Raw genomic sequence first — 142,356 nt, forward strand, 5'->3', positions numbered from 1 at the left:
CACTACCTCTTCAGCAAGTTACAGAGGCTGGAGTTACTAACTAGAGATTGGAACTGGCATCCTTATAACAAATAGAGGACAGAAGAAATGCAAATTTTCATTTGTTAAAATAGTCAGAGTATTGTGCTGGCTTTGGCTAGAGTAATTTTCTTTGCAGTAGCTGGTACAGAGTTATGTTTTGGATTTGTGCTGAAAACAGGGTTGATAAAAGAGAGATGTTTTTGCTGTTGTTTAGGAGAATTTGCACACAGTCAAGGCCTTTTCTGCTCCTCACCCCACCCCAGCAGTGCACAAGGAGCTGGGAGGGGACACAGCCAGGACAGCTGACCCCCACTGACCAAGGGGGCATTCCACACCACAGGGCATCACGTTCAGCATATAAAGCTGGGGGAAGAAGGAGGAAGGGGGGGATGTTTGGAGCTGCTGTTTTCCCCAGTAACTGCTATGTGTGATGGAGCCTTTCTTTCCAGGCTGAACACCTGCCTGCCCATGGGAAGCAAGGAGTTAATTCCTTGTTTTGCCTTCCTTGTGTACATGGGTTTTGCTTTACTTCTTAAAATGTCTTTATTTCTATCCATGATCTGACTTCTACTCCTCTGATTCTCACCCCCATCCTGCTGGTGGGGGAGTGAGTGACTGACTGTGTGGTACTTGGCTGCCAGCTGGGGTTAAACCATGACAAGTATCTGGGTGGTAGCTGTAATAAAGGGTTATGACCTTGGCACACAGCACGTTTGCATTTTTAATTTTCATCCTATAGAAGTTATGTTTACCATGAAATTCAACACAGTCTTATTTGTGTGTAAGTGAAATCCCTGTAGTCCTACAGAAGAAAGAGGGACTGCTACTAAAGCTTTTGGTGTCTCAAGAAAAATAGTACGGAACAGTTCGTGAAAACAGATGCCCCAAAAGGGGTAGAAATCAGCACATTTTGTGTGGAAGAATAAAACAACAAAAAAAGGACAAAACTTGCTTACAGAACAGTTTAGGGACATTACTTTAAAGAAGACTAGTTTTTAATTTAGGTACTATTGCTGCTCATAACAAAAGAGCCTGAGAGCTGCACCAAAGGCTCTGGGCAAAGGGCTGCTTGAGCAGACTGTGATGGTTGGGCAAAAGACGTTGAAAGATGTGAAAGGAATCATTATCTGTGATCACAAGTCTGTCTGTTGAGACCCCAACAATGCAAACGGGAGCTGAGATGGAGTGGAGGTGATGAAAAAAGAAGATTGGATCTTAGGAGTGAAGTGATAGGTGAAAGCTGAGATTGAATGGAAAAACCTCAGAGATGATGAAAAATTTAATATTTGCTTGTTATGTTTTTCCTGGTGGGATGAGTTGCTACAGCTTGACCTTCTGGGGCTTGTTTAGATCTCTCTGCCCAAGTTTGGAAGACAGGCCTTGGAGAACACAGGTTCAGGGAAAAAGCAGCCGTGTTAGGCGCGTTTTCAGCGCGTTCCTTCTGTTGGGCACAGTCGTGCTGCCCAGGACAGCAGCTGCGGATGGGCAGCACTCTGTGCTCCCCTTGAGTTCTACTCCCACGCAGCGAGCGCTGCTGAGCCCGGCTGAGAGGCCACTTCGGGAGCTCCCAGGGGGTACCGCACACGGCGGCTGTGCCCAAATCCCGGCAGGGCAGCTGGCAGCCAGCGTCTGCAGCCTGGGGCACTCGGGGAGCGCCGCGCCTCGGGAGCCCAGCGCTCGGCGGGGGCTGAGGGGACAAAGCCTGCGCGACAGCGGGGCCCCTGTGCCCTGCCCCGGAGCTCCGGCCCGGGCAGAACTACATCTCCCGGCGGGCTGCGGAGGGAGGGCACGGCCGGGGGGTGGCCCCGGAGGCTCGGGAAGGCTCGGGAGGCTCGGGGAGCGCGGTGCCCGCTCCGGCCCGGCCCGGCAGGTGAGAGCGGCGGGCGCGGTCCCGGGATGGGGGGGCCGCGGTGCGGCGGGACGGGCTGGGCTTGGGATGTTCCGCGGCGGGATGCGAGCGGTGCCCCGGCGGGGAGAGGAGCCTGAGCTTCCCATGCAGTAAAGGGAATCCGCTTTTTCAAGCGATTCCGTGTGCCCAAGCCCGCGGGCGCTGCGCCGACGGCCCGTAGATGCCCGGGATTTAAAGGGAGCGCGGTACTGCGCGTACTCCTAACAATGGGAATTGATCAAGTCTGAATAACGCAGTGGGTCGTCTGGGGACTTTTTGTTGGTTTCGGGAACAGGAAGGCCCAAATCTGCATTCCTGGTGGGGGAGTGAATGTGGCATTCCCAACAGCTTGCTGGAGCCAGGGGTGCTTTTCCAGCGTAAGGTCCCTGATAAGCGGGATTTACCAGTGCTTAGGGAAACAACAATTATAGTTAGCATTCCTTGGGAATGTCGCCAGGTTTCCCTGTTTAGTTAGAGTAAGTGGCTTTAACTATTGGCATGTAAATGGTTTCTGTTTGGTTTATTTACTAATTTCTAAATGGGGATATGAAATTGAAGTTTTCTTTATTTACGGATAATTTTGCCAGACCTGAGAATGGTTTGATTGAGTACTTTATACATAATTCCCTTTGCTGAACAAGCATTTTAGGCATGAGAAGAAAACCTTTTAATGCACGTATTTTGATGCATAATTGAGCAATCTGCAAAGACTAAGCAAATTGTGTACTCTCTGCTCAAGCTGGGTTCAGTTTGTCAGAATTCAGTTGGGATTTCGACTGCCCAGCAGTTAAAACATACCATTATCGAACGCATTGCTTAATTTTCCAACTCTATTGAGTTAGGCTGCTTTCTCTTCCCTTCTTTTCCTAGCATAACTTTGTCTAAAAGAAGAGAATTTGCCTAGTTATTTTAGGTGAACCTACAAGATAGGATCAGTCTTAGAAGCCAATGTCTCAAAGCTACGTAGAGAGCCACAAATGCAGGGTTCATATTTTGATTGGCACTGCTCTTTGCAGATGCTGTGCTTCTCCCCTGAAGCGGATATTACTCCTGTTTGAAGTAAGCTAAAACTGAGGCTTGAGTGCACAGATTGCTAATGTTTACTGAAAATCGATGGAAGATAGCCCCAAAAGCAATTAAGCAGCTTTGAAAATCAATCCACAGTTGAAGTTGTCCAAGGACGGGATTAGATCTTTGTCAGAGCTGAAGTCTTTGTGGGTAAGGTTCTGGCACAGTGTCAAGTTCATGGCTCTTTGTTCTACATCTTTTCCAGTCTGAATTCATATAAAAACTTGTGTGTGATTTTCTTAAACTCTGCTGGCTTGTTATTTTTTCCAGAGTTTGTTATTTTATTTCGTGTGATCTAGTTTTGAAGTAAATAATTTGAAATAGAGCACGGTTGGTAATAACCAGTGCAGCCAGAATCCACATGCAATTTCTCTGTATGATTTGCCCAAAATAGGTATTGGATTACTGGGTGTTTTCAAATGCTTTTTTGCCCCCCTGTTGATTTACTGTACTTCAAGTATTTGGTCATCCTGTAGGGCAGTATCATTCTTTTCAGCCCATTTGTTTATCCAGGGTTTCAGCAAAGCTTTCAGGCCTACCTAGTATTTTTAGGCATAAAATGGCAATGTTTTAATCTTGTAAGCACTGTGAAACAAGCTCAGGCTCCTTGGTGGAAGGACCAATTTGTTCTGAGTAATTACAACAGGTAAATGAAAAGGTTTGGGGTAATAATTCTGGAATGGTGATACTCCCAGAAAGACTTGTTGCTTCAGTAATAGTTTGTCAAGTAATTTGTCAGTGGAGAAGTAGCAAAGCAGGGCTGGGGGTGGTAGGTGAAGTACATCTTATAGCTCTAGGCAAAGTAAATTGATTATCTTACATATTCCTGTGCACATTTCTTGCATTATAGTTGGAGTATTCAAATTCTGTGGCCAGATGAGAAGAGGTAAAGCCTTACCTTTGTGGTGGAGTGTCCACTACTTCTTTGAGCCTGCAGGAGTATTTTCTTCATGCCATGCACAATCCCAGATCCAGGGCAGTCTTCTTTAAAGTGCAAGTTCCAAATGTGGCAACTAGATCTCTAATTACTGTGTAAGTCCCTGAAGAAAAGTCACTTGGAAAGTAGAGCATCTTGCTTCTCTCTGAAGAGCTTTGGTCTGCTTGTAATTAATGTTGAAAATACTTCTTTCCCTTCTGAATACTACTGCTGAAAAAGTCCTGGATTCTTCCTCTGAACACATTATTTTTAATTAAAAGCATCATTGTGTGTGTAAATGGGTATTTACATAAATAGTAAAGCACAAAACATCTTCTAAAGCGGCATTTGCTTTAATATCTTGGTCATGCTAGACATAGCAGGATGGCTGACAGTGATGTGAATATACCCTGGGGTTTGTGGTTGGTTTTTTGAAGCAGCATTCTCAGTTTTTATATGTATTTAAGTGCATTGTTATTGATTAAATGCTTTCTGATTGGCAGGCCTGGGAATATTTTAGTGGGAATTGTGGTGGCCATGCTTTGTTAGTTGCTTTTTTCAATAGTGTATTTGCCACAATGAAGCAATTACCTGTGATCATGTTTATGAAGGGATCCTGCTGGATTAAGGAACAGGAGCTGTTTGCTAGGTTTCCTGTCTTAAAAGTGAGCTGTTTTCCAACATTCCTCCAACTTTTTTTTGTTTTTTTTAAACATCTCTGTGGGAGATTTTTAAGTGTAATCCATGGGACAAGAAAGGGCTCAACAAAGTTTTGGGGTTTGTTGTTCTTTCTCTGTCTCAAGCAATTCTTCTCACATTTATTGCACCCAGCAGTCAAATTTTGTTCATCTTGTGAATTCTGTAGTGAAGACACATAACTCTTGCTCTCCCTGTTTGTTCTGTATCTGCAGCCTGGGTGTGCTTTGCTGTCTGATAGAAGACAAGTCTTCCTCTCAGATAAAACACCATCTATGATGAATCAGAACCCAAGCTCTGTTGAAGGACCTCTTGGGTGCTTCATCTAGAGTGTTAACTGCTCTAATCTGGTGGGTACAGGTAGTGCACTTTTCTAGATGAAGGCCATGAATCCAAAACAGAACTTAAACATTTGTTATTAAGAGTGAGATGAAGTAGTAAGAATTGTTCTTGTTACATGTTTACTCTGGCACATCCTTTTGGTGTTGCAGTTATTTGACAGAAAATGATGACTACCATCTGTTCCCCTCCTCTGGCATCATTTAAAGTTCCTTTCCTTGTTGGGAATGAAGTCTTCATAGAGAGATAACAAGTTTCGATCTCTTCCTGTTTCCATAGTCACAATTAATATTCCTTTTTCCTTTTACACTTACGGCTCTAGGCAAAATGAATTGGTTGTCTTATGTATGATTTGCACATTTCTTGCATTATACTTGGAGTATTCAGGCTTTGTGGAAAGGGAGTCTTGTCTCCTAGAAAAAGAAGGAAATCTGAAGTAATAGATGAGGTAAGGAGTCTCATCATAGAGGTAAGAGGGAGTCAGACATTGTCAAGGAAGGAGGAATTGTGGCATGAGAGAAAAAGAAGGAAATGTGGAAAAGCTGGGCATTACAGAGGACTGAGGTCATCTCACACTGAGGAAGGAGAGAGTCTCGCACACAGGGAAGAGCAAGTCTGGCACCATGAAGAAAGAAAAGAGTCTGGCATCAATGAGGAAGGAAGGAGTGGCATCACAGAGGTATGATGGATTTGGACATCTCAGAGATAAGAGGGAGTGTGGCATCATATGAAAAGTGAGTCTGGCATCAAAAAAAAGCAGGAAATCTGCAGTAGTAGAGGGAGGAAGGAGTATCATCATGGAGGTAAGAGGAATTGTGAAGGAAGGAGAGTTTCATCAAAGAGAGGAAGGAAGGAAGGAAGGAAGGAAGGGAAGGAAGGAAGGAAGGGAAGGAAGGAAGGAAGGAAGGAAGGAAGGGTCTGCCATCACATCTCAGTGCAGCGGTAAGAGCGAGTCTGGCATTGTGAAGGAGGAAGAGAGTGGCATCATTGAGGAAAGCAGGGAGGAGTGGCATCACAGAGCTATGAAGGAGCTGGACATCATAGAGGTAAGAGGGTATGTGGCTTCCTGTAGGAAGGAGGGAGTCTGGGATTGCTGAGAAAGGGAGGAATCGCCATAGAGATAAGAGAGAGTGTGATATCACAGAGGAAAGAAATAATCTGACATCATAGAAAAAAGCAGGAAATCTTCACAAATGGAGGAAGGAGTCTCATCATAAAGGTAAGAGGGATACTGGTGTCAGAGGTAAGAGGAAGTCTGGCATCGTAGAAGATGAAAGTCATCTTGCGTCACAGCCGAAGGAGGGAGTCACATCGCAGGGGAAGGAGCACATTTTCATTCATGCTGCCCTTACTGCTTGGAGTTGTGATCCTGATTTAAATTCACAATGTGCACCTCATCTGTCTTGCAGTTTGCCAGAAAATTCCTCTGGCAGTCTTTATATTCATCGTTTCCTTCTCTACACCTTCTTTTAACTGCAGGGTTGTCATGTACTTTGTTCTTACATACCTCAAACTACTTGCACTCTTTTTTTCCCCTCTAAAGCACCACATATACGTCAATTCTGCATGTTTTAATAATTAAAGGTTTCAGTAACACAGTTTTCTAACAGTGCTAATACAAAAAGCTTGTAAATCTGCTAGCTGAAAGATCTTTCCCTCCCTGATTCCATGGAAGAATCTTCAGAGACTTAGACTAATGGAAGATCCTGCAGTAAATAGAAGGGGACATGCTGTGCTGTACCACCAAGCAGCTTGGGATGAAAACAAGTCTTATCTGGAGATCAGGGTGGGCAACACATTGGCAATTAGTACCATGGCAGGGAAGGAGGGTAACTTTTTACTCTTCAGTACCAGAGGATTTGGTGAAGCTAAAAATAGAGCCCTAATTTGCCTTAAGACCTGAGGAGCAATTACCTCAGTCTCGTTTCCTTATCTGTAATATCTCACTCTTTTGGTTCTATATCTTCATATATCTCTATCTTTCCACCCCTTCTGTAAAATGCAGATACAGGCATAGGATGAGGAGGTTAACCTCATTATTGCTAGAAATTCTAGTGGAAGGCAAAACAGAACCATGTGCTGTTCATAATTTCTTTTCAGACACTAGGAATGAAATGTTGAAGTAAAGCTCAAGATGTTGTTTGGACTCTGTTGGACTGTGTCATTTAGTTGGCTGGATAGTGGCTAAGAACGTTTAAAAAACTTGTTGCTGGCATGGTATCCTTCTCTCTTTTAGCTGTCAGATGGAATTTGAGAGAGCATTGAGAGCACTTTCAGCTGTGTTCACCCTCCATTGTATGCCAGGCTACTGTCACTTCTCTGCACCTGTGCAAAAAACCTGTTCTTGCTGGGATTTGAGGGTCATTAAATAAAAGTTAGGGCTGGATAAGATAAATAGGATAAAATCTTTGCATGATCTAACCTTAATGCATTATTATGGTAGTTTGAACAGTTCTTTCACCCTTAATCATCGTGACTGAACAGTGCTGATTTAAGAATCCTTTCATGGCTTTTCTGTCTGCAGAGTCTTAAACAGAAATTATTGCAGATGGAAAGTGCATCTCCTTTCTCCTGAATCATGCACACAGCCATTAGATCACAATAATGGGCATCACACAGATCCCAAGCTGGATTCTGTCAGTTTGAGTTTATGTAGCCCAAAGGCTTTTTTTAGACTCTTGAAAGGGAGTGGGTTTGTTCAAGCATAATAGAAGCAAAATAAGGAAAATTGAGATAAATGAATCATGTTTTTAAGGAGCACAAAAAAATCTGTGGGGCATGGCTTTGAAAGAGCAAGTAGTGTTTCTTAAATATGTGTTCTTGTAAATTGACTTTCTTCCTCTTAAGAATGTGGTAATGCAGTATTTTAAATAGTGATTGGGATACCAGCTTTGACTGGCCAGTGGTTACATAAATATGCTGCCCCTGGGTGAGGCGAAGTGGACAACAGTGAACTTGGTCCCATACAGCTTTTCTTTTATACTTAGCTAGACTTGGGTCTCAGTGCCTGTGGGCTTTCAGGGTAGTACTGGAGAGTTAACAGTTGATTGTCATTGTAGGAAAAATGAGGTGGGAACGTGTTGTGTAAGGTGCTCAACCACTCCCCTGGAATAACGTGCCTGGAGGACTAAGTGCTGTAAGTGCAAGTTCTGGGTGATGCATTCGGGCACCCCCAGAGCCTAAACTGGCCCTGTTGCTTGTTCCTGTTATCCAAGGGACAAAGCAGGTGAAGAGCTGCACGGGAGCAGTGCCTCAGTGCCACAGGCATGGGGTGTTCCTCAGCAGTGTACCCCCAGCCCTGTCCCGGGAGCAGCATGCCCCACTCCTGGCAGAAGCCTGAGAGAGTGTGGTTTCCCCTCTTTTGGGGACGTGACCTCACTCCTTGCTTGTAGCCTTCTAATTAGGTTCCTTCTGTACTGGCTAATTTCTGTTTGTGAACAGTCTCGAAAAAAACCTGTAAAATAGGACGATACCATCTCTTCCTGCTGTTTTGGAGATAGCATTGTGTGCCACCTCCCTGTGGCAATAAAAAATGTAAATGCTAAATTTCTTATTGAGACAAGCCAGAAACTCTGTTGGATTTGTATTTCCTGTCTTTGATTTGCTTTCCTGAGTAGGACGTTTTATTTCATCCCATGCCTGCCTCCCCTCCTCCCTTACAATGTTAATGTATCATTTCATGTTCACCTGGGAGATGTTATCACTTGTATGCAAAGCAATTTCAGCATTGCTAAGCTATTTTCAAGCTTGTCATAATGCTCCATAAACTACAGAAGTAGGAAGGTTTTCTTCTACAAGTGACTTGATGGTTTTCTGTCTGTTTCTGGTGCTACATAGTGGCAAAAATGTGATGCCTGGAGACGGTAGGACATAGACTGAGGGTGAAGCTGTGGGGGTTGTGCCATGTCTTAGTCCCTTTTAAGCTGTGGCAGTCCTCAGGGACCCTGTTACAGGTGCCATAAGTTTTTGAAGTCCTTCAGTGGGGTTATTGTTCCTTCAGGTCTCTTGGGAAGAAGAGTAACCTGCAATTGCTGCTCTTTGGGCAAACCCATGTGTGAACAAAGACTCTGCAGCAGAGAGGTGCCTTTTTGGTAAAGCCTGATGTGGGACTTTATGTAAGAGAACAAAAATAAACAGAAAAATCACTTCTAAATTGAGCTGTTATCTCTCCTGCAGAGTAATTATTAATCAATAAACCCTGTATCTCTGAGAGTGTGCCAAGTGCTCTGAGCTCCCTCGCAGTGTGCTGGTAAACCAGTCTTGGAGAGAAAATGTTACTAACCCTAAGCTGTGATTAACTGTGGCATATGTCTGAAAGCAGCCTTTTCCTGGTCTTAAAATCAAGAATCAAACACGGTTAGAAGGGAAAAAGGGGTTTTACCTCAGTATTTATTTTCAGGATCCTTAGGTGCGCCATGTCCAGGTGGAATGCGCTGAGATGCACACCACAATGCACACCCGCGATAGACCTGGTATAACATTATAGGTCTCACTAATTAGCCTATCTATCAAAGATTCCCCAGTGAGAGGCTTGAGTGAGCCCCCTCCCCAAGGAGCCTTCCCCCTGGATGGTCCTATCTTAGTTTACAAAGTGTGTTGTGGAGAGGACCTTGGGGTCTGGGGCCTTCTGATCCCTAACTATGAGGCTTCTAAGGTGTTCAGTCTCCTAGCTTGACAAAGTAAGTCTAAGAATGTAGGCTAAAAAACCACTAAGAATACAAAAAGCTGTAAAAGGTATATAAAAGGGGTATAAAAGAAAAAGCAAAAAATCATCATGGCATCAGTCTCACAGCCTTGCTTCACCCATGCAGCAGCAGTTTTGCCCTGGCAGAGTTTGGCAGCACCCCTCAGAGCTGCGGGTGTTGTGCATCGTTCACAGCAGCTGGGTTGTGTTTGGGCCAGAACGCGTTTCCAGCGTTAGGCTGAAGGTCTGAACAGTTGCTTATTCCTCCAACAACGTGTTTGAGATGGGTTCTAATGCTGCAAGGCAAAGATGAGTGTTTGCTTGTAGAAGGAGGTGGGGGTTTTACTATTAAGCTGTTTCATAGATGACCTCTCTGAAAAGAAAGAGCGCTGTTCTCTCGGGCATCTACTCCTGTGTATTGGTGAAGACAGAGCAAGAGACAGGACATAGTTTTGATGTAAATAATAATTGCTCTGTTCCTGTGAGCCCCTTAGCTCTGATGTTAATGCACAGACAGAGGACAAATCAAAATGCAAAAAGGTGCTGAAAACCAGGACTATTTCCTGAAAAACTATTTCCAGTAGGGAGCAGTAAGACACTGTAAGGAAGTTTTGGGGTCTCCTTGCAAACATATTTCTTGAGATGTGCTTGGCCTTCTTCAAGAGGAGCTTGGTTTTGGGCTATTTACTGGGCCCATTGCATTTCAACATTTTTCTTTCAAAACATGTTTTTAAAGCAGCAAACCAAAAGCATTCTTCCTTGAGCTCTTTAGGATAAAAGTACTGTCTAAAGTGTTTAAGTGCTGTCTGTAAACAATATCCACCCTGGGGTACAGCAAAGTCTTGGAGCCCAAGGACCATGGAATAAATGGAAATATTTCCTTCTAAGGTCTTGCCTTTGGTCACCTAAAAAGAGGGAAAAGCCAAACCAATACATGAACTCCCTTTGAAGTACTGGTTTATAAAGGCAACGTGCCAGTGTGGTTGCATCAAGAGACTTCAGACAACAAAACCACCAGCTTTGTTGTTGACATCTCTGAAAACTGAGGGTAGAAAAGTGTTACTGTACCTGTTTGTCCTTCCACACTCGTGGTGCTGTATTGCTGCAGCTGAAACAAGTGTTAAGGAGCTGATAGCTTCCATTTCACCACTGATCTCAGCAGTGATTAGCGGAGGAAATTCTGGTGCAGATGCATCACGACTGAGGTTGCTTTGTGCTGCTCAAACAACACACAAGAGTTCTAGAGAAGTAGCTTGAATAGTGAACATGGGAAATCACTGCTCTGAGTGGCCTCCTCTGGGCCCAGGCTGGAGCTGTTGGTTGGAACATGCTGCATCCCAGCAGCTCATCCCTCACAAAACAATCCCCTCGAGTGCGCTGTGAACTGGTGCGAGTCAAAATACTGCTGACGCACTTGGCCCTTCCCTTCCTGGGCACTCAGTGAAAAATGTGACATAGTTAGAGCTCTGGGTCCCGTGTTCATTGTAATCAGGAATTTTACAGGCACTTTCGAGGGAGCTGAGAGATTCAATACAGAGGGTCTCTGTGTTAGCAAAAGATAATCCAACCGATACCAGAGGCAGCTGCTTCCAAGTCAGGATGACATCTCATGCAAATCAGTTTGTCACCAGCTCCAACTCTCTGCAATAGAAGACAGAATTCTTGTGAGACCTGAAGCTGATTTTGGCACTTACTACTGGATTGTAAACAAGCTCGTCCTCAGGTGTGTTTGGAATTCACTGCAAAAATGGGTGTCTGTTCACACAGCGCCTTCTTTCCACACGCAGTCCAAGGCGAATGCAAAATACACACATTTGCACACAACCCCTCCCCAGGTCTTGTGCTGAGAAAATTCTGCTTTCTCAAGTGTCCTCCAGAGCAGATGGGGGGAGCAGAAATGGTTCTGTAGCTCTGGGTACTCCAGTGCCTTAGGACGTGAGGGTTTCTTGCTGAGGAAGGGGCTGAGGTTCTGTTCCTGGGCAGAGCAGTTCCGTGTTGGGTGCTGTGCCTCTGTCGCTGTGCTCATGAGGCCGTGGTGCTGATGCAGCAGGAGCCAGGAGAAAGAGTGCTCTGGTTTTGTAGGTAGCCCAGCCATTCTGCCTGCCCAGCAGGGCTGGCACTGACAGCAGCACTACTGTTTGTCGGGGGGCTTTGGAGACAGATTGGAGTTGGCCAAGAGTTTGGATTTTTCTGTGTGGTGTTTACACAGTTCTGGTGGTGAACCTTTCCAGTCTAGACGCGGCCTGAGTTGTGTTGTGATTTCAGGGGAGTTGCTGGTTTTCTCCCTGAAGGCTTAGGAGTAGAAATGTTACAAAATACTGTGGTAGGTAAAAATCATTTCTGTGCAAAGTGCTCTGAGGTTTTTAGAAGCCCCTCCAGTTCTGCTTTGCAGTAAAATTTAATTGTGCTCAGGATGCTCCTAAACTGCATTGGTTTGTGTGCTGAGGCAAGCTGAAATTGGATAAACTTTTTAATTCTAAGGTAAGTTATGGCCTGGATGTTGTAAAGGTGGGGAAAGAGTGTTGTCTTGCGCTCCAGGTAACATTGTGAAGAAAAACAAGTGGCAGAAATTATGGGAGCACCAGTGAAACAAATAAATCAAATTTTCTCAGTGCCTATCATTCCCAATAGCTCCAGCCTCTGAGGATTCAGGCACTTGCAAGGCTGTAGCACTTGCATGCGTGAAAAATAGTTTTGGTTTTTTTTTGGTAGCTTGTTCAATCTGCACAGGGCTTGGCTTCTGTACAAATGTTTTAATGGGTGCTTATCTTGACTTATTATTTATTTATTTATTGTCAGCCATTAGAAAATTAAACTCAAGAAGTTGACTAAAACCTGAGCTGTCACATAAAGGCACTTAAATGATTTAATTCAGTTTCATTCCTGCTCTAATCCTGTGAATTCCCGTTAACTTGTGTTAAAATTCCTGTTTCGATCCAGGAGTAAATTTGGTGCATTCTGATGACTCTTTGAGCCATTCCAGAGCATCAAATTACTCTGCAGCAGCAAAGCCAACAAAACCTTCTGGCTCTAGAGAGAATGAAGATGTTCTGGGTCATAAACAATCCTTGCCCTACAGAAGTTTTTAAATACTCGATGTCTTAGCAATTCCCCAGCAAACGAGTGTTTGAAGCACGAAATTCTTTAAAATTATGCATTAAAATGATGACAGTACTGTTCCCCAAACCACCTTACAAACATTTCTTATACTTAAAGGCATGCTTGAAAACATTAATTATTAAAGAGAGTCTAAGTGTTTTTTCTACTTGCAGCATGAAATAGTCCAAATACATTCAAAATGGATTTTTTTTTTTCTTTTTTTTTAAGGTGTTCTGTTTGACTGAAGCACAGCAGCCCTGCAGCAGGGTTATGCAGATGTGCTGCGAAATCAGGTTGTTCTTCACCTTGACAGAATTTTATCCCTTGGGAACGTGATCACATTTTAGAGAATGGGCTTTTGTTTTCTCTTTAAAATAGTTCACAGGGAGAAGGAAGGGGAAGGTCCAACTACCCTTTGCACTGCTGTTCAAGGGTTATGCAAATATATCCGTGCTCCACTTCCTGGCTGACTGGGAGGTACAAGGTGGCTGCCCTCACACTGTTCGCTTTTTATTCTGTGTATACGTGTTGTTTTTCTTTCCCTCCGAATCTACAGCAGTAGGTGTGTAAGCCTTGCTGAAGGGATGCTCTGCTTTGGGATTTGTTAGGAATCTAGAGCTTCAGAGGAAGAGAAAGCATTAAATGTGAATTACATAATTATAATTATTGTTATGTTATGTTTGTTATATTTACATTATAATGACTATTGAATTGCCACATAATCTCTTTACTTGCTTTGAGGTCTGTTTTTATTATATGTCTTTTTATTTAAAACAATTCTTCCCCATCTGAGTAGGTTAAAACATTCTATTTCAGAAATTTCACAGAAGTATCGATGTCACGTGAGTGCCAGAAGATCCTGTAGCTGGAATCCTGTCTAAAATGGGAAAACCTTTGTAGTCTTCACAAAGAATGTGTGTCTCCCTGAGCTGATTGGGCTTAACAGAGTTCTGCTCTTCTCTTGCAGGCATTATGCTGCTCGAGGTGGTCCTGGTCCTGGGGACACTCCTCATCTACTTCTTGTTTTCCAAAAAGAAAGAAGAGACACTGCCCTTCAAAGATGGATGGTGGGGCAAGGGACAAAAGCCTGTGACTCAAGAAGACACAAGTGTTCGGCCATTTAAGGTGGAGACTACAGAGGAAGAGCTGAGTGTAAGCAAATCTCTGTGCTGGGGGGAGGGAAGGAAGAAATGGCCAAATAAATGCAGGATGTGTTTGGAAGTAATTTTTAAATTGAACCAGTTGAGTGCCTGTGATGTCCAGGTCTTGGGGGAAGGGATTTTTCGGTACTTCAGAAGACAGGTATGAATAGGCAGATCTCACTGTGTCATTTTGTTCTCAGCTGGCTCTTGCAAAATTGCTGGTAAATAAACCTACTCTGCAAAGCCCAATAAACATAAAAATGATATTACAGATTACTCAACTCTGTTTTTCTGTTTGTGCATTTTCCTCAGTTTGTGTAGACCAGAATAAGAACAATGTCGTTTTTTCCCCCTTTCTTTCCAAAGCAATTACAAATACCTCATTTTCTTGACTGCTTTATGTTTGCAGCTGTGTTGGATGCTGATTCTTCTGTAATTAATAGTCTACTTTGGTCAACACTAAATTACTGTGGTAATTACAGTAAACACATACGTTGCAGAATTTGTTGGATAGAAAGATTTTGATTGTGAGTGTTTAAGCCAGGGATTGAACGATTTCATAGGTCTTTGTGGAGTCATGGTTCAAACAATACTCATGGGATTGCTCATATTATTAATTTACAATAGATTCCTAATTTCTCAGCAAGACTTGGGTTTTTTAACACTTTGCTTGCCCTTCTTAGTAGTATCAAGGGACATTGATCTCTGTTCTGTTTTCCCATTACACTGCAGACGCTAAGCTGGATAATTTCTAACTTTAAAATGTTTGAGCAGGGTTAGATTTCCAGACCTGCCTTTCACCCTCAGCTACTCTGGGGTTCTGTTTGTGGTAGGAAGGGGCTCTTGGCAGTCCGTCCCTGCTGGGTGATTTTAGAGTGATCTTGCAGCATCATTAGCAGCCCCTGTACCCCTGAAGTGCAGTGGGAAGGTGACTGTCATTGTTATTCCAGACTGGCAAACTATAATATTGGTCTAGTTTCACCAACTTTCTGTCTATGCAAAATCCTTCCGAGTGTTTCCCAGAGAAGAAACCCCGGAGTCCGGGAAGGAAAGCAAAAGGTTTGGGCCAGATTGATGCGTTGATTGTGAGGAAGGTACCCTGGAAATGCAGCAAGACTTAAAACGTGAAGCCACAGCAGTGCCAGCAGAGCGTCTTGCCCTCTGTGGTTGTCAGCCTGGCAGACAGGTTAGGGAGCCCTGCAGAACAAAGGCTGAGAACAGCTGTGAATGGAAGAGGAAGGAGGCCATCTGGAGGAGGAAAGGAATTGGAACAGCTGATGGAGCATCAGCAAAAGGCACAAGTGTCTAATTAGAGATGTTATTTCCATTGTTTCCATTTCACTTGGGAATAACTAGAAACCATACACAGTAGAGCCCAAGGCAGCAGACACAAGTGCTTTTAATGTCTGTTCTTTCTTTTTCCCTGTAGGACTTATTTAGGAGACTTGACCAGGCTCGATTCACTGAGCCACTGGAGGACAGTTGCTTCCATTATGGGACTAACTCAGTGCATCTCAGGAAGGTTGTGTCCTACTGGAAAAACCAGTTCAATTGGAAGAAACAAGTTGAAGTCCTCAACAAGTACCCACAATTCAAAACAAAGATTCAAGGTGTGTAGCTTTTACCCTTAAAATATAAACAGTAATAGATACATTTGTCTGCTAGGGAACTTGGTGGGAAGAAGGCTCTGGTTGTGTCACGTGGGCCTTCCCTCTCTGGCTGCCATGGTCTGGATCACTGGCATCACTGCCGAAGCAGCAAGGAACTCCTTCACTGTAACTGAGGCCTTTAGGACAAGGCATGACAAATAGAATTCCCTGTGCTTGAGCGGGCTGTCAGCTGGTGTTAGCAGGAGCCAGGCACGGGTGTTTGGAAGCAGAAGTGGATCTTAACATGTACACGTGTTCTCTGACTCGCATGCAGTCGTGCAGACATTCCCACAGATGTCTCCTGATGCTCCGTGGAGCTGCCCAGCTGCTGCTGTCACAGTGAAGCCATCAGCCTGGCAGCCCTCCTCAGCTGGGCAGGATGTCCCTGCCTGGCAGGGCAGATGTGCTCTGCTGCACCTCTTCAAGCATTCCCAGGCCTAGGAATGCACAGTGCCTTTCCCCTGGGGTTGGTGTGCTGCCAGGTGTGAGGGGATGGTTCTTCATTCAGAGCACACTGCACCTTTCCAAAGAGTTCATTCAGCCAAGCTCTGCTTGTGCTGGAGCTTGGTCAGACTGGGCTTTTTCAAAAGCCTGATTTAGGGTGGTGCTTGGGTCTTTTGGGGCTGCAGTTGTAGATCTAGAGCACAGCAGGCAATTGTCTGACATGATGGCAAAATTTAACCTTACCAGAGGATTTTGTTACGTTTTCACTTGCACCCATAGTTGTGTGTTATTTCAAATGGTGCAGTATGCCACAATATGTTAAATGGATTTGGGACAATAAATGGTGTTACATAGTGGTTAGAGCATAAAGCATTTATTTAAGTGATGTTAATGCTGAAAAAGATAAAACCAAAAAGCCTTCCCTTAAAAAAGAAGAAAAAAGCACCATCTGAGACAAGAAAGGGTGAAGCAGCTAAGGACAATGCACTATGTATAGCAATGGGAAGGGAAATGTCAGTGTTGGGAAAGATTACAGAGGGGAGATATGAAAAGACAAGGTCAAACATTCTGTGTATCAGATTCCTACCTTCTGTCATCACTTGAAAGCTTTTCAGAGAATACAGAGATTCACAGAAGTGTCAAGGATGGGGAAATCTCAAGTCAGTGAAAGAGGGTGGGATTGCTGGTGAACTGGAGTTGATGTGAGTAAAATATGCTAAAATACATCAAGAAATGAGGCATTCAGGCTCTGCTGGGAACAAATTCCTGTTTCCTGGAAAACTAAGCCCTGAGTTAGTTTGAGGAAGAGCAGTTCACCTGAAGCTGGTAGTGCAGTGCTGCGTGAAGCTTTCCTGCTGGAAAGGATCACAATGGAAACCACACTGCAGTTTTTACCTTTGTACTGAACAAGCAGGAGAGTTTCCCATTTTGGTTTACTCAGAGAGATACTGAAAGCTTTGGACAAAGGGTAGGAAAGAACTACAAAAATGAACACTTTAACTCTCTTTTAGCCAGGCATAAAATCCTTGATTCGGCATGACTGCTTATCAGCTGTTAAGATGTGTGACCTGATTACAGGAGGCTTCCACAGGCAGAGAATACTTACTGAGGGCTTTTAAAATGCCTTTTGCTGTAGCATTTAGGGTCAGTGGCTGGGGATACAAGCCGGACATGTTCAAATGGAAAGTAAGGCATGAACAAAATGAGGAAAGTGATTAATGCCCCCGAACCAACAGCTGCAAGTTGTGATGGATTCCCTATCTCTTGGTTCCTTCAAGCTGCTGTTGTAGGCCTTTCAGGAAGAAAAATCTGTGGCTGACTGAGGCCTATCCCGTGCCATGTAGGGACATTTGGGTAAGATTTAAGGGCACTTGGACTAAATGACGTAATTGTCTCCTCTGCCTGTAAGCTGAGTCAATGTGTTACCGTTGGTAGATTGCTTCACTTCTATGTCTTAATTTGCCAATATATTTTAAATCAGAAATAGCCAACCTCATTTGGCTGCTGTGATGCTTAATTGCCCATTATAAAGTACTATAAGGTCCTTGGATGAATGTATCCAGAGAGGTGCAGTGTGTTTGCACCCTCACAAAAAAAAAAGGACTGGAGAAAAGCTTTATTCATCATCTCTTCTGTGATTAGTTTCAGTGCCATGGTAAATTTTGGCGTGCTAATTAATGATTTTATTTCTTACAGGCATTGATATCCATTTTGTTCACGTAAAGCCTCCTCGTTTGCCTGAAGGCCAGGCTGCTAAGCCACTACTAATGGTTCATGGTTGGCCTGGCTCATTTTACGAGTTCTACAAAATTATCCCTCTCCTGACGGATCCCGCAAGCCACGGCCTCAGTGATGAGCACATTTTTGAGGTCATTTGCCCATCTATCCCTGGTTATGGTTTCTCTGAAGCACCCCACAAAAAAGGTATGTCACATGAGAAGAAACTGAACCCCCACAAGCCCAGTCTCACAGTGAGACAGCCTCTGTTAGCAGAACAGCAACTCCTGTTACACACTTCTTGTTTTCCCGGTGAGGAAGCAGAGATCCTGTGTGTCATGTGGGAGGAGGGAGATAAGGGGATGATTTTGGGTGACATCACTGGCTAGTTTCTGGAGCAATGTGTAGATGGATAATTTTAAAAGCACCATAAAAAGCTATGAAGTGACAACTCAAGAATTGTAATTGCATCCACAAATTGTCTGTGAGTGAGCAGGCAGGGTAATTTAATTTACTGCTGTTCCTTTTGGGTGTTTTGAATCCATATTTGACAGCATTGTACAAGTAGGTGAGAAGGAAGAGGTGAAACGAAGCAGTTCATATATCCACGTAGCAGATTGCAGCCAAATACCTGCTTGCTCAGCTTGTGCTCTGAGGGATACAAACACAAGCTGCAGCAAATTGAAGCCTGGAAGTGTTTAAAGTGCTACTGAGTTTAGCATTTAATTACATGTGCGGGTGAATGACCAGCAGGAGAAGGTTGGCTTTGCTTTTTTCAGCTTCCCTGGCTAAAATTTACATGGTTAGTGTGCAGAAGCAGTGGAGAAGTGCATCACTGGTGGAAACAAGAGTTTCCAACTATCATTAAGAGAAGACTGTGCTCCCAGCAGACAAAACAGAAACACACTCCCTGGGGAACTCTCTGTGCCTCTGATGGGGCTCAGATGGAGTATGGACAGAGCTGAGTTTAAAGGACTCTGGCAGCCCTGTGGCGGGGCAAGTGCATGGACAACTGGGAGAACACCAGTCAGCAACAAAGGCTGGCGTTTGTCCTCCTCATGGTTTCTGCTTGCTCTCTAGACTCTGCCTGGATGCTGAGCAAGGGCTTCCATGCAGTCAGTCAGACAGACAGGCAAGGAGAATTGGACTTGAAGCTTTTGAGGAACTTGAACGTTGCCTTGATGTGGAGAATCAGGGTCAGAAGTGTGGGTGGAATTAGTACAAAATAGTGTTCTTTTCTTCTAATGCAGACTTCAATTCCGTGAGTGCCGCTTCTGTTTTTTATGAGTTGATGCTCAGACTGGGATTCAATGAGTTCTACACCCAAGGTGGTGACTGGGGCTGGCTCATCTGCACCAACCTAGCCCAGATAGCTCCCAAGTGAGTACCCCGTTGGTACAGCTGTTTTACTCTCTGAATAGTTATTTCTTGTGCACTTGGGAGTTCCTGCCAAGTCCTCACTGTGTAGCTTCTTTCTTTGATGCTCAGTGTTAAGCAATGATGCAAAATTACATACTTTAGTTTATATTAAATGCTTTTTCTTTCAAACAGTTGTGCAGTAGTTTTGTAGTGGCCTTGCTGAGGTCTGGACTGGGACACATACTTGTAAAGAAAAACAAGGGAGGATTTGTGGCTTGGTGCCCTGGAGTGTGTGCTGATTACTGACAGTTGTCCCTCTGACTTGTCATCTTTGTGTGAAAAGCCACACTAAAAGGGCAGCTGAGGTCATGATGTAATTAACAGGCTGAAATTCAAGTATGTCCATTTAAAATGTTACAGGTCACAGCACCAAGCCTGGCAGAGTTCAAGACGCGTTTGGGCAATGCTCTCAGGCACGTGGTGTGATTCTTGGGGCTGTCCTGTGAAGGGCCAGGAGTTGGACTTTGATGATCCTTGTGGGTCACTTCCAACTCAGGATATTCTATGACTCTAAATACAACAACTTTGAGCTTTTGTTAACTTTTTGTTAACTTGTGGGGCTTTTTCTGTTTTTGTCTTTAGCCATGTGAAAGGTCTCCATTTAAATATGGCCTCAGTTTCAAAGCTGGGACTCACTCACCTGCTCTCTGTCCTGCTGGGCCGGTACTTCCCAGGGCTCTTTGGATTCCAGGATGAAGATGTCAGGAGGATGTTCCCCTTCTTGAAAAAAGGGCTCTACAGGATCTTGTCGGAGTCTGGCTACGCTCACATACAGGCTACAAAGCCAGATACTGTTGGTAAAACAAACAAAAAAACCCCACAACCTTTTGAGCTCGGAATACTTAAGTCTCTTCACTTTAGTTGCACTTCCATAGACACAAAATGTACTGCTAAAAATATGCAGAAAATAATCTGGTTTTGCAGTGTATCTGGACATTACAAACTGAGCATGCTGCAAGTGCCACTGACCTCATTTTCCAGTTTTCATAAATAAAATAGATTGTTTAATATTTTTCCACTTCTGCTATCACCGGGGGCTGCAATTCCATTTCAAATGCAGCTCTGCTGAGAGCAAAAGATAGTTTCTTCTCAGAGAATGGATCACATTCAAATAATGTAAACTACAAGAAGCTTTTAGCTGTCTCAGCACACAATGTAGCTTATTTATTATAGGGATAAGTAATACCTGAGAAGCAAAATCAAATTTCACTTTCACTCATTGTTCTGAATCACTTGGAGACTTTCAAGGAAAAAAAATTGTAGCTATGAGTGTTCTTTCTAGACGAGCTAGTCACTCAGATGGTTTAACTACTCTAAGTATCTGAGTATTAAGTGTTTCTATTTTAAAAACATCTTTTGTGACTGAATTGGACAACTGAGTCAGGAGTACTGACTACATTTTAGTTTAGTGCAGCAGCAATTCACGGATGGATTTTATTAAAAACATAGCTAAGGAAAATATTTCGTAATGGTTTTCCATAAACTTACCTCCAGAGGCAGGTATGTTCTTAAAATGTGTAGGCAAAAGGATAATTTTTTGGATTTAAAATAATTTTGTTTCCGTTGAGTTTTGGTTTCTAAAAATTGCCAGTCTTTTGTGCTTTAGGGCAGAGAGGGAAGCTAATAGCTGAGAGATGCCAAAGCCATGCTCCTTTGCAATCAGAATTTTGGCTGATTCTTGTCCTTACCAATCATGTGTGGTCTGTCAGAGCAGACTGTGCAGACTGGGAACCAGCAGCCAGATCATGCTTTGGGAGCTGGAGCATTCCTGCAATTCTCAGGACAAAGAAGAGAGGAGCAGGGCAGTGGCAGGTTCCTGAAAGGAGAGAAGAATGCTTTGAAGACATTTCTGACAGAAATGCCTGTATTCCAAGTGCTCTTAGGAGCAGTATCAGGGCTTTTTCTATGTAAGCAGATGTACTCTACTCACAGTAAGCAGGTGAGAACAGACTACTGCTTGCCATGTCCAGCAGATCTGCAAATTGTGCTCAACAGAACTTTTTCAAATGCTTGCTATTTCGGTTATCAGTAGTAGTTGCTTAATAACTGAAATTGCACTGTTGTGTTTAAATAGCAATTACTGATGAAATTGTGCCAGCTGCAGCATTAGGCATCTTCCTGGAAGGCTGGGTTGCATGGGTGGAACTTCAAATGCATTTTCCTCATGTTTTACTGAGAAGCTGGGACAGTGTAGGATCCCTGTATTTCACAGCACTGGGATCTGTGTGATCCAAGTTCCAAGTGCAGGTGTGTTTTTTTCTGTCCAAGGAAAGCAAACTATAAAATCTATATTAAGGCTTGTTCTACATGGAGGCAGTTTGCTGTTGCTAATTTAGAAGATGGACTGTTTAGTAGAGCCTTGCTGTTCCTTAATGACTTTCTAATAATCCTTAAAATGTTTTTGCTGTTAGATAATGCTGCAAATCCTCTTGGTCATGTGTAGGCATGTGGGGTTTGGCTCTGTAATGCTGTTTAATACATGACAACTTCCAGATTAATGGAAGCAAACCTTCCTTGGCACATAGAGCTTAATCTTATTAGCTTACCAGGCAAAAAGAAAAGGCAGCAGAAATCCAATACTGTTACATCAGTTCAAAAAACGTTCAGTGTGAGCTAATGTGGAGCCTGCTCCTTTGCAGATACTCTCAGTCTGTGATTTGGCATTAAATGGCTCCAATTCATTGTACTACTTTATTTATTTAAGAAAGCAGCTGATGGAACAGCTCTGTAAAGTTACATCCCCTGTATTATAATAGGCAGCTGTTCTAACACCCTCAGTAGTTGCATATCACCATTTTAGTTAAATTTTCCTCCTCCTTTACAGGCTGTGGTTTGAATGACTCTCCTGTAGGACTGGCTGCATACATCTTGGAGAAGTTTTCTTCATGGACTGATATGGAATTCCAGAGTCTAGAGGATGGAGGTCTAGAGAGGTAAGCCCTTTCTCTCCTGCCATTTTGGATGAGGTGATTAAGCCTGGAGTCACAGCTGAAGAGGTTTGTCTGAAGTGGTCACCTCACACCTCAGGGAGCCTGTAGTGACCACAGCTGGTGCAGAGCTGCCCTACAGCACACAGAGAGGCAAACAGGCAAACAGGAGGGTGATGAATTCCCTTCCCACTTGGATCTCATGTTAGATGTCATAGGTTAGCAAGCATAGTCCCGGAAGGGATGTCCTTGCTAAGCGGTGCTTACAGTTTCCTCTGGGAACTGATAGAACCTATCAGCTGGCCAGTTTGAATATGGACAATTCTCTAAGCCACTTAAAGTTGTGACCACCTCTGTGATCCACATTTAAGAATAGGCAAACTCCCCCTCCAAGCTCTCTCGTTTCTGGCGCTGGCACAGGTGGCTGCGGGCCCCGTGTGGGGGCCAGCGGGCCCGGCCAGGCCCTGCTTGGGCCAGGCTGGGCCGGGCCACGGCCATCCTGGAGCCATGGACCTGTTCCAGCCATGGAACCCCCCCACTGCCTTGCCGTGGGCAGCCGGAGCAGCTCGGCTCTCCCCCCTCTCCACTGCGATAAGAAAAATTCAACATTCCAGCTGCAAAGCTGCAAGGCCGAGGTGAGATTAACCCTTTTACTGCTGTGAAGAGCTGAAACCTGAGGGAAGAGAGAGAGGAGATGCTTAAAGCTGAAATTCTGTTGTGAAGCTATGATATATCAGAGTATCCTGTTGTAATTTCATGAAGATCTGGGGGGTGGAGTGTTCAACTCGTAAGCAAAAGCACCTGCGCTGAGATAGGCAGATGCTGACGCAGCTGTAATTTCATGAGAAGTTTGGACAGGGAGAGATGAACCAGATGAGGACTTTTGCTCCAAACGGGAAAGGAGAAAACCTCAGTACCTAGAGATGCTCCCAGAGATAGTCTTAACGATGAAGATGATGAAGACCCTTTGCTCCCAGGGAAGGAGAAGGGCCTCTGTTTTTGTTTCTGAACAGCTCAACCTTAAAATTGTACCCCAAAAAACTTCAAGAGTGGACCCTCGAAAGCAGTTGTGGGAAAAGCTGCAAGTCGAAGGAAGGGACTCACATGCGAGCAGAGAGACTCCTCTTCCTAAATGGACTGAACGATATTTGGAAGTGGGCGGCTGTCTCATTGTGATAATGTTTTCATAGCATGAGCAAGAAGAGACTTCTCTTTCTAAATGGACTAAACAAGGTTATTATGGAAGTGGTAAACAGACTGAACATCTTAAGGGTTGTCTTTTTACATTGTCAGTGGGAGAAGGGAGGAAGGTGGGGGGAGGAGGAGAGTTCTGAAGGTGGTATAATTTTTTTTTCCTTCCCTCTTTTAGGTCTGTTAATAAACTTTATATTCTTTCAAGTTTGGTGCCTGCTTTGCATTTTTCCTAATTCTTATGTCACAGAAGATAAACAGTAAATGAGTATTTTGGACCAAACCACTACACTAAGAAAAGAAATACACCCTGCAACTCCTGGATATTAAAAACTGACTTGGGGGAAGAATCTCATTAGGACCAAAAGTTTAGCCCACATTAAAATGCTGGGAACTCATGAGTCATTGTAATACTAACAATTAACTCACTGTGAATTGGCTTTGGATTGATTGTTACTGCTTCATCTACCTACCATTTGCTAATAAAGGATTATGTTTAGTGTGCAGCAGAAATCAGAGATGAAACCCCCTTTGAGAACTACCTGGCAGGAATGGAGAGAGGGGGCATGCTATGGAAAGGCCCAGTGGCAGCAGATATGAATGGACTGTTTGCACTGCATGCAGCTGATGATTTTATATGAAACATGCACTGTTTACAGCACTTGTTGGGGTATGATGGCTGTGTTGAAGGCTCACAGTAGCATTTCAGATTATCATTAATAAATGGCACCAGCTGTTGCATGTGCTGTTCTGCTCCCACCCTCCCAGTCTGTGGACAGCCATGCTGGGGCATGAGGTGCTTGTTGGAACCTGCCCTCTGTGTAGAAGTTAAAATGTCACTTCCCAGTCTGTCTGAAAGCCTTTAGGATCCTTAACTGGTCACTGGCAGACAGAGGGGGAGTAGTAACTTCACCTCTCCACTCCTAACCAAGTTAACTCTTTTTTTTTCCTGTAACTTTTTTTTTGTTTCCTTACAACCGAACCAAAGTCAAGTCCCTGCTAAAGTCATGCACATCAGTGTTCAGGTCTAACTAAGCAATCTCTTGGGCTTGCCTCTTCAGGAAGTTCAGCCTGGATGATCTGCTCACCAATGTCATGATCTACTGGGTGTCAGGCTGCATTGTCTCCTCGATGCGTTTCTACAAAGAAAACCTCCAGAAGGGGATAGGCACACAGAAACATGAAAAGTAAGCGTGGCTTCTTCCCTTTAAATATTTTGCCCTGATCTTAATTTTATGGTTGCAGATGGATTGCTCATGCTTTTTAGGTTTCTGAATGCTGAGGGAAAAGACTGCTCTATCACAATACTCCTCTGCAAGACAGACCTGCTAGCTGATGTACTGTGTTGTGCTTGCAAAACACGGTGCTTAGGTAGGAATCCTGAACCATCAGTGAAGAGATCTGACTGGAGGCACTGCTTGAGGGCCTCCCATTCATGGAGCATCCATGTACTTCCCGATTTTATTTCAGTTACTAAATTAGTCTGTGAGTGAGTCATGCAGTCAGTTTTGTTTAGTTTAGTTTGTTGTAGTTTTTGCCCATTTCTGGACACAGTTTGCCTATTTCTGCAAAAGGCTTAAGTCCCTTCTTTGGAAGCAACTTCAGCCTACTGACAAACTGCATCATTCAGGAGTCAGTGAGAGTGATGTGCCTGCTGCTACTCACACTCTTAAGACAGCAGCTTAGTTGCATATAATTGTGTGAGCTTGAGTATGAGTGAAGGCTTAAACCTGCCCTGAGGTGTTTGCAACCACAGCTTAGTGCCATGGTATTTATTTAGCTGTGAAATGATGCTCCCAGGAAGCTGACTCAGTTCCTGAAGCTGTTGTGGCTATGCTGTGGGCAGTATCTTGCTCTGGTTCTGCCTGCTTGAGATGAGCTGCGTGAGTTTCTACGTGCCTAGAGGACAGAGTCTCAAAGTCTTGTGTAAAATTCTGATCTCAGGCTTCCAGTGGCTACGTGCCCAACACTTTTTGTATCTACATTTTAAAGTCTGTAATTTCTGACAATGCAGCTTATGTGTATGGGATATTTAAACGTAGAAAATGTGGCTCTTATAACAAGCACGGATCATTCCACTTTATAAGAGACTCTTCCCCTCAAATCCAGTCACTTCCTTATACATCCTAATGTTCAGAATGTTTTGTATTGTGCATTTGTGCCAGTTAAAAGCAAGAGCTACTTTACAAGGTATAGCCTCACATTTAGAAACGTTGCTTCTGAACCAGTCTAGATTATTATTATTCCTCTCCTCTCTCCCCCTTTGAAGTAGTTCTTCCCCTGCCTCCCCTCCAGTTGTCCTGCCAGGCTTAGCATATTTGGGTGGTTATCTTCTCTGTAAATCTCTCTCCAGCCCTTACAAATTGTGTGCTTGCCCCTCAATTGGAGCCCTGTGTGCAGCAAGAGGAAATTTGCTGCCCACCACGTCCTAGGGCTCCCCGCTCTGTTTCCATGCTTCTGACCTTCATGCTGTTCCCAAGATGTCTTGCAAAATTGCTTTAATATCACTGTATGCAAAAACAAATACAAGTTTTTTTCCTCAGGAGTTAGAGCGTTGTCTTCACTTTTAGGATATGGAAGTTGAATTTTAATTGCCTAACAACAGTGTGCCCAGCTGTTTAAGAGCATTCCCTTGGAACTTTTGATTTGTTGCAGGTTTAAGTGTTTGGAAGATTACAGTGATTCTCTCTCCTCTCTCAGGCTCACAGTACAGGTACCCACCGGCATTGCCTCCTTCCCTAATGAAATCCTGCACACACCCCAGGCTTGGGCCAAGAAGAAATACACCAACATCGTCTCCTTCCACTTCATGCCTCGAGGTGGCCATTTCGCAGCTTTTGAGGAACCTGAACTTCTTGCTAAAGATATTCTGCAATTTGTGGGGAAAGTAGAGAAAGAGCAACTCTGGAAAAAGAAAGGGGAATAACTTCCCTAAGAAACGGCAGGGTAGTTACTTTTAGCTTAGCACATGTACAGGGCTTACTAAGTGTACTGTAATCCAGGTAGTTAGATCTTATTATTGACCAGATGTGAGCAAGGACAGCAAGAAAAATGCAGTGTATCTCGATGAGATACTGCCATGGGGACCAACTGATTTTAGGTTGGGCTTTTTTTTTTGTTCAGCTAGGCTAAGAAAGCAGCATGAAGAATACTTGGCTGTCTTCTAAAACGTGTTCTGTAGTATTCTTGACTCTTGCTTTGAGATTGAAAAGTAGACCTTACAACTGCTAAGGTACTTAGTAACAGTTTAATTGTTATGAAAGGCCTTTATTTTCATGGCAGCAGTAAAATTTGAGTTGCTGTAAGTGTGAAGTTCCTCACTTAAAGGGTGGGGAGCAGCCTGGCAGGACTTAACTTGCATGAGTGCATCAATCAATCAATCAATCATCATTGATGATCTACATTACCTTTAAACTGCCTTCTGCTGGCTGCCTTTCTTTTCCAGCCTGGGCTGTGGAGCAGTTTCCTGGCTGTGAAGGAGCTGGAGTGCCCTGTGCCAGGCTCCTGGGATATGTGAGGAGCAGCTGAAGCACACAGGTGCCTGTAGCTCAGACCAGGGGGAGGGGTTGGGTAGGAGCAGCTACCTCTGCTCTGAATTTGTACTCTTAAGCTAAATCATAGCCTTAGGTAGGCTCAACATGCTGTGGCTTTGTGCTGCTTTGGCAGGGTATTGTAAATACCTCTTACTAAAGAATAAAAACCTGATTAATTCAAAATTAAAAGAAAAGTGCATTAAATTTTTTAATAACTCCTCTTTGATTCTTTTAATTTTCTTAACAACTGAGATTTTGCTTGGTACCAGCTAACAGAAGCATCAGTTCAGAACCTATCAATTCTGTACTGCATCTGTCACAAAGGTCAGATTGAAGGCAAACTGCTCAAAGGAAATTGAAGGGCTGTATGGTTTTACCAGCTCCTGTCCCTAGTGTGTGTAGTTGAGCTTCAAACAGGTCTTAACCCATATCCAGATGACTGATTTCAGTGTGGTTTTGTTCTCCAGTCACTTCTGATGTCCTTCTCTACTTCTGAAAGCACAGGGAAATACAATCTATCAATAGCACTTGCATGGATTAGTATTATTTCACAATCTTAATTGAAATGGAAGCCAAGAGCTGCTCAGCAGATCTGTGCTCCATCCCACAAGGCTTTAGACTCTAGCATACCATGTAGTTTGTTTCACAGAAGGGAAGTGGACCCTCCTGCTGGGCACATTCAAATCCTAGTGCTGAAAGCCACCACCAGCCGTGGCAGAAAATCATTAGGGCAGATGGGCTGTGGACCAGCCCAGATCAGTTTTCTGAGCAGAGATGAGACCTCTTGCTGCCTTTCCTCAGCCTGCTGCACCTGGGTGCCAGTAGTGCAAGGCAGAGGAGCTCTCAGGTCTCCCTACTAGATTTGATTCTCAAGCTGTTCTTGAGTTCTTTAGGACAGCTACCTGCTTCCAGAGTAGTAGTGAGCACTAATTCCATGCTTAATTGCAAATGCTTTCATTCAGTCAAGATTTGTGTTCTCATTTGCAAAATATTGTGTGATGCAGGTCTGTTTTGAACACTCAGGAAGAAAACACAGAATCATTCCCTTTGAAATAGACTCCCCTTGGAGAAGACCTTCCCCAAACTTCTTTCAGGAGCAGTGTAGTGAAAGAGGGTTCCTTATTCAGCAGGAATTAGCTCACCTCTGACAAGAACAGCTGCTACAGGTACCACTACCTGTAGCACTACACACCCTCCTGCACAAGTCTTGATTTATGATCCTTTGGTTTAGCCTTTCCTCTGTCCCCTGTGTGGCCTTATATTTCAGAGCTGGAGATCACCCAGCCCCTCTCCTTGCTACTGCACATGCAGACATCTGCTGTGGTGTGAAGGAGCTCTGCCATATTCTGATATAACTGAGCAGTGCCCCAGGGACTGCTCAGCCACAACGCAGATAAAGGAAGGGGGGAGCAAGTTTGCTGTGTGGAATCTGCCAAACCTCTTTTCAGATGGGAGTGAAGCATCTTCTCTCCCTTCTGGAGCAGATCTGCTTGAAGGGGCCCAGCCTTGATGAAAGGAGGCATATCAGGACTCTGGTTTGGGATCTGTTGTTACAGCAGCTCAGCCAGGCTCAGTCATCAGCGAGAGCTGGACCAAAAACAAGCACCTGTAAAATCTATTTTCAAATGTGCCTCACTGTGCTCAGCCCTCTGAGTCGATGACAGCGAGCACAGGCAGTAACTGAGCATGTCCTGCCCTGCTCTGCATAGCAGGTAAGTGCTCTTCAGGGTTTGATAAGCTTCTGTCTGAAAGAGAGAAAAATCTGGACCTAAAAGGTGTAGATTTTAGGAGCTTAAAAATTATGATTAAATACCTTATATATAGCAGAGTTTGTTCTGAATTTTGATGTCACACTTCTCAAACCTTAAGCCCACAGCTATCAGCAGCTGTTGCTCATCACCTACTTACCTACACTTAGGTAAAAATGCAGTGAAATACTATGACAAAGTGAAAAAGTATGAAATTAGCTATACAGCAGCTGTAAAACCCACCATCAGTTCCTCTTCCCTTTTCAAAATAACTCTCTGGTTTCAGCAAAACACAGCCAATCCCACCACCTGCAGTGCAAGGTTTAATACTAATGAAGTGTCTGTGAGCCAGTGATAGCATCTGCATCTCATCCTGTAGCGAGCAACTCTCCCAGGAGCCTGAGATCTGGATTTGACAAGCGCCTTGAGTGAATCCAGATTCACTTCTGATACCCTCTGGTACTGGCTACAGGCAATTATTTGGTACAGAGAACCAGAAATAGTTTTAACATTTCTGTTAGCAAGTAACTGCATGTCAGATTATTGCAATAATAATAATAAACAGTTGTCATGGGTTAGCAAGCATAGTCCCAGAAGTGATGTTCTTGCAAAGGAGTGCTTACAGCTTCTTCTGTGACCCGACAGAACCTATCAGCTGGCCACTTTGAATATGGACAATTCTTTAAGCCACTTAAAGTTGTGACCACCTCTGTGATCCACACTTAAGAATAGGAAACCCCGAGGCAGTCTCTCTCTGTCTCGTTTCCGATGCTGGCACAGGTGGCTGCCCCGTGTGGGGGCCAGCGGGCCCGGCCCAGGCCCTGCTCGGGCCAGGCCGGGTCGGGCCACGGCCATCCTGGAGCCATGGACCTGTTCCAGCCGTGGAACCCCCCCCACAGCAGGGCTGTGGGCAGCCGGAGCGGCTCGGCTCCCCCTCTCCGCTGCTGCCACGATTCAGCTGAAGCTGCACCGCTGTCTGGCAGAGGTCATGTGACCAACAGCGATAAGACACATTCCAGCTGCAAGGCCTAGGTGAGATTAACCCTTTTAGTACTATGAAGAGCTGAAAACCGGAGGGAAGTGAAAGAGGAGATGCTTAAAGCTGAAATTCTGTTGTGAAGCTACGATAGATCAGAGTACCTGTTGTAATTTCATGAAGGCATGGGGGGTGGAGCATTCAACTTGTACTTGTGAGCAAAAGCACCTGCGCTGAGATAGGCAGATGCTGACGCAGCTGTAATTTCATGAGAAGTTTGAACAGGGAGAGATGGAAGTGATGAGGACTTTTGCTCCAAATGGAAAAGGAGAAAACCTCAGGTCCTAGAGATGCTCCCAGAGATAGTCCTAAAGAGGAAGATGAGGAAGACCCTTTGCTCCCAGGGAAGGAGAAGGGCCTCTAGTCTTAGAAATGAAATGCTCCCAGAGATGGGTGAAGAGAACTTTTGTTTCTGAACGGCTCAATCTTAAAATTGTACCCCAAAAACCTTCAAGAGTGGACCCTCGAAAGCAGTTGTGGGAAAAGCTGCAAGACGGGGTGGGGGAAGGGACTCACATGTGAGCAGAGAACCAACCCGGGTGGCTGTCTCGTTGTGATAATGTTTTCATAGCATGGGCAAGAGAGACTCCTCTCCCTAAATGGACTAAACAAGGTTATTATGGAAGTGGTAAACAGACTGAACATCTCAAGGGCTGTCTTTTTACACTGTTGCTGGGAGAAGGGAGAAAGGGGGGGGGGGGGGAGGAGGAGAAGTGTTCTGAAGGTGTGGTATGATTTTTTTTTCCCTCTTTCTTCTTTTAGGTCTGTTAATAAACTTCTTTATATTCTTTCAAGTTTGGTGCCTGCTTTGTGTTTCTCCTAATTCTTATCTCACAGAAGATAAACAGTAATGAGTATTTTGGACCAAACCACTACACTAAATTGGTGTTTCTGCCTGGTTACAAACCAAACCCACTACAGCAGTACAAAAGGAGTCCCTGCTCTGTTAAAATTGTTCTTACTTATGTCAGCCAGGTGAGGACCCGCCATTCAGTCAGGGAATTTTCTCTAAAAAGGCCAAATGTGATGCTTTTGGCCTGGCTGAGCTGCTTCTTGGGAATAAGGCTCTGAAAGAGTGGCTACAGCCTTCAGGATAGCATAGAATCTGGTGACACTTTGATGCTCAAACCAGTATGTTTTGCTCCAGGGCCATTTCTTAGTGAAGCTTCAATTTATGGCCCAAAGTTGCCCCAAAGTCCCTGCTCAAAGAACCTGCTGTCCTAAAAGCCATGCCACATTAAGTTACTCCAAAACATGCATTTATCCTACGCTGAAACCAGAAGTAGCTGGCCTAAACCCTGCTATTTAATTATCCAGTCATAGCCCATTAAGAGTTTAGATGAGGGGTTTGGAACCATGGAGATGCCACTGAAAAGAAAAAACTTTGCACTCTGACTCCCCAGCTGAAGTGGTTTGGGAAGTGTCTGCTTCCAGTATGGAAAAACACAAGTAAGGTCCTAATCTTCTCATACAGCTCCAGCTAAACAAACTCCCACTACAACCAAATTTGACTTCTGATTTTTAAACTGCAAACCATAAAGTCCTGAAAAATCCACATCACCATATGCAGCCTTTGGACATCTTACACAACAAGACAGGACTTCATATACATTAAACAAAAATAACAGGCATTACTCAGATCATGAATGAAAAAAATATGAATAGAAATCACACTTTCATATGAAAAAGGAGGTGAAACCATCATTTAATGGAAATTAGAATGTGTTAAACCTAGCATCAGAGTTAGCTCTAGATCCGTGAGGGGCACCAGTCATCACCACTGAGGCAGCTGCAATTGCTCGGGGGCAGGACTGAGATTCAAGACAGTCAAATGCACAGTTCTGTTTTACAGCAGGTGCAATACATAATATGCACTAAATGAAGATACATTTTTGTCTGAAAGTGGAATGGAAAGCTCCTCCTGGGTGCTGTGGAAAGAGACAAGGAATAAATCCATATTGATTTCAGTGCAGCTTATTTTAAAACACTGAGAAATGATGCCACTTGTTTTACTTGCTGTAATAGCACTTCAAGGAACATAAGTCACACTAAAACTGTCTTGCTCAGGATTAGTTTTCTTTCATGGAAGAAATACCCTGTGCAGCGCCAGACAGCCCTGATGGTGTTATGCCAGTGCTGCTAGAAGAATTAGCCCCATTACAATTGTCAGTTGTCTTCTGGAGAGCAGTATTTATAAACAGATCTGTGCTGAGTGACAGCTCCTTCCCCTGGCTTGATGCAGTCCAAACCTCAGCCTTCCAAATACCTTCCTGACTGGATTTAAAGATGCTGAGGATGCTTGTGCCCTCCCCTCATTTAATAACTGAATGCCTGCGGTTTTGAGGATATGATGAACAGTAAAAGAGATTTAAATGATGAGTTTCCACCTTCTTAAATGAAAGATAATCCTTTGCAGCAGTAGCTCAAACCACTGCAGGTGATCAGAGGAAGTGCAGCACAGGGAAAGGGTGACCAGGAACAAGAAGGGACAAACTCCAATCAAGCAGCCAGTCAAAGATACCAACAGTTCTTCAGCTCTTTTGCAGCCAAGCCTGCGTTGTTGGGGTGGTTTTGTGTGCAAACACATTCGTACCTCTCGAGTTCTAGGAAATCTTGTACAGACTTCAGGGAGCTAAGGTCCACCCCTGCATTTTTGTCTCAGTGGAAGTTTTTTTTATCACCCCAAGCCTTTGTGGCTCATAAAGCTTTCTGCAGTGATCAGAAGGCAATTCTTAATGTTTCAGAGAAACCAGAGGCAAAGAGGGTTTAAGAAATATCTCACACAAACAGAGCAGAAGAACCCACTGCAGAACACAGATGATGTCATTCTCCTAATTGCTCCACTCTTTTTCTTTTTGCAGATAAATAACTTAAATGATTCCTCTTAGAGGTGCTCAGTTGATTTATTTCTCAATTTTTGCCCTTTTCTTCCCAGCATATTATGATTCCTCATTTCAGAAGGGAATGAATTCTTCCTATTCTAGGAACATTTTTGAAGTTAAAAATTTAAAATATGAAAGAACAAGAAAACCCTACTTCATTCTCTAAATCTAGAATCCTATCATAAAAAATTTCAATGCCTGCAACCAAATTATGGTACTTAGCAATTCTTTAAATCACTTCTTTTTCCATTTTCATCTATGGAGATAGCTGCTGGTTTTATTTCTCTATGTCTGTAGATGGAGGGGAAAAAATACTGATAATTTGCCTTAGGGAAAAAAGCCTATTTAGAATTCCAAATAAGTTTTGACATGGAACATCTTCACTTGAAAGAAGCAACTCAGTGCTTTACATTTCAGGAGAGCAGGCTATAAAAAAGCCAGTCAGTCTAAAAATCCAAGCATAAACCACCACCAAATGCATGAAGGATTTTCATACAGAAGGAAGGCCAGCTGTGTACAAAAATACATCTCTCTTACATTCTCACAGCTCTCAGTCTTCCTCCTGTACTGCAACTTTTTTTTTTTAAATTCCAATGAACATCCAAGAAGCAAAACAGATAGGTACCTTTCAAAACCAGCCCCTAACTTCTATCACAAACTTTCACCCTTTTGTGCCACTGCATAAAAATGGGAGGTTCACAACCACACAGCAGTAATGGTATGAGACAGCAACAAAATCTGGCTCCTGTTTTATTTAGGAGCACCTTATGACATACCATACATTGGACTGCTAGAACTCTGTCTTCAACATCACTTTTGAGAAGAGTGCTTTCATTAATTATTAACCAGCACTTAGTTAACCACTGAGTCTGGGAGCAGATACAAAAATTTCCCTCTCTCCTTCTTGGCTATTTACAGTCCCACCCATTCCCACTCAAATATCACACACAGATCCAGGACACAACGTGCATGGATATCAGATCTTGTAACCACTGTGCTGTGACTTCTCAGAAAAAGTCTTTTTATTTTATTTCAAGATCTAAATAAATACAGTCTGAAAGATGAAAGTGCATTAATGCCCTAAGACAACACTGTCCTGTCTGTGTTATATGTATCACATATCATTTCCCTAAGATATGATAGATAAGATGGGAGTGAAGCTCTGGACCCCTGCAGAGCACAAACTCTGTATCAGTGAACCTTTCCAAACCAGAACTGGATGGAAAGAGAACTCCATCCAGAGCTGAAGCTGGAAATATAGTTAACTTTTACTTAACACACAGAGTATTACTTCCCACTAGCCATAAAAATTGAAAGAATTAGTAATGGAGGCACAGAGAGTAGGGAGAAGCAGCTTCCTATGCTACACCAGTTAACTCACAGGGCCACATTCACTGTTTCATCAAAAGAATTAAAAGCTGATTCTGCTACAGCTGGATCTTGATGCATATTCTCTCCAAGCTACAAATGGTTACAGACTCTTCTGACAGACAAAAGTGAGGATAACCCAGGAGCTCTCTGTTTGAGCACTAAAAACTTAGGAAGTTGTATTTGCTACAGCTGAGATGCTCCATTCTAACCAACAGGATGTGGGATACAGTGAAATGCCAGGACTTGACTGAAGAACTCAAAAATTATAGGGAAGAATGTTCCATTATAATGACCCAGTCTTCAGTCTCTCCACTTTTAGTTGTTTTCTTTCTGTTTTTATCCTTCAGACAGCTGTCCTCAGAAAGAAAAAAACAATTTCTCTACCTCTCAAATAGCTGAAACAGGCACTTGCAGCTGTTACAGACAGGTGACAAGCAGAATCCTTCAAGAAGTCTTGTCTAGATAAGACAGAGAAGGGATTTGCAAGACCAGTTTCAGATAAGACACATGACCCTGGCCATCATTTGGAATAAAAAGTGTGTATTTTCCTTATATTGTTTCAGTTTTGAGATAATAAAGTGTGTCTTTTCTTTGTAGTCAATAGACTTGGGATAAAGCTCCTTTCTCCTCAAATCTTCTGTGCCTCTCATCTCTCTTTTGCTAAGAGTCAGGAGAAAATTTTGTGGTCTGTTGCTTCCAGGACAAGCCCGCCTTCTTGAAGAGAAGGCTTCCAAAAGTAAAAGGCTTCCAAAGACTCATAACCAAATTATCTGTAGGAACAGACACAAGAAGGCTTCAGCTGTGCTGCCAGCATGTGGGGGTAAGCAGAGCTGGGAACTGGACCTCTGTAAAGAGACAGAAAGAACATGGCTTAATGCTACACTGGAGCACTTGGAAGCTTAGCCAGCACAAAGATCAGCTTTTGGCTCAGGGTATGGGAAAAGCCCAGAGGAAAACAAAGCATGAACATGTGCACCTAATGCAAATGAGAAAATGCAATAATTTGGGTGTTGAGGATGTGTTGTAAGAGGGCTGGAGGTGAGCCAGGTTGGCCTGGCACACAGAATACTGGCACAGAGCTCCGTGTATCCAAGCAAGCCAAGGTTTCTGAGCCTCAGCAAACCATGTAGCAGCTTCCTCACTCTGGAAGAAATTCAGCTTCCCCGAAGTCTTTGCAGAAGTGCACCCTGTTGCACAGTGTCAAATGAGCTCCATTCTTCAAAGTGTCAGAGGCTGCCCCCCTCAGGTGTGTCCCAGAGAATCCCATCACAGACCACGCTCTGGGCTTCCTCCTGTGCAGTGTCAGATTGTCCGGGATTGCTGCTCCCGGGAGCGCTGCTGCTGCTGGTGGCTGCTGGAATGCCAGGAAGGACTTAGCAAGGAGCAGGGTGGGGGAGGCGCTGCTCCAACTGAGCAATGCAAGGCAAGCAGCAGGCGCTGGATCCCAACAAATATGGCTTCTGGGAGCCACAATCAGCAACTCCAGCTGGGCCATTTGCTTAGGCTGCCTGCCAAAAGGTTTATAAAAAGAACAGTAAAGAATGTGCCATGGCTTTAAATATGAATTTCAAACACAGTGGAGCCAATATCCACATTTGTTGAGGCTTCCATCCCATAGCTTTTCTCTAAGGCTCAGTCAGGAATGCAAGGAGTTTCTCCTGCTGATCTAATTTTATCCCCTCGCAGATATCCACCAGCACGAAGGAATGAAGTAGAGCCAGGGCAGTTTCTTAATTACTTCCAGCTCTCAGAGAGGGACCCAAAAGATAATAGTGAAGCAAAGATACTAAACCAGCCTATAATTTGTGTGTTGCTGTGCACAGATCTTGTGATAATTTACTGATAGATGACCCCAGCCTTTTCTCCAGCCGGTGCCTGTCCTAATGCCATAGACATTTCTATGTGTTTAACTGCAACAGAGCACAGCAGCAAACAGGAATGGCTGCTACACAGTAAGTGAGATATGCAGGTGGTTTCCCCATCAGACTCATGAACTGGTTTCCTCAAATGCCAACAATGACTATTTAGCAAGATGTAACTTTCCATTACCTAGGAGGTTTTGCATATTCTATATCCATAGCACCTTAGCATGACTGGAGTTGGGTTTATTCAAGTTCACAGCAGAGCTGGCCCTGCCTGTACTGAACTTGTGCCAGCAACAAGGATTGTCACCACCAAGGTTCAGCAACCTCCCAGGCCCCAAAAGGAATCAAATCATTAAGGAGCTTTTGTCCTCGATACGGCACGTAGAACGTCACGGCGAGTACCAGAAGTCATTTGTTCAAAAGTGAGGTGTATCACAGAGCATAAAACCCCCACAGTGCCAGCACAGCCAACAGGTCAAGTGTGCTAGCTGAAAGATTTATTTGATTCTTCAATAAGCACACATGTAAGCATCCCCTGCTGCTGCAAACACCTGGATGAGATGGGGTAGTGCAGCTAGAAATGAGTCAGAACAATCACAGGCTTCTGATCTAATGAACACAACAGGCTGCCTCCTCCTTGTGACCTCACATCTGTATGAGAGACTCAGAGATGAGTAAAAAATGTAGAGTCTGTTAGGTTTTTTTCTTCTTGGTTTGGACACCAACCTGGAATGGCAGTGTGTGCACAAGGTACACACCACCTCTGGTAATGCCACAATCACTAAAAATCAAACCACACACACACATGCAGAAACCCCTGAAGTGAGAGTGTAAAATAGCCTAACAAATTCATGTGCCCCCCACCAGACAAGGCTCCTCACCTGCCTTTTAAGAACCAGGAGTTGCATCTCCAGCTAACAGGATGGGCTTGTCATCAGAGGGATCAGAGCTCCACAGGGTCCTTCTTGCAGTGGGCAGGTCTCATGCTCAGCATGTGTCCGAGTGCTGCTCTTGGGAACTGGAGGTGGCCCTGCAAGGCACTGAACACCTGCACAAAGTCGCCTTCAATCTCAAAATGTTGCTTCTTTACAGACATGTTCGAAAAGGCCAAATTCAGGAAATAACAGTTTAACAACAAGCAAGGAAACAGAGGGCCAAAAGATTCTCCTACCCAAAGGCCACCAAGATTCATCCCCTAGAGAAATGCAAAAGTATTCAAATTCCTCATGGGACATACTGTCATTCTAAGGCTTGTGGCAGTGCTCTTACAGAGAGTTCATGACCATGCTGTGAGGCAGCCAGAAAAAGGACTGTTTCAACACACAGAGAAAAGAATAAATAAATCAAGACAGCCTGAAAGTATTCTAAACTCAGTGTTTTATTGGTCTGTGATTATTAGTTATACTTTGACACATTGCACTTCGGAATAGATTAGCACCTACTACATAATTAAAAAACTTAGTATCTTCCAACTCATATAATTGGCACTACAGAGAAAACCCAGAGATCTGTAACTTTAACCCAAGATTAAAAGAGATAAAATGTTTACATCCTTTATTGTTGGCAGGTGAACTTTCATTGTGGAAGGCCCTTAAAAATAGTGAACAGAAACTAACAACCTAAATGCCCTCCAAAAATATATAAAAACAGTATCAGATAAATCACTCCCTTCTTTACACCAGTCTTTTTGCTTTGGTACTTTTAGTATCCAAGTGCACAGTAATCCCTCATCTATTTCAAAGAAAAAAAAAAGTACCATGATCAAGACTACGCTGACTACTTTGGGTGACAAGAGGAGAGACTCCCACACACCATTCTCAGCACCCATGCAAACAGCATTTTCATCAAAGTGGCATTGTCTCAGGATTTAACACATCCCAAGAGGTTTATAAATAATAAATGTTGGGGGTTTTTAAAAAGGGAAGAATTATTTTGAATAAATAAATGACAGCTCTAAAGCTGCATTGGCTTTGGTGACCAGTTATCTGTATGCAGCATAAGTTATCTTCATGAGGCAAGTGATGAGATAGCGTAAGTGAAGTCCCTGAGGATCAGCATCTCTGTGTTCAACTTGTTTGTTTCACAACGTGTGTAGACAGCCTGGAAAACAATCAGTCCCAAGGCATCTGCTTTTTAATCTCCCAGCACAGCTGCAGACCACAAAATGAATTATTTCTGTACCTCTTCTGCAGGCAGGAATACATAAATAACACCTAACTCTTAGTGGGAGGTGGCAGGGAATGAGTTCTCCTAAACCTGGGCCAAGTGCTCCACCTTGTGTTAGTCCTCGGCACTCAGAGCGAAGCTCTCGATGCCTGATCCACAATTGCTGTTCCAGTGGCATAGCTCACGATTCCTTCTGCCTGGGAGCAAGTGTTGTCCATGGTGCCATACGACTGCTGCTCCGTGGGGGCCAGCACCGTCCTTTCTGTAGGATGAGGACGCAAAACCTGGGGGACGTACATCTGAAATCACAAGTGAAGGGTTTTAGTGGTCTCTCAAAGCACAAGGCTGGGATAACTCACCCAGGATAATATTTTCCCTTGTCACTCTTCTTTTCAACCTCCTTTTCCCATTCTTCATCTTAACACCTCAGGCCTTTTGCACCCTGCTGGAGGCTTCCTGGTGCAACACTCACCTGCACCTCTTGACTGTGGCACAAGGCCTTTCCTTCTACCTCAGTCCTATATCCTTCTCAGTGGCATGGCAAGCAACACCTGCTACACGTCACAGCTTTCAGAATCAAAGCAGTGGCCACTGACTGCATTTGGCAGCTGTCCAGATGTGAGGCTCTGTCTGGGGCAGGGCACAGAACACAGCACACAGAGCTGCTGGAAGCAACGTGTATCAACTACTCCTAAAATGGCAGCCGAAGGTACTTCTGGGACACCGAGTGGGAACAGGCAAGGAGCCCAGCTGCAGAACTCTCTGGTCCCACATGGGATGGCAAATCCCACAGTCCATTCAGACTAATATGTCCTACACAAGCTCTTTGGTAAGCAGGGTGAGAAATTAAGTTTTTCTAGGAAACATAAGGGAGTATTAGTAACTCTTAGCTTCTTACAGAAGATGTTGGGACTGTTGGTACATCTGTGTCTTTTCCTCTTTCACCTTGTGTGTCGTCTATCTGTAACCAGCAACAGGTGGGGAAAGAAAGAGAGAATATCAAACTGGTGAGTGAAAACTATACACACAGATCATGAGCATCCAAAACCTGCACAGACAGATCTCAGTGCAGGGCTGGTACTCTCTCCTACAATCCTTCTACACAGTATCATAGAAAGGTTTGGCTTGGAAGGGGCCTTAAAGATCATCTAGTTCCAACCCTTTGCCATGGGCAGGGATGCCACCAGACCAGGTTGTTCCAAGCTCCATCCACCCTGGCCTTTCATACTTTCAGGGATGGGGCATCCACAACATCACTGGGCAACCTGTGCTAGTGTCTCAGCAACCTCACAGCAAAGAATTTCTTCCTATTACCTGATCTAAACCTACTCTCAGTTTAAAGCCATTCCCCCTTGCCCTGTCACTAAACACTCTTGTAAAATGTCTCTCTCCACCTTTTTTTTTGTAGGCTCCCTTCAGGTGCTGGAAGGCTGCTATTAGGTCAGCCAGGAGCCTTCTCTTCTCCAGGCTGAACACCCCCACTGCTCTCAGCCTTCCCTCATTGCAGAGGTGCTCCATCCCTCTGATCATCTTGGCTGTCTTCTCTGGACTTGCTCCAACAGGTCCATGTCCTGGGACCCCAGAGCTGGATGCAGCACTGCAGGTGGGGTCTCAGCAGAGCAGAGCAGAGGGGCAGAATCTCCTCCCTCAACCTGCTGCCCACACTGCTGGGGGTGCAGCCCAGGATACTTTTTCCATACTGCTCTTTTCTCTCAAATTCACTGAGAGACTTTCCTGCAGACACTGAGAGACATTCCACTCTGCCAGGCAGCCTACCTGCACTACAGGCCCTCTTCAGCCATCTTCCCAAGAACCTTTGTGAACAGACACTGCCAGCAGGAAGGCATGGACAGCCCCACAGGAACAGCTGGTGCTCTGTCAAGCACACAGGTAGGTGTTGAAAGGTCAGGTATCCATCACTTACCCTATAATTCAGTGGACTCAGGTACTTGAAACAGCCAAAACAAGTGTAAGCTAAGCAAATAACAATAGTGATGTTGACAACAAGCAAGGTGAACATCGTTGTAGGTGCTTTAAAACCTAGAAAAATATTCAGAGAATAAATATAAAAATGCATAGCAGAAAAAACCAACAGAACCAAAACAAGCCTTTATTTATCTCCCTCTTTTTCAGAAGCCTCATGGATTTTTTATTTTTCCTTAGAGGAACGGGCAGCCAACTTCCAGCCACAAACAGGAGAATGTCATTATACACAAACTTCTCCCACTTCTCCTAGAGGCCAAGAAATGTTGCTGTAATACTTAAATGATAGACAAGACTCACAGTGATTCTCCTCCTCCCTCATTCATCCATTTGCACTCCCTTCTTAAATACTTTCATTAATGATCTGTGAAATATAATATTAATTACATTGATTAATCATGACGGTGGTACCAAGCTGGATGGTTTGCAAACAGCTCAAAGGTATGAAGGGAGGAGAAGAATCAAAATGATCTTGGTAGATAAGACCACCACACTTGCTTTAAAGGATCAAAACAAAAAAACCAACAGCAAGATAAAACTGTATGCAGAAAACAGCAAATAAGTACAATTTGGAAGGAAAAATGAAATGTAGATATGAGGGATAACAATAGCACTGCAGTATACAACTGCTGGAAAGCAGTGAATAGTGGGATGGTATCAAAGAACACAGGAAGAGAGGAAAATGAAAAAAAAAAAGACAAGTCTCCGGCACCTATACAAAATAATTCAGTGCTATTGAGCCTTCAGCTGAGTAGCCTTGTCTATAATAAAATAGGGACAGAATTGGGAAGAATCAAAGGAAAAAGATCAAGAGAAGAAACAGTAAATATGAACTAGGCTGAAAGGTAAGTTTTAGTTCAGAGAGTGTGCAAATAAAATTATAGGAAAGGACATGGTTGCCTAGTATGGAAAAAGTATTAAAGATTACAGTGATGTCTTATTTTCCAGATCCACTAGGGGAATATTCTAAAGAAATTAATCTCATTTTGCAGTAAAGATGACTTGAATAGGATAACAGGAAAAAGTAAACATCACTACAAACCCTAGCTGTTCCCAAGCTTCTTCAGAAAAAAGAGGCAACACCAACCCTCAGACATTTTTGTGGTAACCCCAGCATAAGCAGTGGCACAGAATAGACAAGTTTTACACTTTAGCAGGTTATAGAAGCCCTGCACAGGTCTGTTCACAAGGGGAAAAACACCACACACACAAAAAAAAACAAAACCAAGAAAAGCCCTACAAACACATCACTATTCAAACAAAAAAAAGGAAGTGAAAAAACCTCCCTATGGGTATTCTGGAATGTCCTTCAGAGGAGGTTATTTTTATAAGCACAGGTTACACAAGTATTTACCAGATGGTGAGGTGTGTCTACACCAAAGCCAATGTATGGTGCAAACCACAAGGCAAACAGCAGAGATTAGGGAAGGAAAAGTCTCCTACATCAGTTTTCCCCTGCACTGTGTCCTCAGAACTCCTGCCTGTCAACAGCTCTGAAGAACATGGGATTCAAGTGACTACCCCAGGAGATGGAGGTTGAACTGCAGATAGGACCTCACTTCCTCTGTGGTGAGAGGCCCAGTGGTGCTGCAGGTGTAGGATGGATGGATGGATGGACAGATGGATGGCATAAGAGCTGAGGAGGAATACAGGCACTGAGAAGGAGAAAGATGACACCAGTACAGCCTACCACCTTCAGTATGCAGGCAGGTGGTATTTGATCCTGAGAACTGGGAGAGGGGTCTTTCCAGGCTTACATTAATATATAAGGAGTGAGAAACAAGAGTATTGTCACTGGACTCTGCAACCAGACTGAAACACCCATATCAAGCCAACTATACAAGCCAGTGACCAAGCAATCAAGCTTTACACCATAAACTGATCTATTTTGCAGATAAGGAAGCAGAGCTCTCTTACCCTTCCTTCCTTCCTTCTTTTTGGCACTAGAAGCAGCAATGAAATCAATGGCAATGAAATCAAAGTATCAAATTCCTACCTCTCAGACTGCCCTGTGCACTGACAAACCACCAGACAACATCCTGTAAGCAGGGTCCTCTACACTGCCCAAGCCAAACACAGTAATCCAGCCTGTGTTTTCCATTATTAAGGTCCCTGACAAATAATGGTTTTACCATGCAGAACTAGAAAACATTATAATAAAAGATTTCATTTTTGCTTCACCAGGATTTCCTTCCTAATAATTAAAGAGGTGGATCAGATGCTGAGCCCTTGGAGGTGATTTTTCTAAAGCATGCTCTAGAAATTCTCCTGTTAATTTAGAGGACACAGATCTGTTGGTCTTCCTGGTTGCAAAAGCAGCTCTCAAAACAAGGGAAAAAAACAAGCTCTCAAACATACAAGTAATGCAGAACCTATTCAAATCCAAGGACAGCCTGAAGCAATAGTTCCAAGTGCCTCTTACCTCCACAGGGAGCTTTCCCTACCCCTAAAGTTAGATGACAGCCTGCCAACAATACCTTTCTGACTACTGGTATGCTAGAAAACACCATGCAAACATGATCATTTGCCATGAGGGCACAATGCTGTTAGATATCAGGAGCTTCCTTCTAAAGAAGGGAAACTTGACTCTTCCACCATCACTGACACCCCCATTCCATGCCAAATGCTTCCTGCTGTATCATGGATAAAAACCCATAAGCTGTTTCTTACCTTTTCTGACATCAAAGGTGTTGGTACAGCACAGCCAATACTATCAATGCCAAGTATTTGCAAAACATAGAATGTCCCTATTTTAAAAATAAATTACACACAAAACCCATGATGTTTTAAACTACAATGTGGGGAAGAGAGTCATCATCTCACTGCAGTCTTCCATGTAAAATTTGATGGATGATGTAGAACACACGAGGACTAGCATCAGCCAATATTTTAGCATTTTTCCTGAGTGATGGCAGCAGCCAGTTCACCCAAGCAAATTAAATTTATGCCCAGGCTACACAAATGCAGGTAGTGAAGCCAGTGATCATCTTACTACAAAGAGCTAATTCTGAATAGATTTTTGGTTTATGTAATGATTTTTACTGTCTGTCACTTCACAGCCCAGCTGGCCAATTCCAAGTATCCTGATGTAAGGAATACATGATGTCCTGTGAAATGAAGAAACATGGAGCCCCATGGTAACAGTTTAATATATCAGCCATCTCCATCAAAGGCCCTTATGCAAATCTTGTGTAGTTCAGTCCCACAGGCAACCACTATGACCTCCCCTTTAGGGAAGGAAAAAGAAAAGTCTGCAAAGCTTGTGAAACTTCACATCTTATTCAGGGAAGCTGGCAAGAGAGCTGGGAGCAGCTTCTAGGTGGAAACAGGTAATACTTACCCAGCCGCACAAAGGAGTAAAAATAGAGCCAGAAAAGGCAGAGGATTGGAGCTGCCAGGGCCTGATTGACAGCTGCAAAGTGCATCTTCTTCTCCAGCTTGGCAGGGAGATAGGCGTAGTAGAGGTTGTGACGGTCCACCATGTGCTTCAGGAGGATGTAGATCAAACCTGGCAGGGAAAGCAGGAGAGCCAAGCAGAGGTTGTTGGAGGTTGGATAAAAAGCAGCAGCTCTGTGAGGAGATCTACACTATCCAAGTGAGTGGAAATGTAGATACCAGTGGTGGGTACAGCCCAAACACGAGGAGGGTACAGCTGCACGACAGCACCTGCTCCGAAGGCTGTTGCACCCCCATCCCTCCCCTATCCACACACTTTTCTGTGGTGCCTCTTGTGCTCCCAAGGAGAGCCCAGAGCTCCTTCTGAGTGCTGGCACATGAGGCCAAGCCAGTAGGTAAAACTTCCTAACTCTCCTTCCACTGTGCTGGTAAGGAAGTATGGCCTGACAGTGGCTTAACCTCTCCCTCTCGGCTTTCACCAGATTCATGACTGGATTTCAAGTCAGCTATTCCTTATCCAAACAAACAGCCAGGAACTGCTGTGGCAGCTATGAATTGCAACAGCTCTGGGATGTCACATTCAGATTATTTACAACTGCATACAAAACAGAATGGAAGTAAGTATCAATTACACTGTTACATAAAAATTGGCCACATTCTCCCAGTAATAAGGTTGTTGATTGAACCAGTTCTGAACAGTATCTAATTTAGATAATTATCTTGTATCTAGCTCTGTAAAGTTTTGGATTAGAAAATGAAAATGCCAACTATATAAAATTATTTAGTACTACTTATGTCTGATCTAAACCTCCCAACACCAGAGCCAGTACACTCAAATTTGAGAAATAAAATAAACATCTAATAGACATTAAATACACTTTCAACCTCTAAAGGCAATACAAGAGCTAAGTAATTCATCATCTTTTTTGGTGTTCTACAACAAGAAGGGAAGGAAACTTGGATCCAAGTCCTAAGAATTATCAGCATTTGAACAGGAATAAGAATGCAGAGCTGGGCCTTCCAACCTTCCCACATGCCCCATCTCACTCCCACAGTGCTCACTGGAAAACTTACCAAAAGGGACAATGATGGGACACGTGATGCTATAGGCCATGATGACAGTGAACACACACAGCATCCAGGCATACATTGCTCCAAATTCATATTCAAATGCCTGTTGCTAGGAACAAAAACAAAACATCCAAAACTCTCAAGTCATCCATCAATGTGTCAGGAGTTAAGAATAGATGCACTAAAGCAACAATTCACCTTCTCTTATTCTCTCCCCCTGAGAGATCAGTTATTTCCCTAAGAGGCAGAAATGATGTAATTAGATGAAGTATTATGTGTTTTTATTATCTGGACATACAGAAAAGATGCTGCTTCTTTCATAGCCTTAAAGTAATTTCTCAGGGAATCTGCATCCACAAGAAGCAGCCCCTTTAAACCACAAAGCAGAAAATAATTGTGCCAGACTCAGAACCTTCACCTCACTGTGGCAGCTGTACACAGGCTTAAGTTCCCATTGTAACACCTGGAATTTCAAGCTATAGGGATGACACATCACCTGGAAGTCCACCTCTTAAAATGGAATACAGGCAAAAAATACATATTTTGCTAGGTGTATGTTCAGATTAAAGCAAGCTGTTCACACCTGCTGGCTGACAGAAGAAACTAACTCTAGACTGATTTGAATTAAAAAAAACCCTGAAGTTCAGACTACAAGATAAAATCATTAACTATTCTATAAAATCCTAATCATAAAACTCTGACTTAGAGCTATGAAGAGATTGATACCTGAAGCTCAGAGCTTGAGGTTTGATTTTTGACCATCTCTGACTTGAATAACTCCCTCCCTGTTATCTGTGCTGCAAATGAAGGGAACATGAACCTGTCGTGGACAAGCAAAACAAAGGCTAAAAAACCACAAAGGTCAGGAGATGATAGTTAACAGTGTGAAGGATGGGTGCTCCCACTGTTTCTGACATGGATCGATCACTGAGTTGCCTCCTGCTAAGGAGGAGCTCCAATACCTGTTTGATGTTTTTCCTCTCTGCTGTGGACTTGGCCATGATCATGCGTATGGTGTAGAGGATGAGGCCTGGCAGGCGCAGCAGCTCCATCCCATTGCCCACGAAAGCAGAGGCAATCACATAGTTCACAAAGAAGGCTCCCTGGTCAGGCAGGAAGACACATCTGGCAGGAGAGACACCAGACACTGACTGGGAGGAAGATAAGCAAACACAGGAGGTATACAATCTATCCCTATTGCCTTTGGAAATCTCTTACCATCAGGATAAGCACTATATACCTCAGGAAGTGGCCAGAAGAGTTGTGATAACCTTGTTGTAAAAGAATAATGCAGAGCTATAAAAGCAGCCAGTGTAGTATATAAGAGCCTGGCTGAGTTGCAGTTCAGATGAGGAATAAACTGTTCACAAAAAGATGCAGCAGCCTGATGGGTGGCTGACAGCAGACAAGAGCATCATCTGATGTCTGCAACAGCAACCTGCCACAAGATGAAATAAGACTGCAACAGAATAATCATCTCTCCTAACTTAGTAACTCCTAATTGTCCTCCTGTTACTAATTTTGAAACAGCATTTGGAAACCTATATCCTAACAATTGCATTCTATTCTTTCCCTCCAGGCACAGGCACAAGAGCTGAAAATAACCAATATCTGCAAATTTGCAATGCAATGTGTGCAAAAACACACATTTTCCTTAAAATCAAGATTCACTGGATTACAGAAAGAGAACTGCTGCAGTTATTTGGTCGCACTGTAATCCTTGGGAAGATCCCCTGGTCCGTGATAGGCAACAATCCTCAGCCAGTTCCAATACCTTACCATCCTTTCTGTGAAGGAATTCTTCCTAATGTCCAACCTTATTGTCTCCTCCCCTTATTCAGCAACTCAACATCATCCCAGAGTAGCAACCCTGAGCAAATTCTAATAAACACTAACCAAGTCCAGTAAAGAGTAAAAAAAAAAAAAAAAAGTAAGTCCTAAGTATTCCTTTACAAAGGAATAGCATAGAGGGAACATTATTTAGCTAATACTTACTCCAGCCTAACTGCAGAATCAGACGATTCTCTGTCAAACAGCCAGCGGAAAAAAAAATCAAGGCTGGAAGAAAGATGGTGAATGTAATTCAGTCTCCCACATCTTAGCACTGTCTAAAATAGCTTCTCTTTTCAAGTAGTTTAAATCAAGATAGTTGAGAGAATTTAATCAAATAATCTGAACACTACTTTGGCTCTGTCACAGGTACTGATAGCTGGAAATAAGACAAAAGGTACAAAATCAAACAGAACAGAAACATCTACTTCATATTAAAGTTTTAATGATTAATTTTTAGCAATTATTATACAGATAGGACAAGTACATGTCACCCAGTTAGCCAAGGAAACAGTCAAATACTGTGGAAAGAAAGGGACAACTCCAACTGAAGTACAGGAAACACTCAGGAAACTTGGTTCTCAGCTATGATTGTGACTATGGGCAACTTTTAATTAACCATTGGTCTTACAAGATCTTAAATTTCTTTGTTAAAAGAAAAGTCAGGCTTTGGAAACTTTAAGGGTTCTGAGGACCCCCAAATGTAAGATAAGCACTGAAATCTAATGTGTAATGACAACATAATCACACACACTGGGGGGAGTGAGGGTACACTGACTATACCTCACAACTGGAAAACACAAGTAAAGATGTCTCATCATAAAAGTACTCAGCCATTACTTCATTTAACTATGATTCTTTACCTGGTCAGACCAAGGGAGGGCAGAATCAATACCATGAAGATCAAAAATATGTAGACTTTATGCATCATTATTCTGTTCTCTGCAGATCTATCAACATAAAAAGGCACTGAGTAAGAAACTCATACAAAAAGCTGCCACACATGAAGGATCTTGCCTGGACAATGCCAACACCTGTCAGACTTCCAGCTTCCCCTACCATATCACGTTGCTACAAGACAAAAAACAAACATCTTTGAGATATTCACCAATATGGACCAAGCAGACTTTCAGTATCTTCTTGGGCAACAAAAATACTGCTGAATGTAAATCGAGACTCTGGATGAGCATCACTACAGGTGTGTACCACAAGCACGGCGATGTGCAACCACCACAGCTGGTCTCTCACCCAAAGACACTCAACCTTGCAACAGCTTGTAAACAAACAGCTCTTCAAGTGTCATGCCAGGAGGGATTAAGCAGTTCAGAAAAGGGCACCACTGCCAAGAAACCAGACACGTAGACAATCTCCTTGCCAAGTGTCAAGTCTTGGGGAACAACATGACACTACTAACACTATACCCCTACTGCAGCAGCAGGAACATGGATCTAGTGACACCCTGTTGTCAGAAAAGTGCAGCACTATGAACAATTCAGACTCTTAGAGGTGGCATCTGATAGGGCTTTAAAACCATAGGGGTTTTATTACAGGAACACTTGGGCATGGCAAGACCTATCAGTGTAACTGCACTGAGGCTTGAAATCAGACCTATGATCTCTAGTGACTTCAGAAAGTTATTTTGACTGATTGAGAAGGGCTCAAAGTTCTTGTGTGTAGCACAACTACCAAAATAGAGTTGATGAAAAGCATACAACTGTGGCAAATAAAAGGTAGACTCTGGACATGTCTTGGAAAGGAATGGTACAAAAATTTGAAAGGAAAAAACCAAAGTTTACCTTAGAATAGAAAAACAAACCAAAAAATGGCTACAAGCTTTATTGACAAAGATCGAGTGAAGTTGAGGGAAGCTGGGATTGACTGTGCAGTACTGTGCTTTTATCTGACTGTAGGCAAACAGGACATCAAATCTGGTATTCCAAACCAAGCTGTGATGAAGTCTCCAAGTCAGCAGCACATCAGTGGGCTTGACATCTCTGGGGTGCACCAGTTCTATGTGAAAACCATGCATCAACACATCTGCTGGGCCTTTGGCCCCATGAGCCTGCTCAGATCACCACTAATATTCAACAGAGCTGAGTAACATCCAGACCATTTTGTCATGCCAAACTACAAAAAGATGGATGCCCTTTTTCACAAATTGTCAGCCTGGAAGGGATCCAAACCCACATGGCCTATCCTCTCAGAGAGTGACTTAGTTATGGGATTAGAGGCACTTCCCATGCTCCTGTTGAAGCTACACCTCCTGAGCCTGCTCATACTTTTTTTTTTTTTATTAAACACAAAGAGAAGCAAAGTGGGAAGCAGGGGAAAGCATAAGCAAATCATGTGGTCAGATTACACTTGCTGTGTGGGTTATAAATTACCTAAACCCTGAAATGTGGTTATAACACTAGAAAGAGACAAGAACAGGAAATTCCCTGCTACGAGAGGTCTGCGGATTTGACAGTTCTGTGAAAGATCAGCAATTTCCTTTATTTTAGTAATTCAGCTGGTAAGGTAAAAACAGGGGAAAAGGTTGCTTACTTTGTCCAGTGGGACTCCAGCAAAGTTGAGTAATACACAATTGTTGGTAGCAAAGCTGAGAAGGACCAGAGCAAGAGTGTTGGGAAAAACTGACTGATGACAGGATTCTAGTGGGGGAGAAAATAAGTATTAAAAATACTTTAATGCAGTTGTGGTGGAACAGAGATGATAGTATTTTGCTTTTTGTAGATTATAGCAGGATGAACTGGGGAAATTATATTCAGATAATCTTAAACTGAGTAATAAGTGCTTAGCACTGGCATGCAAGACACAAAACCAAAGTGAGATTGGGAATTAAATTCCATGAAAGTGCAGTCTCACAAGGAGTTTTTATGTAGTTTGCACTAGCTTGGGGAAATATTTAAAAAGAACAGCTTGCAAGTTGCTTTAGCTGCAGTCAAACTAGGATCAGATATATATGCCATCTTGCTTTGAACCCTATGAGCAAAATAAAAACATTTTACATCAGAGTTAAAAATCTGAATTTCCTCCCTTCTTATAAAAAAAAAAAATCAAAATACAAGTTGGACTTGAAATTCTGTTTTTTGCAAAGATTTTTTGATTACACAGTTTAGAATTATTTGTTTGGATTGCAAATTTTTACCACAAACAAATACATAAATATGTTATCATAATATAAAGCCTCAGATTAAATTACTTCAGACTATTATCCAGGAGCAAAAGAGGGCTAAAGACCTGATTCTGAACTTATGTTTTTAATCAGCAGCTACATAAAACAATCCTGAGAATTTCAACTGAAGGTGTACAGTAAGACAATGAAACTCTATCAATTTACCAAAACTTTGGTCTGATCCACAGCTATATCCAAACATATAGCAATACTTACATTAAGGTAGTGAATAGGTTTAGTGACATTGAACTTGTCCATGGTTGAGATGATTATGGAAGGAGTAGTAAGAAAAAACAGCACAATAAAAAGAAGCAAATTAATGCAAGCCCATCTAAACCACCATTTCAGTCCATGCACTGAAAGATTTTTCCTGGAGAAAGAAGCAAAAATAAAAAGGATATTAAACCAAGCAGCAAGCATTTGCTGTTAAAAAAAGATATATACTATCTGTCAAGTGACAGGTGGCACAGCTTTTTCTAAACTGAGCTTTCAAAGTTATATAACAAAGCACTACACAAGTTCCAGTTGCTGATCCTTATTAGAAGTAAAGAGAACTGTGCAAGCTCTCTTGAATGATAACATAAATTGTGCTTGCAGAAGAACACATTTATTCTTTCATTACACAAACAATGTCTACTGTAGTTAAGGTTTGGGATGAAACACTTCCATTGTTCAGTAATACAGAAGTACTAAACAGAAATGAAACAAGGAGAGACAGAGACAGAAGACACAGAGAATTTCTGCAAGGAGAATACCTATCAGAGGCAGAATCTACCAAAAAACTGTGATGTGAAATGAAAATTCAAATTTACAAATACTGCACCCTTTCCCGCCATATTAAAACAGCAACCATAGATTTTAAACAAGTAAAGTTCTTAAATGTTATTTGAGATGGTTGTCAAAAGGACTGGAATGATTTGAACTCCAGCCAAAGCCAAATATTCAGAACAAACAAAACAGGGATACAGAAGCTCAGTAATATCCCTAATTATGACAAGTCTTTTTGTGAACTTGGAAAATCCCTGTGGCTCCTCTTCTTCAAGGTGGGGGGAAGAGAAAAGAAAAAGAACAGAAAAAAACCCCAAACAAATAAACCAACCCAAAATATCAAAACCCCACCATTTTTTTCTCTTAGAGATGTTTAGAAAAGTTTTGCAAGTGCTTCAGTGCACTGAGTCTCAGACCATTTCCTCAGTCCAGTGCTTGAAGAAACGAAGAGGAAATGAAGCACACACACAGAAAAAGGCACATTAAACAATCCCTACCTGGAAAGCAGCTTGCAAGAGATTTTTTAATTCATATTTCAAAATAAGACTGCTGCAAAAGACACTAAGCTAAGAATCATGGGGTTTTGCCTCATGGTTAAAGATTCTGAACTTTGTTCCCAACTGCAGCATTGTAGTTCTAGAGAAAACCTCACAATTACCAGGAATCAATAGCACAGTCGCCTTAAAACTCATTTTCTATTAAAATCATTAAGAAAAAAGTGATTTTTAAAAAAACTACATACAGGTGAAATACAGTAATTTGTGCATGTTTGTGTCTCACTTGCAGTTTTGGGTTGGGCAATGGAAATGTCACAACAAATTTACTATTACAGAATAAAGGATTATATTGACTCAAACCTAAGGGATTTACAAAACAAACAGAAAATGCTTAGATATTTTTTAGCCTATAAGCATGACAGATGACAGCACAGGAACAGTTGAATTCAAAAAGCATTTATCTGGGACATATACTGAGTCAATAGAGATGTTAGAAGACAGACCAGAGTTTACAGAGTGGATCAAGTTACACTCATCATGTGGCAGCTCAGAAAAATATATACATATTTTGAGGATACTCAGCACCAACACCAAGTTGCTTTCCTCAGATCTCAACAGTAGATATGCACACTGAGGGACAGACTTACACAGGATTAGGGTTTTCTTTAAATTTTAGGCAGGAAAAACTCTAGTCCATTACCCCAAGCAATGTCCACAGACCCCAAGGATAAGAAGAACACCAGTAATGAAAATAAAGAGGCAGATCAGCCACATTCCAACACCACATAAAGTTTTAGTTTAGGGTTAAAGAATAACACTCTCATCCGTGTTTCTCCTGTTCCCATTCTAAACCTACATTATCACCAATCAATGGATGTAAGACAGAAATCTTACCAACAAATATTCTCAGGATAAGGAGCATATCTGACCTCCCAGCTGGATACACGCAGCTCCCTGCTGTAGGATGATGGCTGGGGTTCTCCTTTACACTTAATGCTCTGACATTTGCAGGCATTGAAGTCCTTAAGGATGCTGTAAGGAAGAAGAGGAAGATTTTTCCAATTTTTTAACACCTGAAAATGCTGAATATGTAATGAGAAAGTCTGGGAATAGTGATAAAGGGTTGTTTTTTTATTTTAATGACCCGCAATCAAGATAGAACTTAAACAATAATGTAACATATTATGCACTAATGACCATTATATAAACAGTTGCTGCCACATGCTTGAGATCTGTTTTGTTAGAAATAAAAAGCAGTCTTGGTTTAAGCTGTTTGCTGTTTCTACCAACATGAACAACAGCAATGAGTCATATTAAAAAAAAAAAATCAAAGCCCGAGAGCATTGGAAAAAAATGAAAGAGTTTCCTAAACACATCTTTACATAATACATCTGTTTTCAAATCAAACTAGACTAATGAAATGAGACTGCAGACTAATCCCTTACTATCTAAACCAGCCAATTTTGCCTTGAGTACCAATTCTCAGAAGAATTTTTAGCATGCTGGTATTCTCACAATTCAAAATATTAGCCTCTTTCACCCACTCCTAAAATAATCACAGTGCTTAATTCTATCTTCTAATATTATGAGTTGACCGACACTCAAAATACTTAAAGAAAGTTTAAACATGCCCAGAATAAATACTTTCAAAGATCTCTCAAAGGACAGCAGGGCGAGTAGAAGGGCAAGACACACATTCAGAGAATATTTTATTAGAGTAGCATAGAAACAATAGATATTATATTCAAATGGGGAGATTCTAAAATCTGTGAACATGCTTGTTTCTCAGTTGAACGTAAAGAAGACAGAGAACCACACACACAAACACTAAACTATCAAACATAACCCCCAGATCTTTTCCTTACCAGAATTCAAGCAGTGATGTCAGATTGCCAGCATCTTGCAGCAGCAAGTATTTAAGAAAGTTAATTATTCTTTGACAGTTTATTTCAAAAATACATACAGAGCAAGCTTCAGCCATCATTAGCAAGCTTCTACAACCATCTGAGCCCCCTAAACCTCAGTTCTGGCTCCCTGTTTCTCCCATCCTATTTCAGGGCTCTGTGGAGCAGAGCATCCTAAGGGCACCAAGTAACTTTGTAATTTGATGGGAGCCTCAGCTTCGCACGTAATCTTGTCTAATTTTCCAGGGAATGGAGCCCACCACATTAATTCCAAGCTAAAAAATGAAAATGTTTTCAGGCCTTGATGATTCAACTGAGAGATGCCTGCAGTGCAGCTCAGAACACATGCTCAAGGACAGACTATCACATCAAAATTGTACACAGCACATCAGTAGCTAGAGACGGAACTTCAGTGCTTATTTCTTCTTTCGTTTTCACATCTCAAAATGTTATTTCATTACAAAATTACAAGAGGAAGCAGATTTCATCACACAATCACTACTCAGTTAAAGAGTAGCAAGCAAAACTTTCTCCAACACACCAAATTCTTGCAAGAAATTCTGCATCCTGGACTTCCTTGAAAAACAGCCTGGAAGACTGTGTCTCTGACATGACTTGAAGGCCAAAAGAATGCAGACAATTTAAGTGACAGAGGCTAAGAAGAATTTAAAAAGAGCATGATTTGTTATGCTGTGATACAAATATTATTCTGCTTCCCTTTACCCACCTTGTGTTAGCAAAAGATGGTCACAAAGTGCCAACAGAACATGAGAGGCTACACACATTTTCTCTACAAATGACTGAATAAAAGCACAGAACAACTTTGGATATTAGATCTACACATGTATCTATAACAACAGGTAAGAGATGCACAGAATATGTATCTATCACCTGTGGCAAGGTCCCTCACTGACTCTACACTGCTGAGATGATTTAACCAGCAGAGTAATTTGCACTCACTCTGACAGCTTGGTAATTGGACCATTTGCACAGTAGAAAATGGAGATATCAATAACTCATATTCAAGAACCAATCAGTCTGGTCTCTTATTAACCTACACTGATGGACTGGATCCCACACAGAAGAGAAAGGCTCTTTATCCCATTAAATGCCCCAAGCCTTTTAGTCCCTTAGGTAATTTCTTCACTCAAAGCATAGAGGCTAAAATGCACATTACAGGAAAACTTACCAGAAAGCAAAGCAGAGCAAATCCACCGAATGGTGAAAAAGAAGAAAGGAAGAACCAACATAAGCAAGCAAGGGACACAAACAAGAGATCAGTTGTACTATTTTAGTAAAAAGAGAACAAACATGACAACAGACAAAACTTACTAGGTTGCCATGGATTTCTCTTGAAATGTTACAAAAGCCATTCCCAGCGGGTTACTATGAACAGCTTGTTCCTCTTTTGAATATTCTTCCTCAAGTTCATTTCTAACTTTGGTATAATAATCTACAGCATCCTCCTGTGGGGAAATTGATGACTGTTACATGCAAGTACGAGATGGCCAGTATCTTCATCAACACACAGCTTACACAAACCATAGTCACCCTTCCTCATACCATTCCCACAAATTACAGATCATGTCACAAGGCAAACAGGAAGATTCTCTTGTACTTCAGTTTGTGCACTAAGATTACATTTCAAAAGTTTCAGGGAATTCCTCTTTACCACACAGTACGAAACATGGCAGATGACCTATAGGCAATGAATGAATAAAGAACTTTCTGAAGGCCACTGAAACATGACACAAAAACTATTTTCTGCTCCTCTAATAACCTACTTAACCATAACTAAAAAAGAACACTATCTCTTACCCTTTCACATCCTCTCATTTCGCAGCAGCAGAATTGACCACATGGCTTAGGGTTGATTTGGACCCTCTTGCCATACTTCTGATGCAGATGTTCATAGTAAATCAGGCTCTTTTCTGCCTGTTTTCTGCACAGGAAAATACATTCATAACATTTTGCAAGAAAACAGTATCAAATCAAGCTTTAAAAGATTATAATCCCTGAGAGAACAAGTTATGCCATGGACTGATAGCAAAGTAATCAATCACCAAAGGTATTTACACACAATTTATTTTGGTTAATCATATAAGTATAATTTATTTTCAAGTCTGGAATATCATTATATAGCCTACACTTGCAGTGAGGTTACAGGAAAAAGAACAAACTAATGCTATTCTTGAGAGCCCAGAAGACAACACTTGTGTCTCCTGTGATCAGCACCTCTCACCAAAGAAGCAGGGTTAACAGAGTTATTAATTCAATAGTTCCGTTTTTCACATTGCACTGCCTGACTATAAATAACTAAGTACATACATGAACAGATAATCAGCAAGTCAAAACTTAACTTATGCATCACACAACATACCACACCTACAAGAGATGGGCTGAACCCCACAACTCCCTTTAAAACACAGCTGAACCTAACTGAAGTCCAGACCAGAGCATTCATCTTTAGTACACACCAGGTTAGTACTGCTGGTACATGTTGATTAAGGACTAGCAAAACATTAATAAAATTATGCTAAACTCATGGAGGTTACAAAAACAAGTACCTTTTTTTGAAAAGGTTAATCAGCTTGGCTACGTCATAACACAGCTGGACCTCCAGCACTGTGCAGGTTGGGTAGGCATCCCTGAGAGGAAGCAGCACATGAGACCAATAAGAACAGAAAGCACAATGAAGAAACTTTTCCAAAGAGCAGCACTGATATCTAACTGACATCCCATCTCTCATTTAATTTCTGAATGAGGTATCAGAGAGCAGAGACTTCCACAGATAGTTGGGAAGTTACTTTAATATGAGATGTGCAGCTTTATTCCAAGTAAAAGTTGTGTGGGAACATGAATGGAAAGTGTGGATACACAGACACTTTCTTAAATTCTGATTTTAAGATCAGCTAACTAACTTTACTGAAATATAGTCTTTTCTCAATTCTGGCTAAGGAATAAAGTATACTTTTACAAGGTGGGTTCTATAATATGAATTTTAAACAATGCAAAATTAAAAAACTTTATCTTCTTGGGCAGGTAAAACTACCAGGACAATTTTATATCTCCTATTCCTAAACAAAGATGGAAAGAAACTTTTTACAAGGGCATGTAGTGACAGGGTAAGGGGGAATGACTTCAATCTGAAAGAGAATAGATTTAGATTAGATATTAGAGGAAGTTCTTTACTGTGAGGGTGGTGAGGCACTGGCACAGGTTGCCCAGAGAAGCTGTGGATGGCCCATCCCTGGAAGTGTTCAAGGCCAGGTTGGATGGGGCTCTGAGCAAGCTGGTCTACTGAAAGGTGTCCCTGCCCATGGCAGGGAATTGGGACTGGATGATCTTAAAGGTCCCTTTCAACCCAAACCATTCTATGACTCTAATGTTATTGCTCAAGCACGAAACTTACGTGAAATGGTTTTGTATTGTCTCTTCACTTGCATTTTTTGGAAGACCAGTTATGAACAACGTGCACTTAACCTGGGAGAGAAAATGCAAGTCACATTTGGATAAACCACATCACAGAAGAGAAAACAAGAATATAAGGAAGGCCAAGACACAGCACAATTAGCTGTGTAGTGTGTGTGGGGGTGAAGGTAGGAAATTCGGATTTTGGTGGGAGCTGAATCTATTTGACAGCACTTTATACACTGGTAATAGGCTACAGCAAAATTTCACAAATCCCTCCCCAACGCCCTTCTCTCCATCCATTTTCACAATTCACTCAATAGAGCATTGCTTTCAGTCAATTCCTTCACATTCATGTCACATTCTAGCATGTAGGAGGCACCTTAGCAATTTGCTTTTTTAGCATTATCCCCTAGCAAATAAGCTGTATGGGTTTTTTTTTCACTCCAACACAGACACTTACTATGTTTTCTTCTTTATATGTGACGTACTTCATGTGATGTCTCATGAAGACAACAGTCAGAATCAGGTAAACAACAGCAAAAACTGTGTGCAGCCAAAGCAGATTATTGCTGTCAGACAAAACATTAGGAATATGAGAAACAGGAAGAAGCAACTGTCCAACTGATACAAGCAGCTATTAAAATGCTAATCAGATCAAAACCTCTCACTGAACACAAAGCAAGAAGAAAAAGGTAGTTACTGGTAGTCAGACACACCTATGCAGATGCCTTGGACAGCCAACAGGATAATTTGCTTATCATAAACTTCTATGGGTCAGGGAGCTACAAAGCAAACAGATACTCTATGACATAGACATATTTAGGCAGTGTTTGGCCTTCACTTTTTCATGCAGATGACCTATAGCACATATGATGCTATTTGCCAAAATGTTTGTTATTCATTTTTTTATTTACTGTGCTGAGCACATAACGGAACTTTCCTTGAACACAGTCCTTACTCAAATTGAAAACTGCCTCATAAAGGGAGTAAATACTGCTTTTCTGATAGCTCCTTCTTCAAAGCTGACAGAAATTCTGTTCTGTGAACAGCTCTTCAGTTTTGTGAAGAGCATTAATTATTGCAATTAAACTAAAATACAGGAACCTATTTTACAGATGAAAAAAACCCAACCCAACCAAGAAAAATAATCTCCATTAGTTATTTGGTTTCATAATGTGGTTTAACAAAACAAAGAAACTCTGTTGGACATAGTGTCATGGATGGGTGTGGATTGATCAAGTAATAAATTAGAAGCCTTGTGCAGCTTCATGATGCAACTATTTTACAGATTTTTAAAAGACATAGAAGTCATTTTAACTGTAATCTCAGAGACATGCACACACATAAATCTAATGTAAGGGAATTTAAATCATCCCAGTAACACATTCCAGCTATCAGCTTCACCTTCCTTCTGAAGCATGGTTCCTCTTCATGGGGAAATTTCTGAAAATAATATCACTAGGTGTGCAGTCATTAGCCAAGAGAAACGTGTTGTGTGAGAAGAGGGAGCTGAGAGACTAGAAACCCAGTCTCAAGATTTCTTATCAGCACTGTAAGTGCACATCCTGAAGCAGAACATATCCCAGTTTAAATTGATGCAGGGGGATTAAGTTATTCTAACCCCATGAGCAATGCTGCAAATAGCAATTCCTGTGTTTAGAGACCATGGCAGGAAACATCAGCATGAAGGGACTCTGCAAGACTTACTTACCTAGTCTGTAAGTTTACTATAGTTGTTCTTCCAAAACTATAGGGATCTTTATCTAAGAAGAACAAAAACAAGTAGGAAAATTAACTGGTGCAACAGTTACTGTCAGAAACCCAGCTTCTATTCTATTTTTTAAAGAAGTTGTTATATTTCTTTTTAATGCTGAGCAAGTTCACTGATAAAAAGACTTAGAATGATAATCAATGTTGGTTTACTCTGCACTGCATTTTAAAGTTGGAAAAAACACCCCTAGATTATACCACCTTCGAGCCATCAAGAAAAACAGTAGATTGTTTTGAAAACCTGAACACTAGATCTTTGAAGCAGTTCCTTTTCTCCCTCCCTTCATGTCCATTAACAACATTGCTTAGGGATTGAACATATTTCCTTCGTGTTTTTCTTTCATCTTAACTGATTTCTTATCTCAGGCTTTTAAGATGCATTAATTCAATGCTGACAAAGCAATGCCGATAACCTTGATAAGGTCAAAAATGGGATTACATGACATTATTTCTCTAGACTGTCAAGTATTTTAAAAAATGATAATGCAAGTGAGGGAAAATTGAGTAAATGTTCATAAAGAAAAAAGAGTTAAGTGTATCTGGAAAGCTAAACAATCCTTCTAGCCCAGACTGTTAAACCACATTGCAAGTTACGTTAGCACAACTGAAAGAACTGCAAATGCACAAAATCAGCTTACAGTGGAAGAGGAGGAAGAAGGGGAGAGATGCTAAAGCTTTGGTTTTCAGCTGTATTTCCTAGACTCACAAAAGTTAATGCAGAAAAACAGAAGCTGTATTGTCCTGCTTTAATAGAAACATTAATATTAATATAAATATTTATTAACAGATTATAATTATTAATAAATATTTATTAATAATTATATAAACAGAGAATTACCAAGAAAGAGCTCATAAAAGGGAAGTTAGAGATGGAAGTTCCCCAGGGAAACAATACAAAAAGGAAAAGGTACAATGTATCCTATTACAGACAAGAGCTATGTCACAAAATTCTTAAAAGCCCTGAACAACACTTTAAACATGATCTTGATGAGACTGATACAAAGCCAGATATAAAATGGGATTGTAAGGGCCCATTATCAAAAATGGAAGAGTGTATAAACAGGGTTTAACAGAGTTCTCACTCAAAGAACTCAGTATTCCCATCAGCAAACTGAATGGCAGACTAGGAGACATGATTATTGTATTTGTAGGTGCCACTCTGGAAGACATAATCAGGACTAGACTGCAAGAAACGTGAAATTAACTTTACCTAGTCAGCATTGACAATGTCTCTGCAAGATTTGTCCAATTTTGAGACACAAACCAAGACTTAAAGGAACAATGGGAGACTGTGTAGCTAGATTAAAACAAAAATTCAAGGCATGGCTGATGATTTTATGATCAGCCAAATGGAAAACATTTCTCATTAAAGACCAAATTAACTGGTCAGTTTATGAAAACGAGGAAAAAGCAGACAAACAACCCCATGTTTATAATCCTCAAACAGCTACAAGGATTTTGCAAAGAGGAAAAGAATAATCTATTATCTCCAGTGACAGGTCAAAAAAACTGATTTTAAATTAATTGACACAAAAGAGGTTCAGACTGATTACTAGAAAAAGATTTCTCAGCAGTGAAGATGTTTTCCATTGACAATCACCACCAATAAAAATCACAATGACAAACACCAGTTAAGAGGACATGGGTAAAGTTAATCCTGCCTTGAGCCTTTTAAGTCTTGTCATCTATGTCTGCATGAGGTCTGCAATCTTGTTTCTGACAACTGTTTAAAGAGCCCCCTACACTCACACAAATTTCACATCAGACTGAGGGGGTGTGTTGGGTTTGTGTGGCCAGGTTTTGTGGGGCTACAGGGGTGGATTCTATGAGAAGCATTCTCCATATCCCATAAGCTAATTCCAGCCAGCTCCAGGACAGACCCACTGCTGGCCACGGCCAAGCCAGTAAGGAATGATAGTAACACCTCTGTGATAACATATTTAAAAAGGAGAAAAAAGTTGTTGTGCAGATCTAATTGCAGTCAGAGAAGAGCAGAGTGAGAATATGTGAGAGGAACAGCTCTGCAAACACCAAGGTCAGTGCAGAAGGAGGGGCAGGAGGTGCTTCAGGCACCAGAGCAGAGTTTCCCCTGCAGCCCGTGGTGAAGAACCATGGGGACGCAGAGCTCCACCTGCAGCCTGTGGAGAAGACCTGCTCTGGAGCAGGGGATGCCTGAGAGGAGGCTGTAATCCTGTGGGAGGCTTGGGCTGGAGGAGAGTCCTGGCAGGGCCCTGTGGACCCATGGAGAGAAGAGCCCATGCTGGAGCAGGTTTCCTGGCAGGACTTGTGACCCTGTGGGGGACCCACGCTGTGCCTGAAGGGCTGCACCCTGCAGAAGAGTGACCTCTGGTGCAGCAGTTTGTGAAGACAGCATCCAGCCAGGGTCAACCCACTACAGTGGTTAAAACACCACCTTATTAAGTCCACCAAAATAAATTTTAAAAAAATCTTTAGAGCTTTTACTATTATATAAAATAAAGAATTCTTCTCAGAATCCAAAACCCAAAAATTCTTACCGAGTAGATCACCGGATAGGTTGACAGGCAATATCACACACACGGACAAAATGCTGATAGCAATCAGCAAGCAGATGATGTGACGCTGGAAGGCGAGGTAATGGATGGCATCTTCACCACACCTCTCGTGAATCTCATCATCACTGCATCAGACACAGAAAAGCACATGGTCAGCCCACTCAGTCTTCTTGGGAGTGGTTTATGAGCACACATTAAATCCTCACTCTACTCAGTGACATCCCCATCCTCATCAATCCCTATCGGCTTTCAAAATGGCCACGTTCTTTCACGTGTAAATTCAGGTTTCAAAAGGGTATTTTTCTTGTGCAGTACCACCATACAAAAATTAACACTAGGGAATTTAAGACTGAAACACTAATCTGAAAAGCAAATATGAATCCAGATTCTTTTGGACTAGAAAAGGACAAAGTCATTTGCTGTGACCTCCTGCTTTATGACCGTCACAAGCCTAGCTCCCCAAATTTAAGATCAGTGACAGTATTCACTCATCTCCATAAAGGCTCTCCTGAGAGGAAAGTTACAACAGAATCACCTCACTCTTACAACACCCAGGTAACAGGCTTTGGAATGAGCTCTCACTGTCTCTCCACTATCAGCAGATTAGATCATTAAAATAGGAGAACTTGGAAAAGGAAGGAACTGAACTAGCAAAAACAGACAGGCTTAACCCCTACTCCTTTTATATTTCAGTGTATCCAAGCTAAAAATTGATTTATAAAAATCTTTATCTACTAAGCCCCAAGAGACATAAAGAACACACATCACATTCAGTTTCTGGGATACACTGGGACGGCTAGTTAGTCAATTCCAACTAAAGCCCCAACTAAACCACCAGTTCTCCACAGAAACCCTTGCAGGGAAATCACACTGCCTGCCTGGGGCCCTACTGGCTTCAAACAGGGGAACACCCACAAGGTACTCTTTGAAGAGTAAAAACCTAGAGTGTAATTATTAGCTCTGAATCCATGTAAATGCCATAGATTCACTTAGATTCACACACTGTCCCAAGACTGGAAAGTCCCTAGGCTGCTAGCAGGACAAGCTTAACCCAAAGAAGTATTCCCATAATTGTTTTCACTTTCTTTTTTCACTCAGCCAGAGGCACCTGTATCAGTGCTTGTATTGAAATTCTATCTACTTAAAAGGGGAAAAAACCCCAAATTTTTGAATGAAAACTGCATTTTCAAATTTAAAAAGATCAAAGCAAACCACAGCTCACTATTTCTGTTTCATATACTTACTGCATCCGAAAAGCAGCTGTTATCCAAGAACAAAACCCCTATAAATAAAGAAAGAAGTTTTCAGGAGATAACATACAAAACCCAGAGTCTAATCCATCCAATTAAGAGAAGTGTTTCTATTAAGCCAAGCTCTTAGCTAAAAAGCCAGTAGTCTGTTGCTCTGAAATACAAGGCTCTAATACAAGTTAATCAGTTAAATGCTTGTTAGAAACACTGCTGTGATTACATTAACAGAAAGGCTTCTTATTTAGGCTTACAAATCCTCCAGTGAAACTGGATAGCAGAATTCACATCTCTGAGCGTCCCACTGTGGTTCAAAAAAACCCCTTCTTTCTCAAAAGGGCTCTTCTTTCAAGTGAACATTATCCAACTAAATAAACACGTTACTCAACAGCTGAAGTTGCTTTAGGGTTTTAAAAAGATGAAGAAAAGTACACAAATACACAAATAGCAGAGCAATCCTGATCAAATACTAGTATGCTTTTGATGTTCACATAAATAATTAATTTCAAGGCTAGATATTAAGTTGATGCATGTACAGAATGTTAAAACATGGGATGCCACCAATGGACAGCTTTTGCATGGTTCATTTTGAAGTTGCAACATGAAATTATAGAGGTGTACCAATTCAAAGGCGCCAGAAAGACCATGGAGGGAGCCATTTAAAAGTTTGGCCAAAATATTACCCTCTACTCCAAACCAATTTGATTATTAAGAGTGCACAGCACTATTATTAGCCTCACACTTGCATCCAGTTTTCTCAGCACTGTGAGGAAAACAATGTACTATACAGAGCAACTAGGTATTATTTGCAATGTGAACACAATGTAACTTTTTGAACTGTTATCCAAATACAAATTATTTACTAGTCTTTTTCCACTCTCCCCTCCCCCTTTGAAACATTAACATTTAGTCCCTCTCTAAATTAAAAAAAAAGCCAAAACAACAAACCAGACTTAGAAACAATGACACAAGATACTGGTTTATGATATACGGCAATAGTTTGTCAGGAAACAGAGATTATGCATGGCTCTATAAAAACACAGCAAACGATGCATTAATAACTTTTGCATAGAGATGAATTTCCAGTTTAATGATGGTTCATTGGACTATATGGAATGGCAAATAACTGCAGACTCCATTAAACAGATTCCATTCAGAAGGTATTATCTGAACTCTAGAATACTTACCTTATCATATTCAAGATCTTCAGGTACTGATGATGATGTTGACAATCGGTTGTACCTTGATTCACTAAAATACATTAAATGATGCTTTTAAGTATCTTTAATAACAGGTGATGGAGTTCTACAGAACTGTTTCAATTTTAACAATCCTGACTAGGGAAGTAGTACAAACACACTTTTTCACTTATGAGAGCTGTGGTTTTCACCTTTTAGCACACACCTGATTATAGTAACTTGTGGATGTCTCATGTTGAACAGAGAGGACACGTGAGCTCCCGACACGAGAGCACATACTGAACTAGAAAGAAAATAACACTTTGTGGGGATATTAAACCCACAGTGAAAAAAGAGAATGCAACACAGGTTTGGGAGCCTAGCCAGGATCAGATTTGAAAGCTGGCTTCCTGTTTGGATATTCCTCACTGTAAGACAACACCTCTTTTCCCTCCACCTTCCTTCCTTCGGCCACTACTCACAATTTCTCCTATCAATTAAATCCCTGCAAGGCCACCTCCGCACACAAACAGTCCTGTAGCAAGGCTAGAAACATTTAGAAACTCCGTAGCCCTCAAAAGTAGCAGAGTGCCTGTTTTCAGTTTGTTGCTAAAAAGAAATGTTGCAATGGTAATTACAAACAACACGTGCTAGAATTGAGCGTGTTCCTCGGTGTCTCTATAATTTTGACCAGCCGGCTTAGCTCACAGTCCAGCAGGACAAAAACACAGGCTCCTGGGTGTCTGACTGCTCCAGGGCCTGTTGATCCCAGGCCTCCACAGCCCAGTACCAGAGCACCTTCATCATTGCTGCCTCAGCCAGCTGGATTAAAGCCTTCTCAGTTATTGCCCGTTTTATTTTACATCATCTACCTTCCACAACTGTACATGGATTCCTAAAAGCAGGTTTTGAGTTCTTTCCTGTTGCTCAGTTGTGAATTTACCACAACTTGATTGCACCAGGAAGAGGCTCACTGTTAAAGTTTCGCCACTTCGCAGACAGACAGCTTAGATTTTAAACATCCCAACATATCATCTTACAGAAAAAAAAATATCAAAAGATCATTTGAAATATTACTAAAAATCAGTGAAGAATTTCAGAAACCTGCAACAGTATGTTTTTATTTTTGAGCCCTTGGGAAATTTTGTGGCACAGGCTGTGCAGGGAGCTCAAGGAACAGGGCTTGAGCCAAGATAAACAAAATGGTTAATATCCCTCTGCACAGAAACACACTGCAAACATCAATGTGCAGCATGTCATCTAACATGACAAGCAGCCTACTTCCTTACCCACACTTCCTTAACTCACAGCTGTGGGATGAAATTCATGGCAATGGCAAACACAGGACTTTGGGCTGAAACCATGAACAGTAACTCTCTGAGGGGGATCTATTCCACACAAAGCAGTGTGAGGGCATTTTTAACAAACAAGTGCATGTGATTACAAACACATCTAATTGATACAAATGCACCTAATGTAAGCCACATTTACTGTACTTTCCACTCCCCAAATGGTTTCAACAAGTCAGTCTGATTGCATTCCTTTTTTACCTTTCAACTTCTGACACCAGAGCAACACGACCGTAGTCCCAGAATCTCTTTCTTATAATGGAAAACAGTAATATTAAAATCTAGAAAATAAAAAGGAAGTTATTCAAATATTTATTTTTCCCATTTCATAATAATTTTTCTTAGGTGTGTAAGAACTGACAAAAAATGCTGTCCTAGCTCCTAAATCAATTATCACATGCCAGCCACCTCAGTGGTGCCCATGCTGCAGACCAACCAGTCTGCGACCAAAGGACCAGGACAGCTGCCTTCCTGTTCTAATTTAAAAAGAAGGAGAGCTGCATGCAAAACTACTTCTGAATTGCAAGTGTATGAAGGTTTGTGACAGGAAAAGTAAAAGCAGTACTTGGGAGCAAGTCAAAATTTTCCTGCACATACTTTTACTGTAATTCATTACTTAATGACCAGAACTGTGATGGGACACTTGCAATTTTATTTGCTTTTCAAACAGTGATGTAAACAGACTGCAGGGGGTTTAGCTATTTTCTCAAGTTTAAGAATTATTTTTATCCAAGTAAAGTATTATTTTAATTCTCAAACCCCAGAAACTTGTATTTGATCTCTGCAATGTGTTTCTTATCTGCACCCTGTATTTCCCTTTTTGAAAGAGACTAAGAAAACAAGAAAAAGGCTCCATCAGTGAGTATTTCATAGATTCATTTCTTTCTTTTTCTTTTTTTTTTTTTTTTTAAGAAACAAGTTGCCCTGTAGAAAGTAATGAAGCAACAAAGCCTGTTTTCTATACATGTGTAGCATACGCCCTCACCTTCTGGTTCCTCCTACATCCCATTCCTGTTTGGCTGGAAAGTGGTGTTAGTGATGTAACTTACTGGGCTCAAATACTGACTGGCAAGCCAGGATACACGTCCAGATTATCTCTGTGTCAAGATTACACAGCTAATTTCCACATTTCACAATTAATATAACCTTCTTATGAGAGCCTTCCTCCCAACAGGAAGAATTAATTTTGATCTTCCTCCTTCATCTGGTCATTAAACTTGATGCAAGCAGGAAAGTTCTCTAGATTCTTTGACAACTTTGGTTGAAATTGGCTATAGTATTCTACAGTTATGAGGTAGGACTGCCAGACAAAACTGGGAAGACAATGAAATATATAAACCTCACTTCCTCAGGAAACCAGCCTCGAAATAACTTATCAGAAACCCATCAACTGACAGTTACTAAAAGGATATGCAGTAAACATGTCATGAAAATAAGAATACAGGAGTGGATAAGTAATTTTCAGTACTTGGTACTTGAAGAAGAGAGGAGCCTTCTGCACTGCATCCAACTCTCTACCTAACACTGAGTGCAGAGCTCAACAGCAAGAAACTCAAAAGCAGAGACTCAGTGTCTTAGAACTGAGCCACAGCTTAAAAAAACGAAGTCCCTCCAAACACTTCAACTAAATCTTATTAAATGCTGAGATGCTGATCACACAGAGCTGAAAATGCTGTACATCCTCAGAAAATGGATTTATGGTAGCATACACCAAATCAACAGCAAAGAATGCCTCTACATAACCTTTAGGAACATCCTCTACATTCCTACAGAGCTACCAGCTCAGAACACAGGTACTTTCAGTTTCTTTACAGCAGATTTCGAGAGCTATGTCATACCTTTAGTGTTATTTTACTACCACAGACTCACTTCTCAGGCCAATTTACAGGTCTGCAGCCCTGTTTCTGGTGGCTGAAGACCACCTAGACCAAGCTTACAGACATAACCACAAGTTTTATTGCAGTCTCAGGCCTATCCTGGAGCCCCCAGACAGCAATTAACCATATTCCACCTTTTGTCAGGACTGAGCTGGTCAGTACATTATTTCATCTTCATCTACAGCTTCAGGAAATCTAATTTTTTAAAAGTTTGTCTTTCAAAAGGCAATACAGTATGGAAAATCTGTCATTTCATGATCGAGTTAGTAATGGTGTCTCCTGCCTGAAAATGTACCCAGTACTTAAACCCAAATGTTCTTGCAGTTAAAATAAAACATGAAAATTTGAGTTACCACCACAAAATTCAGTGTGAATCCACACACAGACCCTATAACACTGCACTCTCCCTACATCTACACATCCAGCATACAGTGACACCATTATCCCATCTTCATGCAAACATTTACCAACACTTTAAAAGTGCTTTGATATTCCCAGGATGGCCTCAACTCATTTCTTATCCCGAACATTCTCGGAAACAAATTCCAACTCGATTAATAAGAGAATTCTGAGCAATCTAACTTTTGAGAAGGCCAGAAGTGCTTTGAATACAAGAAACAGAAAACCAGGCTTACAAAAAAGAAGGTTACGTCAAGCAGCAGGACAGTTGGGATTCCACCAAAAGTTACTCCTTGGAGCACCGTGCTGCCCTGGGCAGTGCTGTAGCAGTAAGTCTCATTTGTTCTGTTGAAAGGTTCACTCCTATTCCCAAAGATGCCTAGATGAGACTGTCCAAAACCCAGAAAATAGAAAGGGTTCATTTTGGCTATCCCTTTAAAAGACAAAAAAGAACAGAAAAGAAAAGAAAAGGTGAAACCAACCTGTGAAAAGCCTGGCTGGTATTTGTGAGATATACTAATATTACAAGTATAAAAAGTGCAGGAAGATCCAACCAGAAAACTGCTTTGGAAAAGAAGGTGCCTCCTTTGACAATCTCTTCCTTTCACATGTGAAATATTTTGTAATAACTGGCAGGTTCAGCTACCAGCAGTGTCCAGACAAGAATTCCAGACATCCAACAAACCACATCCTCTACAGACATCTGAGCACAACAGCAGAAGACCCCTCTCCAAAAAACCTCCCTCTCATTTAATCTATGTCATCAAACTACTTATTCCAGCCTGGTCTGTGATTCTAGGAATCACACAGGGCATTATATATTCCAACAACAGTAGTTTGAAGATTTTGTTCCTAGTTGATGAGCATGTGTGAATGCACCAGCTTGTGAACTTTGTATTTAAATGTCAAAACCTTGAAATCATTAACAAATTCACCACTAATTCCACAGAAAAGAACTACTACACAAATACATATGCTCCTTTCTGTTCTTGGAATATTGTGTGATTTTCCTTTTTCAAAATAATTCAACAGAAAGGACAGCAAGTAACTACAGTACGTTTCAAACAAGAAAGAACAAGGAGTATTTCTCAGAGAACAGCCATCTACCTCATTTTAGTCAACTGACCTGATCAGATAACGTGATAACATACAAGAATGTACGAGATTTGGCTATTGATACAAAGTTCTTTTTATCAGTGCAGGCAATTGCTCTTTTATCTTGGGGCTTTCCACTTCAAACATTTCCTTTCTTGGATCTGATTAACTTGCTGATTCCCAAGTACTGCTTCATGCAGAACACACTTCTGACTGATAAATTCACAAAGAAACCATTTCCCAAATAAAAACTTAATCCTTCAAAAGCAAATATTGTAGGTCCTCATCACACAGGTCCAGGGACACTACTTTTGGGATGTCGTGCCTCTAAGAAGAATGCACATGTCTCTGGCGACAGCACTGCTCTGGATGCTGAAAACAAAACAAAATAAAGAGTACAGATAACTACAAATTCTCCTTTTAAACAGCAGGAAAACAGCATGGAGAATACTCCTCCCAAAACAGCATTTGTTTAATGTTGGACCGTGTGACAGGGAGGAAGAAATTTTGTCTCAGCTGATGTGTTTCACCACAGGGGGAAAAAAAAAAAAAAAAGAGAGAGAACGAAAAAACCCCCAACAACGCCCACGAAAGTTGTGCCGTGACTCTATCCTTGATTTCTAAGGACTGAAATTTAGTGCTGACGGAAAAGAAAGTATTTTTGAAGAGCCTTCGGGTATCCCCAGCAGAAGCCTGCACGCTAAACTCTAAGTAACACACTGGAGTTTATCTGTCACGGCTTCCAATTCTCGAAAGCTGTTCTTTTTAAACAAGCCAGCTGCCAGGAAGATAAAGGGCAGGGGAAGAGCTCCCACGGGTGGGGCTGCGCCGCAGGAACCCAGCGAGCACAGGCACGGGCTCCAGTGCAGCGCTGGGAGCCCGGCTGCGCTCCCGGCTCCGGCCGGGACGTGGAGCCGCGGCGGGCGGGGCCGGCTTCCCCAGGAGCGCATTGGAAAGCGCCAGGCTCGCCTCTGGCGCAGGGAGCGGGTCCCTCCGCTCCAGAGCAGGGTGGGCTGGCTCAGCCCCCCGCGGGGAGGGGACGCTGCTCCCGGCGCTGCCCGCCCCGACGGAGCTGCGGGGGTCCCGCTGAGGAGGGGCCGCGCTCGTCTCGCCCGCTGCCCTCCCCGCGGCCCCGCACAGCGCCGCTGCAGCCCTCGCTTACCTGCGCCGGAGCGGGCTCTCCTATTCCTATCCCTTCCCTTCCCTTCCCTTCTCCGCCTTTCCCTTCCCTGCCCTCCCGTCCCGTCACCTCACGGGCGCTCCCGGCCCCGGAGTTACGAGCACCCGCAACAAGTGCCGGGTCTGCGCATGCGTGCGCAGCCCGCGGTCAGCGCTCCCCCGCCCCCGGAGCGCGCTCCCCGCTTCCCGCGGCGGCGCGGCCCCACAGGCCGCCCCCGCCGGGAGAGAGCCGCCCCCGTCGGGAGAGAGCCCCTCCGGCCGGGAAAGTGCCGCTCCCACCGGGACAGAGCCGCCCCCGTCGGGACAGTGCCCCTCCGGCCGGAAAAGTGCCGCTCCGGCCGGGACAGTGCCGCTCCGGCCGGGACAGTGCCGCTCCCACCGGGACAGTGCCGCTCCCACCGGGACAGTGCCACTCCGGCCGGGACAGTGCCTCCCCCGTCGGGACAGTGCCGCTCCGGCCGGGATAGTGCCGCTCCCACCGGGACAGTGCCGCCCCCGCGCCTCCCTCACGGAACGGACCCTCAAATAATCGAAGGAAAGCTGCTGTTGCTGTTCAGCCTAGAGAAGAGAAGGCTGCGGGGAGACCTGCTAGCGCCTACCAGTGCCTAAAACCAGAACCAAACAGAGCATTTTATAGCACAGAAAAAAAAAAATCCTCGAGAAATGTGAGGTATGATTTCCAGAGAGATTTCACAACTCCAGGTCTGGTGATGCGGGCAAGCACGCAGGTGGAAGTGGAGCAGGCCATACACTAAGATCACAGAATCATGGAATACGGTGGTTTGGAAGAGACCTTAAACATCATCCATTTCCAACCCCCCGCCATGGGCAGGGACTTCTTCCACTAGAGCAGCTTGCTCAGAGCCCCGTCCAACCTGGTCTTGAACACTTCCAGGGATGGGCCATCCACAGCTGCTCTGGGCAACCTGTGCCAGTGCCTCACCACCCTCGTAGTGAAGGATTTCTTCCTATTATCTAATCTAAATCTACCTTCTTTCAGATTGAATCCATTCCCCCTTGTTCTATCACTACATGCCCATGTAAAAGTCCCTCCTTTGCCTGTGTAAAAACTCCTTCTCCAGCTCTCCTGTAGCCCCCTTCAGGTACTGGAAGGCATTTTAAGGTCTCCCAGGAGCTTTACTCCAGGCTGAACAATCCCAGTTCTCTCAGCCCATCTTTGTAAGAGAGGTGCTCCAGCCTTTTGAGCATCTTCATGGTCTCCTCTGGACTTACTCCAACAGGTCCACATCTTTCTTGTGCTGGGGGCCCAAGAGCCAGACTGGACACTTCTGGTGGGGTCTCATGAGGACAGAGTTGAGGGGGAGAATCACTTTCATTGACCTGCTGGCCACACCTCTTTTCTCAGGTAGCTCTGAAATAAATTAATAAATTAATGGTAGTAGCATGAATTTTCCATGAAATATGCATAGCCCCTTGTCTCCACACACCTATTCATACACTGTAAATTGGGAGAAAACCCAAGGCCTAGGGAGTTTAAGTTAATGAGTCTATGATAGAGCTGGGATGAGACCCATTCCAAGACATCCTTTGCAGGGGTTAATTGCTTCCAGACAACAGGCCAGAAACACTGTACAGCTGTTTCTGCCTCTTCTCTACCCTTTATTTTAGTGTTCCCTCAACAGCCATTTGATACCCAGCATTGCCAACCATCCTCATCCTCCCGTGTCTTCATCCTTTGCCCCTGACTGGCATGACTGCCCTCAATGAGCAGCAGGCATACGAGGAAGAAGAAGATTATGGTAATGATGAAAATGTAACTGTTCAGAGGGAACCATGGACCACTTGCCTTCAAAGGTTTGCACCCCAACCTGCAGTCTTCATGGGTGAAGCAGCAGTGATGTCTTAGAAGAGTAACCCACTCTAAAACCAACTAAAAATAATTAGGGCATTGCAAGGTTCAGTCTGATGTTACATTGATCAAAACCTCAGTTATCTGTTGACTTTTATGTTTAAAAGGAATTAATGTCCCAGCTGCCAAGAAGCCACTATCTGCTCTGCTTGACAGTCCTGATCCTGCCTCTCCAACTTTAACTCCTTGTGTCCCTGTGTATTCAGACTCCATGGATTATTTAGGGCCCTGCACGCATGGCTGCTGTCCTGCTCCCTGCCATTTTATTAACCCACCATTTTTTTTGCTCTGCCAAATCTTTGTTTCACTTTTCAGGAATGCCTGCTCAGTGGAGATCAGTATCTGGCTGTATGTGTGCTATCTGCCTTCTTGCACTTCATCCCACAAGAAAAGTCCCAGGTTATCTACAGTCACTGAGAGACATTTCAAGACAGAATTTCATGATTTACCTAGCAGATGCACTGTAGATAATCTGTAGTTTTAAATTGGCTGTAACAATTATGCTAGTTAGAAAATGACATGAAAGTTCGCAGCTCAGTGTGGTTCAGATTAATTGCTGGAATAAAGAAATCCCACTGTTTTTGAAGGATGATAATGGTTTTACCTTTAAAGACACTCTCTCCTCTCTAGGGCCATGTTGGTGGGAAAGTTTTTTGGCGTGAGTGTGGTAGAGTTATTGTTCCATCCTGCCTTTTCTGGAACAGCTCTTCCTGTGGACAACTTATTTCAAAACAGGATTTCAGAGTGGAATAATTATAACCACTTTTTTGTTAAATTAAATTTCACTGATGTAGGTGCAGCAGAGTAGATCTACTGTGTAGGTGAAGCCTCGGTGTATGCTTGCAGCTCTCGCACTTCTAGGACCAAAATCTGTTTGGTTGGTTTTCTCACTGATTTCCTAAGCTGTTCATACTCTTGATTCTTGCCAGGTTTTCCAAAATTAAGAAGGCCTTGCTCTGGCTAGATTGTCTTGCTCTGTAATGTAAAATGTGAGATATTCAGTGATCGCAACATTGTAGTCTTGACATTCTTCAGTGTGATGACTTTTGCCTAGCTACAAAATAATTTTTCTCTTTCTTTCTCACAAGAATAACATCAAGCTTTTGTCATTTGTTTTTGTTCTTCCTCTGTCTAGACAGGCTCTTTAGCTAAGTGGTGTGATTTTGTTTATCTCTAATTTCAACAACAGAGTCACATTTCCCTCCTCCCTCCCTCTTGTAAATAGGGTTTTGTTTACCACTGTCTGTTCTTTTGGTGACAAAAGCCACATACTGTCATTAGTTCACAAACGTTTAATTATGTTGCCTAGAGCAGATGGAAAACCACCCTCAGGACCTAGAGAGCAGGTCAGTAGAATCTGAAATCCTTCCATCTTTCTTTTATTTTGCAGCCTCCATATCCACTTCAACAGCTCTTTAGCACCAGGTTGAACAAGTGTGCAGAGTATTTACACTTCCATGTGTGACTCTTCCCTTATTTTATTAAATGACCTTATGGCTGAAGAACTGACTTGTCACTTTAGTTTGATTTATCACAGCAGGGAGGCCCTTGATGGGTGAACTCCCAACAGGACTTCAATAGTCCCTGGAGGTGAGTAGCAGGTGGCCTGATGCTTTGCCGTGCGTGGCAGCTCTCGCCGTGGTTTCTTCTCTCTGAAGAAACTCATCAGCTCAGCTTGCTGTTCCTTACTTATCTGCCTATTCAAATATACCTTAATGGATTTAATTCAGGCTTCCAGCCTGGCAGCCCTTTGCTATCTTCTAGTCCTTGCCTTCATCTGGCAATCTGTTTACAAGCCTCAGTAGACCACAGGGCTCAGTGTGGGCATTACGGGGTTTTCCTTTGAAAGGTCTGAGTATTAATATGTTTATAATATAAACAGACAAATAGAAAAACCCAGACAGATAGACAGCATTAAATGTCATAGTGCAAATCAGCAAGCAGAAAGTCTTGATTTAAACTGACAATTTACACTTCTTTTCTCTTTATTCTTTTTAATTGTTTTTGTCGCGCTGCTTTTCATTCACAGGTAATATGTTGATTTACAAGGTAGAAATAGCCTTGCATTAAAGTTGGAATGTATTTTTATTAATCAATAGAACTATTATATAAAATATCTAACCTAATATATCTAGCCATGGATGATAAAAATTTGCTTTTCTTTTACATTTTGTGTCAGATAGGAAATGGTGAATGGAGCATTGGTATTGATGCTTGAGCATGATTCATTTTTCTTGTCATGTCCATCAAGTTATACTTGGAATTTTATTAAAATACACAGGAAACTGCAATCTAAAATAGCAATGCTGAAAAATACAGGAGGAAAAAGCAGGCTTATTGCAACATATTCTGCATAAACTTGATTTATGAAATGATGAATCCGTGAGCTTCCTCATCACTCACCTCTGGGCAGGGTGAGGTTTTAAACCTTGTTTTTCTGGGATAGTAGCAGGTGTGGAAAAACTCCTCCTGATGTATGGGATTGTTAGCTTTATTGTAGCATGTCACAATGCAACCGCTGTTGGTGTGACACACTTTGGTACAAAATAAGGGCAAGGTGGCAAGGTGGATGACTTCATTGTTTCCTGAACGTACACATTATCTTAATGCTCATCTGTGCATTAACCCCACGTGCATAGAAGCTGAAGGGACCTCATGCATAGGTGGCACAGCACTAGCCATAATTAAGGCAGCTCCCTGAGAGAGAGAGGGAGATGGAGAAACCATCTGTCACAATCTGGTTTGTCCCACTGAAGAGGAGAGCACCCGGCCACATGAGCTATTTATCAGGGACCAGGTGTACTTTTTACCAGTCTGAAATATCAAACCACTCAGAGCTTGTAAAGTTTTCACATTCCCAGGCACAGCATACATTAGTTTTAGGGAAGAACTCCAGTGTCCTTGAGAGCCTCTGTGCTCCACAGGTGTCCTCACTGTACATAGTGACTCCTGTTTCAACAGTACTGAGGTGAGCCCTGGACAGAATTTAGCATCCTTGCCTTAGGTTCTGCTTTCCCTGGAGCACAAAGACGAGTGGTTGTGCAGGAGCCATAGAACATTCCAGGAGATCTTGCAGTCTAAACCATTGGTGGGTCAATTCAGCTGGGTTTGCTGCAGTCTTGGATTGAGAGTAAATTTTTGTGAAGCAAGCTCTGAAATCCTGGGTTTGATCCAAATAGGTCAGAAGAGGAACACTAGTTTTTCTCTTTTTATTTTTTTCTTTCCAAACACTACTCTGACAGCTTTGAAGAAACTGCTCATTAAACTGGTTGGTTTGCAGTATCCACTCTCTATCTGCAGAGAGCCCAGTGAGATTCCCAGCTTTTAGACATAAGAAGTCTGTTCCAAGGCCTTGGTGACAACTCTTCGGTTCCCTGGCTTGATTTCCCTTAAAATATCATCATCAAGCATGCTACTTGATCATTTATAAATTTATAGATTAAATCCTTTTTTCAAGGACTTTTATAGTGAGTAGCCTTTTTTTTTTTCTGTTGGGCAAGAATTCCCCCTTCCCACTTCTGGATTTACAGGTGAAAAAAATTCCGTGTCCAAACTGTGAGGATTTCAAAGAGCTGGAAATGTCTGTGTTACAATTTCCACTGCAGCAGCAACTTGGCTCCTTTGCAGACGGAGCAGACGAGCACAGGGGGCCCCTAATGACTGCAGGATGATCCTGGTGAGCCCAAGCAGGGGGTCAGGTGCCAGGGATGCAAGGGGCAAGTGGCTGGGGTGACTTGGTGTCAGGATGCAAACTGGCTTAAGCAGGAAGCTGTGAAGAGCTGTGGCCATGGCAAACAGCCACAACCAAGGGCAGTGAGGCCTTTACCAGCAAGGAAGGTGCTGAAGCCGGGGGCCTGGCTTTAACAGAGCGTGAGTGGAAATGGTGGGGAGCAGCAGCATCCAAGCAGTTCCAAGTGCATGACAGCTGCTGGAGGCACACCACAGGCACGTGGATCCTTGCTGTGTGGTTTCTGGCACCTCCACTTCAGGGAAGCAGAGTTGCCTAAATCTGTCCATTCCTTAGTATGTAATTACATGTTGGACATATTACCACCATACTTTCTGATTTTCCCATTCTTGTCCCTCCTTGTCCACTCTTTCCTTCCTCTATCTACGGTATTTTATTTCCTCCCCCCATTCATCCTTTCTCATGTTTCCATTTCTTTGATTCTTTTACTTGCTTTTCTTTCTGCTTGATCTTTCTCCTTTCAAATGTATGCAAAAGATATAAAGGTATTTCCTCACATCTCTTCCAGCTGGACTTGGCATGTTTGACTTTGCCTCATGAGTGGGAGTGTGGCCTAATCTGTATAAAAAGGGAAAGTAATGTAGTCACTGCAAGCCGAGCAGCTTGAACACACAAGTGATCTATGGATCATTGGAGAACTTCCTTCCCTGTAACAGATGGCAAGAGGGACATGGCTTGTTTTACTAACTTGATTACATACAGTAATTATTACAGTCTATTGGTGATTAGAGTTTTGTTGATAGAAGCTGTGGTTGGCTGGTGCCTTTGAAAATCAGCTTATTTATTTTGGTGTCTAAATATGGACTTGAAAATTTTGGCCAAGGCAATTTGCTCAAGGTCATAATCCTCACTCAGGGACAGAACTGGGAAGAGAGCCCAGATGTTTTCAGCTCTCCTTTCCTACTGATATTATGTACCGTCTCAGTAAAGCAGATGTTTATAGTTAGATTCACTAAAGTAGATATTTATATATTCAGGTTATATATCAGATTATGATAGAGTGAGTTGTCAGAATTAACCTGGGAGAAGTTAAGAGCAGGTCCAGTAAAGTGGCCCAGTTTCTGGAATGAGATGAACTCCAGGATGGAAGAAAGAGTCAGTGTTACATGGGAATGCCTAGGCAAAATATTCCTGCCTTCACAACATGGTGCACCTTTTCTTTTACACCCTGTCTGGGTCAGTTCCTGGGACTGTACAGCCACAGCTAAGAGAGCAGGTGCTGCATGCAGAACCCTGGCATGAGCAGACCTAAGGTTTAAGGCCAAATGTTCTGGGCAACAGCGAGCCAGGTTGATTGTAATTCCTTTACACTGTAGTTCCTGTGAAGATTAGAAGAGTTTCATACACCAATGTAAGATCTTGAACTTACTAATCAAATTATCATCGTGAGAGCATTTCTCAGAGGACATGAAATTGTTAAGGAATTGTTAAGGAGCCAGTTCCCATCCACTTAGGAAACAAGACAACTGTGTTCTGTTACTGCTGTGGTTTCTAGATCAGTTTCAAGGCAAGCCCAAGCAATAGTATATTTTCATGTCCTGTTATGAATCACAGCATTTTCTCATTCAGGACAGCAAGTGTTCAACAGTTTACCAGCCTGGGAACACAATGAAGGCCAGAGGTAAGCTTTCCTACCACAAGGGACTGAAAACAAATCAAACAGTGAAGCCTTCAAAGAGTTTTAAGAGCCCATTTTCTGGGTCTGCTTCACATGATGATTTTCAGATTCCTTCTATCAGATTTGCAGACACTGAACTTCCTTGCAAACATTGTTTTCATGTAGTCTGCCACCAAGGTGTTCCAGCAGATCTGGTCAAAATGATCATTTCAAATTAATTCTCAGGTTATCTATGTCTCTGCTCAAATTTTAGTAATTATTTCTAGTTTTGCTGTCACCGGGTAAAATACTCCTTGCTCTATTTTAGAGTCAAAGCAGAGAAAAGGGACTAAGCACCCAAGTTTTGCTCAATGGAAAATGGACTCTAAATCCTTCAAGAACCTTTGAAAAATCTTCTCTATGTGTATGATTTGTCAAAAGACTCTGAATTCTGAACTGGCAGCTGCTGAAGCTAAGAGCCATGCTGCATAGATAAAATAAATTTTAGTCACCATGTCTTTAGTTATTCGGCCTGGAAGGCTGACAGATGCCAGCTTCAAATGCATGGCATTTCCTGCAGAGTCACATGTCAAAGCCAAATTTAAGGTTCAGAAATGCATTTGGTTGCTATGTGGAAATCTTGGCCATTCCTAGATTAATGGTTTTGAATAAGCAAATGGTAAGGTAAGAAAAGGAGAAAAAAAACCCCAAGCAACTGAAGTTTGTGTTTCACGCTTCAAGTGACTTGGCCAAGTGTGGCTAAATTCCCTTTTAAAATCAAGTGACCATGGTGCATCTCCCAGGGTGCTGCAGTATGAATGCTAAAAGGATTAAAACTAGTCAGGTCACAGAGCTTTATTTTTTGTTCTTTTAAGGGATATGTTATATCTGAGATCTTACACTCCTTCTTTACATAGATATGAGTACACGGCAGGAAATTATATAATTTAACCTGCCTCATGAAGTAAAATACTTTTTTCTGTTCTGTTTTGGAGCCAAATACACAAAAAATGGTGTTTTCTTCAGTTCTTTTCTGCTGAATACTGTTTAATTAAAGAGTAATAACATTAAAGAATGTTACAAATCAATACCACGATAATATAAATATGTAAATGAAAACAGCTTTGTTGTAGCTGCTTGAGTAGGAGCAGTCTATCCACACACCCTCCTTTCTGAACATTGCAACACTATTTGAAAAGAAAATTAGGAGGCTATTTTGATATTTGTTGCTGTGCAATTCTCAAAGGTGTAACGAAGAACCCAATCCAGACAGAAGGGGAATGAACGAACAGGATAAATAATAAATCACCACTAATAGTAACCAGCTCACTAGGTTTTAAAAATGAGTTAATGATTTGAAATTTTATTAACAGATCTAAAATCTTTTAAAATGCATTTCAAGAAAGCTGCAGGCCTTTAAGACCATTCTCCGAAGATGTGTCAGCACTCTGGAGACAAAGAAAAGCTTCCTGCAAAAGTTCAGTGCAGTGTTTACAGCCAGGCAAGCCTGCCTCTTTCTGTTTAAAAAGAATGGACATTAAACATCAGAATGAGGGATTATAGTCTGATCCAGATCATAATTTCCAAGATTATTTTGTATCTCTTGAAACTCCTGCCTCTCCTGGAAGCCTCTCAGACATCTTGTCCCAGTATGAGCCCAGCTCACTCAGAACTCAGACAGGCAGGCCCAGCATTGTTGCTGGGCCCATTCAGAACTCTACCTCAGCATCCTTTTGCTCACAGCCCTGGTGTGCTGTTATCAAGGACAAAAGCCATGTGCAAGTAATTATTTTTGAAACTGAATACATCTGAGTTCCATGGTGTAAAACCCACTGACATGCAATACCATCAAGGTCACTTCAGCAACAGATGTTACAGATGGAAAACAACCCTGTGAGTAGTTTAGCTCATTTTCCTGTTGTTGCAGGTATCTTTTTGCCAATCAGTAGGTTTGCTAAGGCACTGCCCAATTGTGAATATCTCAGTGAGGACTAGCAGAAGTCTTTGGGCAGCTGCTCTTCACTCCATCTGATATACCAGATTAGAGAAGTCTAAACTATTTATCAATTCTGTCCTGTCATCTCTGTGCTTGTTATCACTTAATTTTATCTTCTACAATCTTGCATTGGGTTTTGTAATTTTCTGTGCAAGTAACAACCCTTTTTTAGAGGTTTTTTGCACTCCACTAACAAATTACTGTTTTGCACAACAGCTCATCATTTTTAGCATAAGAGGTTGCTTTTAGGTCTCACTCATCTTGGCCTTTCTTCCTTATTTTCAGCCTTTGGACAAAAAATATCTTCCAGCAAAGTTAGTAGTGAAAATTATTCAACTTGCATTAACACATACTTCATAATCTTTCTGCCTTTACAGCTTCTTCTGGTAATAGAAATAAATTACAGCTGCTAGAAAACAGTGTTATTCTTTCTCTATCTGAGTTGGGGAAAAGTGATTCATTTTCTCTTTTTCTTAGCAAAAGAGGACAGTCTGTTCAGTGAAGCAAAAGTTATTAGAGCTAAAATTAACGGGAGGAAGTACAATCCATAATTAAGCCAGGTTACTCACTGCCACAGATGCAATATGAATACTATTCCAACTGTATTTACATGACAGGAAAACGGGGACATCACTCAGTTTTTGGAATTCCAATTGCCACACAAACTTGTCACAGAATCAGTAAGGGCTATGGGACATTGAATTGTTTAGGTGAGATATGACCTCTAAGATAACCAAGTCCAACCATTAACCCAGCCCTACCATGTCCACCACTAAACCATGTCCCTGAGTGCCACATATTGGTCACACACTGAGCCCTCACAGTGACATTCACTGGAGCACTTTGGTTACAGCCCAGCGTGGCAGCAGGGCAAGTCTCTCCTTGGCAAGGGCAGAGGCAGCCTGGACAGCCTCTCTGAGCCTCACCAGCCCTGCCTAGCCCAGAGGTGGGCATCACTTGCATCATTAAGGCAGGAGCAGCATACTTTTAAAAAAAGCTGATGAACTTCTACAGTGAAAATACAGTTGCAAGGAAAAAGCAGCACTTTAACTAGGCCGATAAATGGGCTCTGATTAGAAATTAAGTGGTGCTCTCACAGAATTCAGCTATTTCTCAGTAATTAGGACATTCCTTAATGAAGTGGACTGTGGTGTAAAGCAAGCAATTTAGGGCTGTGTGCTTATTTATCTGATTCAACTGCATTAGCTAAATGTCAGTGTTTCAGCCAGCAGCCTGTGCTGCAGCCATCAGAGTGGTGACAAGTCCTGCTTCCCCAGCTACAAAGAAGGAACAGACTGGGGCGGTGGGGAGGAGACTGCTGAAGGCATAGAAAATGCTGTATTTAAACAGTTGTGTTTGCTTTTCTGTTAAAAAAAAAATATCTTGAAGATCTCCTTTCTGCCAGAACACTGGCACTATGCAAACACTGCCAACACAAACCCTGCGAGCGAGCCAGCTGACATCAGCTGACCAAGGACATGAGGGGACTTTGGACATTTTATCCATTCCTCCTCAGACAGACAGCCTTTTGTCCTGGCCATCTGACCAAAACAAGTTCATGAGTAAAAGCAGAAGCTGCCTGTGGAAGACATGCTTATGTCAGTGCAATCTGAGATACACAGCACCAGAAGTTACACAAACCCAGGTCAAGATCAAACCAGGTTTGCAGTATCTCTCTCAGATAAAATTTAGTTTAGTATACTGGATACACTGTGGGATAAATGCATAAGGAAACATTATCCCCACTGCTGCCTGGGGCTTCACCACCAGCATTTGTGAGAAGAACCCAATAGGATGTGATCTTTCAGGTATTTCCATTGGAGATGGCCAGTTTGGTCTGGCCTATACTGGTGATGAGGAAAAACAGTCTCACGTCCCTGCCTAGATAAAATGAGCTGGAAAATTTCTGTACAGCTCAAGCAGGTGACTGATTGGACCACAAAAGTTGCTACTGAAACTGGCTCCTCAGCAGGAAGATAAATACTAAGGACTGAGGCTGTGGTTGCAGCATCTTCGGAATGAGATCTGTGCGCTCAGGTCAGAGCAACCACGATTCCTCTCAGACGTGGGATATGAAGTTCTCTTTCCCAGCGTTGTGTTAGTCAGAGCTCACAACACAGATCTAGAAGCTGGAAGCAGGGGAGGGAATGCATGGGAGGCAGGTAAGTCAGGTGATACCTGATTGAGCACAAAGCCTTTTGGCACAAAAATTAACATGGCCAAATTTTTGGAACAAATCACAACCAGCAGAAAGATCAACACACTGCTTTGAGTGGCTCTGCCTGTTTTCAGTCTAGCCCTGGGAGACACCCAGATGTCTTGTTTTATCAGGCCTCACCTTCTGGAAACTTTCCCATGCCAGATACTTGCAGAGCAAGCTGAGGCCATGGGGGCAAACTCCAGTGAGCTGTACTGGCCCCACAGAAGCCCTGGGCGCTTCTATTCTGTCTTTGTACACTGAGCAAGCTATGCATGCTCTCCTATGAAAGCTGAGAGAGGTGGGGCTGTTCAGCCTGGAGAAGAGAAGAGCTCCTGGGAGACCTTAGGTCACCTTCCAGTACCTGAGGGGACTTACAAGGGAGCTGGAGAGGGACTTTTTACAAGGACATGTAGTGACAGGAGAAGGGGGAATGGCTTCAAAGTGACAGAGAGAAGGCTGAGATTCGGTATTAGGAGGAAGTTCTTTACTGCGAGGATGGTGAGGCGCTGGAACAGATTGCCCAGAGAAGTTGTGGATGCCCCATACCTGGAAGTGTTCAAGACCAGGTTGAACAGGGCTTTGAGCAGGGTTTGGTGAGCTCCATGCTCTCTGTCTACAGCTGTGACTCAGGGCCAGTCCCTGCGGGGGAATAGAGGCCCCAGCACCAGCACAGGCCATGACAGCCAAGAAAGAAGCTAAAGATTCCTCCAAGAAATAACCTGAAGAAATCCCACTTAAAGGTGTGTGGCCTGGGTTTGCTGGTGGGAATATTCAGTTTGAAGCACTGTTGGGTGGCTGGTGGGTGCATGGGTGAGGCAGTGAGAGGGGCATGCCTTCATGCATAGCCCACATTTTACATCCAATTTTGAAGCCTCTAACCCAGCTCTTCACATGACCAGCCTCTTCCTCAGTGTTTTGTTAGCTGTGTAAAACTTGGTGTGCTTGAGGCTGAAAAAGAATATGAAAGAGAACTTGTACCTGTATTCTTTTTGACCTGGCATGTTTATACCTGCTTCTTAACCACTCCTGTTTTTACTTCTACACTCCTAGATTCAGAAGGCCCTGACTTCAGGGAAAAACAGACCAAAATCTACATAGAGTTGTGCTCCCATCTCCATAGGACAAACATGTTGCACAAACATGGGCACTTCTTGGAACACACAGAAATTGTTGCCTTTCACATCACTCAAGCAAGGGCTGTTTGAATATGGGCCCAGCTGTAAAACAAAAGAGTTATGTCCATGGCAATTGAAATCTTGAAAAGCTAAATATTCAGACCCTCAATATTGCAAATACATTTCAAACATTCTTGTTTCCCAGGATAATAGCTACATAATTAGGGTAAGCCTTTCACACTTTCTCTTTGATCCCACTGGATTTATCTACCAAAAATCATTGCACGGATGTGCCCAGCAAATGTCCTACAGAACTGCTTGTAACAAAATTAAAAGCTTAAATATAGAGATTTTCTCTCCACTAAGTACTGGCTTTTATTAAAACTGGGAGTTGCTCATACTCCATTCCTTGCAGCCTCTTTGAATCCTCTGTTTGATGTTTCAAAAGTGCCATGCAGGTTCTAATACACATTACACAGAAAGAGCTATTATAAAATTCCCGACTTTTTCTTGTTTGCACGACAAAGGGGAAATGGCAAATCCTCCAATTGGACCAGATAATCAGTCTCCTGTGAAAAGCCTGCAATACACATCCTCTGTTTTCTTCTTAGCTGAGCTTCAACTGTGTTTGGTCAATAATTTTATTTCAGGTGTGAAGGCCATAAATCACCTTCCAATACACATTGGACAGTGGAGAGTCCTGGTGGATTTGGCATCAGCCACAGGAGAAATCACATCCGGATACAGAAAAGCTGGGTGCTCCTGCAGAAATCAGGCATTTTCATTTCACATTGTCATGGTCTATTGAAGAACACTCACTGCAGAGTAGGACCACTCTCTGGAGCAAAGACTAATTGGATGGATAAATAACTACGGGATCGTGTCTTCTGATATAAGAGAGAGACCATTACAAATCCATGGACTGCAGTTTTATCCAGGTGATCATATAAACATAGCAAATTCCCTGCTGGAACTGAGCTGGCCAACACTTAGAGAGCCCATCTGCAGAAAACTTTGTCAGACACCTGAACATTGCTCAGGTGCAGTTTCCAAGCCTCTGACACACTCATTGCATAACCAGTTCTTTTGCCCCAGCCCCTGGGAATCAGTAATGTGCCATTTGGTTGGGGAGACAGTCCTGAGGGAAGAGCTGGGTGTATGAAGCTTTCATACATGGCTGAGGGGTCAAAAAGATTTCAGGAAAAAACCTTCTCTCTTATTCACAAGAGCAAGAGTGTTTGACATGAGCAGAGGTTGAAACAGTGAAGTGAATATTTTTCACTGCTGTCTGTGTCTTGGGAATGGGTGTATTTTGAATTGATATACAAATGCATGTCTAAAACTCATCTCCAGAGAAAGATGCTACACAAAGTGCAGGATTAAAGAATGTACACTGCCTTGGGCCATGCACAAGGTGTTGCTTTGTAGTCTGTTCCATTTTCATCTTAAAACTCAGTTTAGCTAAATAAAGTGCCCTTTTAACATCTGACAGCGGCTTTATTATGTTTAAGGAGACAAGTTTCTTAAGAGGTTGTAAAGACAAAGTGAGCAGTAACAGAAGTGTTGAGTGGGACTCTTTCAGACGCCTTTATTGCCTTCCCCTGAGTACAAACCAGGCTGCCTCCCTTGGCTGACACTGGTTTCAACGAGGGATGAGCCACAACGGAGTGATTTTGTGCAAGTTCATTACATTGCATCCTCCAGCCAGACGGTCCTCAGGGCACACCATTCAGCCTGGGCACTGGATGAAGCTGGACCAATTTCAAATCATTTACAGAGACATAAAAAATCCAAAGGGCCTTTGATGCTGAAGACATTTGTATGTAGGCTCAGGTATGTGGCTGCTGGAGAGGATGAGAATCTGCCCCAAGTGCTGTGCTCCTTCATGCTTTTATCAATCACATTTTATGTCTTCAATTCTCCTGGGATTGGTGCCAGAAATAGATTTCCACATCTTGTGCCAGCAAAGGCCAGGGAAGAAAAGGGTGTAAGTTTCGAGTTTAAATGTTACAAGGTAAACATCCAGCCTTCCCCACCCCAGCCTTCAGGTCAGCTTCACTCTCCAGAGCCAGCACTCTATCGTGGCTGTTAATAGCATTCAAAATACTGATACTCTTCATCCATGTTGGGGAAGAGTGCAGTGGTTTCCCATGTTCACTGGGAAGTGATCTGCCTTTACATAAAGCCTTCTTCTTTTAAGCATGATTATTTTGAAACCCACAGGAATCCATAAAGAGGGATGGGACATTTTTCTAAAATGTCACACCCGTACATCTTCCACCTTCTATGATTCAGAAGCAGCATAAAAGGCCATAAATCATTCAACTGCTGTGATTCACTGCCCTGATTCATACACTTGATACAAATACTCAGAGATCAAAGTGGAACCTAACGCCCCCCACCAAAGATTTAAATGATTTTTCAGTGCTTGCCATAAAGATTGACTTCCAGCTAAAGCTAAAGCTTCTCCTGATTGATATTGGCTGTTTTAGGTACAAGTTCTCTGCAGTAAAGATTGATGCATCCTTTAAGAATCATATGGCATAGTACATTAAGCAATGTATTCTGCAGGTGTGCCACCTCCCTGGTGAGGCTGAACAGGGAACACTGATTGCTCAGGGGGCTTCTGGGCAAATATTTACAGGGAATTAAAAAACAATGGAAATTTCTTCCCCGTGGAGGAATCTGGGAGCCCCTAAACCTTCTTGTATTAACTTTGCAGTGGATGAAGGTGTTAAACTGGCATGTGTCTACCAACAGGGGAGTGATCCTTTTAAGTCCTTTGCTTCGTCCCCACTTGTGAAATTTGTTGTGCCAGTGGGACGAGGCTGGCTATAAAACCCCAGCACTGGGGACCTCCATCCAGCTCGGGCAGCCTGCCAGCACATCTCTGCCGAGAGCAGTCTCAGGGAGATCCCCCCCCTTCATCTCTGCCGGGCAGGGAACTGCTTCGCTGACAGAGGAGGATGGACCTGAGGTGTGCCGGGATGCTCTTCATGCTCTGCCTCGTCCTCACGGTCCAAGCCTTTACCCAGGAAGGGTTCAAGGAAGTGGTGCTGAAGCAGCTGGGGCTATCTGAGGTCCCTAAACTTCATAAGAGAGACTTGGTGGATCTGGTTATCCCAGAGCACGTCAAGAGCAAGTACATGTCCATGCTGAAGCGCCAGAGGGTGAAGCGCCGAGCTCTGCCGAGCCTGGCTGGCATCCTCAGGGCGATCCCGGGACACACAGGTAACGTTTCTTCTGCTGGGAGCATCCCAAGCATCCTGCTGCCGCCAGGGAAATCTGCCAGGACTCTGCTGGCCGGCCGCAGGATGGGCAAAGGCAAACCCCCGGGGGGAAGGGGGAATGAGGGTCCGGTTTGGCTCCAAAGCTCAGCTGGGCAGAAGAGGTGCATGCAACAGCATCTTAAAGATTAACAAGCACTCTTCGCACCTGGAGAGGGGGTCCCGCAGTCCTTCTGAAGGGCAGGATGCTGCTGGAGCTTGATAGAAGCCTGGAAGGAGTCTGGGCAGGTGGGGGGGGGGGGGGGGGAGGAGAAAAGGGCAGGCCATACAGGTTTTGGGTCAAATCTACAGCAAGTCCTCTAATAGGAATCACACCCGTTGGAGGATGTTCCACTCTCTCTCATCTCTTTTTTGTTTAGGTTTTTATTTTAACAGGAAAAATTATCAAGGAGGAAAATAGCCACACAGACACAATGGTGGCTGTACAAGGGCACTTAGAGCTTATTTTACTTTCAAAGGACATACACAGGACCCTTGCCAGAAAATGAAAATACTTTTCCATTCCAAGTGGTGCCATTGCTTGCTTTCATGCCCAGCACTGACAAAGAGATGCACACCTTTTCAGGTCTGCTCAGTTTGGGGTCATATTGTGTCGGAGATCTCATTCTTCCAGGTTGCAGAGACTCAGACATAGGAGAAGAATTAGAGCATTTGCAAGACACTGATTCAAGTATGCATTAGAAAAGATGTGTTTAGTGGCTGTCTCTGCCACTAGGGCTCGACTGGGAGCATGGAAGGAGAGTGTTGTGATGATAATTGTGCACGAAATGTGGGGGCTTTGCTCAGCAGGATGGCAGTGACAGGCCATCTTTTCTGTCCCCAACTGCACAGGTATGACAGGAGAAGTCCTCTACTCTGACACAATCACGCGCCAGAAGCTGATGTTTGACATGGAGGGCAGAATACCTAAAAACAGCGAAGTCACAATGGCTGAACTGAAACTCTTCCAAAAGCCTCTGGACAGAGCAAACCTGCCTGCCAAGCAGTCTCACAGGCCCGTCTCCAACGCCAGAGTCAGCGTGTACTGGGTGCACGATGGTACCAACAGGACCTCCCTGATAGATTCCAGGTAAGAAAGGGGCCTCTGCTGGAGGCAGGACTCTAGCTACAGAGTTTGGATCCTCTGAGGTGCATTTGGGTATCGTGGTTGTGCCTCAGCTCAGTCTGATGGGGTTGCATCTGTGCAACCAGGTTGTATGGCCTCTAAACCCAGAATGAGCTTGTTAGAGCAGATATTATGCTAAAGTGGCAATATATGATGATTCTTTGAAATAATGTATGAAATGATGCCATGTACTGCTACATCTTCCCCTCTAAAATCCCCCACCTGGTTCAATTCTCTGTCACTAACTCAAGTGGGTTACCGGCTGCTGGTATTCTTTCCACTGGCCATTTCATTATATGGTTTAAATAAGTAAATTATGCAAAAGGCATCTGATTCTGTAGCCATGAGCTCTGTGGAATTTTCACAACCCTTGAAGGCAGAATGAGACATGAAACCCATTTCCTGGGTGGGTAGAAACTTATGGCCCTACTGCAGCTCAGACAGGAGCAGGTGGGAGCTCAGGCTGTTCACCAGGCTGTTGTCATCAATACTGAGGCTGCACATGATCCTGCCCCGCCTAATTTTTTGTATGAGCTTGTAGAGAGGGCTTTTTCTGGCCCTTCAGTGTCTGCTTCTCTCTGAGGTGGCAGTTAACTGCTGTGGGTGTTTGCCCAGAGCAAAAATGATCATGTAATCAAGGCATGTGACAATCTACAGGAAGTAAAATATTCTGCTGCAATAACAGAGCTGCGAGCCCAGGATTTGTCTGATGGGCTTTTCTGATGCCAAGCCCTTGTCACACAGGCTGGTTCCTATATATGAGTCGGGCTGGAAGAGCTTTGATGTGACCCAGGCCGTGCATTACTGGCTGCGAAACAAGAGGCGGGAGCCGATGTTCCTGGAGGTGTGGATCGAAGGGGAAAGGGTGGGCAGCTACGCCTCGGAAATGGCCAAAGCCGTGCGCTTCACCTCACAGGACCCCAAGGATAAAGCCCTAGGCAAGCCTGAGCTGGTGCTTTACACCCTCAACTTGGATGACTATGGGTATGTATGAAGCCTAAATCTGTATTGGCTCTGGTGTAATTTTGCCCCTGAATTATTGGGGGAGGGGAAGCTCTTACCCTCACAAGTGTTTACCAGCTGTGAATGGAGGAGTTAGAAAATTGCTGCTTAGTCACACCTCTTGTCTTCCCGTATCTGTTGTCTGAATGCTCAAACAAACCCTGAGCACGGCCCAGGTTTCACGTCTCAGAGCCCACCTGTGCTATTAGCAGCAGGGATTATTTCTCCCGCTTCCCAGTTTCCAGTTACAGCACCCATTCCTGTTTCTCCCTTGGCGTCCAGGAGCCCTGGGGACTGCAGGGAGGAGGCGCTGATGGGGAAATCCACCTGCTGCCGGCAGAAACATTACATCAGCTTCCGCGAGCTGTCCTGGGCGCAGCACTGGATCCTGGAGCCGGCGGGGTTCCAGGCGTACCGCTGCTCCGGGAGCTGCCTGCAGCCGCCCCGCGCCCTGCGCCGCCTCGGCTCCGGGCAGCGCTCCTGCGCCGCGGCCGGGAGCTCCGCGCTGCCCATCATCTACCTCGTCAAGAGGGGCAACAGCACCGAGATTGAGGCGGCCGAGTTCCCCAACATGATCGTGGAGAGATGCAGCTGTGTCACGGATGGCGCGGCGCTGGTGTGACAAATGGGCGGCCTGGGGGGTCACCCACTCCCCGCAGCCCTGCCAAGAGCCACCCCGGCACCCGGCCCCCATCCCCGGGGCCAGTGGTGAAGGCCCTGGGGGGTTCCTGCCTGCAAGGGTCGGCAGCAGCTGGGGCTGGGGCTCCCCTGTGCCCTGCAGAGAGGGTGCACTTAGAGGCACTGTCCGTGTAGATGGGCTCAGAGGGGCGTGCATTTCACATATGTGAGGGGTACCTAAGGAGCCTAGTGCTTCTCGGGGCCCCCTCCATGACAGCTGAATTTCACTGAATTTATTTCAGTCGCCACCCTGGAGTATTGCAAACAGCTCCAGGCAAAAGAAGAGTGCCCATCACCAGGTGAAGAATAAATGCATGGGCTCAGCTGTTCATTCCTAGGCTGCTGGGTTTGGTCCTTGTCTATCCAAGCCATGTTTATGGTGAGCTGGAGAGCAGAAGCACTTGTATATGTATATAATACATGTATATAATACACACACACGTGCATACATGTACAGAGTATATGAATATATGTGTGTATTGTCTACATACTGGATGCATACGTACTGACTATATACATATATATATGTACATAAAATATTGCCTAGAGCTCAAAGGAACAGATGTATCGAATGTACATATACATATCTGCATGTACATATAACATTATCTGAAATTCAAAGGATTATATTTTTGGCCCCACAGGCTTAACACAGTTTTAGGCAGAATTTAGAGTCCTGGAATCAACGGGAACATTAGGACTTAGCTTTGCTTGCATGAATAATAATTTGTTTTTCTGATTCTGTATTACAGTTATTTCAGTTTTGGGATATTTTTGAAGTTGTGTGTGCTGTCAAAATCAAGGAAACAATAAAATGCAAGTATTAAAGTAGCCGTGTGATCGCTTATATTTGTTCTTAGATCTAAAAGTGGAGGGGAAAAGATCTGTCCTACCTCTGAGAGTATCCAGCGCCCAGCTCCTATAAACATACACACAGTAACAGCTCTTCTCAGCTACCTGTGTGATCCCACCTGCTCCTGGTGAAGCTTATCTGCTCCCCCAGGGCCAGGGACTGGGCTGAATCAGCAGGCAGAGCAGAGCCTAAACTGCCAGCGCCTCATCCTGAGCTTAAGACAACACTGCCGAGTTTAAGACAACACTTTCTTAAGCAGAAAACCTAGAATCTTATCTGCCAGCAGGAGGTGATGCTCTCCTCGTGAGTTGCAGCGGTGACAGAACAGGGGTCAGCGGCAGCTGTAGTGCAGAAAGGGAGGAACTGCCCCCCCGCCCCCTTCGTCCCCAGGTGAAGCGTTTTAACCCTGACCCCTTCCTGTTGGACATCTGACCAACACATCCCCAGGAGAAACGCCATGATAATGTGGTTTAATCCCTTTGTAAACTGTTCTGAGCTGCTGGCCGGGATGTCACCCATGCTGATGATTTCCACCTTCATGTCAGACTCCTCTCCTTGGTTCGTGAGCCACCGAGATAGCAGAGGCTCTGGGGATGAAATGTTTGCTGCTGACTATCTTTGTTGGGTGGTGGGATGTGGTCCCTGAGGCTCTGGTTGAAGCTGCTGCTGGTGCAAGGACTCTGGAATGTGTTTGTCTGGCTAGACAGGGTGACCATGGACCGAGGAAAAGAGGGACCTGTTGACTCTGCAGTGGCTGTCATCCATCAGGAAAATGTGAGTGTTCCTGCTGCCCTAAAGGACCCCAAGTCTGAGGTGACCAAGGCATCTCTGCCATCACCTCGTGGGTAGGCTGGCACCTCTCACTTGTGGCAAAAGAGCTTTAAGGGGAGAAAAAAGCCGCAAAAGCACAGACTCACCATTCACCAGCACTGGGCTACAGCACCATGGGTGGCTGGAGTCAGAGTTGGATGAGCCGGAATGACCTCTGGCCATTTCCTTCTCATGACTACCTAGCATCTACCTTAATGGCATTGGAATCCGGCCCCGGATCCTTTGCCAGGGCATAGCCTGAAGGCCAGGAGCTCAGTTATCACCACGAAGAACAAAGCCGATGGTTTAGCCACACACTGTGCCTGGAGAAGAAAGTGTTTGAGCTGGTTGCTGCCTGAGAACGAAGAGCATTAACCCTGGCTTTACTCCAGCCTCCAGCACTTGCACTTCAGACGCTATTCATTCTCCATCCGAGGAGAAATTCCATGCAGTGCGATTGGGGCAGGCTGCTGCGGGAAATGGGGAGCAGAGCATCACAGGGGCCGCGCGGTGGACGAGGCTCCTCCCCTCCACCAGGATCCTGTGCTGTGTCCGGCGCCCCTTGCCCTGCGTCTGGCTGCCTTTGCTCGGGTGTCCTGCGGACACGAGGTACACAGAAGCCAGCGGTGAGTCTGTGTCTGTGACACCTGGAGGGTGGGGAGGGAGAGGCGGTGGCCAAGGACACCTGGTATTACTGTGGGAAGAACTGTGGGTATTGCAGGGCAGGGACAGGGTGCAGATCTGGGAGCTATACCTGCCCTGCTGTCGGCATGGACACTTGGATTTATTGCTAGGGGAGCTGCACAGATGTCACAGCATCTCTGTTGGGGCTGGTTTTGAGCTCATATTTGGATTGGAGCTCCCCACTTTTGGGGAGACAGGACACTACTCCTCTAAACTCCAGCTGGCTTTGCAATGAAAACGTTGTGGACTTGGAGGCTGGGCTGATGTGAAGAAGGCTCCAGAGACTTCCACACTGAAAACTCCTGGGCAGAAGGCTGTGGATGAAATACTGCCACACCCGGGGCTTTTTCAGACATCAGCCCGTGCTACAGAAAATTATCTCCCAGCCTGTCATCTTCAATCCAGGCTGCATTTGCTGTGACACCTTCTGTGTGCTACTTGCATGGGTACAACTTGTAATGCACACAAAGCCTGCCAAGCTGTCATGTTCTCCTTTACATCTGAGCAGCACCACGGTCTCTGAGGAAAGGCAGAACATTTCCCATACCTGGCAGCAGTGTGGTTCAGCACTGTCATTGCTGCTGTGCTGTAATAAAATAAAAAGGAAGAGCAGCGCAGGGGCATAATGAACCACATAAAACCAGAAAAGGTATTAAAAAATGAAAGGTGATTTAAGGCAAAAGCAGCATTAAACCATTGGGCCTCCTCCTGCACTGCTGAAAGCACAGAGCGCCCCGGTGCTCCTCAAGGAGCAGGAGGTGTGTGCTCTTCATGTGGAGGACTTCAACAGCCCTGTTAGTCCCACACTCCAGGTTAGGCTCTTGTGTGAGTGTTCGCGTGGCAGTGCCTGAACTAAATCTTATCAGAAGCATGAGCTTATCACAAGTGTGAGCTCTGGCTGGCCCTCATGGCACTGCTCACAGGGTGACCTTTAAGGGCCTGCTGTAGTTGATGGAGCTGGACCTGGGGTCTGGAGATGGCCCTATCAGTCTTGGGAAAGCTTTCCTGAAGAGAGAGGTTTGGGCATGCCCAACAGCACTTTCTCCATTATCTCTACCCATTATCTCCATTCTAGGAGAGAGAAAAAAGTTTCAAGCCACATTAAATGCCACTGCTAGCTAGGCTACATTGCCCTGTGTGATCTTTCCACAGTTTTATTTAAACCAAGGCTGCTTTCCCATTTTCTTTCAAAATCTGTGAGAAGTTGCAGCCTTTCCTGGCTGGTGAGACCCTATTTCCTCTCCCTCTCCTGCTTTTTCCCTTTTGCACTTCACAGACTCCTACTGAGGGTGTCTGACACTTTGCCTTTCAGGGCAGCCTTCTAATTGCCTGTATAAGTGGAAAGTCAGGTGCCCAATCCACATCCCAGCAAAGGTGATAATCAGGGAGCTCCTCTGGCTTTGGCTGGCAACAGCTGGAGTCTGGGATAGGAGAAGCCAGGGCAAAAGGGAGGGGGGAAGGTGGGGAGGTGAGGGGGGTGGCAGGGAGTATGACAGAGATCCTGCAGGACTTTGATGTTTTTAGAGGACTTGAGCTCCTCTGTCCACTCCTGGAGCAGTGTGAACAGCATCAGCACATTTCAGAATAAAACAGAATTAAAAGCTCATCGTGACTGCTGCCTCTGGCCTGTGCTCTGGAAATGCTGGGCACTCCAGAGCTGCTGGGCTGCCTTGGTTTCCTATGGTTAAACCAGCAGGTGCAGAATGGCCAAGAAACAGTTTTTAACCATGGCAGGAGATAATAAATTATCTGGAGATGCTGGGCACTGGAAAGTCATGTCAATAATCCACAGCTCTCAATATCCTTTTTTGACAATTGCTAAGAAATTTTTTGGGATATTTTTGTTTGGGTTTTTTTCCAAACCTATTTTTAAATTTTGTTTTAAAGATCCTCCTGATCTTTATTTGTGTGTGAGTTTTTTCTGTTTGCATTTTTCCTTCTAATTTTCTCAGTTATGACAAATCTGCCTCTTTGAAAGCCTGGGATGCCTGTATCCCCTTTGAAAGTCTGCTCTCTGTTTGCTGAAAATGAATGCACTCAGTTCATAATCGTTACCTCCCAGGTGACTGCCAACTTCCAGCCCAGTGGTCAATAGCTCTGTCACCTTATGAGGTTTCAGCTGGTTACTGTACGATGGATACAGCATCTCACTGGCCATAAGGTGCCATCTATAACCACCAGACCTCAGAGAATTGTTTATGTTGGAATAAACCTCCAGGATCATCGAGTCCAACCATTAACCCAGCACTGCCAAGCCCACCATTAAGCCATGAGCCACATCTACCCAGCTTTGAAGTACCTCCAGGGATGGTGATTCAACCCCCTCCCTGGGCAGCCAGTTCATGTTTTCACTGAGATGTGCAATGTTCCCAGCAGACGTTTCACAGGCTGGCTGGCTCCTTATAAACATTTCTTTCCATACAGACCCGGCAGGTCCTTCAAGAGCTCCTTGCTCCTTTCTGCCCTGCGAGTTTTGTGCAAATTCCTGGCTCCTTGTGCCTGGTTAGAGGCACCCAGTGAAGGCAGCAGGGAGAGAAGCAGGACAGGCAGCTCGTGCATTCAGGCCACCGGGACACTTTCCAAGCAGGCACAGCTGCTGGCTTTAAACCCAGACTAACTGTCCTGGATTAGCCCAGCCTCTAGCAGTGCTGGAAAGCAATGGTGCCTGCCCAGCCCCTCCTCTGCAGCTGGGTGAGGTCAGAATTGTCACCTCCCTCCCTTCAGGTATCATTAGGCATGTTAATCTGCAAAGCCACTCTAATTGCTCAGCTATAGTCAGAGCCGAGCCAGCTGAGGTGGCAGTGCTAACTAAGAGGGGTGCAGGCACTGCCATTTCCAGTTAAATGTCTTGGAGGAAGCCTTAGGATTTAAAAATAGCACCTTCCCGAGAATAGGCATGGCTACAAATAAACCTTTCAAACGCCAACCTTCTCCAGAAAGCTAAATATTGCGCAAGAATGAGTTGCGGGGGGATCAGAAGGATTGATTGTGACAATCACAGGAACGGGCAGAATGGTGTAAAGGTGACCCAGTGTCCCTGCTCCGCAGCAGCACCGTGTGCCTGCACCCGCGGGACTCGGGTCAGGTGCCCTGTGCCGAGGGGCGAGGCTTTGGCAGCGCTGCTGGAGCCGGACACATCCTCCGCGTCAGTCCAGTGCCACCTACAGCAGCGAGAGCAGAAGCTGCAGCACTCGGGAAACCAAGGGAAGCAATTCCTGCACGCTCCAGCAAAAGGGGTGTTCACATGAGTGGCTTTTGAGCAACTTGCTTATTAGTAGAGGTGGGGACAATGGAATGGAGCCTTTTGGTTGAAGGCCGGCAGCTGTTGTGTCTGCTGCTGGTGATATTCCTAAACCTCCACCAGTTCTTTCCCTCTGTGACCTGCCCTGTTCCCTGCTGGTTTGTGTATTAGATGTACTTCTTTCATTCCAGGGAAGAGATGGATCCCTACGAAGTGAGGAAAAGCCCTCCCTCGGGCTTGTGCCAGTGTTTTCTCTGATTACTTTTTCTCAGTCAGTAACTCTGAGATGCCCGTGAAACACGAGGCAGTGCTTAGGTGTTTGAAATAAATGCATTTAAAATGACACTTCAGAAGTGTGACTGCTCTAAGTCGCACCACTTGCTTTTTGGGGAAGAGTTTCCGTGGGAGGATGAACCTTTTCTCTGGGAAGATATTCACAGTTTTGGTGCATTTACAACCAGAAACATCTTTGAAATCCAAAACTACATAAATACGCAGGAAAAGACAGACACAGGCTGCCAGCTGCATTATCCTCTGGCCCTGGACCAGTAAGATCACCTCTGTTGAGGCCATTCTGTCCTACAGAAATAGCCCATAGAACACTGGAAACATTGGAACTGTTTCAGTTTACTTTATTTTTTTTCAACTGTTGACTCTTCTGTTCTTGTCCAAATTCTTAGAAAGCTTCAAGCACTTCACCTACTTGTTTCACATCTGTTGAAGGATCAGTCCAAGTCCTGTTGTTATCCAGCTGTTTTCAAAAGGATACCCTTTAAACATGTGAAAGTCCTGAATTGTCACTGAGCACCCCTCTGGCTCTCCAGACACAATAATGCTCTAGGGTAACCTTTGATGTGGGCACATCCCAGAGCAAGAGCTTGCTCCTTTTTAACTCAGCAGGAGCTAAACAATTCCCAAACAAACTTGTGAAAATGTGGAGCTGGTTCAAGGTATAGCTCTTGTCCTCCAAGACAGATGTAGGGCATTTCTTTCAATTCTGGCACTACTGAAGATGCAGATCATCACTGAAGTGTTAGGTGCCACTGGTGGTTTAAAATATTCCGATCTCTCTTCACCAACCGGTGTTTTATGTAATCCCACTTCCGTTGTGCTGGCGCAAACTTGTTAGAGCCACACCAGGGAACTGATCTGGTTTCACAAGGAGCCCACAACACTAAAGGCAAGTAGGTGACACATAGGGTAGGCTTGGACGTGGCTGCATCAGTGCAACTGAAGCAAGAGAGCAACTGCAGGGAGGGGAAATAACTTGGGTAAGGGTTGTTGCCCAGACACATCATTAACATGGTCAATTCACTTTTGTCCCACACTACCCATCCCATACTAGAGGAGTTTCAGTGTGCTCAGAGCTAAAGGCTCTCCTCTCTCTCACTGTCCCTGCCTCTCAGAGAGCTGGTGACATCAAAGGTTTGCCATCCAGGCAGGGACTGCCAGCATCTAACATCCCCAGCCAATGGATCTACACCAGCAAAACTTCATCATGCTAAGGTGACCTCCCAAGCACCCTCCATCCCAGTTTCCTAATGAAACATTCAGTAAACACACCCATTTCCTTTCTACACAGAGTCCACTTGTCCTGTCACAACCTCCATGATACGTGATTTGCAGGGCCTCAGCGTTTCTCTCCTCCTTCCAGAACACTGTGGAACAGATCCCCAAGCACTGTGTCTATGATGATATCCTTACCACCTGTCCATCCTTTCCATAACTCCCTGGGATGCTAACAAAGCTTGTGGATGTGAGTTTAGAAGCTGGGAATACTCAGTTGAAAGGATACCAAGAACTTTTATTTAATGACATCAAATACACATGCAAAAAAGGTAAATATTCTCAAATCTAACCAGAGGTTTTCCCTTTAGGAGGCTTTGCAAATAAGGATGGCTTGATCTGGTCTCTAGACAGACCCCTCACTGAAAACAGCCTTGCTGCTCTTTCCTTCAAAGTGCCTCCACATTTCAGTCCCAAAGACATCAATCCCATCTTCAGCTTCTCTAGACCCAGGGCTTCCAGTTCTGCAGCAGAGTTGAACGCCAGCAGGTCTATCGGTTCTACCTCCTGAAAAGAGAAAAATGTTTGAGAAAAACAGGAGTTCAAAAAGCTTTTGGACAACACTCTCAGGCACATGGTGTGATTATTGGGGCTGTCCTTTGCAGGACCAGGAGTTGGACTTTGATCCCTGTGAGTCCCTTATACCTCAGAAGATTCTATGACTATCCCCAGGAAAGTTCTATACTCCCAGGAAAACTGAATTCAAAACAACAGTTCACCATCGTGCCCAGCAGTTCAGTAGCTTAACCTCAGCTTCCAGAGGCACAGCAAAGCTGACAGCCCCTTTTTAGCCTGATGCAGAATATAACCAATATACCTCCAGCAGGAGCAGGAAGGAGGATGAAATGGTTTTTCTAATTCAGTTACACTGTAATAAAAGAAATAGATATAAAAGCACCACTTTTTCAGTAAGACTAACCCAAAGAAGTTCTGAAGTTCACACCTCATTCTGCTGCAAAAAGAAAATATGGACTAAAATTTCATCTGGAAAGGGAATTGGTATATTTGCAAATTGATTGAGGGTAAAAGGGACCTCTGCAGATTGTCTAGTCCAAGCCCAGGGCCTTGTCCACAAAAGAACATGGAATAGATGGGATAATTCAAGCGCTGGAATTTACTAACACTAAAAATGACACCGAAGTCTAAGCCCATGTTGTTCAATATCTAAATGCACATATTGGTCTTATAGTCTGTACCAGAGAGACTCCAGAGCAAGTAATAACAGCAGTGGGAATGAGTGTACCCCATTATGCACTCAGCAAAAACAATTCTTGCTGGCAGTATCAGAACCTTTGTCCTGCTAAGCATACAAAAACCCAACTGGTTGCCTCATTATTCTCACCCTACTTCTAAAAAAAATATATTCATCAAGGACTCCTATAAAAATATTTCCACCTGCAATAACAATCTGCCCCAGCATTGGTGGAGTTTCCTGTTCTAGGAATAGAAAGTCTCGCAAATACTGAGCAAAAGGTAAACAGTGAAGAATGGTAAACATCCTGTTTAAAATTTGCCAGCTCTAATGGTACAGTAGATGACAAGGATCTAATTGATCAGATTACATCTTTGGTCTTTTTCCCACTGAACTGTGATAAACTTTCACACATCAGAGTTCAGTCACTGCCAGTGGCTGACTTTCCACCCAAGGTGAAAAAAAAAAAAATCCCAGTAACTCGCTAGCCTGAAAAAAAGAGCTACACTTTGTTTTATTGCTAGAGTAAGCCCAGATTCATCACCCTCACAAATCTTTAACAGTAATATCATGCAAGAACCCAAAAAAGCACAAGTATTGACACCCTTTGCTGCCAAGTATCAGTTGGGCTTTCATCAGTCCAGTGGTAAAAGCTACATTGCTGGAGCTTGCTTGCTTCTTCAGCTCTAAAAGCAGCTGAGGACACACCACATTTTGTACTGCTTCATACTTACTGCGCTCTGTGACTGGTTTGTTTCCTGTGCCTTAGCAGGAACATTTTCTTGCTCTTCTTTCTGAGCTTGAGTCACTCCATTTTTTCCTTGGGCCTCTTCCTTTGGGGGCTCTGTCATTTTACTGTTTTCTTCAGCCAGAATTTCAGCCTGCCCTGTGCACACCTCTCCTTGCAGATCTCTTCCAGGACCTTCTGGCTGCTCCAGTGGTTTCTTGCTTGCACTGGTAGATGGACTGTCCTCTGCTGAAGCCACAGAGCTGCTTGAACACTCATCTGAATTTCCAACACTTTCATTGGATCTGCTGCCTGATGGACAACTTCTGTCAGATGCACAAGGGGAGTCATCCTTATTGTCATCCTCACAGCCTGAGCCTGTGGCCTCATCCAATCCTGGCCTGGCACAGAGAATATGTTACAAATTAACATGCATCTATTTTAACTTTTTTTCTTTTAAATAAGTTTTTTAATTGCCACATTTCTCTTTCCAAAACCCACTTCAGAGAGATTTCACGACCTACTCTAACAGCTATTTAGCTTAGTTTAGTTAATGGAAGAGCTGTCGATACTGAACAGGACCTACAAACCCCCAAAACAGGTATTACAGCATTCCCAATACAGAAATGACTGGAATCCTTGACTTCTCTTTCATGTTACATTAGCTGAGAGATGCCAGGGGAGAAAAATAATCTTTTTAAGCTCATTGTAAATAGAACTCATTAATGAAGAAAATGACAATGGGAAGTTGTAGAGTACAATCATTTATAAGGGGTGGGGGAAGAAAGTGTCTGTTTTTGCAAATGAAATTTATCTGCTCCACCTGGGACAGAATTATAGGAATGCAGTAATGTTTACTTTCAGTTCTTTGATTTAAACAGTTCAATTTTCTTATTTCCATTTCAGTCTACATCTCAGACTAGATTCTGCTTACTTGGATGTACCTATAGTTTCATCCTGTTCAAGGCTTAAGACTTGAGTATAAAAACAAGGTGTAACTCTTACCAAGGACATTTTCTTTTTTCAGATTTTGTTTCATTCTTTCCAGGCTCACCGGGACGTTTCCGACTCTTGCCACTTTCTGATGACACTGCTTTGCTGGCAATAACCTGCAAGCCTTCAAAACAAATTTGAAAGTGAACTTCATCAGTACACGATTCATACCTGTCCTAAGTTCTACTTATCTTTTCACTTCAGATGCAATTTAAAACACTAATGGAAAGAATCACTATTGCTGATATAGACTCAAAACTTGAACATAAACTCAGTAGCAGCAAAAGCTTTCCTGCATGGATTTACTAAGGCACAGAGTCAATTAAAATTGGATTCCTGAACTGAACTATCAGGTTCTTCAACCCATTCAGCCTCAAGTTTCACTATCTAGCTGACAGCAAGGGAGCAATATGGGGATAAATAAAGTAACTACAAAGACCAGGAAGCGAAACAAGGTATTCTGTAGTTGGATCCAAAGTCAAGTTTTTATGTCCAACCTCTTTATACTTTCACTGTGTAATTCTTACAGCTCAACTAGCAACACCACCTTCACAGAATTTGGCTGTTATGAGGTGACCTCGCAAAGCAAGGTGAAGCATCACACTGTTCAATAAAATTTAACACACGCTTCAGACAAAGCGCAAAAATCAAATCAAACAAATTTCACTGGAACTTAAAATTTCATTCAATTGAAAGAAACCAATTTTTCTGCACATTTTCCTACTGGAGTGAGGCTAGAGAGGCTCTTAATCTGCTGCATGCTGTGAGGCCAGAGTGAGGGCAGGCGGCAGTACCGATGCGGAGCGACTCCTCCTGGCGCTCGGCCATCTCGCGGTACTGCCGCTCGTACTCGGGGTCGGTGAACGTGTGCCGCGGCTCCGCCAGCTTCCGCTGCAGCCTCTCCAGGCGCCGCTGCTCCTTCTCCGCCTCCCGCTCCGCCTGCTTCTTCACCCACTCAGCCATCCTGCACACGACAGAACCACCAAAATGAGTGCTTCCAGCAGCTGCTGTAACAGCAGTTCGCTGCTTGGCAATTACAGAACGCTTCCACCACCTGCTAGCACGGGAGACAATGGGAAAAGACAATGGCACTCAGGAGAAATACCGAGGGAACAGACATTCTGCTACAGAGAAGAGAGTAGAGTTTCTTTTGAAAGCCAGAAACAGCAGTTAAGTTCACACATCCCCAAGACTGTGGTTTTGCAGCTTCAGAGAGAACTGTGAGAATTCCAGATGAGGAATCCAAGAGGTGCAGAACAGTCTCTCAGACGCAGGCCGCAGTAAAATCACATCCATTTTTGCCAGGAGGGCCCTGTTGGCTTCCAATCCACCTGCACTTAAGATTTCACTTTTGCTCTTTTTAGCATTGAAAATACCATTCCATTGCTACACCAGCCTGTCATTTGGCCTCTTTTGGTAACAGTGAGCTACAGGATCAGGTTATTTCATGACTTCAGCTTCTGAGAAAATGCCTTACGCTTTTTCGTGGTTGACATCCCGCAGTCTCCTTCCACTGAGATCCCGACACGCCTCTCTGTTTGTCGTCTTCTCAATCTGAGCACCAAGGGCTCGCAGCATCGACCCAAACCCTTTCAGAGAAAGAAAGTAATCAGGAGTTAGCTAAACAGAAACAAAAGGAGATGAGCTGGCACACAACAGAAGAATAATTATGGAAAAAGAATACACAGAATTCAACCCTTTCCCTCAATGTAACTGAAGTAAAGTTAAAAGTTGCACAGTGTTATGCTAGAGATTTCTATATATATGCAACAGATTTCTATACATTCCTCAGCCACTAATTACTCATGGCAAGACTGTTAATTTCTCTCACTCAGTCCCACCTTACGCTGTCTCCAGCTGAAGAAAGACCCTCATTTAACAAGTTCAGAGTGTGGATTAATAGCAACAGAATTCTTCATGCAACTGCAAAGTGCCAAGCACTGTTTTTGAACTGGAAACAAAAAATCTGTACTTTTCAGCGCCCTAAAAGGACCTTTAAGGAGTGCTATAAACAGGCCAGGCAGCCTGCTGTACCGTGAGGCAAAAAAAGTATTGTGTTCAGCTAATAAACACCTTCAGTAACACAGTTAAAATACTTCATCAATATAACAAGTACAGCTTAGGTTGAATTCTTAATTCTTTGGCTACTTTGGCATCTTGGCCTTTATACGTTCTTTTTTAAATAAGAGAAGATAAAATCAATTAGGTCACATAACAGATGCAAATCACAGACTATCTGTGCCTGAAATACTTGTCCTAAGTGACCACGAATGAGGCTTCAGAGCCTAAGATGACAGGTCCTTTTCAACACAATTTCAACTCTGAAGTCACTTTGGTGCACGGTACAGATTTCTACTAATAGAGATAAGCTGAAAAGGGATGTGAGGAAGATCTGAACTGCAGCTTCCCTGGTCAATCCTCAGCTTTGCACGTACACTTTGGCTTCAGCTCTGAGACTTTGTATCAGTCACACACACAAGAGATCTGCCAATACCTGAGGACTCCTGCTATCAGTAGAGACTATGGCACAGCAGAAGTTTTTTAACCTAAGAATCTAAAAACAGTATAAACAACAAACCTCCTTTTCCACCACAAAGCCTTGGCTCCAGGCTATAAACGACTCCACTCTGCAACTCATCTTCATCACTGGCCAGTCGCCCGTTACACTTCACATACAAGCTTTCTTCTGGGATGTTCTAAAGAAGCAGCAAAATTGAGTCAGATCCTTGAGGCAGAGAAAATGAAACATTCTAACATAGCAAATCATCAAGCAGTCGTGTTTTCTTCCTTCCAGAGGGGAGCAAAAATCAGACAATCTGAAAAGCATGAACACTCTCTGTGGTGCTTGTTTTAATTCCTGGTCACCAAAGGATTGAACACAGTCTAAATCAACTTGTAAACATGAACGGGGAAAAGCAATAATATGGGAAAAATTCAGAAACAACTTGTGATGAACTGACCATAACCTTCAATCCCTGTCCTCCAGTGCCACTGGTGGGAAGGAGATAGAGCCTGGGCAAGAGGGAAGGGAGAAGGGAAGGTGTTTCCAGGATTTCTTTTACCTCTCATAATCCTGCTCTGATTTTGACTGGTAATAAACTAAGCTCATTTCCCCAAGTCAAGTCTGTTTTGACCGTGATCTGCTGAGAGATCTCCCCGCCCTTATCTCGACCTTTGACCCTTTTTGTTCCATCTTCTCTCCATTGTCCAGCTGAGGAGAGAGAGAACGGCTTTGGTGGGCACCTGGCGTCAACCCACCACAATGTGTATGTGTATATATATACACACACACACATATATCTAATGCAGATAAGAGGCTACAGGGCTCTCTTACAGCAAACCCTCCTGCCAGCGACAGCAACGCAAAGCAAGGGCGCACAGGTGGGCACCGCGACCGCCCTTCAGCGGGTGCCGGAGCAGCCTCACGGCGGGCGGGCAGGGCCGCGGGCGGCCTGCGCGGAGCCGCCGCCATCGGAAGCGCAGCGCCCCCCGAGGCCGGAGGGCCACACACCCGCCTCCGGCCCCCCACTCCCCCGGCACTCACCAGCTCCCGGGCGCGGTCGCGGCGGAGGCAGAGCACGGAGCCGCCCCCGGGGGGCAGCGGCAGCGGCAGCACCCGCGGCCCCAGCGGGTCCCGCACCCACAGCGGGCCCGACCCCGGCGCCGCCATCGCTCCGGCTCCGCGCGGTCACGTGACGCGGAAGCGGGCGGGGCGGACAGGCCCCGCCCCCGCTCCCTCAGCCCCGCCCGGCGCCTCTCGGCCCGTCTTTATTTCTTTTTGTAGTTTGGGGTTTTTTATGTAAACGGATGAAGGCGAATCCAGGGAGCCCTGCCATTCCAATTCGCGGAATTCTGCAGCCCGCCAGGTCGTAAAGCCCTTCCACAGCCCGTCACGGACCGAGCGGTGGGAAGCGCGCGCCGTGGCTCCCACTGGCGGCGGCAGCGGGAGGGCGGGAACGGGAGCGCTCGTGCCCCCTCAGGGAAGGGAAGGGGCAGCGGCGGCACCGCCGACCGCCGCAAGTGCGGGAGATGCAGCGGAGATGCGCGGCCCTGCATTGGCCTGTCAAACACGGTGCGAATTTCACGCAAGGATTTGCAGGGTGATGGAATCAGTCTCCGTGGATTCTTCGCCTTGTTTACTCGCCCATGCGGTTTTGCATAGGGATGGGAGCAGGCGCAGAACTCTGTTATCTAAGGACGATGCGCCTGGGTCGGGGCAATCCCAGGCGTGAGGACAGACCGGGAGATAAATTTATTGGGAGCTGCCCTGCGGAGAAGGACTTCGGGGTTCTTGTGGGTGAAAAGCTGGACATGAGCCGGCAGTGTGTACTTCCAGTCCAAAAACCAAAGACATCCTGATGGGCTGCATCAGAAGAAGGACAGCTGGTAGGCCAAGGGAGGCGTTTCGCCCCCATTCCCCTCATGACACGCCGCCTGAAGGGCTGTGCCTGGCTCATCCTCGGCACAAGAAGGGCAGCCTGTTGGAGTGGATCCAGAGGAGGGCAAGGAAGATGCTCAGTGGAAGTGGAGCACCTCAGCTATGAAGACAGGCTGAGAGAGCTGAGGGAGTTCAGCCTCGAGAAGAGCAGGCTCTGGGGAGGCCTCATTGCAGCCTTCCAGGACTTAAAAGAGGCTTATTTAAAAGAGGCAGAGGCAGATAGTGAAAGGACAACAGGGGATGGTTTTAAACTAACAGAGCAGAGATTTAGATTAGATATTAGGAAGGAGTTCTTTACACAGAGGGTGGTGAGGCACTGGCACAAGTTGCCCAGGGAAGTTGTGGATGCCCTGTCCCTGGAAGTGTTCAAGGCCTGGTTGGATGGGGCTTTGAGCAACCTGGTCTAATGGGCTGGAAGGAGGTGCTCTTTAAGGTGCCTTCCAGCTCAAGCCTTTCTATGATTCTATGATTCGATTATGTAGTCACATAAAATGTGTTTAAATCAGAGTGAAAGTTGATCTGGAGCAAACTTCACAGTCAGCTCTTCATGGCATATGGTAACTACCTGGAAGGAGGAAACTGAAAAATTGGTTAGGAAAAAAAAAATCCCACCTCTACCTGTTCAGGAAAGTTTGTTTACAGAGGTATGATGGTGATCCAGGCAGTGCAACCATTGTACTCTCTGGTGGTTTCAAATCTCCTCCATGTCTTCAATACAACTATCTAGCTAGAGGATATTTGAAGGCAGGTTGCTCCCAGATGTCTCTGGTGGGAATCGTTTCAAACACTAGCAAAGGTGTGGTTGGACTGCCCTGAGATCTGCAGTGTGACGCACCTGTCACTTTATTTCCAAATAACAATGTTACCTGCAGTGCCTTTTTGTTTAACAGCAGCATGGGCAAGCACTATTGCTCACGGTGTCATCTGCCCACTTCAGGTGTGTCCCCACCCTAGGTGGGGGCTTCCCTGCCAGGGTGGCACCCTGAAAATCCCTGTTAGCAAGTGAGATAAGTTTCTGTGCTGGAGCTTGCAGCTGAATTCAGCTCTTAAGCATGTCTCTGGTGCTGTTTTAGGAAGATGGGGGTTTTGTCTGAGCTCCTTGGCTGTTCCCGAAAGTTTGGTGACGTGGCTGTCCCACCTTTTCAGCTTGCTGAAGAGCTGTGCTGCGTGGCCAGGCCTGTGCCAGCATGGGTAAGTGGCTCTCGTGCTTGGCTGTCTTAAGCTGATGTGATAAAGAAGGAGGAAGCTGAGAAACAAAGAGGCAGAGAGATGACTCGAAGTGGAGACTTCAAAATGTAAACAAATGAGTAATAATTTAATTGAGGGCATCTCCTGATGGGTTTGTCTTGGCCAGCTTGCAAATCAAACATCACCCACCATTTCTTACACTATAATTTTAGCTAAAATAATTTTGTAAAGGATTCTGACCCTGTCCAGACAATCCCTTACTGTCTTTATTTGCTGTAACAAGTTGATATTTCTGAATTATGCGTCATGTTGACACAGTGGAGCCATTCAAGCCCTATGTGTCTGTAGCCTGCAAAAGCTGTGGTTATTTTTTGCTGGATGAGGCCCAAATTCATTTGACATTGTATTTTGAGTCACATGGTACTGCTTGTTTCACTTATAATCACTGCCATATCTGTGGCATGCCACCTGATGTTAAATTCCACTAGATTTGGGGGTATTTTTATTCATGTGCAGTACCTAATTGAAATGTAATGGGCGAATGTGAGGTATGCATGTATACATATGCAGATGAGTAAGTGTTTTCTTAGATCTGTGGGATTTCACTTGCATTCTGAGGGCATGAATAATTTCCTCCTCTGAAACTCCTGTTCTTGGCATGGAGGGTGTGGAGCTTGCCAGTACAGGGCAAATAGGTGGAGTTGTCCAGGAAAGAGTTGGGCTGCTGAACTGCCCTGTGGATGTTCTGAATCACTGTAATTCATGGGTTGTTTGAGCCGTGGCTTTTCTGAATGTTTCAATCTACTCTTTTACCTCTGAGGTTTTATGTCATCACAGTGAAAAGTAGACCTAAAAAGAGGTCCCACTGCATCCTGAAAGATGCCCATCCATGACAGCAACCTGTCATTCCTAACTCTGACACCCGGATTCTGCCTGCAGGTTAGAGCTGTGCTACCCTGAGAGCAGGAGAGCTGACAGCAGTGGAGTCATACTGACACAGATCAGGCCCTTTGCAGACTGTACATCACCACCTAACAGGTGGTTTTGGGCTACTAATGCCGTTCTCTGTCCGGTGCTGGGGTCTGGGTTTGGGTGATTGCATCTATGAGACTTGCCCAGATCCTTGCACACAGTCAGACTACAAGCAAGCAGCATTTAGCAGGCAGAGGAGTGGTTTTCTTTCAGCTCAGCCCTACAGCAGACCCTGCTCTCAGGATTTATGCAATGCCGTTTAGCTGGTGCCACGTTCATGTCAGTGGGCGAGTGTTCCTGTGTCTCTTGTTCTTGATTATGCTTCTATTCCTAGAACTCATCAAAATTCTATTGCCTTGCTCCTCACAGAAAAGTCTAAATAAGTCAAAAGGGCTGTTATTATAATTTCCTATTTGAAATGTATTTTATGAGAAATGTTATTCTCTTGATAAAACAATGAACACTCTGATTCTGCAGTGGTGCTTTAGACTTAGTTACTAAATCATACTTGCCACTTTTCATGTAGAAAGGATTTCACAGACATAATTAATTAAACCTGACAGTATTCTTGTGGGATAAGTAAGTACTCTGACTATTTGAATGGTGACACTCAGGCAAACTGGTTATACTACCTTCTCTAGTCAGTCAAAGGATCAAGTCTAGAATTTAAAACTTCCTGCTTTCTTGACATAATTTAAGAGATAAGACCACCCATCCTTTTCGTATTTCATCCTGATATCCATGTGTGTGATGCCTGACATAGTGGGTGGGGTTCTGTGGCCTGCAGTATGCAGTGTGGGAGACCAGGCTGTGATCTGCTTCAAATCTATTACTTGATTTAACATGGAACACAGATTTTTCAGTCTGTCTGGAACCATCAGTCGTGTAACTGTCATAGCACTGCTATTGCTTCACTTGTTCATTCATTCACCCTCATTGTTTCCTCCAGTATGTTCCATTTCAATGGTAGTATCAGTGCTTCCCGGTGTTTCTTAACGGTCTGTCAAGACCAGGATCACATTATGCAAGACTGTAAGAAGGAAAGAGTAAGGTACTCGCTGGCCCTTGTCTTCTAATGACACCTGAAAGATGCCTGTGGGAGTGAAGAACACAAACCCAGTTGTTCACGAGGTGCCCACATTAGCAAAGGATGGGTCAAAAGTTGTTCTGGTAAGAATTCGGTGTTTCTCACTTCTAAAAATGCTCCTAGACACAGGTAAGAGAAAGGATGAGAGACTTCACTAAAAGTGTGAAACAGATGCGTATGTTCCTTTTAGAATATTCTAAATGTGCAGAGATACTAACAAAGGTGAATTTTGTCCACTGTGGCTGCTTCCAAAATTTGAAAACATGTCCTTTAATAGTGGGGGATTTGTCTGCTAGGCAGTCGGTCATGTACTATCCTAAGTCTATGGAACTGGATCATCTGGATGTGTTTTCTTTTACATTTTAATGGTATCCCGAAGGGTAAATTCCACATAATTTATTTGCAATTAAATGTGTTACATGCTTCCATATTATTTTTGTATGGGGCATCAGGACAGGATGAGAAGAAACCTGTGTGTGCATGTTCTTAGGACAATAACTAAGAAGCTATATGACATAGGGGAACATATGTGGCTTCAGACACTACTACATCATATTGTTTGACAAAAATGTCATTAACTGTAATGAATCTAAGTTGATACTTGCAAGTGCAGTTTCCTGCCAAATGTCAATAGTCATCTGCTTCAGTTTCTGTGTCATCGGCGAAATGGGGAGAGACAGGGTGTTAAGATACCTGATACTGGACTGAGAGCAGGTGGGGGAGAAATGGAAATGTTGCTTATACATTGTAGGAATGCAATAGCTACTGTTTAATATACTTATTGTCATAGGGAATGCCTGGATATCAATCTCTGAACAAGTCTGTGGTGAGTAGCTGGATCTCTTTATTCTCATAGCCCATAGTTGTTACTAGTGCAGATACTTAGAGTTAATCAAGATTTTAAGGTAATTGTAAATCAAATTTTACCCTCACATTGGTCCCTTTGTTGTGCTTAATACCTTTGTCTCCATCCTATGCAGGGATATTTAAAGTGTGAGTTCTTTCAGGGGAGGAACATGCACTGCTCTGCACATATACATGTGAAGAACCTGAGAAACCAAGGTCTCTCTTTGTTTGGCCATAAATATCTTCAGCACAGTCAGCCTTGTTAGTGTTGTGAATAGTAATTTGAAATTTGGCAGCAATAATTTGAAATGAATTGACTAATTAGACACCCAGGTAATATTGCAGAAGGTGACACTTCAGGTTCTAAGAATTCCTTAGCCTTGTGTTTTCTCTGCTTTGCTAGTCTGAATGCCTAGATTTGGTGTCTGTTCTGATTAATTTTAACTAAATACGTCTGGAGGGTACTGAATGGGTCACTTGTAGTGAACAGTATATTTTATAGGAAAACAATACCAAAAAGAGGTCTCTGCCTCTCTACTTTTGCTCTCCCTCTAATGAAGCTTTTAATTACAGCTCACAGAGACACTGTGCTTAATTACTAAATCTCTGTGTAGGGACTGGATTCTAGTTTCCTAATTGGCACCTGTATGTTTGACAACTTCACAAAAATCCAAAGCTAAGAGTGACCATAATGTATGAAATGTGTATATTATATACAAGGTAGATCTCTATTGTCTGTCAGACCCCTATGCCTTAAAATTTTTAAGAAACAGGAGAGAGAGAGGGAACATTGTATGGCTTTGCGATGTGGACTTTTCATCCCATCATGCAGACACTGTCTGCAATAATTTGGAGCTCCTAGACCAAAGTGATACTCTTCTTGAAATGATCAGCTGAAGGGGAAAAAAAAAAAAAGATCAGGTATCCTCATTTGTTTTTCAACTGAGGTGAAAATTGATTTGGAAATGTTCCTTGCTAGAACTGAAGTTGCATTTCCATTAGTTGGGAGGAGCTCCCAAATTATACTACCCCACCCACGTCTGCCTGCTTTCGGTTTACCTGAGGAGACATTGCAAAGGAACAGAAAGAGGAAAGGAGGACAGCAACAAAAGGGAGAGCACACAGGGCAGGTCTAAAAAGGCAGAAATTTCAAGCAGAGTGCTTCAAGTGGGTAAGCCCTCCTTTTGGATTATGTTCAGCAGAGATACCACGTGCTCGGCAGTCTGTGGCATGGTGGTGTTCATAAATCCTGTTCAAAGCAGATCGTGACACTGATCATTCGACCTTTGATCAGGTGTTGTGAGTCAGATCCTCAGCTAGGGTAAATTCTCAAAGGTACATTGGCTTGAGGGAGAAATGCCCCAAGTTAAGGATCCAGTCTGTAGTGTAGGGAGACCTCATTCTTTAGATGCTGAGTTTGACATAGTTGCCTTTTGACTGGATCGTACAAGCCCCACTTATACTCAGACAACATTCTTGTAGTAGTAATATTTATTGCCTTGTGTAGGGAATGTTCTGCTAGCTTGCTGAGGACCTACAAATGAATAATAATAACAGATGTGGGTTTGTATTTGTTTCTCTTGGAAAAAAACACGTAAATATTGATTTAGGGAAAATGTGTGTGGGTTTTTCGTTGTTGTTGTTTTATACTGTAAGTTTGAGTTGGAGAATACTGACATTATAGGATTACAGACATGTAACTTGTTGGATCGATACTGTAATAATTTGCCATTTTCTTTACACAATATCTTTTTGCACCCATGCAATTGAAATTGAATTGTTAGTGTGATGTTCAGAGAATACCACTGGTTGGACTCCCCTCCAGTGTTTCTTCTAATCCTTTCCAAAACAGAAGTAATTATGTGTCATCTATGAGGAATTTGCAATACAGCTCACTATGCCCCTTGAGGATCTTTCTTAAGTCATGTGTATGTGAGGCCTGGAAAAATCATGTCCTCACATGGTTGTATTTCAATATTAGGAACATGATGATGATACAGCTGTGCCTTTGTTCCTTCGTGTTCCTGTCTGACTTGGGCTCTAGCCTAGAAGTGATGTCGGTGTCAGAATATGCCAGATTGGTTGTTTCTCAAAGCAGGGCTGTGAAGAAGTCTTGCCAGTGTGTGAAAGTCACAGTTGGAAAATCTTGTTGATTATGGTTGTCTTGTTGTTTTGGGGTTTTTTTTTCTCCCTCATGTTCTTTTGTATCAGGAAGTTACAGGAATAGTTTGTCAGGAGAAGCCTTCATGCCTCTTTTACCCCCCTCACATCTGCAGACCCAGGCATGGCTCCAGTGTGTGTTCACTCCTGGTTTGTGCAGGTGGCCCTTTGCCTGGTTCTACAGGTGACCTCATGGTTCTCAGAACCAAGAACCTTAAATATTGCAGATGTGGCACGAGCAATCTTCCTGGCCCTCTGAGCCACATCCCAAAACTCAGGACTGCCAGACAGCCAGCTTGTCCTTCAATGCACCAAGGGAGAAGGGTGCTGTGTTCTTTTAGCAGGGGGGAAGTGACAGTGACTCCCAGGAATGCTTGCTGTCCATTGTGGGCCAGGGCTAGGCCAAAGGATGTAACTTCAAGATGGAATAAAGTGTGTAACGTCGACTTCAGTAGCATCTAATAAATTACTCCCTCTCACAGTGGGGGTTTATCCTGCATAAGCACAGCCCCTCTGCTGAATGTGGGACACAGTGCCAACAGGGAAGCTGTGCCTGGAAGCCTTACAGCCCAGGGGAAACAGGCTGACAGCCTTTCCTGTGGTTCTTTGTTGCTGAGGTTTCAAGTGGTGCTGCTTCTCTTCCTCTGTCCTGAGATCCGTGCCCTGCAGTCCATGTTTAATCCAACTGATGTTCTCCACTTTAGTTGCCCAGGCTGTGGCTTGTATTTTAACATCACTTGTACACTGTAAGTTGTAGTGCCAAGAGTTAGCATGCAAGAATTGTAGTGAGTCCCCATGGAATGTAAGATTTGCCAGAATCATGCAATGTTAGCACATGCTAAATTTGTGCATTCTCATTTACCTTCTGTTGCTTGTTTGTTTTGATGAGTTTGGAGTTGTTAGGGGATCAAGCTTGTGCCTGCAAGTACAATTGTCTGACACTTTCTTTAGAATTCAAAAACAAATGAAGAGATTTTGCTGTTATCACCTGTCTGCAGGGATGTAGGACTTTTAGTAAAACTCCCCAATCTCACCGTAAAACTTAAGAGGGAATTTTGTCAGCAGCTGACTAAGACATACAAGTCATGTATGATGAACTGGTGCTGCCTGACAAATCCTTCTGGTACACCAATGATGCCTGGGCTCCTTTAAGGCAGCTGGGCCCCATGAAAGCAGCTTTGTGGCACTCACAAGTGAGGCTTGACAGGCACTGCTTGGTCAGAAGGAACCACCTATTGCCACATGGCTCCTGTGCACCCTGGCTTCCGGCCCCCTTCTCTGACACAAGAGATGTGTGGTCAGAGCGTGTTTGGGAGACAGGAACTTCTAATTCTGGCTCTAGCACTTTCTTCCTTGTGATGTGAAAGCAGCTATATGGACATTTTAAGGGAGTTTTTAAAAAATAGCCTCTAATTAGGCTGCCCACACCTGAGTATGTAGTCAGAGGCACACCAGAGCTCATTTTCAGAAGTGAATATCTGTGCATCCTTTTATTCTCAGCTGGAATTGTGGATACTGAACATTGAGTAGTCAGGGAAAATTATTCTTTATTAGGCTTGAACATGAATTGTGTTGCAGAAGTTTCTAAGCATTAGGAAACTAATGAGTAGTGCTACTTATAAAGTGCTATTCTCAACAGCAACTGCAGTTTTCATACCATGATGCCTTGTGAGATGTGAATTTGAGAAGAAGAGGAGGAGAAATGAAGAAAAATAATCTAAAAATATTGTACAGAAAAGTAGAGTCTACAGAGTGTGTAGCTTACAAGGAATGTTGGGAAAATAGGAAGCTTTCATTTCTTTAAAAACCCCCAAAGCTCTGTAGTCTCATAAGACTGAAAATAACTTCATGTTCTTTGCTGATGCTTTAAGATATAATGTCTGCTACTCCATCTTCCCCCTCCCTTTTCTGCTCTCAGGAGACCACTTTCTCCAGAAGTGGGTTTTGAGATTTGGGAATACTTGCTAAGAAAGATGGGACATATTCGAACACTTCTCAACTGTCTTAGAGCCAGACCTTAGATGTGTATTTTCATTTTTGACCCTTCCTCAGCTGAGGCTTGAGGAAGCATCACAAATGAGGCTTATGAAGCATCGATGCCTTTTCAAGACAGTCTTATGTTTTTACGAGGAACAAGCAGATCTATTTTGAAAGCAACCAGCCTACAGAATATTGTTCCAAATAAATTAAGATATAGGGTGTCGTAGCTGGTATTTTGGTCTGCTGTTTGCTGTTGGAGCCTGAGTACTTTGGTCTGTGCTGTTTGCATTGCACTGAAGAGTGGCTGAGTTTCATTCTGCCTGCTATCCCCAGGGCCCTCATGAAGAAGAGATTTGTATCTCATGAGATTACCCCACTGAGCAAAGAAATGAAATAAATTATATTATATTTTACTTGTGTCAAGTATAGTAGCTCTCAGAGCCTTTCAAGGCAGTGTCAGCACGGGCTGGATCCTGCATCAGTGTGTAAAGAGGCATCCTTTACAAGAACAACGCTGCAGAATGAAGCCAATGTGAGCCTAATGGGTGGCGGAAAATAGTGAGCCTTTTTTTCCCCTCCCTAGTGCAAGCCTGCAGGGGGTTATTCTCCAGCATGTGTGAGCCTTGGGGCAAATCAGCCTGCTGGAGTTCTTCTACAACAGGAGTTCCTAGTAAATCAGTGTAGTAGTAGTAGTAGTAGTAGTAGTAGTAGTAGGGATCTTACTTGGGAACCAATTAGAGCTTGTGTTGGTTGTTTCTCCTTGGCAGCTTTAATGAACCCATAACGCAGAAGTATTGGAAAGAAAAGATTTTGCAGCAGTCTCTGTTAGAAAATCATGGCCTACCCAGTTCCTTCCACAGTACAATACAATGCTTCGAAGGACAGCAAAGGTTGTTATCATAACTTAGTCATGTGTGAAGAACCAGGAGAGCTAAAATGAGTTAAATAATTTTATTGTGCTGTGATGTTGGGAAGAAATATTCCCGAGAAAAATTGTTCTTCCCTATTCTGCAGAAAATCCTGCAAAAACCCACATGAAATGTGTCTGTCAATGCAAACTAACTCAGGCAGGTACAGTAAATTCCAGATTCTTGCATTGTCACTACAGAGAATAAACTCCCTTTTCTTTTTACTCGTCCACCAGTCCTTTCACACAATGCCTTTAACATATTTCTATAATTAAATTTCACATCATATCTCTGAACTATATTATGACATTTGATCATACTTTATCTAAAAAATCACAGATACTGCTTGTCATAGCATACAATTTCTAGTCTTTGGCAAGGCTGTACAATAACCTCACAATTATCTGTTGTGCCCAATTCCCTATCAGGTGCTAGGACTTGGTTTCTGTTTCAGTTAACCCTTCAGTGCACTCCAAAGTGGCAGTATCTAAGAAAAAAGCATAACTGTCGTGAGAAATGGAAGACAAATAGGGCATGAGCTTGGAGAAGTCAATAAGAAGCTGAAGTTCTCCTGACAAGAGGTTTCTATTTAGGATTTCTATAGTGCCAGTGTAATAGGAATACAGCTTTCTTGGTGTGATATTGCAAGTCCTGCGTCCACCTTAAGATACTGAACTGTTGCATGTCAGTCCTTCAAAGCTGATAAGAAGAAATGAAGACGGTGGTTACAGCTACAAGGCATTGTATGTACCTGGAACTGTTCTTAGCTCTGTATCAGGCAATTAAAGATATTTTTAACTTCCAGTCTTCAAAAGGTAATGGACTTTTTTTTACTTTCTTTTAGAAAGTATAATGAAATATTAAGCATATCTAAAAGGCTATTAACAAACAAATAAGCAAACAAGATAGGAATAGGAATGGAGTTTCAGGATGTCATTATAGGGTGCTCGTACAGGATTTTTATTACTCTTTCCACCAGAAGAAACTCACTAGACCATAGAAAAGGAAGAATTAGCACTATTTTATGTAATGTTATTTACTCTTTCATGTTCTGTGGGACCTCATTAGAAGGATGAGAGATGAGTTCCAGCAGTGCATGTGTGTTAATAATAGGCCATACAAATGAGATTATAATAAGAGAATCCTGGATGATACATAAGGAATTAGAGCCAGGAGTCCCTATATAAAAGCAGGCATATACTCAGTGAAACTAAGAGCTTGGTAAGTCTTTGTAGGAGAGGATGCACAAAGGTGAGTCGAACTCATCAAGCCCCCTAAAAATTAGTGGTAATCCAAAAAGAGAAGCAAAATCCGGGAGTCCTGAATCTTATTCTCTGAGCTATTGTAGGTTTATTTTCACTCTCTTAGAACTTTGTCCTTGAAATACCTTTTGGGAAAATCTTTTCATTGAAACAGTGTTAATTAACAAAAAAAGTTTGGAGAAAAAACCAGATTTACTGCTTTTGGGTTATGAGACATTAAAAAAATGCACTTTGTCTCCAAAATAGGTTGTCCTGAATCCCCTGTACATATGTGATGCTCAAAGTGTGAAAAGAAGTACCTTTGTCCAGACTGATAATTTTGCATTTTACAGTAGCTATCTCTTTTAAGCTTTCCTGAAGAACCCAGGAATTCCAATAAATTTTTTCATGTGACACATGTACACTTTCATTGTTATTTAAACAGGGGAACTTTCCTTTGGGCTCAGTTTTCAGGGATACACTTTAGCATGGGCATAAATTCAAAACTATGGATCCTCCATAGTAATCTGTGGAGCTTGAGAGTTGCTTAAAAGTAAACATGTATGAAAGAATTTTCTTTGAACAGTGGGGCCATAATGTCTGATATATGTGAAGAATTTCAGAGAACTGCAAAAGTCAAAAGACACTATTAAAAGACATAATAAAAGTGAGGAAAAAGCTGTATCTACTACTACTGCTACTACACAACTTCTTCTTATCTGTGTTTCCAGTGGGTGCCAATCTCCAAAGATAGGTGTACTACACAGCTGCTAGTTCTGGCCAGTGTATTTTTGGTGTCTGTATTGACAGAGAATATAAATATTCCAAAGGATAGAAACGTGTCCTGTGTGATAGGCAATCCAGCGTATCAAACAACTGTGCATTAGAATGGCTGCTGGTACAGTGCTGTAACTTCTGTGGTCTACAAATCCATGACATAGAAACCTTCGAAACAAATGCTAACAGAAAGCTATTTACACAGAGACAAAATTACTGTAACTCGTTTTGAGGTTTTTAGGTGACTTGTACTTTCCTTAACAAATCTCAGTGATTGTCACCCCTAGTAGCTTCCTAGGAAAAACCAGCAAATGTGTATTTTCATCTTTTATGCAGATGATTATTTAGGGATACATTTAAATCTGCACCAAATATACTGTTGATACTAAGTTAAGGCTACAAATATTTTAATTCTATCAAAATGCATTTTAAGAGGAAGATACTTTTAAAGCTTGTGAGCATTTTGTACTGACATTTAACTTTAGTTTCCAGGAGAAAATTGCATAGTAGTCACAACCAGAAACTGGGTGGCAGGCCTGCCAGGCCTGGAGTGAGGATGGAGCAACACAGTCCAGTGTTTTTTAAGGATGGAATCGAAATTGGCTGGGAAAGGCTGTCCAGCCTGGAGGGCTGCAGAAGGGAACACAGCAGGTATGGGACTGGGGCTGGCTGAAAAACTAGGGGAAGGTGGGAACTGTTTGGCATCAGAATCAAGAGGATGCAAGATAGGGATGGGGAGGAAAAAACAGGAAGAAGAGAAAACTGACGCTAAGCAAACACATTGAGTCAAGGAGGTGTGTAGGGAATACGAAATAAGGAAATGGCCACCAGGCTGGGAGCTGGGGCAGGGAATGGGTGTGAACTTGCAGATCTGGAGTGCAAAGGTTGGTTGGAGGTTCCATGAGTTAGAGAAGGGAGATAGATCTGATTGAGAACAGGAAAGGGAAATTGCATCTGGGAGGAGATGAATGAAAGTAGGAGTCAGGTGGAGGCTGGAGATAAATAAAGGTAGTCTTTTATGCTCCTTCCCTCACCAAAATGTCTGAGTAGCTTTTTACATAAAACTAATAGCAACCCCAATTTTCCCTGGGTGATAGGAGGGGACCTTTATCTGTTGAGCTGGAACTAGACTAAGTCATTTGCATGTTTAGTTTGTGCTTTTGAGGGGATAGGAAAGAAATGTTTCTTCTTTGATCAGAGACCCTTTGGAGTTTGGTCACAAACTGTGAATGTCTCTTGTAGTGGAAAGCCTTTTTCAAATGATTCTGAAAGATACCTGCAGTTACTTAAAACCCACCATACTCTGATCATATTCTGGACTCCCTTTTTTTTTTTTTTTAGTCCAGTTAACCTCAAAAAAGGCAAACTTCATCTGCTCTGCTGTGTTTTGTTTGGCTTGTCATCTGTGCTGTTGCAGAAGGAAGCAGCTGCTGCAGTTGTTTGTAGATGTTCCTGCGGTCTGTGATGCTGCTGGGGTTGATCAGGTAGCTCTTTGACCAACTGGGCCAGGGAGCTGACTGGGAGCTATTTGGAAAGGCCCAAAGCAACAATGTGTTCGTTTTGCTTGGTTTGTGTTTTTGTTTCTTTCTTTCTAGTAACATTTTGAAACAGTATTTTCAGCTTGATATAATAGTTGCAACTAATGTATCCTGGTAGGAAAAGTGCCTGCCTTCCTCCGCCCAGACTCTCCCGGGCAAGATGAGAGTTTCCCAACAAGGGAAAACTGAAAGAGATTATTTTGAAAAGTGTCTGCTACTTCGACGGCCCAAATGAGTACAAGCAGTGGAAATCTGCCTCTTTTTGCTGAATGAGGGCTGTCTACCTTCTATGAAAGGTGCTAAAAACAACTTCTGATTTGAATGTTCCTGTTTTCTATTCATTATCATTTGAGTCTTCTTTGGCTCCAATCTGCACCAGCTGTTTTCCACCCTAATCTTCTTTCCTGTAGCAATCTGGCCATGTTTGCAACAGCGGTGGTTACGCTGGGTGAGGATGAAGTACTGCAGTTGTCCTTGGCATGTTATTGCCGGCTAAACCAGTGGAATCTCATTAGGTTAGGTTTCCTCATGGCCGCTTATGGATGCCTTAGGGTGGAAGATGCCTGTGGTCTGCAGAGATAAAGGCCTTCGGAGAGGAGGAGCAAATGCTTATCAGTGCTGCCAGTGAAAAATGAACGTCTGGGGTATTTTTAGAGTTGGGCCAGCTCTTTCTGCGCTGTCCTGTGGGCACTCAAATAGCATTTGTGGTAAAGCTCAAAGGGCCATACCTGTTCCTACAGCCCTGGAAAAGCACGAGTTTAATGGCATTAATCAGCGAGGACGAAACGAGGGTGCAAAACCTGATAATAATGGAATAGTTTTTCCTTCTCCGGGCTTTCGCTGGGCTCCGCTGTGGGCAGTGAGCAGACAATACGCTGTAGTCCTGCCTGCGGTGTTCCTTACGCGTTTGAAACCAGCCAGAGCTGCCAGCGGCAGGGCGGGAGCAGCTCTGCAGCCCTACAGGAGACTCGAGGGCTCGATCGGCCCCTCGGGTTCCCGGAGGAAAGCACTGGTTCGCTGTGGGAGGGGGCAGCGCCGCGGCCGGGACAGCCTCGCCCCGCCCCGCCTGGCGTCATGGAATTCCAGGGCGCTCCCGCCAATGGCGGCGGGGGCACGTCCGGTGCCACCCGCGGCAGCCCCGAAGCGGGGGGGCTCCCGTCCCCGCCGGTGACCTCGGGGCTCGGTCCCTCCCGGCCGCCGGGGACGGCCGCAGCCGGGGAGCGCGGCGGGAGCGGGTCCTCCTGCGGGAGAAGGACGCGGGAACAGCCGGAGAGAGCTGGAAGCGCGGCCGCTTCGTCCGCACCTCCGGAAGCGGGCAGAACTAAAATTGACAGGGACAACCTACGGATTATTAATCTCTGGGCAGCTTCTTGCGGGCAGCTTCATGCGGCTGGGAACTAGTGCTGCCCTCTTTTAACTTTTCCAGGTCCTCATCATGGGATGCGTGTGTTATGTGGGGAATTGATGCCAGTTTCGGTGCCTGGCTTTTAGAGTTTACAGAGCCTTTGCAAATAATCTTATTGTATAATACAGCACAGCTCAGAGTTCCCTTTCTGTCTGTCCAGTAAGGTGCTGTTCTCTCATAAAATTCTATCAATAGATATATCAATCCGCCGAAACTTCTGTAAGTATAAATAAAATCCTTTGTGGTTTCTCTTTCGTGACAGTGACCTCTCATAAACTCACCGTAGGGTCAGAGGTGTATGTGAGGCATGTCTGGTCATCTCTGTGTAGTGCATCCCGTTGTATTTATCTGAGCACTAATGCAGACTATATCTCTTTTAGCAGGGTGTTCTGCCCACGATAACACTCTCTTTCTTGTCAGGTTTGATTAGCCCCAAGTAAATGCTCACATGGCTAAACCATTTGTGCCGCTGGAGGTAGTTTGCATGTCTCCACACAGAACTGCATTGCATCATCATCCATAATAAAGATTTTGCAAATCAAATACGGCTCCTTCTAATGCCTAAATGACAGACAAGATGGTGGCACCAGTTTGTGTGAGCAGAGAATCTGACTCTGGAGTTGAGATGTGCTTAAGACAATTGCCAGTGACTGTTCAGTTGTATTACAGTGCAGGTTACTTCCCCCCAGGGCATTTTGATCCTGACATTAATAGAAAATAAAGAGCAAATTTTCTCATTAAACATCGTGGCAGCTGATATAACTGCTTGGGATATGCTGGTGATGATAGTGCTAAACTTACAGTTGCTTTTCCAACAGCTGTGTTTCAAACTCGAAACCATGGGACCGCACTGATGCAGGAAATGAGGCTCCTCTTCCTTCCCCAACAGCAGATTTTCCTTGTGAACCCTTGTGCCTGCAGTGTGTTTCCAAGTCAGAAGTATCCCCAGCAGTGCCCTCCTGGTACTTGTGTCTCATTTTACAGACGAAGTATGGCCCTTCCACAGTAGATCCTTGCTGGGTGGGCTTACAGGGAGAATTTTTTTTGTTTCGCTTCTATGTAAAGAAAAAATATCACAGAATCACAGGATCAATTAGGTTGGAAAAGACTTCTAAGATCATCGAGTCCAGCCTTGGTCAGAATGCCACTTGACAGCTAGACCACGGCACTAAATTCCATGTCCAGTCTTTCCTTAAACACTTCCGGGGACAGTAACTTCACCACCTCCCTGAGCAGCCTGTTCCAATGTCCAATCATCCTTTCAGTGAAGAAATTCCTCCTAATGTCCAACCTAAACCTCCCCTGGTGTAATCTGAGGCCATTTCCTCTTGTTGTGTCACTGGTTGCATGGGAGAAGAGGCCGACCCCCCACCTGGCTACTCCCTCCTTTCAGGGAGTTGCAGGGAGTCTGAGCCTCCTTTGCTCCAGGCTAAACACCCCTAGCTCCCTCACCAGCTCGCCGTGAGATTTGTGCTCCAGACCCTTCCCCAGCTCCGTTGCCCTTTCCTGGACATGCTCCAGCACTTCCATGTCCTTCTTGCAGTGAGGGGCCCAGGACTGGACACAGCACTCGATGTGCGGCCTCGCCAGTGCCGAGTACAGGGGGAAAATCACTTCCCTAACCCTGCTGTCCGCAAGACAGATTTTTTGGACGATTTTTGTCCAAGCCAAAAAGAACCCACCCAGCAGCCAGTAGGACCAACTCCGGGGGACGAGGATGTCCCTCGTACCTCGGTGAGGGTAAGGGCCAGGCCTATCTGGCTCCCTGCGGGCGGAGCGGGGGGGCGCGAGCTGCCTGCGCGGGGTGTCCTGGGCCGCCGCCGGGCCGCGGGCAGGGGGACAGGGGGATGCGGGGACAGGGGGATGCGGGGACAGGGGGCCGGGGGTACGCGGGGACGGGAAATCCCCTCGCGCGCGCGGCGTGCCTTTTGTGTTTGTACACACGGGGCGGGGCGGGGCCGCGGGCGGGGCCGCGCCTTCCCTCCATTGTGCGCCATTGGCGGGCGGGCGGGCCGGGGCGGGGCGGCGCGCGGGGGGCGGGGCGGCGCGCGGGGCCGGCCCTCCCGAGGCAGCCATCTTTCAATTGTGCTCCGAGCCGCCGCCAGCGCCAGCCGCAGCAGCTCCGGCTCCTCCTGCGCCCGCCCGCCCGCCCGCCCTCCATCCCTCCCTCCCTCCCTCCCGCACGGCAGCCGCGCTCGCCCAGCGGACGGGGTAAGTCTGGCGCCGCGCCCGCCGCCCCCCGCGCCCCGACACCCCCCGCCGCTGCCCCCCGACCCTCCCCACAAACTTTTGGGGCGCTCGGGAGGCGGCGGTAGCTCGGGTTCCCCTTGGCCGCGCCGCCTTCCCGGCGCAGCCGGAGCGGCTCCCTCCGCCGGCACCCCCGGCCCCGCTTCGCGCGGTCGTTGCCCCCCTCTGCTCCCCTCGCCCCCGCTCCAGACCCCCACCAGCGGCCTCCCCAGCCCCTTAGCTGCCTCCTCAGCCCGACATCCCCCGGATCGGGGCCGGGAAGCGGTCGCAAAGAGGAGCCGCTCGCCAGCCCAGGGTAACTCTCCTGCCTTCCTTCCCCTGCTCCCCACAGTTGTTGCTCAGCTTCACCATCTTGTCTCTTTTCTCTGGTCACCGACCATATTTTTTTTCCTATTGCATAAAAAACAATAAAAAGGGAAAGAAATTCGCCGAAGGAACGACCCAAACGCAACGCAATTTTTTGGTTTTCGAGTACAAACTTTTCCGCTGCCTCCCCCTGCATCTGCACCCGCATGGTTTGGAGTGCCTGGCGATATTTTTGGCGTTATTTTTTGCAATTTATTTTTTCCTCCTTTGCAAAAGGACTAGGGCTGCGTTTCGTGATTGTTTCCATTTTGTTCTGGCTCTGGGAGCTGAGTTTGCCTGTGAGAGGCGCTTGGGAGCGAGGCAGCTCTTGGGGAAGCAGTTACACAGAAAGAGAAAGACGGCACCCAAAAAACAACCCCCCGAAAAAAAAGTTTGTTGCTTTCTTGCACTTTATCCGGCCCCTTTCCTTTTCGCACGATAAACGCCGGGTTGCCTGCGGCTGCCGGCGGGTCGGGGAGCGCAGGCGGGCGGCGGCGAGCGCCGGGCAGCCCCGGGGAGGGCCGGCGGGGGCTGCCGCTCCGATCTCCCCCGCTCCGCAGTTTCGGAGGAGGTTTTCCGGCGGGTGGGAGCGGCGGGTCGGTGCCAGCCCCCCGATGTTTGCCGGGCGGTATTTGCAAACACTTGGCAGGTGACGGGCGGCCGGCGGGGGGAGGCGACAGCCGCCTCTCCGCGCCTGCTGCCGTGCGGCTCGCTCGGCTTCAGCTGCCGCCGCTTTGATATTGAATTCGTGGGCAAAAAAAGCTGTATTTTAATATTCCGCGATCGGAAGGCGTTTAATTTCTAATTTAATTTTTTTCCTTTTTTGGTGTGGGTTTTTTTTTTTTTTTTTTTTTTTAATGCCCGCCTGGCCGTCAGAGGCGTTCGGCCGCCGCGGGCTCGGCGCTCGGGGCTGGCGGGGCAGGGACGCGTTGCGCGGGACGGGGGCCGCGCTGCCGCCCACCCCGGGGCAGGTGCCGCGGGGGGCGCACGCCGAGAGGGGCGACCACCTTCCCCTTGCCCTGTCTGCCCACGTTCCCCCCGGCAGGTGTAAGGCAGCGACGTCGGCAGGAGCATGGCCCGTACCAAGCAGACCGCCCGCAAGTCCACCGGCGGCAAGGCGCCCCGCAAGCAGCTCGCCACCAAAGCCGCCCGCAAGAGCGCGCCCTCCACTGGCGGGGTGAAGAAGCCGCACCGCTACAGGTAACGCAGCGCCGCGCAGAGGCGGCCGCGGGGCGGTACCGGGAAACCTCCCCCCCCCCCCCCCCCCCCCCCAAAAAATCCCTCCTTCTCCCCCCCACCCCGCGGGACCGATAGGGCGGGGGGTGCTTCTCCCCGCCTCCGCCACGCTTCCTCCGCGCTCCGCTTCCCGAGGCCGCCCGCCTGCCGCCAAAATAACAACAACAACAACAAAAAATTAACAGGCGCGGGTTCCTGCCGGCCGCAAAAATCACCAGAAATTCCCAGGGCGGCACCGTCCCCCGGCGTTTGCCATCAGCCCCTTTCCGGGCGTTCCGGTGCTGGTGCCTCCAAAATCGACACCCCTCCCCCCGCGGCGGACGCGGCTCGGCGGTTCTTTTAAATTTTTATAATTTTGTACCCGCGGTTATCTAGAGGCCGCAGCAGGGCTGCGCCGCCGCCAAGTTTATTGTTACCGGCGCGTTCCGTGCTCCACTCGCGGGGCTGGATCCGGCCGCGGCGCTGGGCGGGCGCGGGGCCCTGCAGGGCGCGGAGCCGCCGCGAGAGGGAGCCGCGCACCCGCGGATGCGCCGGGGCTCCCGCATCGCCCGTCCCGAAACGCGGCCTTGGGGCACCCGAGCCGGAGCGGAGTCGGCAGCAGAGCTGTCACACAGCCCCCGAGTCCTGACCTCTTCCAGTCCTGGCTCCGTGCAGCCTCCATGCTTCTGCTTGGAGGATGGTTTTGGGCTAGGTGTAGGTATTCCTTGGGGAAAATGTGGATTGGGAAAAAGTGGGTTTCAAATAGGGAACTTAATCTAAAAGTCCGAGAGGATTTATTAATGTGCTGAGGAGTCTGAAGAGGATGGAGCCAGGCTCTTCTCAGTGGTGCCAAGCAACAGAACAAAAGGCAATGGGCAGCAACTGAGGCACGGGAAAATCCACCTGAACATGAGGAAGAACTTTACTGTGAAGGTGACTGAGCATTGCAACAGATTGCCCAGAGTGGTTGTGGAATCTCTTTCCTTGGAGATATCCAAAAGCCATCTGGACACAATCCTAAGACACCAGCTCTAGGATGACCCTGCTTGAGCAGGGAGGTTGGGCCAGGTGACCCACTGTGGTTCTTTCCAACCTGACCCACTCTGTGACTCTGTCTCTTGTTCTAGGTGTGAGGCAGAATAAATCAATTGGAACAAAAGTAATAAAGCTGGAGCAGGAAAAGACAAAGGTTCCACAGAAATAAATACATTAATTTCACAGACGGACATCATGTTTGCAAACATATGTTGCTAATCTGAATTTGTTATTCTGACACCAAAATTAACATGAGGAAATACACTGGATACTTTTGACTGACAATATAACAAAGAATATAAATTATGCTAGTTCTGTGAATGCTGACAGTAGGGAAGAAGAACCAGTTTTCCCTTAAAATCAGGATTGCTGTCAGGCCCCTCGCTGGGAGGGTGCCTGTGGTACAGCTGAACTTGGGACAGCTTTGTGGCTTGTCACGTCTGCACTGAGCTGTGTTGGTGTCAGGTGGACAGCACCCGTTGGCCAACTCTTCCCTTGGTGAAGTCGGGCCTGAGGAGTCTGCCTGAGGGATCCCTGGTGAAGCCAATGGAAGCTGGCACAGCTTGGTGGTGAGAAGACAGTGACCCTTTGCCACAGCAGACCTGATTTTGGGTTGTAAATGTGGAACTCCTCTAGGAAAAACAAAAGTGTATGGTGCTTGGTTTAGTCTGGAGGATGAACCCCTATTTTTAAGGTGATGCAGAAGAGGTTTTAAATACTAATTATTTTTATTATTGTTATTATTTTATCTTAATAGGCCGGGTACTGTGGCCCTGCGTGAAATCAGGCGCTATCAAAAGTCCACCGAACTTTTGATCCGCAAACTCCCCTTCCAGCGTCTGGTGCGTGAAATTGCTCAGGACTTCAAGACAGATCTGCGCTTCCAGAGCGCTGCCATCGGTGCTTTGCAGGTGAGCCTTGCCGGGGCAGGCTGGAAGTCCCCCCGCAGCCGGGATTCCCTGGAGCGGGGCGGGGGGGCTCCGCCCCGCGCCCCCATTGGCCAGGCTGTTTCCAGGGGTAGTTTGGGCTCTCTCTGATTGGTGCGGCTGCCGCGGTGGGCGTGGCCCGCGCGGCTCGGGAGGGATGCGCACCTCAGCCTGGGCTTGCCCACGGAGGACCTGGGAATGCCTGTGGGTGCTACAGGATAAAACAGCTCCTTACAGAGCCTCTAAGTGTGTTTTTGTGGGGGCTGCTTTGGTTTTGTTTTTTTCTAAATAGCCCCTCAATTAGTTAGAACAGCGCATCTTATTAAGAGGCTTAAGGAAAACATGTTTCCTCCGCCCTTGAGCCGTGCTGGAGGCCCTGCCTTTGGAAGCTCTACAGTTGGAGAGGGAAGCATCGTATAAAGCTGGTTCTGGGGTGTCCTAATGGAGGTCTCAGTGTCTTTGAATGCTCTTTAAAGGAAAACAGCTCAGTAAGCCACATCTAAACACAGTTAGGGAGATAGCTGCTTTCCTAGGATGTAGTTGATGCTAAACACACTTTTTAATATATTAGTTACATGACTTTAATTTAGAGGACACAGACAGTAAAATATTAATTGCTCTTTCTGGCCCAAATTCCTGAATCTAAGTTAGGACCCCCCACAAGATTCAGTTCTTACCATGGGAACATCTCCCTCTCATGATAAAAGACACTCCTGATTAAAGATAGGTCTTTACTGTTCTTTTAGCTGTTGAGAGATTGTTCCAGAACCTATCTGTAATTGTAGTCTGTCTGACATGTAGGCAAAATGGTCTCTTTCTAGTTAATGACTTCAGTTGATAAAGGGCCAAGATGTTTGCCATGAGAGCCTATAAACTTGGGCATATGCTTAGCTTCAAGAGGTGGCTGTGTGTGTTTGCAGAGTTGCTGATTTTGCTTTTAGTTATACTGCATGGCAGTTCTTAAATCCTGAGGTTTATCTGTGTGTCTCTTTATCTAGAACTGCCTATTAAAATTTAGCACTTTCCCAAGGCTCCTGGTTTGAATGTTCCTGGTTTTGCATTAAGGAGTTGTTGGTACAGAACTTGATCACAGTTCCTAGTGTGTTCTGCTTGCATATTTGAAAAAACAAAAACCTAAAAAAGTAAAATTAAGAACCCCCCAAAATTCTTAACCCCTTGGGTACCATGTTGTTTGCGCCAGCATGGATATTTGGTGAAGCGTCTTAACTTTTCATGTAGTGATTTGGCAAAACTTTGTTAGGGGTTCTCATAACCTACTGTGTATGAAATTACTACAGTCCTCATCTGCTGTAGTAAATATCCTTCTTTCTTCATATTGGATAATCTTTTATTTTTAAATGGGATCTTTGAATTTAGTGAGTTGAGTCTTGTAGTTCCTGGCAATGAAGGGGTTCACACAAGTTCTTCTCTTGTGTGCATTGTAGGAAGGGTGACCTTGACCTCCTTTCTATAGTCGAGCCCCATCATTCCCACCTTCTCAGCCCAGGTGTTGCTGTGTCCAATACTGGCATGCAAAGATGCTTCCTAGGAGATTGATAGGTGTTAGAATTCCATGTCAGCCCAAAAGTGTGTAAACAGTTGCCATTGCTGTGCTGGGCTCAGCAGCAGCTAACTTAACATGAGTCAGGAGAATATTTAGGTCCAGCTGAGCATCTGTCTAACTCAGAATCCTGTCTGCAGGTGCTCAGTAACCGGGAAAACCACTGTGGTCAGCACTGCTTTTGTGCTCCCAGGTGCTGACCCCTGATTCTCACAGGTGTGAGAAGCTTCTGTGATAGTGAGGGCCTGTGCTGTGTCTCCAGATAGACAGGAAGAAAGTACAGGAACAGGACCTGTGTCTAATGGTGATTCCCTGATGTCCTGGTTTTGATGGTTCAAGGAGTTCCTGAACTAAAGGAGTTCTCTTATTTCTAATACTTCTCAGTATATTTTTTTCTGCTAATTTTTGGCTTTTGAGTTAAGCCACCTCTTCAGTATCTGTGGAAGGAGCTGTGTGCCTGAGCTGTGTGTTGGGAAGGAATACCTGCTCTTCTTTTCCCTGGCACCTGCCAATTTCACCTGATGCTCAGTAACTCTTACTCTGGAAGAGGCAGCAGACAAGTGCCTCAAACAGTGTAACCTAGCCTTTGAAAAGAGAATTTCCTAAACAAACTAACCTTCTGATAATTTAACCTCTTCCTATCTTGTGAGAGTCCCATGGGAATATTAGTTCCATTGTGTTCTGGAGGATGTCCTTACCAAATGGCAGCAGTACACTACTTTAGACACAGATTATTGTTTTGGTGCTTTATAAGAAAATGGAAGATTTTCATTTCTGAAAATCTAAAACGTTTGGTGTTTGCAAGTAATAAAGATCAAAACCTCAACTTAATGCCATGTTACACTGTACTTTTAATTCTGAACTACGATTCTTTTTTTTCCTGCTGCTCAGAGAGTGAAAATGTTCTTACCTCTTTTCTTCCACACTAGGAGGCAAGTGAAGCCTACTTGGTTGGCCTGTTTGAAGACACCAACCTGTGTGCTATCCATGCCAAACGTGTCACAATCATGCCAAAAGATATCCAGCTAGCACGCCGCATACGTGGGGAGCGTGCCTAAACCTCACCACGATGGGTTTGTCATTCTCGAAGCAAAATCTTCTTCCTGTTATTGGTAGTAATGAACGTTAGATATTTTTTCCATGGGGTTAAAAGGTACCTTAAGTATATGGTTGCAAGTGGAAAAATAGGGGACAGAATTGGGTATTGGCAAGTTTTCTTTCCATTTTCATTTGTGTGTGGATTTTTAATATAAACAAGGGGACATAAAAACAATCAATGTGGTCAAAAAAATAAAAAAATGAATTGTTGAAACTTCTTCACCAAAACAACTTTATAAAAAAAATTATAAATAAACCTGTCAAATTTTTCTGGACAATGCCAGCATTTGGATTTTTTTAAACAAGTAAATTTCTTATCAATGGCAACTAAATGGTGTTTGTAGCATTTTTATCATACAGTAGATTCCATCCATTCACTATACTTTTCTAACTGAGTTGTCCTACATGCAAGTACATGTTTTTAATGTTGTCTGTCTTCTGTGCTGTTCCTGTAAGTTTGCTATTAAAATACATTAAATGATGCCTGTTTTTAGTCTTGATTTTTAAATATTACACACGGATTATACTGATTAAAAAGTGATCAGCTTTCCCTCCCCTTTTTCTCTTCAATACATGGCCTAATTCCTTGGAGCAGATCTAGGAAACTGGGGATTACTGACTTGGCTGAAGTAGTGTGTATGTGAGGTTCTTTTAAGGGTGTAAAACTTGTCTGCTCCACAGGAAAGCAGATTTGGTGAGTATAGTACGAGGTAGAGTCTGGAGCTGAACTGAGCTCTCTGAGCTACAGTGCTAAGAAGCAGCAATTTGTTCTCATTTCAATTCCTTTCTTGCTTGATTTAGTGCTGAATTTGGAAGCATTTCTGAATTTCATGGGGGTTTAGTATGGTATAAGTGGTGGGGTGTAGTGGTTTGGGTTTTTCTGTTTGGGGGTTTTATTTCTCTTGGGCATTTTTTGTTGTGTTTTTTTGTTTGTTTGTTTGGTTTTTTTTTACCCTTTTCCACTCTGTTAGTTTCTTGGTTTGTAGCTGTTCCCATTTTTGGTTGACTACCTTTCTGTTTCAGTCACACCCTCTAGCATTTTTGAGAGCTTGGTCCACTTGTGATTGGTTTCAGTTTGTACACTCCAATCTAAAAGACACTTTTGTACCATTTTTGTCACAATTCTTCACAGAAGCAGTACTTGGGCAGGATCACACATTTAAAACTTACTGGGTTTTTATATTCTCCCGCAATTGCTGATGAAAGTACACATGAAGAAATTTACCGCTGAAATTACACCCTGTGAAAACTTGGTTTTAATTTTTCCCCCTGAAATTTGTTTAAGGGTTCTGGCAGACCAGTCTGGAAACGAGTTATGTGCTGTAGTTCTTGATAGCTCTTGCAGATAATGAAATGAGTTCCACAGAAAATACGTAGGCGGTGAACAGATTTCACCTCCATGCTAAGGCTCCTGCAGAGCTTATTCGCTGCTAACTTCTTTCAAGAGGTTTTGAGTGAGCTCTAAACACGAGTGAATTTGTCTGAAGATTTCCAAAGAGGATTAATAGAGATACATTATCTGCTATGGTATCTTGAACAGAGAGCCAAAAATTATGGAATAAATCACATTATTCATAACTTGCTCGGCTTTGGTAATGAGTGCTGTCTGCCAGGGTTGTGTGAAGTAAAGTCTATTTAAATGGAGTAGCTTGTCAGAGGCAAGACTAATGCTAGACAAAATGTGATCACATCCTTTTGATGCCAAGCAGTTCATAGTTATCAACTGAAAATTAAGGAAGACCTGTCTTGGAGCATCCAGAACAACAGAAATGTAAAAGGTGAGCAACTGAGACAACTGACTTAAGATGTCACTTCTGTCTACTTGATAACAATCCTGTTAAACTTGCTATCAGTGCTTTTCAATATTATTAACTGCTTGTTTTGTCCTGTACTTCAGAATTCTGTTTCACGTATCAGTCAACAGTGCTGCAAGCACCTACACAAAAATGTGATTGGGCTGGGTAGCTTTGGGTGGTTTTTGCTTAATAACCTGGAATTGAAGTATTGATAAGGAACTTCATTTTTTTTTCTTTTTTAGGTATATTAGGAAACAAAATCTAGAGATTCTGATTCTCAAATGAAATAGTGAGTTGTTTCTCTTTGAGAGAACTGGGGGGAGGAATATCCCAGTTTTACTGACAAAGCAGTTAAACTGTTCAAGGCAGAGGAAATCCTAAGGGAGGATGAAGGGATCAGGAGTCTGAGCAGATGACAACATTTATGTGCAGTGCTATACCTGCAACTTAGGGATAAACTTGGCCCTTTTGAAATCTGTGGTCCTAGAGGTGCCCCATGAATCCTGTTAGTGATTAGCTGTCTGTGTCTGTATCAATGCCAAGAAACTTCTGTTTCTAAAATAGTTTACCTCTTTCTTCCCCCCCATACCAATTGCTGTTTCCTGGTCAATTCAGGCACAGCTGAGATTTTGAATACTAGAAACAAGCTGTGGTCCTGTGGATGTACTTCTGTGTAGCAGTTTAACTGCACTGAGTGGAGGGGTGGATTTGAGGTGGCTCCTTGTTAGTCTTATTCAGAAGCTGAACATCTCTTTAAGACATTGTTTGATATATGTCCACAGCTCAATTTCTGAATTATTTTGGTGAAGTCCTTTATAATATGTATGTGATAAGCTGGGTTTTAGGTCTCTGTTTTATATTTGTATGTTAACAGCTGTGTTTACCTGCCATTTCCCCCAAAGTAAGTACAAACCCTTATTTTAAGTTGATTGCTTTGTATTAGCAACACAAAACCCCAACTGGCTTACCAGAGCCAAAAATTAATGTAGTGGAAAATAATTTCAGGCACAAGATCAGTCCCTCTTGTGTGGCTTTATCAAATTCAACTGGCAGTTCTTGAGAGCTTGGCTAACACGGAGCTTAAACCCAGCATTTCAGATTTTATTTAGGAAAGCAACTTGCTGAATATAAAGTAACTAATACTAGTGTACCTATATATCTCTGGGCCGTGTACCTCCAACCCTTTATCCCACCTGGCAGTAGCTATTAGGTGATCCTAATCCAGGGACCAGATTACTCTTTCTGATTGACTGAAACCAGTGAGTCTCACTCACATCCATACTCCCTGTGCCACTGCTTCTGGTCAATTAGCCAGAATTGGACTCTGCCTATCTGCTTGCTCTGGAGCAGGCAGGAGGAGAGGAACACCCATTTTCCCTTGCAGTGCACAGTTTAGGTTCAGTCTCACAACACACTTAATCCAAACTCATGCCCGTGCTACCATTTCAATACCAGCTTTTCTTGCCACACCTGCCTCCCTTGGGACACTGTGATGGGTTACTTCCATGTATCTTCTGGAGCTTAATTTTAAATTTCATGGTTTAATAAAGTACAGGCAGTGTTCTGGTCAAATATTTTGTTCACTGCAATTTCATTTCTTGCTCTGGCAAACAAACACACTACTTTTCTTGGCCTTCATAGGAATAAGAACTTAGTAACACTTTTTGTATAACTTGGTTTCAAAGGCTGGAATGAAGAGGAGGAATTCTAGTGTCAGGATAGTTGTTGGGCTCTTTTTTCCCCTGGTCCAGATCAGGATGATATTGGGGAGCTCTTTGCTCAGCTTTTACTTGTGTCTTACTCCCATGTAAAATGAATCATCCTCAGTGGTGAGATGTTCTTGCACGAGGTGGATGTTGCAGACTTGTTTGTGGCAGGTTGGCCTCTAAACAGACAAGTATTTTGCTGAACAAAAAGCCACTGATTATGTATTTTTTTTCTTTTAATCCGTGAGGAGGCTTTGATCTTTTGACCTTGGTAATACGATGTCAAAAAATAGCTCAGTGTGAAAAAAGCTTTATATCTGTCAATAGTAGTGTTAAAAAGGGATTGTTAGGACTGCATAGGCTGATCTTAATGGAAGCTGCCTTTTTGATTGCCTTCCTGGGAATATTAGCTGTTACATGATCACAACTAAATAAACATACAAGATTTTATTTTTTTTAAATGAAGACAATTGTTTGATTCTGAGAAATGGCTGCAAAATGCTGAGGCTCAGGAATGCTCTCCGTTGCAGCACACCTAGGCTGAAGCTTTCTGCTTTTTCCTTGATGGTGAGCCTTACTGCCCCTCTGCAGCAGTAACACCAAAGATCAGGATACGGATAAAATCCCACAAAAGATGAGGTTGGGGTCAAAGGCAGGGGGTGTGTGCTCTCCAAGTCAATGTCATAGTTGCTCTTCACGAGGAAATAAGCCTGGATTTTCTGCCCATCTCGCTTGAGAACACATTTGTAGGCTTATATGTAGCTCATGGTTTGAGACGTGTGCTCACATTCTCTGCTGTACTGTCCCCTGCCAGCAGCATCCCCCTCATCTCCTCCTGCAGGCAGGCTATTACACACAGCAGGGCCTCTAGCAGCAGGGGTGCTTTATGATACTGAAAGCTCCTGTGATGTCACAAAAATTTAAAAAGTGAAAAAGAAAAAAAAATTTTAAATCCTGAAAAAGAAAAAAAAAAATCCCTACAGCTCTGGAACCCACGTGTGTCTCCTGACCGTGTCAGGACTGAGCATTCTCGCCCCGCTCCCTCGGGAGGAGCTACCCTCACCACCTCGCTGTGTTCCGTGCATGTGCTGTTCCATGGAGGCATCCCAAGCACAACCCCATGGAAAATGTCTGTGGCCTGTACATCCCCGAGTGAGTGAGAGCTAATCCCACGTGCTTCGGTGATAAATGCTGATCCTTGGGTTTGCCCCCGTCACTCTTTGCTCCTGAACAGTTGATCTCCACTCCTGCCAACCTCGATTTGCAAGAGACTATGTGATTTCAGCTACTTTGGTTTTCCTCAGCATCTGTTGAGTTGGTGAGGGGTATATCCCACCTTCTGCCTTCATCTTGTGGCTGCTTTGAGGAGAGGCTGAGACAACACTGCAGTCATCATCAGGTGAGAGAGGTTCCTTTCTTTTCCGTGTGCTGGAGGAGCAGGAAGGCTGAAGGAACAGTATTTACAGTCCTGCTCAGGCCTCCCTCTCCCAGTGCATCACTACCTGGCAGCTGAGGCCCTGTCAGGCAGCCCGAGGCTGGGAATGCTGCCAGGTGAACACATGGGCACGGATGCCGGCCGTGAGGAGCGCGAGCACGAATCGGGGATGGCAGGAGAGGCGTCCCAGCTGGAAGCGGCCCCAGGACCGGTTACCGCGGAGGTGCTGCGTGTCCCTACATCTGACGGCTGGAGCCGCTTCAAGCGGCCCCGGTGCCGGCTAATTCGGGGCACGGGAGAGCTGCCAGGCTCGGCCGTGCGGATCCCTGGGACCTCGGGCTTTGGCTCGGCTGTGGAGCAGGGCAGGGAGCTGGCAGGAGCGGCACAAGCTCCGTGTGCTGCCTTGCTGACGTGCTTTGCCCAGAGGGGCTGTCGATGATGGCTTTTCCTTTGTACCTCCTGCCCATCTGCACCTCGCTGGGGCTGAGGGCGTGGGCCAGGGAAGATGCTCAGAAGAGGGGAGGCTTCTTTAGCAGGTCCTGGGGGTGTGGGCAGTGTTTGGAGCACGGGGTGCCAGGCTGATGCCAGCACTGCTCTCCCCGGAGGACAGGGTGTTCGCTGGGACTTCACCAGGCAGACGCGAACGACAGGAGCAGTCCCAGGTGTTGGTTTGAGGGATCCTGCTGTGGATGGATGCACTGTCTTCGTGGTATGGTTGAGGTCCACGGTTCCAGGAGGGTTTTGCCATGTTCCCAGGGCATGACCTGAGCCGTGGTGTGCTGCTGGCTCTCGGAGCAGTCGCTGAACTGACACAAGGGAGTTGTGACTTGCTCCTGACTGGACTGGAACTGAGCTGGGTGGGGAGCTCAGGTGTTTCCTGAGACAACACAGCACCAGCCGAGGGAAAGCGTTGCACAGTGTGCGGACACGCAGGAGCTGTGGGCTCCCTCCAGCCCCCTCTTCAGGTCTGTGTGTGCAGAAAATGATCGAAAGCGTTTTTCTGTGCACTGTTGAGGAGGAGGGACTCATTTAGTGGATCGGGGTTAGGGGCTTTTATGGTGATGCCATCCCCATCCCCAAGAGAAAGACATGCTTCCTCCCTCCCCTTCCTTGGGACATGAAATGCTTTAAAATTATGGTGCTTGCCCTTGTTCTGAAGTGTGGAACTGGCTCTTTGATAAAACCTCCAGTTCTGCTGTGCAGCTCAAACGTAGGGGAGTTAAGAGGTGTTTTCTGCCTGGTGTCAGCTTGAAGCCTCGCAGACACCGAATCCCTCTAGAGGAGGGCACATCTGTTCAGGAATCTGATCTCATTTCTGCCTTTTAGGTTCTCCAGCTAAATGGATCATTTGCTTTCATGAAAGTAATTGCTTTGAATGCTGTGGAAAAGAGAAGCCAAAGCCACAGACAGCATCTAACCTCGCTGGTGTTTATTCAATAAATTAATAAACACTAATAGGGTAGCATTCAAGTTCACAACAGAGCACAGGCTACTTTAAAGCCATCCTGGATATTGCTGGAAGAGCACACCGTGCAGCAGCCACTCTCTGTAATGTGAAAGCCCTGGCTGTGGGTGCACACGAGGGTTATAGTGCACCCAGGAGCATCGCGGAGCCGCGGCGTAGCAGCTCCGTAGGAACACATCTGCTCCTGCCGTGCCGAGGAGAAGCTGCCCTGGCTCCACTGCTGCTGCTGGCACTGAACTGTGCCCCTGCTCTGCCTCACCTGAGCCCCAGAGATCCTGTAAGATACAGGGCTAACACCAGCGTGCCGTCGGCCTTGGCACATTGCTCCTGAGGCTGCCCTGGCCTTCCTGCTGCCCTGCTGTTGTGCCGGCAGGGAATGTGCTCCCAGCATGGAAGGAACACAGCGAGCCTGTGTCCCCAGTACAGGGAAACCTGGGTTGCTCAAATTCCGTGTCACGGTGACTTGTGTGCTCTCTCTGCAAACCAGAGAGGCATAATTCCATCCTTGCCATAAAGCCTCCTCTCTCCCCTGCTACACCGCCCTGCCCCTCTCTGCACATCCGTAGCCCTGCTCCCTGTAAAACAGGAGTGTCACCACATTCCCTGTCTGAAGGGAGCAGAGGCTCTGCCACATGCACAGGCTCCCTCTCCTGCCACTGCACCCAGGCATTAAAAACCAGTGTTATATATACATATATTTATTGTAAATATATTATTGTGAATTATATGTAATTATATATGTGTGTACTAAAATGTATAATAATAATATGTTTTTATTTAAGCATGTGAGGTTAGGCAGATGCTTTTTTAATGTTTAAATTATAATATATTTATGATAATTATATATTTAGGCATATTAGAAAAACATTTCCTCAATCTCATACCAACGTCACAAGGGGAGAGGAATGGAGTATTACAATGGAAGGTTGCTGCTAGCTTTGTATATAAAACTCTCTATATCTATAATTCTTTTTTCTATAGGGTTGTTAAAGGTAAGTTGCCCCAGGTTTACCTGTTAATATTGCCTTTTCTGTATTTTTTTTTAAAGTGGCAAAAGTTGTATGAATTCTTCAGAAAGAAGAAACGTTTTTACTGATGTACTGTGCTAAAATGGCACCGACCAAACTGTGGAGCTGACATTTATCACCCAGGCCACAGCCACCAGGGGCCAGCCCAGGCACTTTCTTTAGAGGCTGTGAAGGGCTGCAACGTGGAGAACAGTGATTTCTCTTCCTCTTGTGCATGTACCTGCTCTGTCCTGCCCTCTCCTCACCTCCTCCGAGAGCTGCCTTCGCAGTGTCAAGGCAGATGCAGCACAGTTCTAATGATGGCTTCTTTCTTGGGTTTCTTTTATCAAATATGAGAAAATTAATTTTGTTTCTCCAACAGTCTTCCGTCCTACTGGTTTTCCAGCACATGCTCTGCAGAGCAGCCCAGAATCAAGGTGTTTGCCTCAGCCTCTGGCTTGCAGAGATGGTGTGTGAGGTAGGTGAGGAATGGGGCGCAGTAAAGCCAGTGGCAGAGCAGGTGTCCACTTCCAACAGGCTCCTGGCTGGATTTGGGGATACACAAAGCTGTGGTTTCCCCTTGTGACAGCAAATCTGTGGGGTTGTGGGTTTTACTGTGGGACAGATGAAGATGGCTCCACTGCCTGCAGCTCTCTTTCAAGCAAGGTAAACAGGCAGCAGACAAGATCCACTCTGAGCTGACTGGCATCACATAGAAGCACTTCTATTTAGCACCGTGGTGCTACTGTCATCCTCAAGATGCAGCCTGGTACTAATCACTTCTTCAGCTGGCCTAATTACAATATGCTGGTCCTGAGTTACGGCTGCTTTTATCCTGGTGATGTGGGGATTCACAGAGTACCTATTGCTGCATCCTGTGAGTGCAGGGAGCCGCTGGACCAAGGTGCCAAATCTCAGCTCCTGAGTAAAACTCAGTAAGGTATTGAGCTATAGCTTCAGGGTGGAGGCAGTCAAAATAAAATTAACTGAGCCTTTACCCACTGGTACTTGTACAATGCCACAGCTGTGACCAGTGCTTCACAGGTTGAGGAAGAGCATGCTGGAAGTGTTTCCATATCAAATAAACTCAGGACCCAGTGTAACAAAGCACAGGGTGGAGCAAAAGTGTGATGGAGACACCAACAAGCAAAAAATGAGCACTGGGAAGAGCTTCCCTGGGATGCAGTCTGCACAGACACCCAAATTCTCTTCATGAGCCCAGGAGAAGGATTTCCCTTCCCCACCTTGCCCTGAGAATGACTTTCTCATCTCTTTTGGGCAAATTATATCACTTCTGGATTTTTGTTTTCTCTCCTAAAAATGAGGTTGCTGCTTTTATGCCTTTGCAGCGTGGCTGGGACAACCGTAACTGTTTGCAACACACTCCAAAGGGCCACCAACCACTAGGTGAGATTTACCCCAGAGATGAAGAGTTTAGCTCCTGAAATGCACCCTCCTCCTGTTGCAGGTCCTCTGAAAGCTGGGATTGGTGCTCCACTGTTGGCAGAGAAGGAATTCAGGTGGGACCATAGAAGTCTCTCCTGGGAAGCTCAAAAAGGAGTGCATTTTTGCTGATGGAAACCAGCTTTCAGCAACATTGCTGAGCTCCCTGCTGCTTTAAATGATCACCTAGATGTTGACAATGATGTTGTTCCATAGCTGAACAGATTCAAACAGTGGGAAATACACCCACCTTATTTAGAGGTGGCTAAATAAGCATATTTTATTTAATAAAATGTCATAACACCATTTTGGCATTAGACTTGTTCTCGGTGTCCCCTGTGCTGGTTCCTGTGTCTCTGTTGGGTGCAGGGCTGCCTGGTGCTGATATTAGCAGCCAAAAACATGGGGGTTTTTTTAATGAGGAACCAACATCTTTGACTGAGGATTTTGGCTCCACTTTGTGACTGCAGTCAGCCAGTGACAGTTGAAGATTATGGCATTAAAAATATATTTTTTAACTACAGTTAATTGATCCTCGTGGGAAATTAGCATGCAATGGGCTGTTTGCTCTCTGTTTATCACTCTGCTCTGCTGAATGAACTTGGCTGTGCTGTCTGCTCCTGTATTTCCACTGTGATCCATGAATCTCCCCATACCTCTGATGCCAGGCTTGGATTTCAGAAGGCAGAGGCTTAACCCCAGCTGGGACAGGCAGCAGCCACCCCACTCTGCAGGTGCCACTGGAGGACCTACACTGCTGGATGGTTTCAGACATTCTGTGGGTGTTCTGCTCTAGTCTGCATCCCCATTTTTCTTTCTGCTGCTTTCCTTCTCCTGCCCTGCTGTGGCTCTGGCTGGGAAGCCAGGGCCATGTGTGTGTCTCCAGGCTATACATGGAAACTCGGCTTTCTGCAACTGACCGTGGCTCTGCAATAAACGAAGGGAGCGTGTCCCTGCCTGACTGGCACGTTAAGCAGATGTTCAGTCTCCAGACCTCATTTCAGGCAGTCAGAAATGAGAAGGGAGAAGATGATTTTCTCTCCTCCCCAACAGCCAGTGATGCCCTTGCAAAGCTCCAGCCTTCGCAACGCCAGGCTGCAAACCCGGCGTGAGCAGCTGTGCTGGAGCTGCTGGCTGGATTGCAGGGATGCTCCCTCCCAGGATATTTGAGTGCGTGTGAGGCTGGCTCCAGCTGCAGAGGTGGAATGGGCTGAAAGGATGCTTTAGAGGCACTGAAGAAATGCTGGAAGAATATGCTGGAAGCTTGGGTGTTATGGGGCTGTGTCACAGCTGAGGTGACCGCTTTAACTCTCCTTCGAGCTACTCTCTATTTCTTTCTTTCAGAAGCAGCTCAATTTTTCATAACTTGCCTGTGTGAAAGGCTTATTATTTTCTGTTGTTGTTACTATTCTCCAAGGCTACACAGCACCTCTGTGGCAGAAATTCAGCCCTAGCCATGAGCTGAGCCATCTTGGCTCCCATTTTCGCATCCATCCAGACACCTTTGCCCTCACCCCCAGGCAGCAGTGATGGGGAGATGTCCTGTTGACAGAGGGATGTAATAAAGGTTATAAATAGAATAACTGGGCACAAAGAGCTAATTAATGTGTAGATGTGCTCTAGTTGATTGGGGACACTCTAAACACCACTCTACCTGTGCTGGACACAGTTGAGAGGAGGTGGTTTGCTCCTTTCCATCTGAGACATGAGGAGTAGAGCAGGGAGTTCTCAGCCCTGTGTGCTGGATAAGAGGTCAGCCTTCCCCTGGCCAGGTTAGCCACACTCTTCCCACCTCCATCTATGCAAGCAGTTGTTAAAGTGACCCCTCGTGTTCCCATTTAAGTTGTTTTAATTGCACAAATGACTTCTATGTAGGTGCAAGAAAGACAATGGTCAAAATTACAGGCAATGGCTACTTGGAGAGCAGAGCATCTGTGCAGCAGGCTGGGAAATTCTGGGAATTCCTTGGAAGAAAACGGAAGGGCAGTAATGCCCTATTAAAGCTGTTCCAGAATAAATCCAGCACTGAGCAGAACCGCTTCAATCCATGTACTTCCTATGGAAGGTTTTCCTTGCAGCAGCAGCACAATAGTGACCGCAATGGGATGCTCCAGCAAAAACCATCTCATGGCTGCACCAGGCAGCATCTGCTTTTCACAGGATGCTGCAGGAGTGACAGATCCCAGACTGATTTCCCCTGCTTGGCTGTTCAAAAAACCCAAGGAGCATCCTTTGTGGTGACAATGCTTGGAGCTGTTTTGGGTAAATGCTTCAGCTTCCCATCACAATAACAGGGTATCCCCTATCCTAGGGCTTCTCCTTAGTCCTACATCCACCCAGAGAGTGCCACCAGAGCTGCAGGTACTCCACTTACAGCAAGGCAAGGATGTGGGAAGCATTCCCATGGGAACTTGGCCCAGTCCTGCTCCCCAGCCTGCACTTGCTTTGCTATGCCTTCAGTGGAACAGCAAACCAACCTCATCCTGGGCTGCATCAGGGAAGTGTGGCCAGCAGGCTGAGGGAGGGGATTCTGCCCTCTGCTCTGCCCTCGTGAGACTCCACCTGCAGTGCTGCATCCAGCTCTGGGATCCCCAGTGTAAGAAGGACATGGACTTGCTGGAGTGAGGAGAGCTGGTTGTTCAGCTTGGAGAAGAGAAGGCTCTGGGGAGACTTTGTAACACCTTCCAGTACCTAAAGGAGACCTAAAAAAAGCTGGAGAAGGGCTTTTTGCAAGGGCCTGTAGTGAAAGGACAAAGGGTCTGGGGGTAGGTTTAGATTAGATTTAGAGAGAGGGTAGGTTTAGATTAGATACTGATCAGAAGTTCTTTACTTCTGTGAGGGTGGTGAGGCACTGGCACAGGTTGCCCAGAGAAGTTCTGGATGCTCCATCCCTGGCAGTGTTCAAAGCCACGCTGGATGGGGCTCTGAGCAACCTGCTCTAGTGGAAGTTGTCCCTGCCCATGACAGGGGGGTCAGAAGTAGATGATCTTTAGGGTCCCTTCCAACCCAAACCTTTCTCTGATGATTCTGTAACCGATTACTTTTCTAAAGTAGTTGAAAATTGCTCCTGCTCATTATGCACCTCTTCAGGGAGCAGTGGTTCCGAGGAATTTAGTGAGGAGTTATTTGGTGTGCATGAGGTCAGTTTGGACAATTTTCTTTTAAGCAACAAGGCAAAAAGAATCGAGGGTAAAAGACTCGTATGGGACAAAATCTGCCTGGGGCACAGAGTCAATTCAGACATGTCTTTGAGTGTCTGTGTGCAGGAAAAAACTGATTTAATGGAACACAGGCCTCCATTCCCAACAGTGTGGAATACCTCGGGCCCAAGGGGAGGTTTTCACAGGAGTGTCTGTCTTTGGCAGTGCTTCTGAGGGCAGTGGCCATCCCAACACCCGCCTGGCTGGGCTTCGGCTGCCATGAGGCACTGAGTGACAGCAAAGGTCACTGCAGCTCCACCTGAGCACCCAGCACTGGTGGTTCACCTGGAGAAAATGGCAACTGGAGCTGGAAAGGAGAAGGTGATGGGACTGGGAAGTGATTTTGGGTAGCAAGGGGAAGAAACTGAGGGTGTTTGCTCAGCAGATGTGCTGAGGCTACCAGGTGCAGAGGAAGATGGATCCCTGCCTTCCTCTGAGCCAGTCTGATCACATGAAAACAAGAGGCCAGAGACTGAGGTTTATGGCTGGTATGTCTGAAACAAATCAAAGAAAAGAATATCTGTCTTGTCTGAGTGTGGCAGGGAACATGCCAAATATTTCATTTGGGAGCACAAGGGTCAAGGTGCTGCTCTGCTCTGTATTGGAGTGGCACATCCTGCTGGGAAGGGACTGATGGCAACAGCAAGGAAGGGGCCAAAAGTCACAGGTATTAGACCAGAATTTAAATAAAAGCTCTAGAATTAATTATACAGCTTAGTGGAACAGAATTGGGAACAAAAGCTGGATGTCACCCCAGGGGACTGCAGTCTGCTTTAGGGACCTCCAGCTGCACTGCACTGCTGATCTCCTGCCATCCCAGTCCCTTCCCAGTCCCATCCCAGTCCCAGCCCCATCCCATCTCCCTTCTGCAGCAGAAGTTGGCTATAAAAAAGGACAGGATTTCAGAGACAAGACAAAAACAGTCTTTCATTTCCATCCATCCGTGTTGCTCACTGTCTGACTCCGTAAGTCAGAATTTAACATCTAACACCTCCCCTTCCCACCCCCCATAATTTTCCTGCCTTGTGATTTGGGTTTTCCCTGGGCATTACCCAACTCCTTGGGACTTGAAATTTCCTGCTAGGGGCATCACTTGAATTTACACACATAATGCAAAGGCTGACAAGGGGAGATGAGAAGCGTGGAAGCCGTGTGAGGGGTGCAGTGTTTGTATAAAGCTTCCAGAAATGGCAGATCACTGAACTGGATGGCAGGAACGGCCCTGCAGCCTGAGCCCATCACACTGGGCCAGCTTTGGGATGGAGATGGGTATGGTGCTGGAGGGAAACCTCTCCCCTTGGGCAAGTTGCTGGAGGAGCAGCAGAAACTCCTGCTCAAGTTGAGCCAGGCAGAAAGAAACATTGTCATGTCTATTTTAGGATTTTTGTGCTGCTGCTCCTCACCACCATGTCCAAATACATCCCTTTAATGGATGCTGCCCGAGAGGAAGCACATCCATTCTCCTGTGAGAGGGTGCCTGTGCCCATAAGCCTGTTTCCCAACACTATAAATTGGTCCTATAAAAGATGTTACTCCTCCCTGCCTCTCCTTAATAACTCCGTGCTGTGGCTATAACAGTGCTTTGCTGCCATCATATTTTTCACCAGGACTCCAGTCCCCCTCTCTTTTTTTCCTCCTGGGTACTGAACAGCTCCTAGAAAAACCAGGCAGTTCAGCATCCCAGAGGGGCCTGGTGAGCATGATTTGGGAGAAGCTGGGACACTGGGCACAGAGGGGAGGGGGCAGTGGCAATAGGGCCACATAAGAATTTGGGAGCTGGGTGGGGGTAGCTCGGGTGCACAGAGTGAAGCTCCAGCAGCTCTGCAGTCACAGGGGTAAATCCACTGTTTTTTTCAGACTCACCCTCCTGGGATGATCCCTCTGACGATCCCAGTGCCCTGTGGGAAGCCCAGCCCTGAGACAGAAGCTGCAGTGGAGGCTGTAGGCTCATCCTCAGGGACTCAGCATTCCTTGCTGTGTGAGGAGCATCTCTGCTGCTCTCATCCAACCCGCCTTCCTGATGGAATGTGCTGCCCAGTGCCAAACAATGCAAATCTGGGGGTGAAATGGAGCAGAGAGGGTTCCCAGCTTGCAGCCCGTCTCCTGCCCATCCCAGCACACCCTTGGTACAGTGTTGGATCCACAGAGAGCACCAGAGACCCTTCTGACGCCCCTTGCCACTCAGAGAGGCAGACTCTCAGCTTTATTTAAAAGCAGTAAATGCCCAATTCCCCCTAGAAGTGACCAAGTGGGAAAGAGCTCATCTGCACCTCATTCCCCCTCCCCAGTGCCACTGGCACCAGCAGCAAAGTTGCTGGTGCATGACAGGCATCCAAGCTGTGTTTTTTTGTGGCTGCTACTTGGGGCTGCTCCTTTTCCTTCCATGCATAGGCAGAGTAATTTGTGTCTGGAAGTTCATGTTCTCAAGTTTCTTTTCCCTGAGGACCTCAGAATCCTTTCACTGGACACTAAAGAGGTGACGTGGTCTCCTTCAAAAATAAATGCCTTCCTTGGGTGCACAGTGTGTAAGCAGAGTGCAGCGTGGTTCCTGAAATTCTGCACAAGCCCAGCATCAGGAAATTATGTATTAAGATAATAAAGGTTTAAAATAAACCCTTAGAGGTTTCTCTGACAGTGGAAGCTTGGAGATATCCCTCAGTCACTGGGTAAAGCCTTGGGGGAACTTTAGGATGTGGTTCACCTCTTGCATCGCTTGTGTGCATGGCTGGGTGCCTTAGGCAGGGCTGTGTGCTGTAACAGGGCAGGGCTGTGTGCTGCAGGGGATTCCCACATCTGGGGAATGGTTAGGGTTAGGGCTAGGGTTGCATCTTTGCACCCAGCAATGGGATTGAAACACGCTGATCCTCTCTGCTGTTCATTGCGTGAAGGAGAGGGGGAACATCTCAGAGCCATAAAATCCTGTCAGCTCACGTCTGGCACATCCTGCCCAACAGGTTGGGTAAAACCAAGCAGCTGCAACATTTTCTCTCTCACTCGTGCCCAGATTTCTTTCACAGAAGGTCCCATCTCCTTGCTGTTCATTCCTGCTGCAACCCTGCAGCCAGTTGCTGTCAGGAGCAGCCCCCCTTGCTTTATGCTCCTACAACAAAGCATGGCCAAGTATTTGCATGAGGGCAGCTTTAATGAGCTCCTTTTCTGATGGTGTAAATAATCTTGTCATCTTCCTGACAAATTAATGCTTAACGCCCCCCCCCCCCCCCAACTGGCTGAAGTGTTAACCATTATTGCTTTAGGGCTTATTAATATTTTGGAGTACAGTAGTGACACTGGGAGAAGGCTGGGAGGTTGTATGAATTAATGCTCCTTTGCCTGTCAGGGTATTTAAGCCTTAGGTTTTGGATGTGGGTGATTTAAATAATTCCCATGGATTCCTCAGCTTCCCTTGTCACATGCATGGGGACAGGAGGAATCACACGTACAAGCGTGATTAATTAATGAGCTGTCTAATGAAGGGCTTCTGACTACAGGCATTAACCATCTACTGCCAAACAGATCAGGGGGACAAAAAAAGGGCATAATCTCATGTCAGAGTTCCCTACTGTGCCACCCTGTCTTTGGTGACAGAGGCTGGTCCCACCCCACGTGTGAGAGATGCTCCCTTCTGATAGGAAGAAGTTTATTTAACCAGCCCCAATGGAATCTTCTCATTTAGCAGCCTTGAGCAGGGGGTTGCCAGCCACAAAACCCAGTAGGAACCCAAAACGAATAGCCCATAAAATGAGGAGAAATTTAATGAAAGAAAAAAACCCCAGAATTTGTCATAGCTGCATGTATAAAACAGAGGTTATCACACAGGTGCTCTCACAACACACCTTTCCAATATGTGAAAGTCCCACATTTGTAAGGCCAGGCCCTGCCTCTGGAGGAGGAGTTCCCAGCTGCAGGCACTGCCCATACCAAGCAGCGGCTGCAGGCCCAGCAAGCAAAAGCAGCTCTGCTTCCTAATGCAGCTAAATCCAAAGCTTTCCATGGGAGCAGAAAAAACACTGCCTACAATTGGCTGCAAAGCCATGCCTGGGTCAGCAATGCTTTTGGGGGCTGTGAAATGTCACCTGTTGCTGTGGGATGCAGGGAACTGCACCAGGCAGCCACCAGCTCCTCCCAGATTGCTTCAAGGAATTAGGAGCATCTCCTGGGGCTCAAGCCTTTCTGCCCCTTGGGTTGGGACTGAGTTATTTATCTAAACATGACATTTCTCAACCCACAAGTAACATGTCTCTGTTTTTCTCCTGGAGCAAAGGGGGAGTGTTGAAATAAGGGTGTCCCTGCAGGCTCACAGGGGATCAGTGGCATTCCTGGCAGCTTACTCCTCACTGGGCTGTTGGGAGGGGTTTTGTGCTGAGGTGAGGCGTAGATACGGATCCTGGAGAGTTTGGTCCATCTGTTTTCTGAGGGGAAGTGCACATCTACTTGCCATTCCCAAATCCAGGATTCTTGATACATCAAACGGGATTTTTACTGTGGGTGTGGGCTGTGAGTTTCCATCTCACTGCCTGTGTTTAGCCTGTTTCCCCAGGGGCTGTTTGGGGCCCTGCTCAGCCTGGGCTGGGCATCTCTCCTGTGAGTGTTTCCTGACTCCCAACGTGCAGGAAGCGGTTTGGAGGGATGTTGCGGAAATTCTTTGTCTCCACTTCCTATTTCTTTTCCTGCTCACCCCCCTCATACAGGCACGTGTGCTGCCTGCTCGGGCAGCCTTGGCCTTCCTTGTTCTGATGCATGTCTGGGATTTTGTGCTTTATGAAAGATGGGAAGGGCTGGTTTTTGATCACCAGTGCTTGTCTGGGCGATGCCCCGTGCGCTTGGCATGGCCAGGCATTGGTGTGGCCGCCCTGGTGAAGGACAGTGGCTTTCAGCCAGGCTGATCCATCCTTCCCAGAGGCTGGGATGGCCCTTGCTCTGCTCAATGTCCTTCCATTCAGGTGTTGGGAGAGCAGAGTGGGTTTGGGTGCAGGCTGAGGGCACCCCTTCTTCTTCTCATCCGGGATAAATGGCTTTATTCCCACAAATAACAGGATGTGGGAGCTGCCGAAAAATCCTGGTGTTTTCTGATAGCATTGCCAGGAGCTATTCCTGGGTGCTCTGTCCTCAAAGGGGCAGCAATTTGTGTGCTGGAAAGTGAATTTCTGCTACACAGAATGTGCCTGGGCAGGGAGGAGGCCAGTGGTCGTGCCTGCACTTTGGTTTTGTGGTTTCTAGTCCAGAAGTTCCCGCTGTGGTAGCAGAGATGCTGATGCTCCTGGGATGAGGGCCAGCCCAGCTCCTCCTGTGTCTCTTCCAGCACCACAGAGGCACCTGAGCTGGCATGGCAAAAGGGATGGGATGGCCTCATGGCAAAGGGCTCTCACTGTGGCTTGGCAAACCCTGGGCAAGCTCTGCTCCATGTCTCATCCGCTCCAGCGGTGTCACACAGATGCTGATTCCCCGGGAATTGCTCAGCTTGGTGTTATTTTGCAGCTTCAAAGTCTTCAGCTGGACTATTATTTTTTTCCCTAAGCACTTAGGCAGCACCTGCAGCCTTGACAGTTTAGGCCAGGAACTGGTGAGACTCCTTCTGTGAGCCAAAAGGAGCCCATGGGCAGATTAGCACCAGGCACCTGCCTTTGCCAGGGGCCTTTGCCATTTCTGTGATCTGTGTTCTACACCAGGGAAAACCAAGGGGTATTACAGGGGAATCGGGGTGGATAAACTCTGCAACACCTGGAGTGGAAATTTGTTACCTTCTCCCACCTGCAGCTTCCCACAGACTCTGTGGGACTCCCATCCCTCCTGCCACCCCTCTGTACCCCAGGAGCATCCACCTCCTGTCTCAGGGCGTCAGACCAAGGCAGGGATGGCCAGGACTTACCTGCTGACCCCGGGCAAGTCCTGCTCGGAGTCAGAAATACAAATCCTAATTCTTTAACTATAGCCCCATCTAATGGCACGATCCCAGCAGCTCGCTGTACAGCGCTGGTGCTCGGGTGGATGCAAATCCTGCTCTGCAGCTGGGGGTTCCTCACTGGCAGGGCACCCCAGCAACACTTCTGGGCTGTACCCAGCCGGGCAGGAGCCCCTGATCGGGAGCACAGCAGCAGCTGTCGCCTCCCTTGGGACGCCACCGGCTCTGGCTGTGCCCCAGGCTGCTCCTTGCAGTGCCAGAACGGGGCTGTTCCCCCCTTTTTACTGGGGTCAAAAAGCAGCTGCTTT

General features: G+C 44.7%; 5 protein-coding genes across 6 annotated transcripts; 3 read left to right on the plus strand and 2 right to left on the minus strand.

Annotated features, from left to right (window-relative positions):
* The first annotated feature begins 1,812 nt into the window (after positions 1–1,812).
* On the plus strand, positions 1,813–26,363 carry EPHX1 (epoxide hydrolase 1). The gene is made up of 9 exons (XM_082276890.1): positions 1,813–1,891; positions 13,679–13,863; positions 15,283–15,463; positions 17,642–17,869; positions 18,913–19,042; positions 19,664–19,878; positions 21,906–22,014; positions 24,261–24,386; positions 25,900–26,363. The coding sequence occupies exons 2-9, from the start codon at positions 13,684–13,686 to the stop codon at positions 26,123–26,125; spliced, it is 1,395 nt and encodes a 464-aa protein (XP_082133016.1). The 5' UTR covers positions 1,813–1,891; positions 13,679–13,683; the 3' UTR covers positions 26,126–26,363.
* Positions 26,364–36,994: 10,631 nt separating this feature from the next.
* Positions 36,995–68,572, minus strand: TMEM63A (transmembrane protein 63A). 2 transcript variants are annotated; one of them, XM_082302995.1, is made up of 24 exons: positions 68,450–68,572; positions 67,319–67,659; positions 66,429–66,625; positions 64,118–64,197; positions 62,577–62,640; positions 61,387–61,424; positions 60,125–60,267; positions 57,550–57,601; positions 56,299–56,407; positions 55,837–55,907; positions 54,992–55,072; positions 54,243–54,366; positions 53,757–53,890; positions 51,415–51,552; positions 49,472–49,625; positions 48,625–48,731; positions 46,944–47,030; positions 46,246–46,308; positions 45,213–45,375; positions 44,254–44,359; positions 43,124–43,291; positions 39,725–39,840; positions 38,699–38,761; positions 36,995–38,099 (listed from the first exon to the last, which is right to left on the minus strand). In XM_082302995.1, exons 3-24 carry the CDS (start codon positions 66,612–66,614, stop codon positions 37,929–37,931), a joined length of 2,418 nt encoding a protein of 805 aa, XP_082159121.1. In that variant the 5' UTR covers positions 66,615–66,625; positions 67,319–67,659; positions 68,450–68,572; the 3' UTR covers positions 36,995–37,928. The 2 variants fall into 2 exon arrangements, with proteins under 2 accessions (XP_082159121.1, XP_082159122.1); XM_082302996.1 differs by having other exon boundaries at positions 68,537–68,566.
* Positions 68,573–83,979: 15,407 nt separating this feature from the next.
* Positions 83,980–87,008, plus strand: LOC309586219 (left-right determination factor 2-like; the record flags this gene model as incomplete). The annotated part of the gene is made up of 4 exons (XM_082302843.1): positions 83,980–84,223; positions 85,111–85,348; positions 86,129–86,368; positions 86,669–87,008. The coding sequence occupies 4 exons, from the start codon at positions 83,980–83,982 to the stop codon at positions 87,006–87,008; spliced, it is 1,062 nt and encodes a 353-aa protein (XP_082158969.1).
* Positions 87,009–93,414: 6,406 nt separating this feature from the next.
* SDE2 (SDE2 telomere maintenance homolog) lies at positions 93,415–100,822 on the minus strand. The gene is made up of 8 exons (XM_082302401.1): positions 100,675–100,822; positions 99,709–99,826; positions 98,608–98,719; positions 97,925–98,094; positions 97,143–97,254; positions 96,145–96,538; positions 94,512–94,725; positions 93,415–93,899 (listed from the first exon to the last, which is right to left on the minus strand). The coding sequence occupies exons 1-8, from the start codon at positions 100,798–100,800 to the stop codon at positions 93,874–93,876; spliced, it is 1,272 nt and encodes a 423-aa protein (XP_082158527.1). The 5' UTR covers positions 100,801–100,822; the 3' UTR covers positions 93,415–93,873.
* Positions 100,823–117,739: 16,917 nt separating this feature from the next.
* H3-3A (H3.3 histone A) lies at positions 117,740–124,578 on the plus strand. The gene is made up of 4 exons (XM_082302550.1): positions 117,740–117,881; positions 119,308–119,462; positions 121,270–121,423; positions 123,929–124,578. Exons 2-4 carry the CDS (start codon positions 119,335–119,337, stop codon positions 124,055–124,057), a joined length of 411 nt encoding a protein of 136 aa, XP_082158676.1. The 5' UTR covers positions 117,740–117,881; positions 119,308–119,334; the 3' UTR covers positions 124,058–124,578.
* The last annotated feature ends 17,778 nt before the right edge of the window (positions 124,579–142,356 follow it).

The sequence above is a fragment of the Coloeus monedula genome (genome assembly GCF_965178545.1).
Source record: "Coloeus monedula genome assembly, chromosome: 2".
Taxonomy (NCBI): Eukaryota; Metazoa; Chordata; class Aves; order Passeriformes; family Corvidae; genus Coloeus; species Coloeus monedula.

Coding starts and splice junctions, on each gene's coding strand:
- EPHX1 (XM_082276890.1), top strand. CDS start 13,684: ATGCTGCTCGAGGTGGTCCTGGTCCTGGGGACACTCCTCATCTACTTC. Junction 19,043..19,663: donor CTAGCCCAGATAGCTCCCAA/GTGAGTACCCCG, acceptor TTTTGTCTTTAG/CCATGTGAAAGGTCTCCATT. Junction 19,879..21,905: donor TACAAAGCCAGATACTGTTG/GTAAAACAAACA, acceptor CCTCCTTTACAG/GCTGTGGTTTGAATGACTCT.
- TMEM63A (XM_082302995.1), bottom strand. CDS start 66,614: ATGAACCCTTTCTATTTTCTGGGTTTTGGACAGTCTCATCTAGGCATC. Junction 64,198..66,428: donor TTGACGTAACCTTCTTTTTT/GTAAGCCTGGTT, acceptor TTTATTTTCTAG/ATTTTAATATTACTGTTTTC. Junction 61,425..62,576: donor AAGATCTTGAATATGATAAG/GTAAGTATTCTA, acceptor CTTTATTTATAG/GGGTTTTGTTCTTGGATAAC.
- SDE2 (XM_082302401.1), bottom strand. CDS start 100,800: ATGGCGGCGCCGGGGTCGGGCCCGCTGTGGGTGCGGGACCCGCTGGGG. Junction 99,827..100,674: donor GCGACCGCGCCCGGGAGCTG/GTGAGTGCCGGG, acceptor CTGCTTCTTTAG/AACATCCCAGAAGAAAGCTT. Junction 93,900..94,511: donor TCCTAAAGGGAAAACCTCTG/GTTAGATTTGAG, acceptor CCCTCCCTGCAG/TTGCTCTCTTGCTTCAGTTG.
- H3-3A (XM_082302550.1), top strand. CDS start 119,335: ATGGCCCGTACCAAGCAGACCGCCCGCAAGTCCACCGGCGGCAAGGCG. Junction 119,463..121,269: donor AAGAAGCCGCACCGCTACAG/GTAACGCAGCGC, acceptor TTATCTTAATAG/GCCGGGTACTGTGGCCCTGC. Junction 121,424..123,928: donor CTGCCATCGGTGCTTTGCAG/GTGAGCCTTGCC, acceptor CTTCCACACTAG/GAGGCAAGTGAAGCCTACTT.